Source organism: Hydractinia symbiolongicarpus, chromosome 5, assembly GCF_029227915.1.
Source record: "Hydractinia symbiolongicarpus strain clone_291-10 chromosome 5, HSymV2.1, whole genome shotgun sequence".
NCBI lineage: Eukaryota > Metazoa > Cnidaria > Hydrozoa > Anthoathecata > Hydractiniidae > Hydractinia > Hydractinia symbiolongicarpus.
Window position 1 is genome coordinate 22,860,577 of NC_079879.1, and position 142,355 is coordinate 23,002,931.

The 142,355-nt window shown below is 34.1% G+C and overlaps 13 protein-coding genes and 1 long non-coding RNA gene across 21 annotated transcripts; 7 read left to right on the plus strand and 7 right to left on the minus strand.

The window, feature by feature from the left end:
- Positions 1-4,790: 4,790 nt before the first annotated feature.
- Positions 4,791-12,405, plus strand: LOC130645440 (calponin homology domain-containing protein DDB_G0272472-like). Its single transcript, XM_057451431.1, has 4 exons — positions 4,791-4,957; positions 5,063-5,139; positions 7,687-7,766; positions 8,253-12,405. The coding sequence occupies exons 1-4, from the start codon at positions 4,806-4,808 to the stop codon at positions 11,334-11,336; spliced, it is 3,393 nt and encodes a 1,130-aa protein (XP_057307414.1). The 5' UTR covers positions 4,791-4,805; the 3' UTR covers positions 11,337-12,405.
- A 2,144-nt stretch (positions 12,406-14,549) lies between these two features.
- LOC130645441 (cell adhesion molecule DSCAML1-like) lies at positions 14,550-18,603 on the plus strand. The gene is made up of 6 exons (XM_057451432.1): positions 14,550-14,721; positions 14,933-15,283; positions 15,584-15,889; positions 16,340-16,654; positions 17,396-17,683; positions 18,159-18,603. Exons 1-6 carry the CDS (start codon positions 14,670-14,672, stop codon positions 18,374-18,376), a joined length of 1,530 nt encoding a protein of 509 aa, XP_057307415.1. The 5' UTR covers positions 14,550-14,669; the 3' UTR covers positions 18,377-18,603.
- A 2,883-nt stretch (positions 18,604-21,486) lies between these two features.
- LOC130645443 (uncharacterized) lies at positions 21,487-23,490 on the plus strand. Its single transcript, XR_008982705.1, has 2 exons — positions 21,487-22,544; positions 22,864-23,490. It is a non-coding gene; the product is annotated as an uncharacterized LOC130645443 (long non-coding RNA).
- Positions 23,491-24,673: 1,183 nt separating this feature from the next.
- LOC130645442 (putative ankyrin repeat protein RF_0381) lies at positions 24,674-27,333 on the minus strand. The gene has a single exon (XM_057451433.1). The coding sequence runs from the start codon at positions 27,248-27,250 to the stop codon at positions 24,920-24,922; it is 2,331 nt and encodes a 776-aa protein (XP_057307416.1). The 5' UTR covers positions 27,251-27,333; the 3' UTR covers positions 24,674-24,919.
- An 8,034-nt stretch (positions 27,334-35,367) lies between these two features.
- Positions 35,368-40,118, minus strand: LOC130645444 (fibroblast growth factor 16-like). Its single transcript, XM_057451434.1, has 3 exons — positions 39,172-40,118; positions 37,816-37,919; positions 35,368-35,995 (listed from the first exon to the last, which is right to left on the minus strand). Exons 1-3 carry the CDS (start codon positions 39,605-39,607, stop codon positions 35,795-35,797), a joined length of 741 nt encoding a protein of 246 aa, XP_057307417.1. The 5' UTR covers positions 39,608-40,118; the 3' UTR covers positions 35,368-35,794.
- A 5,096-nt stretch (positions 40,119-45,214) lies between these two features.
- On the minus strand, positions 45,215-46,957 carry LOC130645449 (general transcription factor IIE subunit 1-like). Its single transcript, XM_057451444.1, has one exon. The coding sequence runs from the start codon at positions 46,922-46,924 to the stop codon at positions 45,653-45,655; it is 1,272 nt and encodes a 423-aa protein (XP_057307427.1). The 5' UTR covers positions 46,925-46,957; the 3' UTR covers positions 45,215-45,652.
- Positions 46,958-47,389: 432 nt separating this feature from the next.
- Positions 47,390-71,722, plus strand: LOC130645445 (transient receptor potential cation channel subfamily A member 1 homolog). 4 transcript variants are annotated; one of them, XM_057451436.1, is made up of 21 exons: positions 47,390-47,525; positions 51,522-51,749; positions 59,197-59,362; positions 60,286-61,256; positions 61,635-61,791; positions 61,901-62,252; positions 62,332-62,515; positions 63,253-63,360; positions 64,857-64,945; positions 65,028-65,174; positions 65,411-65,522; positions 65,687-65,823; positions 66,223-66,338; positions 66,866-67,167; positions 67,686-68,018; positions 68,833-68,978; positions 69,185-69,392; positions 69,836-70,009; positions 70,515-70,583; positions 70,687-70,842; positions 71,386-71,722. In XM_057451436.1, exons 2-21 carry the CDS (start codon positions 51,534-51,536, stop codon positions 71,578-71,580), a joined length of 4,338 nt encoding a protein of 1,445 aa, XP_057307419.1. In that variant the 5' UTR covers positions 47,390-47,525; positions 51,522-51,533; the 3' UTR covers positions 71,581-71,722. The 4 variants fall into 4 exon arrangements, with proteins under 4 accessions (XP_057307419.1, XP_057307420.1, XP_057307421.1 ...); XM_057451437.1 differs by lacking the exon at positions 47,390-47,525 and adding an exon at positions 49,262-49,508; XM_057451435.1 differs by lacking the exon at positions 47,390-47,525 and adding an exon at positions 50,102-50,311.
- Positions 71,723-73,932: 2,210 nt separating this feature from the next.
- On the minus strand, positions 73,933-79,494 carry LOC130645448 (uncharacterized). 2 transcript variants are annotated; one of them, XM_057451441.1, is made up of 8 exons: positions 79,440-79,494; positions 79,213-79,320; positions 78,497-78,588; positions 77,486-77,863; positions 76,714-77,188; positions 76,584-76,637; positions 75,943-76,017; positions 73,933-75,837 (listed from the first exon to the last, which is right to left on the minus strand). In XM_057451441.1, the coding sequence occupies exons 3-8, from the start codon at positions 78,551-78,553 to the stop codon at positions 75,209-75,211; spliced, it is 1,668 nt and encodes a 555-aa protein (XP_057307424.1). In that variant the 5' UTR covers positions 78,554-78,588; positions 79,213-79,320; positions 79,440-79,494; the 3' UTR covers positions 73,933-75,208. The 2 variants fall into 2 exon arrangements, with proteins under 2 accessions (XP_057307424.1, XP_057307426.1); XM_057451443.1 differs by lacking the exons at positions 79,213-79,320; positions 79,440-79,494 and adding an exon at positions 78,916-78,971.
- LOC130645447 (uncharacterized) lies at positions 79,494-84,276 on the minus strand. Of its 2 annotated transcripts, XM_057451439.1 has the most exons (8): positions 84,120-84,275; positions 83,547-83,924; positions 82,710-83,121; positions 82,284-82,343; positions 82,090-82,170; positions 81,885-81,947; positions 81,569-81,658; positions 79,494-81,462 (listed from the first exon to the last, which is right to left on the minus strand). In XM_057451439.1, the coding sequence occupies exons 1-8, from the start codon at positions 84,180-84,182 to the stop codon at positions 80,867-80,869; spliced, it is 1,743 nt and encodes a 580-aa protein (XP_057307422.1). In that variant the 5' UTR covers positions 84,183-84,275; the 3' UTR covers positions 79,494-80,866. The 2 variants fall into 2 exon arrangements, with proteins under 2 accessions (XP_057307422.1, XP_057307423.1); XM_057451440.1 differs by lacking the exons at positions 82,090-82,170; positions 82,284-82,343 and having other exon boundaries at positions 84,120-84,276.
- Positions 84,277-84,580: 304 nt separating this feature from the next.
- LOC130645450 (tumor necrosis factor receptor superfamily member 6B-like) lies at positions 84,581-89,846 on the minus strand. The gene is made up of 5 exons (XM_057451445.1): positions 89,698-89,846; positions 86,735-86,783; positions 86,157-86,493; positions 85,100-85,131; positions 84,581-85,024 (listed from the first exon to the last, which is right to left on the minus strand). The coding sequence occupies exons 2-5, from the start codon at positions 86,780-86,782 to the stop codon at positions 84,986-84,988; spliced, it is 456 nt and encodes a 151-aa protein (XP_057307428.1). The 5' UTR covers position 86,783; positions 89,698-89,846; the 3' UTR covers positions 84,581-84,985.
- An 8,411-nt stretch (positions 89,847-98,257) lies between these two features.
- On the plus strand, positions 98,258-106,891 carry LOC130645452 (uncharacterized). Its single transcript, XM_057451447.1, has 4 exons — positions 98,258-99,325; positions 102,637-103,703; positions 105,501-105,716; positions 106,402-106,891. Exon 1 carries the CDS (start codon positions 98,258-98,260, stop codon positions 99,116-99,118), a length of 861 nt encoding a protein of 286 aa, XP_057307430.1. The 3' UTR covers positions 99,119-99,325; positions 102,637-103,703; positions 105,501-105,716; positions 106,402-106,891.
- Positions 103,602-106,696, minus strand: LOC130645451 (uncharacterized). Of its 2 annotated transcripts, XM_057451446.1 has the most exons (4): positions 105,249-105,496; positions 104,817-105,132; positions 104,454-104,643; positions 103,602-104,372 (listed from the first exon to the last, which is right to left on the minus strand). In XM_057451446.1, the coding sequence occupies exons 1-4, from the start codon at positions 105,374-105,376 to the stop codon at positions 104,050-104,052; spliced, it is 957 nt and encodes a 318-aa protein (XP_057307429.1). In that variant the 5' UTR covers positions 105,377-105,496; the 3' UTR covers positions 103,602-104,049. The 2 variants fall into 2 exon arrangements, 1 of the variants encoding a protein (XP_057307429.1); XR_008982706.1 differs by lacking the exons at positions 103,602-104,372; positions 104,454-104,643 and adding an exon at positions 105,901-106,696 and having other exon boundaries at positions 104,993-105,132; positions 105,249-105,694.
- A 6,648-nt stretch (positions 106,892-113,539) lies between the features above and the next one.
- On the plus strand, positions 113,540-121,051 carry LOC130645453 (ras-related protein Rab-39B-like). Its single transcript, XM_057451448.1, has 3 exons — positions 113,540-116,149; positions 117,590-117,798; positions 118,738-121,051. The coding sequence occupies exons 1-3, from the start codon at positions 116,100-116,102 to the stop codon at positions 119,229-119,231; spliced, it is 753 nt and encodes a 250-aa protein (XP_057307431.1). The 5' UTR covers positions 113,540-116,099; the 3' UTR covers positions 119,232-121,051.
- A 1,428-nt stretch (positions 121,052-122,479) lies between these two features.
- LOC130645454 (Golgi-associated PDZ and coiled-coil motif-containing protein-like) lies at positions 122,480-133,456 on the plus strand. Of its 2 annotated transcripts, none has more exons than XM_057451449.1 (7): positions 122,480-122,865; positions 128,318-128,482; positions 129,118-129,293; positions 129,848-130,130; positions 130,718-130,968; positions 131,639-131,740; positions 132,172-133,456. In XM_057451449.1, exons 1-7 carry the CDS (start codon positions 122,650-122,652, stop codon positions 132,374-132,376), a joined length of 1,398 nt encoding a protein of 465 aa, XP_057307432.1. In that variant the 5' UTR covers positions 122,480-122,649; the 3' UTR covers positions 132,377-133,456. The 2 variants fall into 2 exon arrangements, with proteins under 2 accessions (XP_057307432.1, XP_057307433.1); XM_057451450.1 differs by lacking the exon at positions 122,480-122,865 and adding an exon at positions 125,145-126,490.
- Positions 133,457-142,355: the final 8,899 nt, after the last annotated feature.

Genomic DNA, 142,355 nt, shown 5'->3' on the forward strand with positions numbered 1-142,355 from the left:
AAACATTAAATGTTATCTTGAGACAAATCTATTTTAAACCACCATTTACATTCCAGCAACTTTATTTTTATGAAACAAAACGTCTCTTTTTTATAAAAAGAAAGGCGACATAAATAGATAGTCGACAACGCTTGTATAGTATGTATGTAAGCAACCTCGTTTCCAAGACCTGTTACCTCGCGCCATCCTGATAAAAGAGGCCTGAGGACAACGTTGAAAAGTAAGTAGCTACATGCTTATAATAAACATTTTAATTAGAGAAGTATTTTACATGAATCTATTTATTTTCTCTAAAAATACCGGCATTACAGAGTTGCATGATCCTTAAACCGTTATCACTGTTTCCGATGTCAGAAAAGTTTTACCATCCGCTAGCACGATGTGAATTTTGGAATAAAACTTTAATCAAAAAATCGTGAAATCTCGTTTTAGTTTGTGTCTATATTCTTACCCAACCTAGAACACGGCCGTCTTAAGTCGGGACGAACCATCTTTAGATACGGTGGCCCATCTTTTGACACAGTGGCCCATCTTTTGACATGCTGTCCTGTCAATACACCTTACGATAATTTGGGAAAACTAACACTCCATCGCACCTTATTTTGCGATCGGAGAGGTAAACATAACATTTTATAAGAGTTTATTAAGGAGAAAACACGTTCTTTCGTGATAACTTTTCTTACCCCTTTTTGTTTTTAATGAAAAGTACACATAAGTTGCATCTTATTATTATTATTGTTTCCTGAAAAATTGAAAGAAATTGATACGAAGGAAGTTAAAAAACTGGAGAAAACACGCTTTCGTCTCTAACAAAGTCTTATAAAAACATGTTTTTTACCTCCTTTCTTCTGATACTGTAAAACGATGTAGAGCTGTAGAAACGTATGTACAATTGAATTATCTTCAAGGTGTATTGGCGAGCCAGGACCAACTTGCAACATATGGTGTTAAAAGACCTTTGCATGCATCAACACCTTGTATTGTTGTATATGTCTAGCTAAGATTAAATCAAGTTATGCATTTCAAGATGGTTGTGGTTAGCCCTTGGTGCAATACCATATCAGCCAATTCCTTTTTTAAAAGCAGTTAGAGACTTCCTTGTTGCAAGATTGGAGATGTTTTTACTTGGATTGTTGCGTGCATAATAAATAGCTAAATAATTATGAACCAGATATCAAGATATAACATTCAGCTCAGGGTAATGTCATTTTATATATATAGTAACAACTTAGCTACTATTTAATCTATTTATGTTTACTTTTCAAGATAGTCTTAGATGGAATTATTGCAACTTGACTTATTACGTAATTTGAGAAACAAAAAAAGACCTTGTATTTAAAAAGACCTTGTATTTAACGTAAACAACCTCCAATAAAGTGAAAAAACTGAACTGCTGCAACTTTTGCCGAGGTATTGTTGTATATGACTAGCTGAGATTAAATAGAATTATGCATTTCAAGATTGTTTTTGGGCAGCAAAAACAACACTATTTGGCAACTCTTGGTGCAAGACCATATCTGCAAACGCATTTTAAAAAACTTGATGGAATTATTGCAACCTGACCTATTACGAGAGTCAGAATCGTTTTGGCTGGGGCAGCCACGATTGAAATATTTTGTTATATATTCAAGAAACAGAGACTATGACTATGATTTAAAGAAATATTATGTGTTAATTTATATTTATGTGACCAGTCTCACCAGTTTCGAGCGGAGTCTTTAAAGCTCCCATTTGAACTACAGAAACCTTTTTTGAAATTCTTGCACAACTGGATGACAGCCTTATGTGGGGATCAAACCCACGACCATTGGATATGAGTCGAACGCTCTACCGACTGTGCTGCTAATCCCCATTTATCAAATTTATTTGTCAATTTATGATGTGTTTGTTCAATTTTTAAGAAAAAAATAAATTTATGACATGGTAGATTATATTTAGAGAATTCATAATTTATTCCACTCCATACAATTTTTGTTCCCTTCAGTCCTCTCCTATAGACATTGTATTTGTCCACAGTTGCGCTAGGTCTACGATTTTGAAAGCACAAGTCCTGTCAATAGTCGAGCCTGTCCCATCTTATGACACATTTTCTAAAATTGCAAGAGTTTTTTGTGTACAGTTGAGTTTGTCCCATCTGAGGGCACAGATTTTTAAATCGGGAGATTCCTTTGTCAATAGTTAGGGCTGTACCAACTTGAGACGAATTTGCATACACATGTCCAAAGTTGGACCAGGCCCGTCAATTGATGGGCCAACTCAACTGCGAACGCACTTACCTGTGTTATTACATTTTTGCGAGCAGCTTGTGCTTATTTTGTTTCCTTGTGTCATTCGAAGGCTGTCGCCTTTGTGCGTTTGTCGAGAGTCTGGCTGTCAAAGACGTTTTCGAGAGGCGACAGTTACTCAAAAATCTGTCTTTAGAGGTTGGTTGAAAGAAGAAGGACCAAGAATTTGCTATTATGCAGATGGACGCTTTTAAATTGTACTCATATCTCCATGTACTCACGTAGTGTATTGCTTTCGTCTACAATTTGCAATTCTAGAACCTGTAGATCGAATCCCGATACACAACGATATTTGGCTGTACTGAACTGAGGCTGTCTTTTGTATTTTATATGTTTTACTTATTTCTTTCTCTTATATACAAATGACTCTAATTTGTAACAAAACGTCATCTTTTAGTTATTTCACTGATTCTGTAATTGGCATGCTGTTTTTCAGTTTGTCGTGTACTGTCCTTTCACGTCCTTGCAATATCGCGCTTATCATCGTCAGGCTAAGCCATTTGGAAATTCTTTGGAAATTGCTGTATGGCATACATGTTTTTTATAAGCATAAAGCTTATAAGCATATCTAGTGTTTATTTATCATCCAGATTGTTTTAAGCATATACTAGGCATATTGTTCAGCCTTGGTAATCTTCTGATACCTGTTTTTGTGCGTTATGAGTATTTTTAGTAGACAAAGTGCTGATCAATCTTTTGCTGACAGTTACAAGACAGCTATAATGCATGATGCAGCATCTGTCTACATAAAACTCTTTCGAAAAGGCAGAGAAGCAACCAACAGTATATTTATTTGTACAAGATGGTATAGGCCCAATTTCAGTTGGTACGATCAGAGGGTCATCTTTTTAACTTTGCATGGCTTTGGAGCAAGGCTTGTAAATTGTAAGCTAATATAAAACCTGATATAAAAGTTAAGCGACATGTCATTGTGTGTTTCTTAGATATAAATACCCTATCAAGAACAAAGGGAAGATTGTTTAATGATAAATGCATCCAAATATAGATGTTTTCTAGCAAGAAAATTGCTTGATAATTTGGCAGAAAAAGTTCAACACGATGTCAAGAAAATTGTATCCAACTGCAGGTATGACAAAATATAAAAGAATTGTTTGACAGCGACAGGCTGTTTGATTACAGCGAATGGCTCTGATGATAATCATGCGTAAACGTCTGAAGGATTATCATGTCTCCCCACCGTCTGTTATTAATGCAAATGTTCCACTTAGGGTAGTAGTAACATTGATAAGAATCCACAATCTTAGAAAGATGGAAAAGATGAATTAATAGTTATCAATGTAATATGTTGAATGACTTTGTCTTGAAAAGCAAGAGAGGGATGAAGAAGCTTAAATGACTTTATCAATAGTTTCACTGAAATGTTTCGATGTTTTTTTATGTTGTAGTTTATTGTATCATATGAGGGCTTATCTTATGTTCTAAAGTTTTTTATGTAAATAGCTCGAAAAACAAAATGTTTGGTTTTCTTTTAGTCTCCAAATTCTACGGACACACCTCATAACAACAAATAAGTTTTTATTCCAAGCAAAACGTCAGTATATTTTGAACCTGACTGTGTTTCTCCCATAATATCCCAGCTGAATTTCCACTTGCTTAAAAAAACAGCATGTAAACCAAAACATTGGCTGCATACATGCTGACTACATAAACAAACATTGTGCTTCTGAGTCTTCCTACCTTTTTCGTGTAGTTTACTTTCAAAGTCGCTGTGGACTTTTTCAATATCTTTGATGTACCCAATAGATTCGTTAAATTTCTTATGCGTGTCCAGGAAAAGAGGGTATTACTACGAAATCTAGCGCTTATCGATGGATCTTTTCGCTATCAATTTGGAGATCCCTATTTTTTATCTTTCTGATTTTTCCGACATTGAACATAGCTTTGAGCTCGGTCATGTGATTGTTGTCACAAGAGAACTTATGTCAATTGTAGTTCTTGCTAAGCTTGCACAGACTATTGTTCCTGTTAATATCCTGCCATCCCCATTGGATATTTATTACAGTTTTGACTTTTTAAAAGTATTGTTGTTTGCTTCTGTAAACATAACTACTTATGATATAGCCCCATTGGTGTTACTCTAACGGCGCCGCGGGTTTTTTTCTGTGAACAATTGCTTCACACCAACCAGTCGCTCCACACTTTATAGTTGTTCACACACTTGTTCAGTTGCTCCACACCTCGCCTCTATTTCTGTATAAGTCAAATAGTAGCTCCACTTAGACCATGGCTCCCCACTGAGGTATCGGTTACTGGCCGACATCCTTTTGTTGTTCTTTTTATGGTGGGGTTTTGTTTAATTTAGACGATGCATTAAGCAGAGTTGTGCCAAATCACGGACAGTTTAATCAATTTCTTGTGTTTTTAACCCGTTGAATTCCAATGTTACGTCTACGAAGTGGTTTAAATTGAACGACTGTTTGTCTTTACAAATATGGAGGCGAGGTGTGGAGCATCTGTTAAAGTGTGCAGCCATTGAATAAGTGTGGCCGCAACAATAGTATGGAATGGCTGGCTGTGTGTTTACGAACTGTTTATGAAAAAAAGAAAAAACCGCATCGGCGCCCCAGCGCCCCCAAAGCGCAACTGAGAACCGTGTCTTTTAGTTGTTTTCGAGCATGTGCAGAAGACAGAACGAGACGCTTGCAGAAAAGGTAAATGGCGGCGTTCTAAGAAAAATACTTCGCAGTTTACCCTGTATACAAAACAAGCTTGTTTTACTAAGATGTAAACTTCTAAAGGGACGATCTTTTTATTAGAATGACTGCGCTTTATCTTCACGAAGATGTAAAGGAACTTTTGGCGGGGAAAACTTTAGTTGTTCTTGGGGATTCAGGTTTGTAGCTGACTGACTTGCTTTTTTTACTTTCATTTTGGTTTTTTAACGTTGTAAGAACTTCTTTAGAAGACAAAATAAACTTTGTTGTATATGATGTTTGCAGTGTAAATTAAACTTCTTTTCCTAAAGGCTTAATTACTAAGCACGCAAGTGGAAGAGGTTTGCAGGGGAGGAAAGTAAAATTATTTACTTTTTCATGTGCCGTAACCATGATGAAGGTGCTGGTATATGTGCTGAAAATATCCACATAAATAAGGACCTGTTGGAGCAACATATGAACTAAAATTTGTGGTTCTCTTTTGAAACCTATTGGACTATATATATCACAGACTTGAATTATTTTTATTCAACAACAGGTGGACAGACCCTTAGAAAATGTACTAGGACCCAGGTATTTAATTTGGCAAAATAAGCTACATGCTAGATACATACCATCACTCAAAATTTAATAAACGAGGAAGATCATATTTAGTTGCATTTCCATCGTAATGCTTTTTATAAATATATCTATAAAGTTTTCTGACTATGATAAAACGATCACAGTTTTTGTTATTCTCTATGAATTAAATGTTTTAACTTACTTAAATTAGGCTTCTTTGCAACGCCCAGCTACATCTTGATGTTGTTATCAAAGACGGCTTGGCATCACTTTTGCCTTCTTACTTTTTGATAGTGCTCCTTTGCTCAAACAGTTAGACGCTGTCTTATGAAGCAAATATTGTTTGCACATTTAACAGATGAACTGGTAACTGGCAATACTTTTTAAAAAAAGCAAGAGCACAAAATGAACATATAACTTCCATAAATAGTGGCCATAAGGCAAAGAGATATACCTGTGATTTCTTTTTGTTTTTCTGTTTCGCCGAGATTTATTTTTTCCAAAACAAATTTAGCGAACTCCCCCTCTGTGCTCATAAAAGGCGAGGCCCTCTGTTTACCCACGACTGAAAATGATTATTTTGCGACAGCTCACTTTTTGGCCCAAAATGAGCAATTTAAGGAATTAAAGTATATACCATTACTTTCAGTTCCAGTAAATTTTAGATCTCTAAATTTTCAGGATAGTACTGGACTTTGAAAAAATCAAAAAAAATGTATATGTGATTATTTTCGATAAGGATGATTACGCACCTATAAGGTTGAATAAAGAAAAATAAAGCTTGCTCTGTAGTTTGCATGCCATTTAGAATGACAAAATCCTGGTGTAATTAGAACCCTGGATTTTTTTAACAAAAATAACTACTAAACTTTGTTAATTTAGGGATTTTCTTTATGACTTTCCTAGACTTATTATTCCATTTCGTCATTTTTGCAAGATTTAAAAATAAAGGATGTACCACAACCATCACAACAAGAATAGTGCAGAACCAACTTTTAGACTTTCTTTTTGGTGAACATCATGCTCAAACTTTTTTACTGCGATGGAAACCTTCAAGATTACAGCAAGGGCAATATTTAAATTGGAAAATGAATACACATTTTTTTAAAAAAAAACAATATCTGTCCTGATCGTTTTTAGTCTGATTTGTTCTTATTTTGTTCTTAATAGTATGCAACTTTAGAATTCAGCCTGCTTTCGATCTTATTTAAAGATGGAATGTCATTCTGAAACTTCTTTGTGTTTATATGTATGCTTTTGTTGCTAATGGAGCTTTATAGTTGTGATTATAAAAAATATAGACAGAAAAGAAACAACCATAATAAAACGTAAAAGCTTGAGACAGAAATCCAAGAAAATTTAAATCCTGGAGGGCTCTTATTTCATGGCAAAATTCAGAATCATTATGGTTTTTAATTATGAAAACAATAAACAATAGCACAGCAGCCTTCACAATATTTTCTGGTGCTGGAATTCTAGTTTGTAAAAAGGGGTGGTTGATGTTTTGTAGATGGTAGTTCTGACCTCTCTGCATACTATGGGAGTTTACAATATACTATGGACAAATCAATGAAAAAATCAATATCATAAAAATATTGAAATAAAATGTGAGCAAAGTAAAAAACGTTAAATTGCCTACATTTGCTGTTCCTGAAAATTTTATTTTTTAAAAAAAATTAAGCAGCTTCTAGGTAATTCAAAAAAGATCTGTAAGAGTAAGATAATAAAAAAAAAAATGAAAATTTTGAGACTTCCGACTTAATTTTGTTGTATGTTATATATTGATTAAGAATTATTGAAACCTAAATACAAAATCATGTCAGAAATAGGTGACTTGGCTATGCAGTAAGGAACCAGATCATAATAGAAAATGCACTGAATTATATGGGCATAGTAGTTGAGTTAAAAAAAAGCATTATCCAATGCTTTTTTAATGTTTTTTGTTCAATTTTGGTTCCTATATAATAGAATTATGTTATTTCAAGACTCAATGATGTCTGCAAGAATCATAAGAATGTTTTTTTGTCAAGCTTGTTTCCTCTTCTTTTTGCAAGCCAACACAATGTTAATGCTGTGTTTTCTGGTAAACTTAAACTTAATTTAAAGTTTAAAATCCAATCTTTAGTTATTAGGCATTTTTATTAGTGTAATGACTTTACATTTAGTGGAACGCTCTGTTTATAAAGATTTGGTTTGTCTTTTACAAGAAAACAGATATCTAACAGATGGTGAACTGCGAAAAAAAGTATGTTGTGCATGTGTCTTGGTCTGTTATTGCTAAATATAAACTGGTGAATGTGTATCTCAATTGTGGACCTTTCAATTAAGTTGTGTATGTCCATTGGGGCACCTTTCAGGAAGAAGAAGTACTGAATGAGTACCGCCTGCTATATAGCTACCACCTCCTATCTTATTCAGTGAAAATTTAAAGGAAGGCAACTATTGAATACAAAAAACAGGAGGTCAATGAGCTAAACCAACCATGAAATGTATCCCTGCCATTACATTTATATAAGTTAACGCATCAAGGTTCAGCAATCCAAACCCAGTTAATTGTTTTTGTTATAATTTCATGTTCCATTTTACTGAAGTACTTGGTTAGCGTTACAATCTATTAGTCTTTTAACTTTGTAGAAAGCAAGAAATAATGTATGAAATTGAAGAATTCTTGTCAATATTATTAGAATTTCTCTCTGTGTGTTTTTTGTATTGTTTCTATTTGTATTGCTAGGGTGAAGAAAGCTTCATCGGAGATGAATTAGTATATGGTGGCGTTAAAGGAGAGCTGAAAAACTCGATTAATTACAGAGAATGTCGTTATTACAAGGCTGATAACGAAGCATGTTGTCGATACTATTTTGTTACGATATGTTACGGTGATTACGTTGAAGAAATTTTGCAAGAACTCAGTTTGGAGCCCACGGATATTATTGTTATGAACTCTTGTTTGTGGGATGTACACAGACATGGTAAAAAAGGTATTGAAAAATACGAGGAAAACCTTGAAAAATTAGTAGCTTCGTTAAGACGACTACTACCAGACTGTTTGTTTATATGGTTGACTACGCCACCTGTTCATATTAAATCGAAAGGCGGCTTTTTGATCCGCCCTGGTGTTGATACTGTCAAAATACAAGAAGTGAAATATTGTAATGAAATTGCTCGAGAAGTGTTCACTGCTGCAAATGAGATCGATCGAAGATTTCGAATTGTTGATTTAGATTATGTGTTTCAGTACTTCGCGCATCATAGGGCAGGGGATGGAGTGCATTGGAATGAGAGAGCTCATCGACGAATGAGTAACATGATTCTTGAAGAGATATCGAAAGCATTTAATAAAAGTGTTCCGCGTATTCTAGGCAGTGACGAATTTATGTGGAATGGAAGTCGGACTGAACATAATGCTTACTATGAGCCTCCTCCACCTTACAGCCAATGGGATGATCCTGAGCGTCTTGGCTGGGACTACGAGCAAAGGTTTCATGATAATGGATGGGATTTTGATAAAATGCGAAGACCCCTTCCTCCACCGAGAGGTTATCCGTTTGGACCTCCGCCTCCCCCTGGTCCGTTTGGTCCTCCTAGTCTGATTCCTAGACCATTTATGGAAGATCCACGCTCAATCATGCCGAATATGTTCGATGATTTAGACGATCTTGGTCATGCGCGTCTTCAAGTGGAATCCCAGATTGAAAATCGCAAACGAAAGCGAACTGAAGAGGACGACAACGATGATGAGAAACTTCCGGAGAAGCAATATCGCTTTGGCGTTGCGCCAAGCGCGGTCAAACGAAAAGCTGAACCTATCGAAAACGAAACGAAAAAGATTAAGATTATTGAAGAGGAAGGAGTTATGAAAAAGGTTGTTACCTTAGAAGATAGCGTTATTTATTCTCCAATGAGCGAAAAAGAAAAAACTGCATACTTGAAAGCACAAGCTGAAAAGGCTGAAAAAGAAAGATTAGCTAAGGAAAGAAAAGAAAAGGAGGAGAAACAACGTGCTGAACGTCTTGAGCGTGAACGATTACAAAAACTTAAGAAAGAGGAGGAGGAATCGGCTGCGGCAGCAGATGAAGAGAAAAAGAGGACTGAGTCGACAGCTGACGAAAAACCAGCAATATCTCCTAAGGAAAAAGCTGAAACGAAGTATCCTAAACTTGAAGAAGTTTTGCCTAGCGTTTCAAAACTACCACTAGTGTCGTCTGTACCTAAATCAACAGAAGAGCAGACGGAAAAAGAAACGAAGAATGAGAAAAAGCAAGGCGGATTATCTAAATTCGCTTCTAAACTACTATCATTTATCAGGAGGCCATCATGTGAAAAAACTAACAGTGACAACGTAAACCAATCGAAATCTGTGCGTAGGTTAAGTAGTCAGGAAGATAAGGTAATTTCCCCAACAAAAACAACGCCTCTAAGAAGACGTGTGTATGAAGTGATACCTCTGGGAGAACTTGCAGCTAAAGTTCTTTTGCAGAATGAATCGAATTCGAAGTCTAACCAGTCGACACACGAACAATTAAATAAGCTAACGAAAACTAACAGGCAGGTGGAGTGTGATCGTACCAGTCACGTGGAAGAAGGTGATGCTGGTAACATTTCGACATCTTCGGTCTCTATCGTTTTCTCTACAACTGTTCCAACAGGATCAACGACTGTTTTCACGACAACGACAACAACCACACCTGCTATACCGAAGAAAGTTGACACGTTAGCATTACTCTCCTTGCAATCTCCCTTCGCTAAAACAAAATCTAATGCTGCCTTAGTTGATACAGATAAAAATACAAACGCTGAGAAGAGCAGTGTTGATAAACAAAACAGCAAGACGGAGGAACAGCTTGAGCAAGAATTACTTCACGATTCTAAACTTCATGAGACAGATGTTATTAATTCAACTCTCGAAAATCAGTCTAGTAAAGACGGGACTAATAATACCCTTACGATAAACAAAATAGACCAAAAGGAAGGACCTTCTGCGTCTAGTGAGAAAGAACCAAGAACGGAAACAGTAAAAACAACATCTGAATCAACTGAAAGTTCAGATAAAAAGATCCAAAAATGTCAAGGTGAAGGATCGGTAAAGAAAAAGAAGAAGAAAGATAAACATGCCGATGAAACGAAAGAAGAAAGACAAGTAAGAAAACAAAAGAAGAGAGAAAAGAAGAAATTAAAGGAAGAGAATAAACAACGCAAACTTTTAGCAGCTCAAAATGCCGAAGCGTATCAACAAAATATTAACTGGAACGTTCCTTTACGTCAGCATAACGTTAATTCTCTTCCGAGACAACGTAGTGCGACATGGACGCCATCATACTTTCATGCATACCAAAACAGTGGACATAACACCCAACAACCCACAGTTCAGAGACAACAACAGCCAACACCTCAACAGCAAGTTCCTGATGCCACTCCTCAAGTTATACTGAATCCGTATCAGCAAATTTTGCAAACACAGTTATTACAGCAACAACAACAACAACAACAACAACAACAAATTATGCAGCAACGACAACAAATTCTAGCACAACAACAACAACAACAACAACAACTAGTTCAACAGCAGGCTCTCCTGCAACAACAAAAAACACAAGCGACACAACAAACTATAAAAAAACCAACAAGTCAAACACAGCAGTTGTATATAGATGAGTACGGTCAAACGTATACCCTTGAGGAAGAGACATACATAGTTGGTCCGTCCGGACAAATACAGAATATTAGTTCAGGTAGCTCCTACATACAGCAGCAGCAGCAACAGGGTACTCAATATCTGCAATCTTCTTTGTTATACCCGCAACAAAGGTTTTTATAAGAAATCTCTTATTTCTTGGGTTTTTTTTTTATATTTAATTTTTGTTTGTTTTTACTTCCATACAACAGAATAACAAGGCTTCTGTTCTAAAAAGGTTAAGTTAAAAAACAGAAGTTTAAACTTTGACCGCGATGCTGCAAGCTGCGTTGTGAGATATTAGTTGTATATAAAACGGGCATTATATTATATATATATTATATATAAAGTTTATTTTTTTTACTGGACTCTTTCACGTGGAAGTTTTATCATAAGAAGCTTTACTGTCATCGTAGCCTCGAATTAAGCGAAGTTGGAAGAAAATCCTTACTTCTGAAACTTCAGTTTTTGAACCTGCTAATTTTAATGGAAAAGTATTGGTTCCTGTGGCGGTTTAGTTATTTCTAATATCTATAGACAAAATGTGTCTTTTTTGATGTCGTTCATGCATTATAAAACTCTGCAACCAAGCTATTCACATTGTTCCTTGTGTCAGATTTTTCGTCCAATCGCAAGTCAGTAATTGTATAGTGATATAGCAAAAACGATTTTTTTACTTTAAAAGAAAGTATTTGATATTGTATGTGAATAGAGATATTTTGTATAAAGACGTTCAAAACAAATTTATTATAAGCTGTGAATTTGATCACACGTTTCACGTGTTCTGTTATACGTTTGTGTGTGCGTGTGTGCGCTGCGATGTGTGTCCGTGACAAAAATGTGTATTAAGAATATTTCGATTTGTGATCAACCTTTTACTCTGTTTTTAGTTTTTCTTCTTGTGTTTAGCTGTACAGATATGGCTCTTCATTTTGCTACACTTGGCACGCAAGTTGATGGAATTATAATATGGTTCAAAGGTTGACAACTTTGCGTGTCCTTCCATTTACGATATTTATTTAATGTTTTGAAAACTCGCTGATTTAGATAACGTTTGTGTATAAAGACAGTGCAGTATAATTTTTTGCAGTTAGACGGGTGTGGTTGACTTAAAGAAGAGAGATTTGTTTTTTATTGTTTATTGTTAGTTTTTTTTGTGGCTTCTTTTACGTGCGTCTGTAGCCGTCGTTAGAAATATAGAACTTCGAAAGTTTGAGAAGTGTTTTTCTTCTCCCATTTTTTTTTACTGTTTCTTTCTGAGCAAAGAACGCAAGAATTATAGCAACTTAAAGCGCGGAATTTTAGGAATTTTTCATGAGTGGATAACTTTTCAGAATATCAAATTTAATTTCAATAAAATTTGCATTTATTGCTGTGTATATCGCCATTTTTCGAGACTTAATAGACCTTTCCTGAATTTCCTAATTATGCCAAACTCAATTAAAGCGGTCGATACTAAAAATGACTCTATCCCTAAGTTCCTTAGCAAAAGGTAGAATAAATTACCTAATTTTGTAAATATTTCTGTTCGTTAAGTGCCTCAATTTCAAGCTGAAAGTTACGGTCAAACTCTTATTATTTTTTCGAATATTTATACAGGATATAGCCACTTCAGTGTTGGAAACACTGTTATCAATGTGGGTCCTGTGTTCAGAATGTATACATTAAGTATACACCGGCATTACCTACCCAATTTCCCTCACATGGCATGGGTTGACCCGTAGCTATGGTAAAGTTGCTAGTTGCTAAACATGCCCGCGCTGTGGACTGAACCACGGACCTTGTGATTACGAAGCGAACTCCATAACCACAAGACCACCCTTTGTATAACCCAGCTTTCCAAGAATAGCCTCGTTTTCAAAATAATTATTTTCTTCGATCTAAATAAAATCCAACCAGAATATCAGAGTTTTCCAACTCGAAAAACTTCATTTTTTATGATCATTTAATATTTTATCTGAATATCCTTATTTAAAGAACACAGAACCATTATAAAATTTTGGATGACGTCATAATTATTATAATTTATGAAATTCGCGAAAGGTGTATTGTCGCAAAAAGCTGTGACTGTTTTTCAGTGGAAAATTTTGTAGGTATTTATAATTGCATGTTTGTTTCCGGGAAAACTTTTTGCAGAAAGAATAAAAATTCGCGAAATCTGGGAAACTGCGTTTAAAAGTGCATTTTTCAGCATACAATTTTGTGGCAAAAATTCGCGCATGTTAATCCCCTTGTGTAAAACAAAATGTAGCATTTTTACGCACTAAATTAATAACATCGAACACGACTTTGTACATGCCAAGACCCGACCCCAGCACCTTTTACCGTAGCGACAAAAACTGCTATTATGCTCGAACTACCAGAAGGAGAAGCGCCTTGAGAAGCAATTAAGCCTGGATACAACGTTGGTAGCATACCTATCTGTGTTATTTTTTCACGCCTCGCTTAAAAACAAAAACAAATTGCCGGTGTAATTAAATAGTGTCTTATTTGTGAAAATGTGTCGACAAAACTTCGTCAAAGAAAAACTGTTTTTCTGAAAGCCTGACATGCGTAGTACGTTCAACGTTCTTTGAGATAATTTTTTTTATCTCAGAGCTCTGGGGACGACATTCCTATTAAAGTATCTTTCGCTGCTTATTTCCGAAAGCCAAACAAAATCTTTTGCAAAAAATGTAAACTATGCGTAGCGCGTGTGTGCTCTAGGCGCCAGGTCCCTGATTATTCTTATTTGAAAGGAAGGACTGAAAAAATCTTGGGTTTTCCTATGCATTTATGTTCATATTACGTGATATTTTTACTTTAGTCGCAGAATCCTTGATGTTCTTTTCTTGTTTATAAAAACTTTTACATAGAGATCTATATTTATGCTAAATCTAGGATTCGGAGAAAGGACTCGTGGCGCAAGATAAATAAATTCTGAACCTAAGAAAGATTTACAAAGACGTCAAACAGTTGTCATCTCCTTTATTGTCTTAAAAAAACTTTTTACAAGCACGTTCGACCTTATCAAAACAACGACTGTTAGTAAAGAAAACATAGCGTTTAAAATTTCATAGGTGTAGCTAATGTTTTCGAGTGTAAAAAAAAAAGATAGTTATACTGCGAATCCATAACGAACGTTTCATCCCTTCCACCCATACCCTAATAATTTAATGTTTAAATCACTTTATATCAGCTAACACTTTTAGCAATATTATATTTCATTATCATAGTTTGAAGTAGTGGAAAGATTGTCATTCAATATATTTTGAAGTTTTTATAAAATTAAAATCTTATTCAAACAAAGACACAAAAGAAAACTTGTGTTTATAAAAAGCCATCTTATTTTGTGTAAAAATAACACTTCTAGTGGTCATCCAATGACAATATGTGTTGACGTCCACAAACGCTGTGAGTAAATGTATCGTTGAGAAGTATTCATAAGAAAAAAAGTAAAATTTCACGAAGAATGTTTATAACGTTTTAGTAGCGGTCATGAAGAGTTCTATCTTTTTCCTAATATTATTTTGTTGCATGGTATGCCAAGGTGAGTAATTACTACCTTAAAAATAAATCTAAAATATTTGGACATTTTATAAACGAATTTAATTTGTTTGGTTCAGGCCTTCCAAATTTAACAACCCTGACAAGTCCTGAGGGTGAAGTTAAACAATCACTTTTAATACGGTTAGCGAATTAAAATCGCATATTAAAAGAAGAAAGAAGATATTTATTTAACTTTTTTTTTGGTCTTCCAGGTCAGGAAACATTGCATGTATCTATAGGAAGCACTTTTATACTAAATTGCTCGAACGACACTTCTGGAATTTTCCACTCGTTAGTGTGGTCCACATCAGCCATAAGAAATGGCAGCATGAGAACGGCCTACGCTTATTACAGCACGGGTGAAGAAGTAACCAACGAGCGATTCCAACATCGGCTAAGGAGATATAATGGAGCATCTATCCAAATTAAAAATGCACAACGAGGAGATGCGGGGAAATACGAGTGCAATATCTTACAGCTATATAAAGTTCAAGATGAGGGATGGGACAGAAATCGATTAAGAGTTCGTGTTTTATCGGTTTACAACGTGATTATCGTTGACGGTGAGTAAATGTCGTGTGAAATCTATCAGCCTGTGTTGCGTGTTTATATTTGAAAATTGAAACTTGTCAATTTTGTTAAATACGGTTTAAAATTACTTTAGACCCAGAATTTTTAAAAGTTTATAACTAACAATATTCTTAATTCAACTCAAAGAAGCGATTTATCATTGCCTAAATTTTTTCATCCAGTAATCCTAAAATTATCTATAGCTAGTTCCATTTTTTTAACTTATAAAACCATCGTTCAAAAAGCTCTTTAATAATTAATAAAGAATGTTTGAGTTTGTTGTTTTTCTTTAGGGCCCCCAGTGATAACGAAGACGTCTTCGCCATCGCATTCTTTTGCAACGTCAGCAGAGGGTAGCATTTTTTGTGATGTAAAAGGTACATCTCCCTTTAACATAACATGGTTCAAGATAGGTGGAAAAATAACAACAAGACAAAACGTTAAATTTACTGAATGGACAAAAGTGAAAGACGGTGTGTATAAGATGCGTAAACATTTGAAATTTTTGAAGTTTTCTTCATCAAATGTTGGAAAGTATGCGTGCACAGCCCAAAATAGTGTTGGGAAAGTGTCAAAAATCATCGAAGTAAAGTTACAAGGTATATATAATTTATCAAAGTATTTTGAATAATTATTTATCCGTTCGTTCATTTTATCAACTTATTCATTTAATTCTCGCTTTCGGTGAATTTGCACCTTATCATAAAACAGTTCGGTGAAACGTGACTAAAATTTTCGTCCTGTGACTAATTTCCTACCGATTTTCTTAACCGTTATATTGTTTTCTTGCCCACTTTTTCTTTTTCTATTCTAAAGTTTGGATATTTTTAGTTTATATTTTACGTTAAAATTATTATCCACTGTAAAAGCTATAATTGCTTAATTTCTTAGCGTAACAAGTATTTACTTTATGATCTCAAAGAAAACAATAGTCGTCAAAAAGTGACTGAAACAGAATAAAAAATATTTACAATGTTTTCTTACTCATAAAGTAGTAAGTTACTTAATACGTAATAATAAAAAAAGTTTTGTTAATGTATTTTTTTTAGTTCATCCGCAAATAATGAGTCCAAGCTACGTGTTGGCCAATACTGGAAAGACTGCTAATTTGAAGTGCGCCGCAGCTGGATACCCAAGGGTTCGTTTTAGGTGGGAATTCTCTACCCACAATTTCAAAAGAGTATCTCTAAAACCTACTCAAAAAATTGGTCGTTACCACGTTATGAAGACCGAACATATGGGCAATTGGTCTTCATCTGTTCTTCGAATCAGTAGAGTGCAAAGGCAAGATTGGGGCGTGTATTATTGCATTGCAGAAAACAAAGCTGGTTTCGATGAAAGAGAAATTCGACTTGATGGTTTCTGTAAGTATGTCTCATGTTCAAAGAATCGTAAATAAAATACCCGCTGTTTATCGGTGAACTAAAGATGGTAGTTGTAAGGAACGGCAGGTGAATTTCCTTAGATTTTTCCGAGAGCGAAGGGAAAACAATCTTTTGATTTTCTCTGGAATCTGGAATATCTTAAATATAATTTGAGAGAACTATTCGGCACAACTACAGAAGCAGCGCAAGGCCCAGATTTTAATTTTTTGTGCAAAGTTTTTAGCGATACAATACATATGTGTACCTTCGATTGACCCGATTAAATAAGAATATTATTAACCACCCTGTTAAGCCGTTTTTATAACAGAATTACTACGCCTAAAACTCCTAAAAAGTGGAAATTTTGTTAAAATCATGCTATACCAGAAACCTCTAAGGGTATTCAGGTTTCCATACATCTGTTAATACCAAGACTTCTATTTACTAAAAATTTGTCCCAGATAAAATGTTTAGCAGTTGTAAATGTTAGCAATATTTGAAATGTTTATTTAAGTTCAGCATTTTGTTTTTAAAAAGAGCGTATTTTACACAGTCACTTGGATTAAACGAGAAAATGTTACTATATGTTTGTCTTAAAACGAAACTTACTAAAAATATTTTAAAAAAAAACGATTCATCAAATAAAGAAGACACTCAACCAACCTGACCGTAAGAATGAATCTCCAGACCTAACTTAAAAATCGTTTGAAAACACATTGTAACCACTTCTTCATTTTCTAGCTGTTCCTGACACACCTTCCATGTTACACGCGGAGAAACGAACAACTCGTTCCATTAAACTCAGTTGGAAGTTAGGCAACAATGGTGGAAAACCAATCAAATTAATCGCATTCGAGTTTAAAAAAAGCAGATCGATCAACTGGAAAACACTGCAACTCTCTGTCGTCAGCGAATACGACGTTTTAAACTTAAAGCCAGCCACGTTTTACGATTTTCGGTTAACAGTGATAAGTGATATAGGAGAAAGTAAACGAAGCAATATCTACAGTGTAAAGACATTGCCAAAAGGTAAAAATTCTTGTTGATTATTTAAAATTTAACAGCATATTATCGGAGCTTTATTACGGCACTCTCTTACAAAGAGCCATTTCTTATTCACTTCGAGGTGAATTATTTGAAGGACAAATTTGGAGCATTTAAAGGCTATTGAGGACGCTTTTTATTAGGGTTTTTTTTCGTGCAACTCCCAAAATACGTAAGCAGGCACATAAAAACTTCTTTTGGCTGCAACACCAGTAGTTTGGCAGCTTTGGAGAAGTTAAAACAAGTCCACTTTTACCGCCATTTCTAAATGTGATGGGAATTGAGCATATCGAACATCAAATTTTAAACTTACGCTTTGACGGGAAGAAATGTTTAAGTTCTTTGTTTTTTTATCAAAGAGAATAACCTCGCTAGTGTTTTGGTGACTAGCAGCAAGGTACGCTTGTTGTTCTTATAATTAATCTTATTTTTACAAATAACTTTGGTTTGATATTTTTAGTAAAATCATCACCTCAAAACTCTGAAAAGAAAATTATTTGGGGATTAAATCTTGTGGCTGTGGTCGGCATCTGCGCTGGAGTGCTTATCTTTCTTACTTGTATCGCGTCTTGTAGTTGCTTTATTTATTTCGAAAGAAAACATAAAAGAAAAATGATCAGAAAAAGACAGCTCGAAAAGAATGAGAATCAAGAAATGAATCATTACCTGATCACGTGATCGCTCTTTTTTGTGGCGGGAAATGAAATATATTAACATTTAACTGTTTAGATAAACGTAGGAAATTTATTCAATCCGCAGAGTGGCGGACAATGGAACGTTTAATGTTGAATTAGGCCAGTATTATAGATAACCATAAAGTTCCTTCTTGTATATATGTTACATTTTTTATATTTTTCTAAATGTTGTACATATTGCTTTATCAGAAAATCGAAACTTTAGTTGCAGCTCGCATATGTACCTCCTGAGACTATAGAGAAAGTGCTATTGTTACAGCATTCGTTTGCACCCCATTTTAAATCACTATTTGTAAATATAGCGCTGTCTGTCCATTGAAAACATGCACAGTCAGAGTTCATGTGGTGAAAGCCGAACGTTATGTCTCTTTACTTTTTGTTACGAACAATTATTTCATTAATCGAAGCAATCAAAAATTGTAATCATAGACAGGATAACCGAGACTTTTTACCGTTTTCTTGGTCTTCAATGACGTTTTGAACTATAACAACAAATATTTTAATAAGAATATTAAACAGTAATATTGTTTGTCATTGATAATATTTGTGGCGTTTCATCGTACCATCTTTTCCAAACGTTTGACTATTACAGCATTTGACTGCCTGCGTTTCTGCAATGCTGCGTTTACTTATTTCATATAGAGCGATTATTGATTTTTAAATAAGAAAACAAGAAAAAGAAAAAATAATTTATAGTCAACATCTGGCCTGTATTTTAAAAAAGATTACGCTGACTTGCTGAATGCAATGCTGCATCTGTTTGTCTAATCCATCTGAAGTGATCCTGTCGCATAGAAAATCTTACAGCAGACTATTCCCTCCATTGTGCGGACAGGTATTCCAAAAAGGTAGCTAACTTAACCCCCCAATTATTTACTACCACATCAGAACGGCTTTATTTACCTGTAAATGGTAACTTTCCTCAGCAAATATCGGCTTTCCAAATATTTCGTAAAACCTAGGTGAAACCAATGTAACTCTTAAATCATGCGGCAGAAGGTCACCCAAGAAAGTGGCAAAAAATGCTTCTGACAAGATATTGAATTGTATAACGCACAATTTCTCATATAAAAAAACACAATAATAAAAGAAATCTGTCTTCGAAACTTTTTTTCGAACGAATTCAGCTTTCACGCACTTTAATTATCAAGTTACTTGCGGTATGTTGCCTGTAATAAAAAAAACCCTTAACTTTTTGAAACGCGTAAGGACAGGAATAGACAATTAGCTAAATTAGGTAAATTAGACAATTAGGTAAAGTAGGCTATCAATATATTACAATAGCTTTCGTCTTTTTATTTTTTTGTCATGCTAAACGTTTCTTTAATGTCTTTATTTCCTCTAGTTCTTATCGTAGCTTTCTTCTATTTTCTAAACGCTAAAACAGGTGTTACGACTGGTGGTAAAGTCATTACAAAAAACATGCCATTCATCGATCCTTTCGGTAACGTTGACCCATTGTTGGATGATAAATACAGGCAAGTAAATGATAATAGTCATCTACTAGCCGTTTGTAATGTCAAGGTAGAAGAATTTGAATTGTTATGTCGTAGCAAAACTCAGCGGCACATTGGTAAAGGTGGAAAAAAAATAGTTTTTTTTTATTTCAAACAAAGCAAGAAAAATTATAAAAATATAAAAAAAAATCTTATTTCTTGCTTATTCGCGAAAGTCTTTCCGCGAAATTTGTTCCATAAACCGCGATACGCGAAGCTAGACGATCAGCTAAAATAAACAATTATCTACAGTAGACAATTAGATAAAGTAAACAATTAGCTATCAATTAGACGATTAACCCTCCTCTTGTAAGCCTCCCATAATAAGCGCACCAATACTCTGTTTACTTTATTACACTGATAATAACCCCCGTCCCAATATAAACTCATAATAAGGTCATTGGAGAAAGCCATGGTTTTGATGTAGACGACTAGCGTAATGATTTTGATGATTCCTTTTAATGTCAATATGGTAACGCTACATTCAAAGAAGGCGAGGAAACTCTAATGTAAACCTTCTGTTAATCGATGGATGCGTGATTAAATATTAACCGATAAACGTCAATATGAATGAGTGACGTTTTTTCGATTAAATATTGAAATTACGTTTACAAGTGAAATGAAGTTGTTTTTGTTGTTGTTGTATCATTCAATTTTGACAAGATTATGTCTTTAAAAGGAAACGAAACCATTAAACTATATAAGATCAATTATTTTCCATGTTATTATGATAGATTTCGTTATTATATTACCGTAATTTCTTCGTCTACGTACAGCTTTCTTTGTTTGAAGATATTGTCGGATTATCGCTATTTCGATTGTGTAAGTCAATTTGCCATTCTAAAGGCTAAACGTTACGAGTTACTTTTTTTTAGATGCCGAAACCAATTTTAAGTTGAAATTTACGAGTTAGTAAAATAATTTTTCGACTTGGTGCAATATATTCCGCCCCAGCCTTGTTCCCAGGGCATCTTGTATCTTTTCTGACCCCGGGACGGGAGGTTGATTCCGCCCCTTCCATAACTTTTGACACATTTGCCCAAATTAAATAAAACTTGTCTCAAAGAAATTCAAATTTATTTTCTGCGGCACCGTGGGCTTGGAAGGAGATGTTATCTTATCTTAAGAAGACATCATTGCTTGCCCCCAAAAACGCGAACATAAAGTAACAGGATCTCAAGTTAATAGGACAGTTGGAACAGGACATTTTGTCAAAAAAAACAAAAAAAAAAACAAAAAAACATGGGTAAATAAGTCAGCAACGAAGCTAGATCAAAAGGTTGCAGAAAATCACCACCTTGCGAAGGAAGTACTCAGGACAGAAGAATAAACACCTTTTAAAGCTACAGTTCAATTCATACGTTTAAAATATTAATAATATAGACACGATATACGACGAGGCTCTCTATCCTTTTTACCTTTGATGTTGGTGGATTGAAGACAAATTTTGTAACTATGCATTATTCCACCCTCGTTTTCGAGGTTTCTGGTCTACATACAAGGTTGTCAAAAAAAGAAAAAAAGGTTCTGTGTAAAAACATGGTTATAAGTTTGTTTTTCAAGGACTTTTTAAACTTTATATTAAAATGAATGATTAGGAAAGCTTTCTTGAAGTTCTACAGTTAACTCTCTGATCCGAATTCCAAGGGAGATAGCGTTTTGTTCGGATTATATAGAGATTCAGATGGTAGAAAGGCTCCCTTTTTCAAATTTCAGGCTTGAAGCGTGAAAATTCGGATTAGAGAGAGAAATAGGAAAATTTGTGAAAAGGAAAAGTGGTGAAAATGAAAAAATGAGCAATATAATCTTTGTGATACGATTTATTTATTGCTGCAAAAGTGTTCAATCGATTGTTTCTTGTTTGATAAATTGATCGGGATCATCATCCTCAATATCGTTTTCACAATTACGTCCACTCATTTCGGCAATGATATCTACATCAGAAATACAATACAGGATACGCTGATCTCGAAGTCAATATCAACGATCTTGTCTGCTGTTAATTCGAAGTCCACGTTGAATTTATCACTTTAATCACTTAAAGACCCTGTAAATTTTCGACGACCTCTTTTTTTTTATTCAAACTCGCGAATGGGTCATCATCGTCGTTTAAAGCCTTCTAGAGAGACTCTTTAGAAACACCAGATATTTTGAAGCAGTTTAAAAGTTTTAAGTTTCATCAAATTGACGGTGACTTATTCGTTCGAATTATAGAAAGATTCGAATAATAGAGATTCGGATTAGAGAGAGTCAACTGTATGCCATTATGGAAAATTGAAAAAATTGTTTTGTTTCAAGTTATTTCGGTTTAAAACGTTTATCATAACAGAAAGAAAGTTTATTTAGTCGTGTCTGTCAAGCATTTGGAAAATTGTCAAGCAGCATGCTTTGAACACGTGTAAATATCAGACCATTTCCATTACGATGTACTCCCCCTCATCAATTTAAAATTACGAAACTCCTGATAAGTTGCTTTTATACCAAAGCTTTTTATCATCAACAACGGAGTGCCGCAATATCAATAACAGCTGTAATTGAACATTGCTTCCACGAAGTCCGAAAGGTTGACGACCTTTTTTAAAACGTGTTTTTATTGCGATGTAACAACGAATTTTTTTATAAGCTATTCAGAAGAAGTGAAAGGAAAGATTGAAAGTAAGAATATACATCATAAATTAAACATAATTTTTTTATGGGATTTTAAGATAAAAGGTGTATAGGAAAATGATTGCAACGTCTATATTTTAACGTCGTAACGTCGCTTTGGAATAAATGATATGTAATCAAGGAGGATTAAAGAGAAGGCAGGCAAGAAGAGTTAGGCAGGCAATTTTCAAAGACGCTGAATTTTCTCAATTCATGGAAAGATTTAAACAACGAATCTACAGAGGAGTTGTTTGAACCTTTTACAGTTCGATTACCAATATTTGAGCTGTTTGAAAAGGTTTAAGAAGCTATTTTATTCTATTTTTAGATGTATTTGCTTTGACTACAAGAAGGGTCGAAATCAACTACTAGAATTTTCTATTAATTAATGCAACTCTTGTTACCATATTTCCATATTATCAACATCGATACAATTTAAAACAAAGTCAGTCAACAAAAAAAAAAATCGATAATGTTCGCCGGAGACTCGATAACGTTATCGGTTACAAACGTAGAGATATTTTTAGTAACATTTGATTGCTTGGCTTTAATCGGCTGTGGTCTTTCATTCTTATTAAAAGCTTCAGAATCCACGGCGGCATGTTTTTCACCGAGTTTGGCATTCATCATAAAAAACGAGAACAAGAAACTTGTGCACACAGTGGAGTTGATCTGGAGAATTTCAGTACTATGTTGTATTCTGTTAATGATTTTAGTATCCTGCACAACCCGGTTGGAAGACACGGGATACTGTTTATTGTTAATGTGCGTTCATGTTGCTGTTATAACGATTAACTTTGCGACGTTGCATGTCGCAATACTTGGGGTCGAGGATTCGACCAAGAAAAGTCTACTCCGAAAAAAAAGTGTGTTGTTAAATATTTAGAAATAAACAAACTTTATATACATACATTAGATATTTTTATTAATTTAATATTATCTTTCTTTAAAAGGATTTTAAAGTTATTCGATCACGACACGTTGACCCACAAATCGCCTTTTAACCTGGAGTCTACTTTAAAGAGCAGTAACTTTCTTGATTTTTGCCTCTGTTCACAAAAGTTGATATTTTGAAAAATTTCAAATCGAAAGATTGTGAAAGTTTTTTACAAATAATTCTCTGCTCTTAAAAGTTACTATTCTTTATCAATTGTTTAGTAAAGAAAAATTTTTTAACTATTTTTTAGTCCTGTACCTCTATCTTTAATCTTTACCCCCTCTCTCACTCAATTATCTGAATTACGAAAGTAAAACTAGAGAAGAGTAAATAAAATTTACTCTTCTCTAAAAGAGACGATCGACTTACATTTGAATTTGGATCTTGTTTATAAAATCTGAAAATTTGAAAGTAAAAAACTTGAGTTTCTTTACCACATTCATAAAAAATAAAGTTCACTTGTAAAGATCTTTTCGAAAATTTTCCAAAAAAACATGGCATTTCGCGATTTTCTGTCATTTAACCTTATTATTAGACTTTTTTTCTCCCCTTAAATTGTGTACTACTTATGTTAACTTTTCTTAGGGTGACTTTTCTTAACCGTCTTCAATCATTACACCGACCCCTGACCTCGCAAGCTCGGTCAGCACTTAGACCTCGGGCGATATTTTGCAGTACAGCTCGGGGTAATCGGTTATTATTGTATTATTATTGTTCTCTTTCCACACAAGGTACGTAATACGCATGGGTTGTTTCTGCTTCTCATACTCCCTAACACAGGGTTAAATTGGTACTGGCAGAAGCCTACCCTTAGTTAACAAAAAACGATAATACGAATATTTCATGGAGAATTATTATTTCACCTTTCATTTGACATTTTAAGGTGAACGTGACATGGCCGGACAAGAATACAAAGGTACCTCTAATACCGTAACCTTTTCCTGGCTCGGAAGTCACATGCCGTCCACTGTGGTGGTAAGGTGCGGAACCCCTTCACTGTTTTACATGGGAGACGCGGAATTATGTCCACAAAAGGAGAAAAAAGAAAGAAGAGCAACGGCTATTTCCAACAGTGGAATATTTTGTGTTTGCTAATGTTCTTCTAAGGAGAAAACTCACATCAAAATTTAAGTAATTTTCCAATTTTTTTAGTGGAATCGAGCCAAAAAAAGGTTAAAAAGTCATAATTACATTAATTACATGAAACTTCGAATTTTTTTATATATATTTATTAATACATATAATCTATCATTTTTAATGTGCATTTTTATTACAATCCGCAGTATCCGCACGCAATATTTAAGCATGAAGGTTTTTGTTTGGACTACGAAAGGTAAGTTGTCAATCTGTCAAAAAAAGAACCTTACTAGATATTAAAAAAAAATGTGTTAATAATAAAAAAATAAAACAGTTTTCTCATTTTAATGTCACGTGTTAGTCTGTCATGCTACGAATGTTGTGGCTTCAATTTTATCAATTTTTCGAAAATGGCATCAGATAATTTCGCTTCCTTCGTGGTATTACGCAAGCAATTAAAGAGAAGTGATACCCTGCACATTGGGCAGAGCTCTAATTTCGTTGCACATTCAGCACAAAAATCGTGTCCATTTTCACACTTAAATATTGTCTTCGGAATTTCATAGCAAATAGGGCAACCAAAATCACTTGCCAGCGAATCAGTAACAGTATCGTCAAGTAAAAAGAAAAATAAACTTGTAAGAGTAATCTCCCTCTTTTTGGACGCTAGTGTCAAAGCAGATTCGTTGTTCTTGTTTTTTACATATGGAGATGCACCTTTCTTTAGTAGCATTTCAGCTGCTGAAAGATCAACATGATCATTGAAACTTAAGTGCAACGCTGTGTCTCCATCTGAATTTTGTTTGTTTATTTTTAGCTGTGATTTATTCCTCTGAAGCAACAAATTTATGACCATCTCATTTTTCGCCCTTACTGCTAAATGAAGTATCGAGTCGCCTTTTTTATTGAGGTTGTTTACATCTACATGATTTGAGGATATCAAGGCAAAAATGATATCCTTTTGCTTGTTTAGTAAAGCGTAATCAACAGCGTTTAAACCAACTTGATCACATTTAGTGACGTCAACATTATGCGTCAGCAGCAACGAAACAATCTCTGTCCGACCACTTTTAGTTGCCGTAATTAACGGAGTTTCTTTAGCAAAATTTTGAATAGATTTAATGCCAGGGTATAACCAAAGTAGTTCTTGCAGGTTATCAAACGCCAAATCAGAAAAATCATAATTTTCTATTGCAGTGTGAAGGACTGTATTTCCGTCAACATCTACTACAATTTTTGAATTACTTCCGTGATATTTCAAGAGCTCTGAAACACCTTGGTGAAACCTGTACTCGAATGCAACATGCAAAGGAAGCTGACCCAGTGAGTTCTGAATTTCAGTTATGACTCCATGCTTTAGTAAAAGGAAGAAAATTTGGAATGATCTTTGCTCCGCTGCTACGTGCAAACATGTGTTGCCACTGCAATCCTGGATGTTTACATTGGCATCATTTTTAATCAACATTTCCACAAGTTCGTACTGTCTTGTTTCGACAGCTTTAAGCAGCAGTGTTTTACCAAAGGCGTCTATTTCATTGATATTAGCAGCGTTCTCGAGTGCCTTAAAAATAGAGTTTTGAAGAACCATTCCAGCATTTAAGTTAGCCAAATGTTTGTTATGAGGCCCAAAAAGAATCGTTAAAATTCCTGGAAGATTGGTTAATACATCTCTTTTTTTTCGTATATTCGATTTAACTATGTATGCTCTTAAAATGATTTTGATAATCTCCTTGCGATGGGTAATACAAGCAATTCTTAACGGTGTTCTTCCATGTCTATCTTTCATTTGCAAGCCTGTGGTTTGCATACCGTTGGAGAAACATAGATTTGTCATTACTTCTTCGTGCCCTTCAAATGCAGCAATATGCATTGGACACATACCGATTGTATTACGATACGTAACGTCCGCGCCATTTTTGATCAATAATAGTGCAATGTCAGCGTTATTATTGTAGCTGGCAAAATGAAGAGGCGTATTACCGTGTGTATCATGGCAGTTTATATTGGTCGTCAATTGAAGCAAGAACTCTAGAATAGCGTTATCTTTTATATTTTTGTATAACGCGTAAAGAAACGGTGTTTGATTGTGTTTATTTAATGGATGAAGAGCACTATATGCTGCCACTATTTTAATGATAGGTAACTGCTTCGTGTCGATTGCTTTGTGTAAAATGGATTCTATGTTAACTTCACCAGTTGCCATGCTATGTTCCAAGAAGAAAATAACCTTGGTGACATTTTGAGCTTTAGCAGCTACAAGACACGGCGTTTCTCCATTTTTATTAGTCGCGTTGATATCGGTCTGTTTGCAGTGTGAGAGTAAGAGTTTGAGAAGGTCATCTCCAAATTGATATCTTGCAACCTCATGTAAGACTGTGTTGCCATCGTCATCGCGTAATGACACATCCGCTCCATGTTTTAGCAGTTGTTTTGCTATTTTTGGATTATAAAGTTGTTCATCAACAGCTAAATGTAATGGACTTCTGTAGAAGCTGCACATATAGTTCACATCAGCTCCATAGAATAGAAGAAGTTTCACAAAGTCTAGTTTTCCTCCTCTTATACTGTATGTCAAAAGATTATCTGAACCAATTAAAGTTTGTTGTACCAAGCGCCTTTTCATTAACAATTTTCGAGCGATGTATTTAAGTTGGTTGTTATCTACAGCCTTAATTAGTTTGTTTGCTGTCTTTGTATCCATTTTTACACATAAAACTCATAAGTTTTTTTCTACATTTTAACAGACCTTTGACTTTCCACTTTGTTTAGTGTTTATGAAAATATACCGTAAGCAAAATTATACAAACAGACCTGGTTTCTATTACACACCTTAAAAATTCTTAACAATAAATACAAATTTAATAATCATATTTAAGTCATTTTGTAGCATGTACGAACCGTCTATAATTATTCATCCAATTAAAAATATATTTCCTATTTTATATTTCCAATCGAAATAACGTCATCTTTGTTGTATTCGACAAAACCTGATTAAGCTCGTGTACAGCACTTTTCTCTGAGGTACAGACGAAGGCTACAATTTTATTTATTTATTAACACGCATTGGGATGGATTTTTTAATATGCTTAGAAATAACAAACAAGTCGCCATACATTTTATCTTTTAGAAACTTGTTTTTATAAATTTATGAAGGCAAACAAAACATTGACTATAGAAACATTTATTGTTTTCTGAAAAAAAATAACTTATTCCAAAAATAACTTATGGAAGATTTATTTTTGTCATCGTATCGGACGTGTTATCTACAACAGAATCTGTGGCAGTAATTCAACCCACCCTTTTCAGTTGTGAATAAATGCATCTTATATAACACGCGGAAGTCATTTAAATTCTTTTAAAGTCTTTTAATTTAAAGTCTTTTAATGTCGAAGTAATTACCGTAACAATTCGTAGCCATGTTGGTTGCTTAATCTTTTGGTGAGTGTGAACCGTTTTATGTTTGGTATTAATAAGGCCCTGGTTCAGGAGGTGATAATGTCAAGCATAATTTTTCTCATTTTGAAAAGCCTATTTGAGACTTAATTGAAGATTATATCATAAAAATTGGTATACAATATGAGAATTCTGGCTTAACCCGGCGTTTCGACGCCAGGTGCCCTGGCTCTATAGCAATAGTCGTATTCTGTTTGTCTGTCGGCGAGAAAATACGACGTGTTACGGAAACACGAAATGCAATATATAAAGGACGGGCGACCCCGTCGATTCTTCCATGGGCGACCGACTAGTCTCTTTAATAATAGCCGTATTCTTTCTGTCTGTCCACAAAAAAAACATCGTGCTACGGGACACGAAATACGGTGGTGGCTCCACTCCGTGGATTTTTCCACGGGTTAACGATCTATATTATAATACCCGTCTGTCAGTATGCGAGGCAAAGTAAAACAAGTTTCTTTTTTAAAAACCGGAGCATTGCTTACAGCTATAGTCACAGAAATAATTCCTGTCCAGTTTTTGAAATCCCTAGCGGCATGGTTGAGTGAGACAAAGTATACCAAGTTTCTTCTAAATTAAAAGCACGGAATCGCATGTTGGATATAGTCTTGTCTATCCTAAAAATCTGTGTAACAGTAGCCATTTGAAATATCCCTTTTAGAACTTTGTATTTTCTAAATACTGTGTACTTGAGAAATATTTGTTTTCTATACCTTTGTGCAGTTTAGGGAAAGTTTTTTAGTATTTTTAGCCATGCAACAAACAAATCAATTTTAAGATTTAGTCTATAAACGTACACTGTGATCCGAAGGTAGCTAGCTAGAGTATTTTGTTCAGTTTGATTGCCAACTTTATTCTTTCCTTCTTTTTGTGTTATTTTCACCAAGCTGATTTTTAACTTTAGCTCAACAAAGTTGTAAACCTAACTTCACATTTTCATTCATTTATTATGTTTACCCACCATACCTTTATATTATGGTTAATGATGGTGAAGTTATAGCTAACTTTGCAATTTGGAGTGTATTGACATAACTAGCAGTTTATGGGCACGTCAGTGTGGGTGAACAGGTTTTCAAAAAGGCAGCACATAGTTGTTGGGAATGACAGACTGTGCTTTTACTCCAATCAAAGCCAAGAATAACCTAGTTAACTAGGCTTTCTTCGGGTTAATAAAAGGAATTTCTCTCAAATGAAAGCTCGGACGCAAACGAATGTGTCGACGCAAATCCCTAAATTTCAAATTCAGTTCAAAGCAAACCCCGAATTAAAATCAACTAATCAGCACAAAGCTGGCGTGGTCACATCTTACCCTCTTAGATAATAGGAGAATTAATTATATTTGTTTGGGTGAGTGATGCCATTTGCTTAAAACATGAGTAAGAACAATAGAAGTAACCAATCAAAATGAGTAATTTTTCCTACATTAACTATTCCAATTTCCTGTTGATTAGAAAAATTATGCTGGTCCTCTTGGCTAAGCAAAAAAAGTTAGCGGTCACTCTTTTTGTTAAATGACAATTTTGAGTATCTGGTGAAAACTTATATTTTCAAAGTTTTGCAACATTTATTGCATGTGCCACATGTTTGATAGGCTGTGTTTAAGTAGTTAAAGGATGAAAGACATCCTTTGAAAATTCACAAAGAATTGAGTGGTGGTCTATAATGCCGGGCATCAACCCTGCTCATGTCGTATCGTGGGATATAAAAATTAAGTTTGATCAACATTTGACCAAAAAAGATAAAACAAGCTCATTTGGTTTGAAATTTTCTCAGAATATGTACAGGCTTGGAAGAAATCACTAAAAAAATTATACCTATTTCTTTGTTCTTCGGTCAAAATCCATTTTTTTCTTTAAAAAGTATCATCGCCCTCCCCTAAAATGTATAAATTCTGGATCTCCTGGAAATATAGCTCTTGAGTCTTAAAGCATCCAATAAAAATCTTTAAGTCATTAATCCTCTTTGTACTCATATTTGATTCCCAAAATGATCCGGGTACGCTCAATCATGACAATATGATGACTACGGTTTTTAATTAGTTAAGGGTGAAAACAAGCCGGAGATCTTTGTCTTCATTCATTTATTGTTTATTTTACTCTTCGTCCCTGTGCTTTTTACAACTGCGATGAATTAAATGAAAGTAAGTGTTTAAGCGGTCCAAATTTTTATGATTTACTTTTTATTTACCATAACGACTCCAATAATCATTAACTTAGCAATAGAAAATGTGTTTTTTTATGATGTGTGAATTTATAGAAAACAGTAGCAAGCTTAATCGGGATGGTGGCTCAGTTACCATGACAAAAGTCCCCCTCCTTCTCCCTGTGACGCAAAAAACCAACGAGACAAAAAAACCTACCCATTGGCTTATTGTCAAAGGTACTTACAGGATGAATACTAGCATTCTAATCAAAGCAGCTCGTTTCTGAATAGAATCAGTTAATTTTGTTAGCGCCAACAAGAATTGTTACATTACTAGCTGTGTTTACAACGACTCAATCTGTTCAATAACCCCCATGCCCTTCAAACACCGCATATATTAGGGATACATTAAAACAAACGCCATCGGAAAGAGAAGATGGGTCCCTTTTTTGGCATAAAATAATTTTAAGTTTTTTTTGCTAGAAGAATAGAAACATGACTGTAATTGTTAGTAAGATTTTCATAAGTTCATTGCCTCCCAGTTTAAATGGTTGCGTTTAAAACTCTCAATCTTCATTGCACTTAAGTTAATAACATTTTCTAAAGTTTATTTGGCTGTCGAAAACGATGTCCGTCTGTAAGCGATTAAAAGTTCACTTGTTTCAACTACCTAAGCTGGTAAACGCGACGCAGACAGAAAAAAAATTTAATGCACACTCCAGAGTACTAAATGCTGAGACCTGCAAACGTAAACGCTTGGAGGCAACTAAGTATGAAAATTTTTAAAAACTTTGTTACAATTTGTACCAAACTTGTACTTGTCAATAATAAAAAAGTTTAAATTTTATTTATCGAACAAGGGATTATTCTTTCATTTCATTAAAGTTCAGGAAAAAAAATTGTGAAAACTCTAAAACTCAGCCCGATGTCATATTCGAAGAATTGATAAATTGAAACCACGACATTCGTAGCCTGACAGACTAACACGTGACATTAAAATGTGAAGAATGGAAAACTATTTTTTCTTTTTTTATTATTGACACATTTTCTTTTTTATATAGCAAGGTTCTTTTCTCTGACAGATTGGCTACTTGCCTTTTGTCGTGGGAACTATAAACCTTCATGCCTTAAAGTTGCGTGCGATTAGTTTATAAAAACTATGCTTGAATTGTGATAAAAATATATATTAACAATCATAGATTATATAGATCAATAAATATATATAGCAAATTTGATGTTTTATAGAATGCCTAATTAACATGATGGGTAAGAAGAAGAAGAAGAAGAAGAAGAAGAAGAAGAAGAAGAAGAAGAAGAAGAAGAAGAAGAAGAAGAAGAAGAAGAAGAAGAAGAAGAAGAAGAAGAAGAAGAAGAAGAAGAAGAAGAAGAAGAAGAAGAAGAAGAAGAAGAAGAAGAAGAAGAAGAAGAAGAAGAAGAAGAAGAAGAAGAAGAAGAAGAAGAAGAAGAAGAAGAAGAAGAAGAAGAAGAAGAAGAAGAAGAAGAAGAAGAAGAAGAAGAAGAAGAAGAAGAAGAAGAAGAAGAAGAAGAAGAAGAAGAAGAAGAAGAAGAAGAAGAAGAAGAAGAAGAAGAAGAAGAAGAAGAAGAAGAAGAAGAAGAAGAAGAAGAAGAAGAAGAAGAAGAAGAAGAAGAAGAAGAAGAAGAAGAAGAAGAAGAAGAAGAAGAAGAAGAAGAAGAAGAAGAAGAAGAAGAAGAAGAAGAAGAAGAAGAAGAAGAAGAAGAAGAAGAAGAAGAAGAAGAAGAAGAAGAAGAAGAAGAAGAAGAAGAAGAAGAAGAAGAAGAAGAAGAAGAAGAAGCACTAAAAGATTGAGAAGAAGAACAAGAAGAACAAGAAGAAGAAGAACAAGAAAAAAGATTGAGATGTCGTGCATTATAAATGTAACAGCGAAAAGATGAAATAAAGATATACTATTTAAACAAAGAGCAAAGACAAATGAATTTTAAAAAAAAGTATTGTGCCATACAAAATAACACAGTTAAAAATGGAAATGTTAGTTTTTCTCAATTAGAATTACTATTTGAATAATTAATTGTATAAACTTAAATAATCAAACGAAAGCTAACACTACCACATTTAACACGAACATTTCTTTCCAGCTACATGGTTATTTGCAGGATGTATTGGGTTGCGCAGCTCATACTTGTAATTTCATCGTTAGCATGTTTTCTCCACTTTCTTGGTTTGTATATGATGAGCGCAAAAAAGCCTTCGATCACCTTACAAAAATATTTACTCATCAATTTATCGGTTAACGAAATTTTAAGATGTGCAACTACCCTTGTGGAAATAGCGTTACTAGAAAATACAAATGTTAGTAACATTAAACCTGGTCTATGTTCACACTATCTACAGGTAACTAAGGAAGCACTGTTTTTTCCGTTCTTCACAGTTATGATTTTGTTGACTCAGGATAGGTTTTGTGCAGCGTACTTGCACATAAAATATAGAAGCTCGTGGTTTCGAGCACATGCCAAGTTGCTTAGTATTGTTGGCTGGTGTCTATGTGGTGTGTACGCCGTTATCTTGACCACAATATCTGAACTAAATCATAATTGGTTAAAGCATTTTAGTGAAGCTTTAACAAAAGTATTTCCAGTTTTAACAATGGTTTTGATCATTCAGTTTTTTATCACATACACTTATGTTATTGTGGTTATTCGCAGGATTAAAAAAAGACACCCATCTCGCGTACAAAACAACTACAAAGAACTTCTACTTTGCTTCATTATTTTGACGTATGTTATTTTCAAAGGAATTCCGGATATCAGGTATTTTATTTCACCGGTTGCCGACAAAGCAATGAGTCACTATTTGCACATTGGAGAGCATTTAAATATGCTTTCGGACCCGTTAATATATATTTTTATGCAAACAAATATTCGACTTCACCTGACCGACTTGTTGCAACGCTTTCGCACCATTTTTGAAAACCTCACGTCGAACGAACAGCAACAGCAAAGTCGACATTGGCAGTATAAAGACAATGCAGTAAACAGTGGTGGGGAAATAATGCAAATGGTCTCAATTTAATACCTGCACTGTTCAGATATATGTTTTGTAAAAACGTCTGCTTTTATGATGTAGCTATGTGATTTTCAAATGTTACCCAGGATGCTTTGCTAGCTTAGAAGTTATAAACCTGACGGGTCTGCTGTGTTTCTAACAAGACAATAGGACGGTTTTTAACTGTGCATGATTACTGAAGCAACAAATCACATATTGCGATTTATGCTGGCATTAGATTTACATTGTAGATTTGATAATAGTGTTTACATGCTAAATAACTTCCATTCACAAAAAAACCTCGTTGGTAACAGAACTTCTCATAAACTTAGCCTTACTGAAATTTAGTATGAAAATCTTTTTGTATAGAATCTATAGATGAGTTGCGGCGTGACGTGATGTTGTGATTTTGCATCAACAACAATAGACATGCGCACGCATGTGCACAGACAATAAACATAAACAACAGACCGTGACGATCGAAAATATTAAGTGTAAAAAACTAACGCTAAAATTTGTAAAGTCTGCTTTTAAACAGAGAAGATTATAGTTTAAAGAATTTATTTGGCCTATGTAGTTTTTCTTTTCGTGTCTGTCAAGATGTGCGCGCATACAAATCATCTTTAGATGATAGAGTCAAAAGTTCATTTAAAGTTTTCAATAATTTTCTAAATGCCCTTTCAACAACCTTTTAATTAGACAACCTTCAAGTGCACTCATTTTTCTCCTCCTGTCAAATGCAAATATCTTAAATAGCTCAATAATGGATAGTACTTGAATAATCTATGTTTTGTTTTTAAGTTTAATTTCTGTTCTGTAAAATACACAAATAAAATATTAGACTTATGTTTTGTTTTGAGAGATGCATTCTTGTTTTGTGTGTCTCCTACTGTAGAAAGCTCATCTCATATCTTGTCGTGTACTATAAGTAGTTGTAAAAGTACAGGCACCAATAGAGTGACTAAGGGAAACTTTTAAATTGGCAAAAACGGGATTCAAGTTCTAATATAGCCCCCAACTTTCACAGTTTTTTCGGCCCTGTATTACAATCTTTTGATGATTTTTTAGAATGTTTCTTCCTACCTCAAAGTCATCAGTGTCTTTGTTTTGAACATCCTCCATATGTTTCCCTTCAATGAAACACAATCTCGTCCCCAGGTCTCTTTTACGCCTTTTTTCCGCCAGACTATCGGTAGGGGTAGCAAAGTCATGGGAACGAAGTCGAATGAATAAATTTGTGCTGAAATATTTTTGGAATGTTAGACAATTTTGCCAGGGTGATTTTCATACGCTTTCTTCCTGATATTCAATAGATTAATTAAAATCCTTAATATTATAAAATAAAACCATTTGACGATTTACAACTTTAAAAACTATAGCTCAGAACAGAAATCTCTTAATATGTAATACTTATTTTTTATAACTCTTTTTCTTTGGAAATGATTATATAAAACGAGGCAGCCAGGTGAGCGATTTAGTTGGTTAAACAAGTCAGGCCGTTCGTCATAGTTTTCAAAGTCAATAATTTTTACTTTGAAGGTTATATGCAATCGAGTCAGAGTCACTTTGGCAAATTGACTCGCTTAAAGCTAGGCGCTTGGGAATAACGAGATATAACCCAACCCTCTCTGAAAAGAAAGAAAGAAACGATATGCCAGTGACATTGATTGAAAGCAGGAATAACAACATCACATCACATCCCAATGGATGGAAATTGAAATAAGAAAATTTCTGTATTCGCATGTCTGTTTTAGTTCTCCATAGAGAAATGTTTTGCTTTATGCAACCTTGTCCGGTCCGGCAGGTCTCTTTTACGCCTATGATTTTCTTACCGGAAGTCGTGAATATCATGAAGGTAAATGAGCCCTGGGGAAAAAGTTGTGTTTTATTTTTCGTATTGGACTAATTAAGGAGTCTTTAGTGGTTTGGCAGTTTAGACATTCTCTGCATTTTTGTATTTTTGCTTCTTGATAACCACAGATAAGTTTTATACACTTTTTTTTATTTTCTAGGTTTGACACAATCCTCAATTACTCTGTTGATAACAAAAGAGTGTACATATGCTCATCCACATATTTAACCTCATCCAAGGGCTTGTTAGGTTTTTAAACGGGTCCCATCCAACTACAGGAAAACCAAACAAGGGGCGCGGTTAGCATGTATAATTTTTTGAAAATATAATAAAAGAAGTGTTTTAAGAATGTATAGAAAAAATTCTTTCCTTTGCAACGAAATAAATTAATACAATATACAATATTTTCTAAAATCTCTATTTGATGAATATGTATAAATATGCTTTTAAACACCACACATGAATAAATATATAAACTTCGTTTCCAGACTTCTTTTACCATTACAACAGTCACATTCCATTAAATATTACAAAATTCTAGTCCGCCACGTCACGTCACGTCGCTACGTCACGTCGTCCCCTCACGTTGCCACGACACATAGCCGCATAGCCACGGAACGATACGCCCACATTCGACGTGAATCTCCTCGATTTGACGGTTGGGAATTATAGAGAAAACTGCATAAGCATGTGCGATATTTTCAACTATATATCGCAGTTGGTATCATTAAAAAAAACGTGCTTCAAAACAGCTTCTGTTTCTACGGATGATTGGACTACATATATGGTAAGGATAAAAACTGCGTTGCATGTTGGCCGGGGGCAGCTTTCCAGGGACTTTTGACAGTGCACTCCTTTGTAATGCCTATTAACATGTCGTATTTCTCTTCAAAATAATATTTGAATGAAGCATATGTATCCCATCTGTTTTCTTCGTTGGTTAGACGAAACAGACTATCGAAGAACGGAGGAGAGATCTAAAAAGAAGACAAAAGTTTCAACAAACCATATCTGGTTTTGTAGTTAATTATTTAACGACAGGAAGGGTGGGCGGATTAGTAATAATAATTGAAATGAGGGGGTTAGGTAGAGTTTGCGAGTGAAGAGAGGCGGGTTACGTGACGTAATTTTTGAATCATCCCTAAGTGGGTACACAGATTTTCATTACGCGTAAACTAAAACATAAACTAGAGCTTTTATAGATCACAAAAACAGTTAAATCGCGCAACATTTGTATCTTCTTTGCTATCCTTTTTATTGAATGTTTATGAGCTTAATGATAAGACTACTACAGTCTTCTTCTTGCTTATGCCATTTTTAACTACTGTAGCTGCACCTAAGGACATGCAATCACATATTTCTAGATTCTACATTACAACAGCTTTAATTTTGTATTTTTGTTTATGAATAAATATAAATTCTTTAACGGCGAAATGAAAATAATAATAAATAATAATATTGGAGTCGAGGGATAAAATCATATTCTAGGAAATTCTATTTATATGTGATTCACACGGAACAGAAAATAAATATGAAAGTCCTATATACATATTTGTTATTTCCGGATTTACATATCAAAACAAATAAATAAATAAAGGATTTCAACTTCATCCTAGACCCCCAACTTAGCTTGTTTGACGCAAACTAAGATGGTGACGAAGCTTGAAACAGAGATTAGTCATCATGGTAGTTGTTGTGTTGGTGATATGTTAACAACATTATGTGCTGACGTATTGTTTTTATGACTTATTTTCGTCCGCAATATAAAGGTTCACATAGGTATCATAAGCGGATCAAAACTCCGTACTGTGCCCATAAAAAACATCGGAAGTTCGCTTTTCCGTTACAACATTTTAATAACAAATAAAGACGTGTCATATTTTCGTATGGTCGAATTTGTAATAAACAACGTTCGAGTTTTTATTAATCTTTTAGATATCTTTCTTTCAGTGCAAAAAACGCCCCCCCCCCCCCCTCCCACACACACAGTTGGTCTGTCTAAGCTCCTGGGGCACGAAGACTTGTTATGATGACTTGAGATACCCTGCGGTATCAAACACGAAACCCATTTCTTTAGAAAGTTGATTGTTATTTAATAAAAAGAGTCTTCTAAACATTCTTACATTAGGGGTAACTTTTTGCCGGGATGATTGTCCACCTTTAAATGGAAAATTTTTCTGTCGCGATATTTTTTTTCTTTTAATTAGATGAAGTATGCAGAAAATATCTCCTTTGTTCCGAGACGGTGTGTTTATATGGAAAGCCTGAGCAGTGATGTTGCTTAGCTCAAGCGGGATCCCTATTAAGATGTCCATGGACAAAACTTTTTTTTATAAACACAAAGTGAGAACAGCCCCTAAGATTAAGAACTTTTCTTTTTTTCCATAAGAAATAAAAATTATACAAGCGGTCAAAAAAAGAAAGCACATACTTTTTTTGATGAGAACGTAAAATTAAAATATTGTCTCCAGTTTCGAAAATGGACATTTTGACCCCCGTCCCACATTTTGACCACCCCTCCCACATTTTGACCACCCTTCCACACGGAAATCCTACCAATTGCTGCCATTTTTAATAAATGAAGTCAGGAATTAACAGTTTTACCACAATTAAATAAATACCAACATGTCTTTTGAAATTAATTTGAAAGCCGGTGTATGTGTAACGGTTATCCCTAACATTTTGCCCAACCGGTTCTCACCTTTATGTAAGTAACCCAACAAGGGCACTGGTACTTTATAATATAAACATGGCAGAACAAAAACGTGAATTCATAATTATATAAAAGAAATCTTACCTCCGCCCTCGCCACACCCTTCTTGTTCATCGTGATATATCGTCCAGATGAAATTCCTTTGATGCGTAAAATGCTTGGTCCGTGAGATTCCATAACAAATAATGCTAAAAGTGATCCAAAAAATATAAAGAATAAAAAATGACGATCGTTTGCTTTCAATATGTTATTTTTAAGTTTTAGAGAAAATCGGGAACAACAGAAAATAATCTAGCGTAAGTATGTTAGGGCGTTAATTTTTGTGACGCCGCGTGGAAGAATTTGGTATAAAATCAATAAGGGGCGATTTAGAAAGGGTCGAAAGGTCTAAAAACAGATTACTTATGCGGTCATTCCCGTAAATATTTATCCGCCGCAACAAAGAAGATGCGTCATTTGTTTACGAGGAGCTAAATTATGTACACAACTTATGTCTGCCATTATTAAAATGGTATCAAAGCTAGCGCTTTACCTAATTGTTGTTATAATTCTACAGAATTTTTTGTGATAGCTGTTTACCACTGATGCTTGATACCGACTTTCTTACAAAATGGCGACAAGGTATTTAACTGACGACTTCTAAATCTCTTTTTCCTATTTTTATAATATCCTCGATAAGAATCTATTATTAAAGTTAATTGACTCGTAAATGATCCCGACAATATCATAATCAACACCTTTTCACTATTTACGCAATCACAGCTACAAAACTAAAAAAAACGAAAACCTTCATTTCTTATCGAATTAAATTATGACATTAATAGTGTCCTGGCTTTTTTTTAAAAAAAAAGAAAGTGTAGAATTTGAGATAAAATTTAAAAACTTTAAGAAATATAAATATGAAGTATAAAACCTCCAATCCAAAAGGGTAAAATATTCACATCAATTTTTACTGATTAGAAAAAAAATTGCACTGGTATTTTACATTTTTTTGCTGCAAAATAATATCCAAGATGGTATCTACATAAGTCAACAGAGTGAATTATTGCAGATAAAAATTTTTTTTGATCCAAATCTCCGCAGACCAAAATAGATTTTTAATGATCCAATTTGATTTCTTTAATTTATTCAACACTTAGCAAAGCATGTGGTTCACGATCAATATGTTAGATACATGATTGTCTGATATGATTGATGACACGGGCATTGACAAAAACAACACTACTGAATAGAGGAATAAAGTAAAGTCTGGAAGTAACTAAATCCAGATCCGAAATATTTTCCCTGTAACAAAATTTTCTGATTCCAACTTCCAATATTTATTATTTAAAACAACGGCAAAACAATTAAAAAAACATGCGAGACATATTTTAATAAATATTGATTTTATCATAAACCCATTCATTACTTAAATTAATAAATAAATTAAAAAAATCTTACTTCCTGGGTCATTTCTGTTTGTCGTTCCATCAATCGTTCCATTCATATGTATTCTTATATACACACCCAATTTATTGGCAAGTTTATATAACCTTCGATTCGTGGGAGTCGCGGAAAGCAGAGCAGCGTTATGGTTGATCCTGGCTTCTCTCTTCTTTCGTTTCTTGATACGAGTTCGCTTATTTTTCCTTACAGTAACTCTGAAATCTATCGAAGGCTTTCGCACAAAATCATGAGGTCTCTCAGCACCACTTGATGCAGACTTGACTTCAATGATAGGGTCTCTAACATCTGGTGACTTCCGGGCTACGTGTACAGTTAATTTCTTTTTTCCTCCACTAGATTTTCTTCCTCTGTACGGTGCTGCATTGCTGTTCCATATGAAACAAGCAATTAGAGTTATCATAAATGTCTGCCAGACATCCATCCAAACCATAGTTATACCAGAACACAAATAAAAAGTCCTATTCCAATGTTTTTTTAAGTATTTTCTTCTCAACTATTATGCGGCATGCGGTTTTTAACAGGAACGTGAAGATGAAATCAAACGTGATAATATTTTTAATTACTGCACAATTTCAATCCTTAGATTTATGTCCTTCCCTTTCTTCACAATTGACAAATTTAAAGTAGAAACAAATATAAATAGATATACTAGACGTCTTTCACCTTGTGATATTTATGTGTGTTTTTGAGGAATCTCAACGTGAACTAAAAGTCATTAATTAAAGACATTCTTTATATATTTGAAACGGAACCATCAACAAATTGTTTCATTTCCTCCCTCCTTAAAAAAAAACAGTAGAACATTTTAATTTTCATAAAGGATTGTATTCAATTCGGCTTGCATGATTATTTCTGTTGTCAGGAAATTACTATTGTTGGACACCATTAATAGAACTTATACCATCGTACAATTTAATGCTGTTCTCTATTTGTCTAAACATCAATTGGAATTTTTTTTGATTGTTTTAATAACGTGAATTGCAAAGTCGTTTCTTTTTAATTTCATTGTCACATTTTGTCAGAGCATCAACGTAAACTAAATAAAACTCTCTGAGACAAACAAAATATAATTATGACGTATGCTTCACACCTATTTGTCAGAATATAATCTTTTTTGTTTAGGACACTTTCCCTAACGGCAGAAATGATCTTATTCTGACAAACAGGGACCCCTATAGGCATGTCTTTAGCAAGTCATGATGACCGTGGTGAATGCATGTATAAGATCATTTGTAACATTTCATCGTACGATGTTCAAACAAAACTTGATGTTTCACGAATTCAATCCAAAGTGGATTGACATAAATTATTTCCGCTTTTCACATATGGAATGGAAATAAGCTTATGTAGTTTCAATCAGCTCTACAGACAAAGGATATGGTATAGTGTTGCAAAGTTTTTTTAAGCAGCTTTTTCAATGCCAAGGAAATCTTGAAAATCATTTACAAGTGGCAAAGAATCTGATTTTATTGTCTGATTTAAGCGTCTCGCCTGCTGCTCGCCAAGATTTAAATATTTTACACGTCTGTTAAAACACTTACAGTTGTATATATAAAGAATTGAGTGACAGGTTGTCAATCAAACTTGGGCATTTAAAATATATATTTCAGAGGAGGAGACGCAAAGTTGAATTGTGAATATTTTAAAAATGAATTGAAAGCCCGTGTTTATTCTTGATTTCAATACTTTAGAATCGTGACGAGGATTTCTTAAGTTTTTAAAAGGAAAATGTTTATCTTACATGAAGCAAAAACAGGAAAAATGTATTTAATTTCCACACTCTATCTGACAACTTCATCAAATTTATTAGCAGTATTCAGGAGATAAAACATTTGATTTCAATATTTTATAAGAGGACTGTAATTACCATATGCAGCTCCATTAATGAGGTTTTAGGTTTTGCCTGACTTTCCGTTCAAAACAGTTTAGTGAAGTTTAAATTTACTGATTCGTCTGTTCAGTTCATACTTTTTTTGTTTATTGCCTCGTCAAGTAAATCCCTTTTTGCATTATCGAAGGTGCATGGACGTACATCAAAATGATTAAATGTACCGAGAATACAAATCCTTGTTTATTTATCTGGAAGAATAGAATATCTTTGAAACATAAGTAGAATCAGAAATATTTTCATGAAGACCAGTCTTATAAAAAAATGCTCCTTAGGAATCCACACGAGGAGGTAATATCTATACCGGATGTATTCACGTTTATGTTACCAGAGGACATTACCAAAAAAGTTAGACAAAAGTTGTTATCTATGTTTTTAAAATGAAGGAAAAAAGGAAAAACATATATATTCACGTTTCCACCAAAGCATGTTACTTGAACAGGTGCAAAAACTTTAAAATGCGAAGTGCAAAAAATAGAACAAACGTGATGAATATTGTTGCTAGGCTACTTAGTAAAATTGACATATTTAAAATGCAACTAAATTACTAACGTTAGAAATCTTAAAGATAGTAAAGATTAAATTTTCCCGCGGAAACTCTACCTCTAATTAGCACCAGATCTCTACTTAGCGCCGCCCTCTATATCGCGCCGTGTGATTTGTGCCAACCTCTATCTCGTTCACACCCTTACTTTTTGTTATGATAACACTTCACTTCTTTCAGTCTTATCAAAATGCATTATCAGAAAATTCGTCTTTTGAAATAAATATTTAAAACTGCCAAGGATTGTGTCGGTTCTTCTTATAAAAGACCCTTATTTTAACCGCCCTCTATAAATAGCCGCCCTTTAATTAGATTTGGTCTTTGATAAATGCGCAGCTCAAAGTATAAAAAATTAATAAGCGATAGGGGCGGTAATGATAAGAAGGGCGGTACCCACGTAAAATTAAAATTTTTCTTTAATGTGTGAATTTTACTTTACGAATTTCACTAAATTCCATTATTATTAACTATGGCAATATTGATTATTATTTTATACACGCTCCTCAAAAGTTAAGCCCGTAAAAGAGACAAATTAAGTAAGATTTGAGCCCAGCTTTTACAAAAAAATCATTGGAAGCCAGAGTAAACTATTAAATACCATTACTTAAAACCACATCTTAATTTTATTGTTGATTTCATTTTGATGGATTTTTAATGAGTTTTCAGTTCTAATAAAAAAGTTGTGAATACTCTGGTATATTATGTAAGTCGGTGCACCCACTTTCGCACCCACAATAACTGCAAAAATGATGCCTGCGATTGCGGAGCTGTTTATTACAAGTATTACTGCCCCAGCATCAATTGTATGTTTCCCAAAAAATTTGACAGCTGATGAATTGGTTCCAAAATGGGGTACGTTTGTAGTTTTATACAATATTGACGAGCAAAAAACATGAATGGCTATATTTGTTACTGTTTCTCTGTTATACTCTGACTCATACTTCTCTTTATATAAAGAAAAATCCCTGGGAACGAGGGTGTTTCTACAAGTATGATTACTTACATGGCTAACAGTCAAACAAGTTCGAGGAGTATAGGTAGAAACTTCACAACCTTGATCCCAAGGTTTTCTGTTCAAAGAGCCCTGAGATAGAGGTTGAAAACTTAAGTGTTGAGTGAGGATAATATAAAAATTGAGTTTTTTTGTAATATCAAGACTCAGTAGAAAAAGTGTTATTATTGTTAGTTGCCACGTTTTTATAAAAATTTTTAACCAGGCTTTTTAAAAACACGTTTAGCAGTTAAGTGATTACTTACCAACTCTTTCAACAAGACTATAAATTGGCGCGCTTTGAAAAAGTTAAACAAGCATTATGCAGCCAAGTCGTTACAATTTACCCACGCCAACAAAATCTTATCCACAAATATTAAAAAAAATTGTAAGAAATCTCTACTACTACATAAAATTAATATTAAGACATAAATGAAAATTTTGTTCAATTATACTGTGAAATTAGTGCGTGGTGTGTTGAAAAGTTTTGTGGCTGTCCTGACATAACGGACAAATTACGTCTTTTATATGTCTGATTTGAATATAATTTGAAAAGTGGTGATATTTTAGTGATAAGAAATTTCTGTTTTTAAAACAGGGGATAAAATGTACTGTAAAAGCTTTAAAAAATAGGTTTGATATAAATACTTATAATTTCGGTGAGTTTCGTAGAACAAACATTCTACCTAAAAATTCAGAATTACTCAAAATAAACAAATGCTTTCTTATTTAACTGAAGTCTTTCCCTTACATCTTTACACCGTGGGTCGTCAATATACAATCTCGTCTCCAGGGCGGGTTACTAGCCTTTTCGACATTGAGGTAGAGCGAGCGGCTTTCACATCAAGCATCAAACCCTGGGATCGAGGAATTTTTGTAGCTTTTTTTGTATTTATTTATTTTATTTTATTCTTTAAAAAAATAATAAAGCCGGGTCTCTAAAAAAAATCTGCCCTCATATACCCTTCCTTCTACAGCCAGAAAGGGCGTTTATTTGAGCTTTTCCTATTCAAATAAATTTAGGTAAGTAAAATCGGGACAACGACGAAGACGGCTGAAGTAATGTACTGTAGATATAATTTTTGAAAGTTTATTTCTGATGAATTTCGGATGAAAATGTAATGTGGCTAGCCTCATATACAGCCTGTGAATTGTTTCCCGGATGGACCACAATAGTAATTCTAGAGTTTTTAAATCTCCAATTTGGTGAGAAACCTTTGAAGAAATTTCTGCAAAACTAGACAACGGCCTGATGATATGGGGATCGAACCCACGGTCTCTTGGAGATGATTAAGCTACGATCCCAGAATTTCTGTAACATAAATAAAAATTGGATTCGAATTAAATGAAAAAGTGGTTCATTTCCGAAATTCAGTTTTTCGCGGATTGAATTTGGCAATTTTTTTATAATTCTTTTTTATAAATATTAGAATGTTTTATTGTTTGGATAAAGTCTTTTTAATTTTTGACTTGTACTAATGAAGCCTCGTTCTCGAATTACAGTTTGCTGAAGTGAGGATTTTAATTATTTCACATCTTTTCTCTGTTGAGAATAAGCTACGGTGCATGACAGAAAACTCTGGAAATGTAAGCGAAAATGGTCAAATTTAACAAATTAGGAATTCTTTCGAAAAGGTTGATATTATTACTTTTTTCTCCGACGATAAAAATCTCTCAAACTATAAACTGTAAAGGAGTAAATTTTCGCTTGTTATTTCAAGAAATTGCTTCACTTTCTTGGTCGATACACACAAAACTTAGTTCTAACAATTCCTTTACTTTTTGATTCGTGAAAATAAAAAATCCTCACAATATTAAATTAAAAGGTTCTCTTTTTGCAAATTTATCGGGGATAGTTCCGACTAAATTTTGGCATTCAAATTTGCAAAGTGACAAAAATTTTCCCCAAGGTTAACTTTCACAAACGAAATTTTCCCCTTCGAGGTGCTATAGAATTCCTTAAATCGCTAAATTGCCATTCGCAAAATCTCATAATTTACTGTCGCAAAAAGCGTAGTTTGCACGAATATATTGTATGGATATCGTAATTTATTGTCGGAACAGGTCTTTAATAATGTGCAATTCTATATAGGAAGGATATAAAAAGCTACATGGGCAGACAATAAGAGATGTTCATTTTTTTTTAAAATTTATTCAATACGGATCGGTACTCCTTTCTTTAAATCAAACAGATTCGAGTTAAAAGACTTTTGAGCTTCGAAGTCGCAAAACATTGTATGAAGGGGTTATCTCTACAATACTGTTAATGCTTGATTATTTCAAATTTTGACTGGTTTTAAAAAAATGTTTTTGCGTTAAGGGTTGTTTTTCCTAATTTTCAAAATATTTGCATAAACACTTTATTAGTAATAACTCTAGTAAAACATTCAAATAACGGCCTCTAAGCACTTATTTGAAAAGGACCCTTATAAAAGAAATTACAAAAAAACTAGGCGCTTATTTAAGATGGGTGCTTAGTCCAGAGTGGGCGTTTTATCAAGCATTTACGGTATATTGTTGGAGTGGGAAACTACCTTCCAATTAACTGTGAAAGATTCAATTGAAAATTGACACAAGAAAAGAACGTTATTTTTATGCAATTTTATCTACTAAAATGGTTACAATTCTATACAAACCTGCAGGGGTGTAAAAAACACTTTGCTTAAGAAAAATACCTCTGTAAATGTTGAAAAGAATTAAAAAATGGCAATAATTTGTGTCACAAAATTATCATTTTTGACAAAACGCAATAATTTATGTCGCAAAATGTATAGTAAGCATTAAAACTGCAATAATTTATGATGCAAAGTCATTGTGATAATTTTCCCCACAATTTATCTTCTTAAGGTAATAGAAATATTGTTATGCAAACTTGGATTTCTAGAATGATACTCAAATGCTACAAAAAAATATACAGAGGCATTTGATGTTGGCCATTCTACCATTTTTCAAGCATGCAAAAAGATAAAAAGAAATTGCATTTCCTACACACAAGAATAATTTTAAACCTTTAAAAGATTAATAAGTTTATATGGAGTTATTAATAATGAATCTAGTAAAACTGTTCGTAAGCATCATGATATAATTTTAAGTATGCATCATGTTCCTCTTCTGTCATTTTAGCAATGATATCATCGTTAATGTCTGACAGTGCATAGGACATGCTTCCAACCTGTACTGTGATTTCATGCTGGTCATCATCGTCACTATCAGCCATGTCTGCAACTTCGGTTACACCCATGTCAATGTTGTTTAATTTTGAAATTTCGGGGCTCGAATCAGGCTCTGAGTCTGAGCTGGACTCCTGCTTCTTAGCAGCAGATACATCAATAGGTGCTTCAACCTTTTTGCTAGTTGATTCATGTGCAAGTAAAGCTGACATGATATCTCCTTCCTCTTGTGAATCTTGAGTAGCACTTGAAGATGGCATATTATCTACATCCATGCTTTTGTTGTCTACATTCTCTTTAGTCTCCTCGTTAAAAACAGTACTCTTAGCTAACCACACAGGTAATTCTTTGGGGGCTGCAACGTCTTGTTGTTTTACCTCATCTCCAACATTAATTTGAATATTTTGACCATACAAATCAATTGATTTACGATCAGTAGTCCAACCAGATTTAGGACCACCATGAGATTTGTTTTGAACTGTTTTAAGGGCAGCAGTGGAAGGTGTTGGTTCTAAAACATCAGGTGCAAGATTTATGTTTTCACATTCTCGTAAAAGTTTATAGAGCATTTCCATTTGCTCATTAAATGTCCCTAGTGATGAGCCACTGCTGTATGTGTTTATATGGCTTGCATCTTCCTCCACATCCCCATTACAAAAGGTGCATTTAAATAAGCCAGTCTCCATGTCAATTAATCTATCCACTTCCAAATCAGAATAATTTTTTTGACATTGTTGACATTGAAAACACGGCCTGTTTCGAGCTTGCTGCTCTTCATTTTCAAGCTTCTTCCTGATATGATCAAGCTTATACTTTACAACATTGACAAAAAGTTTGTAATTTATGAAATAAAAATTGTAAATATTAAAATTTCCAGTGTCTTGCTGTTTTTCTTTTACTACTCTTTGTTTCACTAATTTATCATTTTTCAGTTTTGATAAAACTTGTCGTAACTGTCTTTTATCAAACTGAAGCTTTTCCATAAGTGTATCTTCGTCGATACAAGGGTATTTTGTTAGAACACATACTGTCACAACCATTTCCGGTTCGTAAAATGCATAGGCAACTGTTTTTGCAAGCCTCTTCAATATTGGTGGAACTTCAGTAAGAAGTTCAGGTTCCTCCATTTGTTTAACTGCTGAATCATTATTCATTGTGACTTTACTACAATGAAAATAATTGTTAAGCTATAAAAACCAAACACAAAAAATACCTATCTACAAACATCATAGATTTACATAAGTTATTGTCTTAGTACAATGTGTCTTGCCCTAGTGGCGACCCAGCGAGACTTAAAAGGGACAAAAAAAGGTTGACTGTTGGAAACCTAAGTAAAATTCCTGATGTCCATAAGTAGCTAGCTAAAGCTAATTATGCTGACTATTTTATGCCATATATTTTTTTTTTAATTTTTCGAAGAAATATGCAATTTACATTTTGTTTTCACGAAAAGAGATGGCTTAAAAGAAAAGACAAGACAAGAGAGATGATGTACTCTTTTTTTTTTTCAAAAAAGAAGAGTTTGGGTTACCAAACAATCGAGACAAATTTGGCACATGTACTATTCGTGTATCTGGTACATGAAATTCAATAACATTGATTCGGCATTTGCCATCACGCGTTCATTGTGTTTTTGTTTGTGTGTGTGTTTGGACTGGTCTGTTGCAGTACTAACTACACAATGCTGGGGTGATATTTGATCGAAAACTAGGTTATTAAACTTACGCCTCTTCGAGGAGACCATTGTTGTGTTAGGTATTGTTTGCTATTATTATTTAATATGTTTTTAACGAAAGAGGATAAGATTTGTGACGACACAACGTGAAAGAGTCACGCTGTGTCGTCACAAATCTTGATCGGGATTTTAACAATCTATGTAAGAACATTGGTGGTAATGATCAGAAAGGTGTATTTAATTGCTGTTCTATCAAAAGAACATTAAGTAAATTATCAAAGCTGCATTTTTTTAGCTGCCTACAAAGCTAGTTAGCTAAGGTGCCTTCAAAAAAAATTTTCAGGCCCCGTTAGCAGGATATCGCCGCTAAGATTCAGACCCCCTCCCCCCCTCTTTTAGCGGATTTCCGTCCATGAAATACACACATTCGGATAAATCTTGGAAGGCTCAGGGGCGTGTTTTGTAGATAAAAGTTATCGGAATTGATGACAAGAGGAATTATGCCCACGAACGACGAAGAATTTTCAGGCCACAAACAAATTTTTAAAATTTCTCAATCCCTAGCGGATTTTTTTTCAAGCTTTAGACCCCCTTTCCCCCCTTAGCGGCGATATCCCCCTAATGGGGCCTGAAAAAATTTTTAGAAGGCCCCTAAGGCCACCCTCAAAAATATAATTGGTTAACGTCACTCACTTTAAAGGTGAAAGTTGAGTCGGGGAGTCGGTAAATTTGTAAAAAAATAAACAATCCACGAACAATCTGCGACACAACAAAATCCACCATTTACCTTTTCAACGGTCCTCTGAATGATGGTTGTTACGTCCAAGTGTAGTTTCGATTAGGAGACTGCGCTGCTCTAATCAGTGCTATATTTTCCCTGCTTTGCATTTATATGGCAACACAAGCAAAAGGCATAGAGACAACGTTGATTGACAAAAATGGAACTTGAAACAGAGGCTAAAAATACAGCTGGCATACATTTAAAACGAATAACAAAATATGGCTGCAAAATATAGTAATTTTGTAATTTTTCAGGAAAAAATTTTATCCGAACGACTCACTTTTGTAATTAGAAATGACGCTAACCAAACATATTTCCGACGGTGGCCTAATCGGAAGTGTGCAGAGGCAGGTTATGGGTAGAGTGACAGTCAGGAAAAATATATATTATCATTCCTTTAATTATTGTAAGGAATTAACTGAAACAATTTTCTCAAATTTGTTCTCATGGACGTGTTTCCACGCGATACTCTTTAAGCCAATCACAGGCCAATGTACACAATATTTGTTATCACAGCTGGTTATAACTCTCGGACTTTGTGCAGGAGATAAGGGTTCCATTCCCCTTGGTGGTGATTCAATATGGGTGAGTGAATGTTGCTCTAGCCATGTGGGGTGAATTAGGGAGATGGCACATTGTGTGGGCTATTGGATGTTGCACAGAGTTGTCTGGTTAAGCGTTGACACCAATTGCGTCTTTGCAGTTTAAAATAAGCATTAAATACTCTAGGACTGTCCCTAAGCCCCTCCTGGAAATAACAGACAGGGTGGCTATATCCCTTGATATTTGTGAGGCTAGCCATAAAAAATATGCACATCTATATATCTATCTAACATCAAATTTGAAACAAGAGAAAAAAACTTTTGGTGAAAATGAGTGGGATATTTAGATTTATAAGCAAAAATTATATAAGGTGGAAATTCTGAATACCATATGACTGTACCATATGATTATTATAACAGCATTTATTGTAAGTTATAGTTTCCAAATTTTTAAGAGTTTGACCGTATTATTCAACTGCAGTAAAAAATTTTCACTGCAGTTAATTTGCATGGTAATTTCTTCATAAAACATTAAATGTTTGGCTATTAATAGAGGCAGTCATACTTAGTGTATAAATTTGTAATATGTGTATATGTGTCCATAAATTTTGATGCTGAATTCAAATATGTTGGTCAGTTGAAAATAATCAGAAAATTTCAAGCATGTTAACCCGGATCCAAGAAGAATTGCAATTGTGGCATCCTGTGTTTAGCGGTTTTTCCTGACCGAGTGAGATTAGGTAGTTACGGCTGGTACATCACAACCCTATATATCAAGTAATTAGTGCAAATAGACGTGATTTCATATATAATGTTGCAATATATGCACATACATGGGTGCAGAAAAAGCAGGACAAAACTGAAAAACATTGGTTAACTTTAAATTTTAGATGTTTAAGTAATGCAAAGAAAAAAAAGGCACTGAAGTTATTTATTTTGTTATTCTTTTGTGTTTTCAAGACAAAATGCTGCCTTTGTAATTCATCATTCTATAAGTGTCCCAATCTCAATTTCTACACGTTAGAGCAATGCAGCAGTTTTTTGTGAGTCAACTATCACAGTCAGAGAAAATGGCTAAATGCGAGATCCCACAATCACAGTATATATCTACCACGATTAACAGAAAAAATCAGAAATGGGGTCCTTGGTCAGCATTTCGAATTGCACACGTAGACACAATAAAAACAATTTTTTATTTAAAAATTGCTGCACATCTAGCTCTTTCTTCATTGACAAACAATTTTTCTTGCATGATCAAGGCTATTCTACCTTGATCATTCAAGAAAACTTGTTTGTGCTGTGAAAAGTTTGTTTTCATTCTAAAGGCATTTTTTGGGGTGTGCAATGGAGATTCTCTCACATTACATAGCTAAACATTACTTACATGGTCTTCAATATTTCGCATGGAAAACATGAAAATTGGAATCTGTTCAACTGGCTTTTTCTATGGGTGTTGTGAAGATAAAATTTTAATTTGCCCCAGTCTTCAATGTAAATTAAAGGCACATTGGCATTTTTAGTCCATATGCCACATAGTAAAAAGGTAATACAAACACTTTACTGACAATCTAGCTGTATTTTGACCTTTTATTTGAAAAAACATACCACATTAGGTTAAATGTAGCAAGTTACACTAATTTATATAGCACCTTACTGAAACATATGATAGTTTAACAGTAAGGTTTATAAAAAAAGTACCTGGATAAAACAGTAAGGTGTTGTCTTTTTCATTCTTTCCCTGTTTCCGTATCAAGACTTTAAACTAGTTCTAGATTTAAAACTGCAATTGTTGAGTTTTATTATGCCATTAAAATAATTTGTTTTTACAAAAATTTTTAACTAAAGGTTGATGTCGGCAATAAATATGTACCCAACGGAATTAAAACAGAACTATCAGAAAATTTAACATAAAATATATTATTTTTTATGAAGTACTCTTTTGTGCTTAATTGTAAGGGGGGATCAAATTGCACTTTTTCGAATTTTTCACCCTAAAATCATTTTATAATGACCCCCCCCATTTTATTGAAATTTGAGAATGAGACCCACCTCCTCATTTTATTATAGCCCTCCTCCCCCCATAATAAGTTTTTGGATATCACAAAGCAGCATCTTTTCTTATAATCAAAACACAACTCTCTTTTGGAACAAATCTCAAGAACAAATACTATTTCCAGGTGAAAAATAACAAATATCAACAAAATGTCAGCACAGTTTAATCCTTAAACATGTCAAAAGCATTGTTATCTTTATTTTTAGTTGTTTCACTAGTGTTAGTTTATTTATAGTTAGTCGTTTTATCCCTCCAAACCCCCTCCCCCCATTTTACAGAAAATTTTGTAATACCCCCTTAGGTCATTATATCATGACCCCCCCCCCCCAAATTTTCCTCAGAGTACCCACCCCCCTGCTTATTCAACCCCCTATAATTAAGCACAAAAGAGTATCAGAACTTCTGTTTTATAACAGATTTTTTTAATAACTATGCAATATGTAAAATACCAAAATTTCTAGACTCCCATTGTGAAATATTTTTGGGACATTGATTGCTAAGTTGTTAAGAAAATCATTAATTTATTTCTTCAAAATTTATTCTTATTAGCTCTAAAAACTAGTAATAAAGTTATTTCCACATTTATAAACATTTCTTGGAAAAGAATAATCAATTCTAACTTCTAATTGCAAGTGCTAGTTTCATTTTCACTTTAATTATCAAATGATACATGTAGTCGATATTTATCTTGCTTTTCCAGGTCATTGTGAAAATGGACGTAATGGGTGATGCATCTCCACATGCTTCCAATACATCTCATTCACATCGAAAAGTTTCAGAAGCATCAGTGGAAAGTGAAAGCTATCAGACACATCAATTAACATTGGAACGTATGCTAAATCCTGGTGTTTTCTTTCAAAGTGTACGTGAAACGAAAAAACAAAATGCTGGTTTTCAGAAATTGACTCCATTGATGACATTGCAGCAGGTGTCTTTTAAGTTTGACTTTTATATGCTCTTTTCAAACTTGGCAAAATGTGGTTCCTTGAAAATTCTGAAAAAGAACACTGCAAATAATCCTGCAAAGGTTTTCAAGAAGGAATAGAAGTAAAAGAAGAAATAATCCAGAATAGTCGGATTTTTCAATTTTGAATTAAAGAATGAATAAAAAAGATTTTCCTTCAATATTTTGTCTAGATTTAGTCCTGGATAGTTCTATTTTTGAAATCTGCTTAGAAAAACACTTTTGGATGAAATATTATTTTCTAAATTTGATGCAAAAAGTACCAAAATAAATTTTATTCAGATGTTAATTCTGGTAAAAGAACAGTATTCATTGAAAGAAGTTTAATTCAGACTATTAGTAAACATATAATTTCATAACAATAAAACGTTAGGTAAAATTTCCAATAACTAGGTTTGTGGAAACTATGTAAGCAAACTAATAGAACATGTTAACATAATCAAACAGAATAAATCAACTCAAAAATCAATGCAATAAATCCAAAATCTTAAATCACTCTGCAAGAAAAACAGCTATATCAACTCTTCCTAATTCAATTCATGTTGATAATTATTAAAACCACTAACCTTTTGTCTTCTATAAGACTTTCTAATATTCTTCTTCCTCAGTAATCTTTTGTTCTGATAGTCTATAATCTTTTTGATGGAATCCAACAGCTTCTCTTGCTTTCTAATATTCTTCCGCTCAATAATACTTTCAACCAATACTCATATTCAATCTTTCTTGTATAACCCAACACCTTCTTAGCTATATTTACGGGGTCAGTGATATTGTCTTACTCTTTGTTCTATATGACAATAAATACATGTTAACAATCTTCCCCTCTTTTCTTTTTCCTTCTTTTATCAGTTTGATCAACTTTTAGTTCAACCAAATTTATTAACAGAATTGAATGGATATCCATATGCAGCTATATCCGAGTTAACAACAACATAAGTCATTTGACACATAAACAAAACAGCAACTTTAACCAATCCATATTGTGGCCAGTTTAACGAAATCAACTCCAAAATGGTTAGTATTAACAAAATAACAAAAATGTTTAAACTATGTACACATCTCTCCTCAGATCTCCTCTATTTTTCTTTTTCTTGTTTGAGTACACCAGTTGCCAACGTAAAAAGAAGATTCTTGCAACTAGCTCCTCGTTTGGTAAGACAATCAGCGATTTGCTGTTCTTTTGAAACCCATGTTATTTGATTCACTTCTTTATTTCAAATCATTTCTTTCAAAATAGCCAAATCTACTCTTAAGCGATTGTCCAAAACTTGTTTTGTGGAATGTACAGCATCGTAAAGTATTTTAATATCTGTTAAACATTGAATTGATGGTGCAATATTGAAAATTTCTTTGAATAAACATCGAATCCAATATCCTTTGCCAGCAGCATCATTGATCAATTGCATGGTCTCTGCAGAAAGGGTACTATTCACTACTCTTTTCAATTTTCTTGACTGCCACGAAATGAGGGATAGTGATTGATTTAGTTGATTCGCTAAGAAAATTAAGAATCCATCTTGAGACCCTTCTCCCTTCAGATTAGTAAATGCATGAAATACTAAAAGTTTAGCTTCCTCTATGTTTCCAACTGCCTTGAATTTCAATTCCACAGGTTCACACTTAGCTCTTTGTAACACTTTGTTGGCTCTTCGCATATCTGAAGAAGTGGCATCTTTGATGTTACCCATTAGTTCACAGCAATCAAAAAGAATGTCTGGACGTGTCTGTGTAGCCAACCAATTTAATTGTCCAATCAATACTCTCAAATCATGTTTTTGTTTCGTATTCAACAATTCATCTTTATCTTTGTGTTTATCAATGGGGAGTACTGTAATCTTCTGCAAATATGAATCTTGTGATACAATAATGCTATCTTTTCTTTTCATTAAATCTAATCCCAAATTTTGAAAAGCTGTGTTGTGCACTGTCCCAATTTTAAAGGTCTGATGCAATGGCAATATCACATTGTTTAAAAAACGTTTGGTACCACCCCAACAAAAATCATCTACATGGGTTGTCATAATTCCATGTAGACGCCCATCTTTTCGATAGTAGAACAATCCTGCATCAAATTTACTTACTGCAGCTCCAAGCTTTACCAGTTCCTCCTTTACTCTGAAATACCATGTTCTAGATGCATCTGCAAGGCCATAGACTGTGTTATTCAATTTCCAGACATATCCATATTTCTGGAACTCTTTAGGTGGTTAAGGGTATATATCTCTTTCAATAGGTTTTCCTTGCAAAAAGGCAGCTTTAATGTCAATAGAGTTACAGTGCCATTCCTTACAAGCTAAAATTGACAACATTAAACGTAATGATTCCTTTGTGTAAGTTGGAGAGTCTGTCTGAATTGGTTTTTCAAACTCCTCAAAACCTCGTGCCACTAATCTTGCTTTCACAATTCTTTGTCCATCAACATTCTTCTCTGTCAGAATCCATCTGGTGCTAATGCAACTTTGCTTTTTATCTTCCACTTTATCAAAAACTTTATTTTCGGTCCAGCTGTTCAATTCCTTCTCCTTGGCAGACTTAATCTCATTTTCATTGGCTTTATTCAAGCATGTCAAAGCCTCTTGTGATACCTTTTCAGCAAAATCCCACTCTTCAACCTTTGTCCAGTCTAAATTCTCAACATTCCCAACTTCATCAACAATATTCAGCCAATTTCTATACTTTCCACTTGCTTTCCCAGCTCTTGAGTGCACAGTTCCTGTTTTCCAACCAACTTCCGTTTTGTATTTCACTTTATCTTTAATGTTTGGCATAATATTCTTTGCTTTCACATTTGTCTTCAATAAATTGTTATTCTCAAATGAAGTATCCATACCTGTATCATTATTAACATCGCTGTTGGTAATTGATGCTTCACTACTTAATTCCTCATCTTCCAATATTTCCTTTCCAGTTTCCTGTTTGTCTTCATGGTCAATTTCCACTTCTACATGTGCTTCTAACTTTTCTTCTTTTAATCGTAGTCTGCATGGATGCATTCTAACATATGTTGATCCATGTTTCACTAGAACTTGCTTACTTTCTTGTCCTATCACAGTAGCAGGACCCTTCCAAGTATCATCAGATCTCCGTTTATAATATACTTTATCTCCTGTTACATACTTCTCACCTGTTGAAGGTCTTACATTATGCTTCAAGGCTCTTCTGAGCTTTTCAGAGGATTCAGATTTTATAAAGGCTTCTCTTGCAGCATGCAATGCGTTTAAGTTATCAGCAACTACTTGACTACTTGTCCTTCCTTCTAGAGCGGGTGGATCATTCATTTCTATAACTGGAAAATTGGGATTGCTGCCAAACACTAGTTGGTTCGGTGAAAAGCCATGTACGTTTTTTAAGGAATTCTTAGCAGCAACAGCCCAAGCCACAGCTGTTTCTAATGAATAATTAGGCTTGTCCATCATTTTACGGACTGTATTGCCAAGTGTGGAATTATGTCGCTCAACAAGTCCATCCATGGGCTCTCAGCAGCTGTTGTAACAATATTGATGTTTAAATTCTCACACATGCTACGGTAATCCTCATTATCAAATTCCCCACCATTATCCACTAAAAACTTTTTAGCAGACCCAAATATGGAAATCCAGATCTTAAAAATTGAGTTAATGATAATTTCTTTCCTTTTACTTCGAATAACACAGGATGCACTAAATCTGGTCAAGTGATCAACAAGATGTAACAACCAAATTTTATCACCATACGACCATTGTTTCAAATCCATGCCAACGCATTCATTAAATACTGTTGCATGTGGTAACCCAACAATTGGTCTTGGTTGATTTCTTCTGTACTTGATGCATGTATAACAACTATCTGAAACTTCAGCAATCATTTTTAAAAGATCTGGGTCAGTTATATCAGCATTTCTCAAAAGCTGCTGAAGCTTGTCCTTTGATGGATGCGCAAACTGTTTATGCAATTTCAGGGCCACTTTTTCTTTTTCTTTAGTATCATCCAAATTATTCATTATCAGACATACTTGAGCAAAAGTCTTTTCAATTTCGCTACCGTCTTTGTTAATGGAAATACAATAATGTCCAGTGGAACTAAATTGGATCTGGTGTTCTTGTCCCAGAATTTCAACCTTGTCATTTTCAAAATCAATAAAAACTTTTGCATTTTTCATTGCTTGCTTACTAAATAGTAATGGTAAGTCCTTGTCTATAACTTCTGTTGTTATGCTAACATATTTTCCACTAAGCCAAGCAGGGATGGTGACACGTTTTGATGCTTTGATTTCTTTACCATCTCCGAATTTAAATACTGTTGATGATGGCTCTTCTTTGATTGATGAAGCATCCTCGTCTGAAAGACTTTCTACATAATAATTTAACCAATTCTGCCCGCAAACAGTTTAGTGCAACCAGAATCCAATACTGCCATGGTAAATGTCTCAGCAACGAGAGTTTAAAATTGAAGTTTAATCTCATCACTCTTACTTTTAGCTTTATCTGGACACTCCCTAGCCAAATTGTAAATACTTCCACAGATGTAACATCTTGGACAATCACCCGATCTTCTATCCTTGTCTCTGTCACTTCGATTTCCACTTCTTCTACGATAATCCTTTAACCTATACTCTTGTGTTTCTCGTTGCCCATGATATCCCTGACCCCGTCTGTTCCACCCTCTGTCCGCATACCGTGAGTGAGGAACCTTGCTGTGTGAAGCACCATGAAATGTCTCGTTGGAAATACTATCACCAGAAACCTCATTAATTTGAACCGGCGCATCGTCATCTTCTTTTGAATTTAAAGATTCATTAAATACCTTCTTAACTTGATCAACCATCAAGTTATACTTTAAATCTGGAATTGTTGCTTGAACAATTTCTTTCTGTTGCGTAGAAAGTTTAGCATTATTTAAATATCGATAAGCTGTAACAGCATCTGGTAAATCCATATCATACTTTTTCAAATTATAGTAAAGGTCTTCAAACTCAATGATATAATTCTGTAACGACATGTCCTTCTTCCTTTTAAATTGCTCAAATTTTTTATATGCTTCAATGCACGATGCTTTACATCTTTACGAAATATCTTGTCCAATTTGTCCGTAAGTTTTGTAATACCATGTTCAGTTTTTAAATCTCGAATGTCAAGTTGTAAGGCAGTCTTTTTAGCCTTACCATCTAATGAAACAAATACAGCTAAAGCTTTCTTCTCATCAGCTTAATCTGTCAGTGCTTGCCACACTTCTAACTCCTTTTTCCAATCAATATAATTGGACCCATCTTTTAACACAGGTGGATTTTTGTAACTTGTTGAGGTCATAATATAGATCGTTCCAATTGTGCTACAATTGATAATTATTAAAACCACTAACCTTTTGTCTTTTATAAGACTTTCTAATATTCTTCTTCCTCAGTAATCTTTTGTTCTGATAGTCTATAATCTTTTTGATGGAATCCAACAGCTTCTCTTGCTTTCTAATATTCTTCCTTGCTCAATAATACTTTCAACCAATACTCATATGCAATCTTTCTTGTATAACCTAACACCTTCTTAGCTATATTTACGGGATACATGTTAACACATGTTTCCCAATAAGGTGATCACACCCCCCCCCCCCCTTACCTTAAAGTAAAAGTTTAAAATCATATAACACTGTTTCAAGTTTCAACACATGTCACACTTAATCTGTTCGCACCATTGTGGTAAAAATCCATTGCAAAATATCACAAATACTACATCCATGTCATCCTTTTAAATCCAAATTCGATGTTGCACTCCTAAATAACTGCATTTTTAATAACATTTATCAGCACCGTGAGCCAGAAGCAAAACAGCATTGAATTTGTGTAATAAACTCTTATAATAAAGAATAAATTTTGGTTCCAAAAACATTCAAAATATTTTCTAAAACAATTTAATTCAAATTCAGACGTTTACTTTTTTTAACAAAACGTGTTTTTTACAACCTCACAGGTAAATCTGTAGGAAATAATCCTTGTTTTTGAAACAAAATAGCTATCAGTTAATAAATACAGTCAATGTTTTGACCTTACAAGCTCAGTCTATACTTTTGCTTTCAGGTAATATATCTTGGTATAGATAGACAAACCAGTTTATATTGTATTCTCTTTGATTAAGGACTCGATTTAGAAAATATTATGTATTATTCCATCCCAAAAAGATGATGGTTTTTGGAACAGCCAATTTACATTTTAAAGAACTAACAAAGGGCAGCTACGGATTATATATTTCATAAAATAGACAACAAATTCAGCAAGTACCAACATAAATAACGATGAAATAAATTATGAATAAGTTGTTATGCTATTAATAGTAATAGTTTATCCCAGAGGGCTCTAATCTTATCAAAAGGAATAATGGTTTAGCAATGATATTCAGTTTATTTTATCTAAAATTTTGGAAATAAAAACCATTTCTTAGGAATTCTTAGGTATAATTTTACACTGAAAATTAAGTCAAAAATTTAAATAGAATTCTGGAGTGCTCTTGGAAAATGAATTGTTTTGATATGTAGTAGAGTATTTTTTCAAATTTTTAATTAGAAAAGGGTTAAAATATGAGGGATAATGAAAGAGCAGAACAAATAAAAAGTGGCAAATTTAACTATTATTTAAAACAGATCTTTCTAAAGAGCTCTAAAAACTAATTCATTTTCATTCCATTCGAAACATTCAGTATTGATTTGATATCATTGCGAATTTTTAGTAAAAAGCATTTTTGGAATAAAAGATTTCGCCATTGGAATATTTCCATTATTTTTTTGGTGAGATACTTTCATCATTTAATGTTCCTAGCTTTGAAGTCTTGTAGTTTTAGCACTACTAAAAGCCTTTAAATTCTAAAAAAACAATTAAGAATTTTCAATCCTTTTTCTATAAAAAGACAAATCATGTTAAACTAATATTTTCAGGTCTTTATTGTGCCGAATCAGCATTAAAGTAGGTAACCCTACTTTTGCCAAGTCTGAAAAAAACACTGACATATCTGATTCTGTTTAAAAAAGCTTTTGTACTCTAAATTTGTATTTTCTTATATTTTCTACTGTTAAAGAGTTCCCAATTTGCTGTTATTTATATTTGCATCTCATAGTGTTTTATTTTGAAATTGTGTGAAAAAAATTTTAAAATTTTATTTCTTATCGTAATTTCATAAAAGAAATTACTAATAAATTTGCAAGTAAAAGCATATGGCTCACTGAGAGCAAAAAGTTAAAGTTATAATTTTTTTCAAATGGGTGTAAAAAATGGAGAATTTACAAAGTATTGTTGCTCCCTTATTAAACAAAGTGAAGAATAAAAATGTTCTAGTTGATCTTTCTGAGGTAAAAGTTCTGTAATTAACAAAAACAAGGGTCTTGTTCGATGGTTGTTTTTGTTATTTTTAATAATTCTTGTGACTATGTTTTATAATGTAATGTGATTTAGGCGTCTCGTGATGGTCAAATTAATATTGTGCGACAACATATTCACGCAATCGGCAAAGACAAGAAGAAGTTGAACAGTAAAGACAAAGAACAGACAACTGCTCTGCATTATGCTGTACGCTATGGTCATTCTGCTATTGTTAAGTTGCTGGTAGAGAATGGTGCTAGTAGGTTTTTTAGCAGTTGTATAATTGTGTATATTCAATGTTTGGTTAAAAACAGTGAATTACTTTTGTGAATTTATGAATCGATACTGCTCCTGTCAGGATTTTCATTAAGCATAAAAAATATAAACATATGCACTGTATATCTTTTAAGTCACTTAAGGGACCAGAATGTTTGTTTACTAGTGGATCTTTGGAATATACAGCAATAGTAAGAGATTTAAAATGTTTTCATTCATTGCATTCACATAAACAAAAGTTTTTTAACTTTTTAATGGTCAAGGAAGGGAAAATGCCTCCAACATATGCCTCCCTATTCCTAACACTTCAAGCAAGCTTACATGTTATTTGATATCAATAAAACATTTGTGAGATATATGAAACTGGAGTACTTTATCTGCTAAATTGTGACATGTTGAGACGATTGAAAAATGAAGTCGATAAATTAACAGAGTTCTTGCTGGAGAGCATTTTAGGGGTGGAGAACAAAGGGCAGGTGCTGTAAGTTTTCAGTAAATATCCTTTAAAGAAGGAAAATTTAACCCCAAAACCGAAAAAATGTATTCTCACTTAAAAAGTCATGTGCATCACCTTAATTCCATACAATTTCACATTCGCACAAAAACAATTAATAATCTTTTAATTTTTTAAAATTAAAACTGTGAAATAAGGCATTTTCTGTGTAGGTCCTGTGCTGATCTTTTGAGCTTTATCCTCAATTACCAAAATTAACATGCTGCACGAATATTGGACATGTAAATTTTAAGGGTGCAGAAATAAATATGGTGCACAAATTAACAAAAACAATATACATTTTCTTAGCATTTACTTTTTGTAAAAAAAGCTTTACAAGTAATTCTATATTTTGCTGGACTAAAAACCATTGAGTGATAAAGTTCACAAGTTTTGTTTTTTGTTATTAACAGATGTCAATGTGCAGGGAGAATATGGTGCAACACCCCTTCACTATGCCTCAAGATACGTTTATAAAGGTTCCAAGTCAAATTTTTATAGTCCCTTTCTTGATGATCATTCTCAGAGTGGAACAATTACAAAAAACAGAACCTTGAAAGGTATTCGACAATTATTTGTTAGCAGGAAATTCAGTAGCGGAAGAAAAGAGGAACATGCTAGACGAAAATCTGGAATGACATTTCAAAAGAGCTTGAGGTCGTTAGCTGATTTATCAAGATTTAAAAACTTATCTTTGTCGAAAAATGCTTTGAAATCTAATGAAACTGTACAGCTACGAAAACTAAAACGACGGGAGACTATTCACGAGTCTTTGGAACATGTGGAATGCACCACCCCGTTGTTGATACGCGATTCAGGGAACGAGCATGCTTGCAGCAACCTCGAATTAGTTCGTATACAAAAAGAGAAATTCAGCGAAGTGGACAGTTTAAAAAAACGAAGAAGTTTTGATTACAATTATGATGAGAGTAATCCTGAAACACCCTGCAAAAAACCTGTTGTCATCATAGGCCAGCTGACTCAGCAAGACCACAAGAGCATTAAAACTGTAGACGCTATAATACTGCCAGAGTTGAGAAGATTTTCAGCTTATCATGAATCAGAACCAAATACCTCACTCAAGTTGTCAGTGTCATTACCAGACATCACAGATAATCTTTCAAATGTTGAAGGCCAAGATCACATTGATAGTTCGCATTTATTACCTAGTTATAAAAAGAAAGAATCAGGACGATTTAAAGTTAACACTTTGCTAGAGCCACCAGCGTATAAAAAAGATTCAATCGTTTTATACTTATTAGAACAAAAAGCAAATGTAAATGCAAAGGACTATTATGGTTCGACTCCTCTCCACTATGCAGCTATGAGAGGAAATGTTGAAGCAGCACAACAATTACTGACACAAAAGAATATAAACATTGAGGTGAGGATTATTGTCACTTGCTGTCAATTTTTATCCAGCTTTTATTAATTTTCTCCTACTGAATTTTTGTGTTGGTTTGTTTATAACATTGAGATGGTTATTTATGATGACAAAATGCACACTGACATGCAATGGACATGTGAGGAGCTTTAAATCAAAATTTTAGTTAAGGATACAACTTATACTGAATGTTGATTTGTATCACTTTTGCTTCTTTTTGGTGCACCCTATTTTTCACAAATAGAGGGTTTTGAAGGTAAAAACATAACACGTAAAATTGGCCACTTGACTGTCATATGTTTATTCCCTGATGTTGTATCCTGCTGAAGATTTTCTCTTTTAAAGTATGTTTTTAACTAAACTTTAACTGTTTTTTAGCTTCGAGATAAAACATTAATGACCGCATTACACTCTGCTGCAAGTTCTGGTTCATATGAGGTTTGCAAATTGTTGCTGGAGCATGGTAGTGACGTACGCTGTTCAGATGAAGAGGATATGAGACCGCTACATTTTGCAGCTATGGAAGGACATTTCGGTGAGTTAAATTATTAGAGAAAATTTAGTTTTGATAAGATTTTTTGGTTTCTTTTTTCTGTTCGATAGTCTGCAATGTTCCATAGATTTTTATTTTTTTTATTTTCTAGCTGTGGTTCAGTTGTTATTCGAGCATGGCGAAACAAAAGGTGGCTATACACTTCTCGCAAAGATGATAATGGATCAAGATCGAGATGAGCAGACTGCTCTCCATCTGGCTGTCGAAAATGGCCATAAGGATGTTGTAAGGCTGTGCATTGAGAAAGGTGCAAATGTTAATTTTGTAAAAGCTAATTTAATAACACCTTTGCATTTGGCATGTACCTCTGGTCAGATCGAGATTGTGAAAATGCTGGTGGAGAGTGAGGCAGATGTTGAGGCAAAGAATGTGCTGCAAGAAACGCCATTACACCGAGCTGCTTTATTCAATCGAGTCCACATTCTTGAATTTCTGCTAGACCAGTATGTCAATAGTTTTAAGGTTATTGTCTCTTTGTGTTTATACAAGTTTTGTTTGCAATTAAAAAACGATTATATTTAGAGGTGCCGAGATTGACTGTCGTGACAAGGACAAGGAAACTCCATTGATGATGGCTGTAAGAAAAAATAACGTGGAAACAGTTAAAATCTTGATGAGTCGATCTGCAGATATAACTGTGAAAGATAGTACGGATAAAACTTGTTTGTATGTTGCAGCGGAAGAAGATAGTTTTGAAGCATTTAGGGTATAAACTTGTTTATGTTTCGGTTTAAATCTTCTATTGTTTATATTACATATTGTAAATGTCAATCAGTTAACCCTATTCAGGCCAGGTTTTTAAAGGCTGGATAATAAAAGACCCCGCTCCCCCCTTTTTGAAAATTTCATTCTATACTTGCAAATCCAATCCCACAGTCCAACAAATAAACTTTTGAATAAAAAAAACTGTTTTAAACGCTCTAGATACGTGTAAAATGACTTGATAGAATCACAAAAGGGCTGAAGTACGAACGATGAATTATCATGATAACGAACGTGCCGTTATAACAAAAAAATTTTATCTGAAAATAACTAAGAATGATCAGAAGTCAACAAATTTTAACCCCTAAAACAGTATGCTTCAGAAGTTATTACATAAAAATCAAAAGGGGGCTTCCCCGATGTCCGAAGGTTATCTGTTTCATTAGATATTTATATTTTGTTGTTTTGATCATGTGTTTGAGTTTGAAAATCAAAATGTTGGTAGACATAATAATGTGTAGGATAATGTGCTTGTAAAGCTCTCATCCAATCTACTGGAGCCGTGTAGGCTCCGTAGCTGTTCAATAAGACAACCACTTAATACGTCAACCTTTTTTTTCATGGCAAGCGTTAGGAAGAAAGAATCGATTTGTCTCTGGCAAGACTCAGCTACGGGTGGAAACGCGAACGCTCTATCACAAACTTAATTTTGATAAGTCCTCTTTTTTTTCCACATTTCAGCTTCTTCAAGGAAGCAAAGAAGTGAAGTCTCTTCTCGAAGAATTTGATAAGAATGAGAACACTCCGCTTCACATTGCTGCAATGAAAGGTCACATCAAAATAACAGAGGTAATTAGGTGCTTCTTTCAATTGTTTCTATTTGCATGCCATATTATATCGTTACATGGGAATTCTTTGTTAATCAAACATTTTAATGCCTTGTTTTTATATAAGTAAAAACAAATTAATCCATAGGCGTGTCTAACGCAATTATATATACTATTCTCGATGAAGTTATTCGACACAAGTTTATCCCTGCGGTAACTGGTGGTCACATCGTTAACGATAACGAAAGGAAACTTTTAGCACTCCCTCCGAGGCTTGGTGGATTGGGAATTGATGTGTTTTGTAAAAATGCAACGATCGAGTATGAGAACTCGAGAAACATGACAGCCTCGCTGAGAAGTCAAATTCTCATGGTGAACAATGAAGAAGGTGACAAGTCCAAACAACAAATTCAATCAGAACGACGCAGACGCTATCAACAAGATCTTGAAGCATTGCGAGCTGAGATGACAGACGAGGAGAAACGAATCAATGAATCTAATATGCGAACGGGAGTCTCAAATTGGTTGACAACGCTTCCACTTATAGAGTGGGGGTACGATTTGACAAAGCAACAGTTCTGGGATGCAATCAAGATTCGATACAACTGGCAACTGGAACGATTGCCCTCCAACTGCATATGTGGTGTTCGGTTTGATTCAAGCCATGCATTGTCATGTAAAAAGGGTGGACTAGTCACACTTCGACACAACGAGATTCGCAACATAACTGCAGACCTTCTCAAGGAAGTATGTAAAGATGTAAGAGTAGAGCCGAGTCTTCTTGAAATCAATGGCGAAAGATTCCAACAACGCATGGCAAACGACGGAAATGAATCAAGACTGGATGTGAGTGCACGCAGTTTCTGGATTCCTGACCAAAGAGTATTTTTAGACATAAGGGTATTCAATGCCTACGCTCAGAGGTACAGGGATATGGAAATAAGCAGAACCTTCCAGAAAAACGAAACGGAAAAGAAGAAGCAGTATAACGAGCGCGTACTTCAAGTGGAGAATGGTTCCTTTACACCTCTTGTATTCGCGACAAATGGTGCGATGGGCGATGAGTGCAAAGCCTTTTTTAAACGCTTAGTCGATATGATTGCTGAAAAACGGTCCATTCCAGTATCTTTAGCGACGAATGTCATACGAACAAAGATATGTTTCTCGTTGCTACGGTCGACAATTCGATGTGTTCGGGGTTCTAGATCGACGCTAGATAGGGATATTAATCTCAATGACTTTGCGTTGGCGAATAGAGCTTCAATTTACGATTGCATCTAAATGTACTGTTAAATCAATATTAGTTATATGTCGTTTCGTATTGTAATGTCACCCTTTCAATGTTCAAAGTGTTATCTTTCCACGTATAATGTCTTTAGTCATTTGTGTTTTATATTGTAAATTCTAGGTTGGTTTATGTTAATATATTATTAACTTTTATAAATTATATATACTATTTGGTTTAACGACGAAAATGCGACTGAATCAAACTACATTTCACTGCTTGTTAATTTTTAGATGTTACTGGATATGGGTGCATGTATAGATACTAAAAATGATCAAAATCTAACACCACTTCACCTTGCGGCAAAGTTTGGACAATCGAGGTGATTAGTGTAAATTTCAATGCATTCATTTTTATGCCTCACCGTTTGAATGCATGCCTCTGTAAGTCAAACATGTTTTTAGGATAGTAAAACTATTATTGACGAGAGATGTGAACATAGTGAACGATGAAGATGATGCGTCCAACACCCCTCTTCATTTAGCTGCATTGGAAGGTCATGTACGAGTTGTTGAAATACTTCTAGAATGTGGAGCAGCTGTTGATGCTAGGTATGCTTCTATTGACCTCCGCGTAAGCATGCCTAATTTGAGTGATTTCAACCTAGACATTCCCAAATTTCACACCTAATGTTCCTAGATATTTGGATTTTTAATTGTGACGTTTCATTTCTGAAAAATATGCGATGGTTGATACCGTTGTATTTACCTTAGTAAAAAAGGCTGTAATTAATAACTTTTTTTAGTTTATAATGTTGTTTTTGAGTTGTTAATGTTTTGATGTTTAGGAATGCAATGTTGTGGACACCATTGGATTGCGCTGCATCACGTGGTTGGACATGGTGTGCGGAATGTTTACTGGACGCCGATTCGCTCACAGATCCTGTTGACAAAGCAAAGGTAACATTTTTGTTTGCCTCCGTGTTTTGTAATACTTCTCAACTTAGGTTTTCTTTTTAAGTAGTAAAAGCTCTTGCATTCTTTCAGTTTGGTACGCGCATGCGCACCAAGACATACTTATAGAAGAAACTTTTAGTAATTTGCTAACATGAATATCTTTTTAGACAACGCCATTACATCTCGCGAGCAAAGAAGGCCATGTTGACATGATCAAGCTGCTACTTTCACGAAAAGCTGACATAGCGAGGAAAGATAAATTTGGAAGAAACTGTTTGGACTGGGCAATAGAAAATAATCAGAGGTAGCTATTTGCGAACTATAAGCATTCTAGTTTTAGCATGTATTTTTTTATATACATATATATTTAATGTTCATAAGAAAACCGTAACTGTAGGTTTAAGTATGAAATCTTAACAAAGAGAATAATCTAAGAGTCAAATGCTTTTGCTTGGTTGGTTTGTGGAAAGCGCAATTGATTAACGTGTATTTGTTTCTGTGAATGACGTTTTGAAGATTTTATCGCGGGAATTAATTTTCGCGAATTTGTCCAGAATTAGCGTCTTTTTGTCGTACTTATTTTCGCGCAAAAAATTTAGTACAAAAATTACGCATGAAAAGTTTTGCGCAAAAGTTAATATGTGCCAAAAAACTCGTAAATACCTGGAATTGTAAATACAATTGCTTTATCAACCTATTTTAGAGAAGCTTCTATGGCTATTGTTGACAGTGAATACTGGATGAGTGCATTGCGAAATTGTACTGTTGAAGGGAACAAAGTGACCACACCCATGAGAAAACTCATTAAAAAGTTACCCGGTAAGAAATGTTTTTTTATTCCCTTTTTCTTAAGGCTTATTGCAACATGTACGGTGTGAACAAACATCATGAGATTGCGCTTGTCATATTTTTTTTCAACTTTGTCATTTTCATTAAAAAACTCGAACTAAAGATATCAATATGATTTCGATACATTGAACATCATACAATGCATCACTATGATAAAGAAATGCCGCTTTCCATTAATGCGTTCTTGGCTGTAGCTAGCTTTTAATACTTAGGTATCCCGTTAGAATTTTTCCTATCGGTAACATCTGGATTTGGCAGCTTTGGAAGTTTAGACCAGTAAGCTTTCTACAGTTTTCAGACGAAAGACTTTTTTTAAAAACCATTAAGAATTCTGAAAACGTTGCCATCTTTAATGTAATGGAGATTAAGCATATCGAGCGCCCCCTTTTAAACGTTAGGAGTTGCAGCCATAAACGCTTCGATAAAAAACAGCCTTAAGCCTACTAAAAATGTCTGTTACTCTTTTATGTAAATGTTGCTGCTACTCCTTCATGTAGATGTTGCTGAAAAAGTATTCAACCAGTGCATCAAAGGAAATGGTTTGGCAAAGGAACACCCACTATACGAAATATCGTGCACTTATGAATTCTTGGAAGATACATTCACAGATTGGGGACCAAGTATATTCGATTGTATGGACCTCTCCACGCAGCAGCGGCAGCAAATGATTAATCCTACCAGTGGTTACAACTACAAGGAGGAGAAGCCGTCGCTTTTAAAAAGAATCGGTAAACTAGCGCTGCCTGGTTATGTGAAGAAACAGTCGGAAATCAAAAGAAACCACCCCTTGAAATTCATGGTATGTGTATCCTATTCTGTGTTCCGTTAGGTTGTATTAAAGCCAGATTTTTAAGCTATCTTGGTGGTTCATGCTTTATGTTGGCTTTACCTAGTCTAAAGCCCAGTATAGCAACAGTTCTGGTCAGCAAGCCAATTCTAAATTAGAAAATTCAGCATTTTTTACTTTTTATTGAGAATTTTAGCGCCTCATTCCGGAAGTTTTAGGTGCTTTAAGCCGGATTTCCACTTGAAAAATGATTCACGTATCGTACCGAAATCAGTTGATATGATTGGACAAGCTTTAGGTCTATATGTGGCAATACGTGAAAAAGTTGGATTCAACTTTTTTTCATAGTTAGCGTATCAAAAATTAAACAAACAAAAGAATAATTAAGAATAGTTATCTTTTAAACCAATCATTGAAAACGAAATAATACGTTACGTTACGATACGATACGTTCAAGATCGACAAGTTAGTGGCCGTTTTAAAGAAGATTTTTTTTCACGTCATTTTATCCAATAAATTTTTTTGTTTAGGTTCAAAACGAACGGACAAGGTTGTTATGTCATCCGCTAGTGACGTATTTACTACGTCATAAATGGCGCGCATGCGGAAGATACGTTTATTATTCCAAACTTTTACTCTTCATAATCTATTTAATGTGTTTGACTGGCTACACATTGACCGTGACGGCAGACGAACACGTGCTGTCGTGCGAAACAATGAATGATACCACCAAGTGTCGATGTAAACCCCGGGTTGGGAATTTTACCTACCCGAACTTACCGAATGCTCATACTAAAAGATTTTTTAACAATTTTGGTAGATATGCTGTTTTGATACTTGGGATCGTCAGTTTACTGATAGAGGTAAAATGAAGTTTAAGTATAACTTATCGACGCTATTTACTTGTGAGAAAGTGCCGTAGAAAGAACTTCGTTTATTTTAGGGAAGTCGGTCTTTAATTTAGTGTCTCCCCTCCGTACAACTATGTTTTGGCCCGAGGGTATTTAGCTCCTCTAGGTAGGCGGAAAACGTATTGAAATTCTATCAAATCTGTGCAATAGATTGGTTTTAAGGAAGCGAGGGAACGATATTGTTTCTTTTTGTTCTTTTTTAAAATTTTCAGAAAAATTATTAGAGGGCTATCAAATATCAAGTGAAATACTTTAGGACGTTGTCTTTAGAGCTTTAGTTTTTTAAAAATTTGTACACGTTGAAGGCGTCTTTTTATAGAACTTTGTTTTGCGAGTAGGGTCCAAAATCGCGAAAGCATGGCCTCAAAATCAAAATTTACGCCGATGTCCAGTAAATGTTTTTGATATTTTTTTTCTTTTACGAGATTCACAAATAGAAATTATTATTATATAATTATTATTACTATTTTAATTTCAAATTAGTTAAACTAAGGGATAGTAAAAAATGAATCTCGCTTACATTTCAAATCCTTCCTCAGGCCTTTATTGTATATTTTACCGCATAACTAAACGTAGCGATCGACTCAAAAAAAGAAAATAAGCTTCCCTTCTGTTCCGGTTAGTTTTATCGTATGAATCTTAGATGTGGGGATTCGTATATATTCTGATTTGCGAATCAATTTTTTGTGTATCATCTTTCCCTCTTTAGTTTGTATATATTCTGATTTGTGAATCAATTTTCTGTGTACCATCTTTCCTTCTTTAGTTTGGTAAACTGCTGTCCGAATTACATCATTATTTTAAAGTTCACAGAGCGATTGAATTGATGTCATACTCGCTCTCCATCATCTATGTTTTAGAATCGTTTTCATTGCCGGATGGAAGCAAAATTGAGCTGTCACAACATTCAAGGTGCGTTGGAGGGCTTTATATGGTTGATTTTTTTACTATAACACTTTCGCCTTTTGATGGGTGTTGATTTTTATGGAAGTGCTTAAAGGCGTGCGTGGAATGTTTATCTGTGGAGGTTTGGGCGTAAGGTTTAAATTACACCAGTGTAGGCGGACGCCGCGGCGTTGACTTAATTATGGGCAGTATTTTTTTTCAACTTTTTTTAGGTGTACAAATTGGCATCGCAGTTTAGGTGCCACAACTGTTTGGTTGTCTTGGATAAGTTTGGTTCTGTTCATGAGAAAGTTTCCAAAACTTGGTATCTATGTGGTTATGTTTACAGACATTTTAAAAACGTTTGCTCAATTCTTTATGGTTTTTGCTCTGTTCATCACTGCGTTCGGACTTGGTTTTCATATCTTGTTGTATGAACAGGTAATTATTCAAGTTAAGGTTTTCGCGCCATTTTATTGCAACTGTTTTATCTGCTCTATTTGCTCTGTTGCCCAAAAGGCTTTGAATTCAGATCTTCGGCAGAAAAAGTGTCAATATATATTTGGGTCAGCTTTAATATCTTTTCAAAGAAAAATATTTTAATACTTTCGTCGATCAACGAAAATTTTTTTTCGTTATTTTCGCGATTCCTGACAAAATAGTTCGCTAGAGATGAAAAAAAAACCCGACACATTGTTTCTTGATAAGGTAGCTGCCAGAATATAATGGATTTGTGTTAAAAACAACACCTGCATCTATTGTCCTTTGAAACGCCGCGCTAAATTTTGAAATATTTTTTTATTTACGATTTAGTGGCGTTACTTTTAAACCACGCGGTATTTGCTCGTCGTTTTATTGGTGTAATAACGAAATCGATCTTTTAGAAACCAATTGCATTTGTAACACCAGCACGGGCAATTCTAAAAACAACCATGGGGATGTTGGGAGAATTTGAATATGATTCTGTTTTTAATGACGCTTACAATCCGATGCCAATGGCGTGGATTATTTATGTGGCGTATCTTGTCATCAATTGCATAATTTTAATGAATTTGCTGGTATGAATCTGTTTTTTTCTGTTTTGCGTGGATTTTCTCATCTGGTGTACTGTAAGAAGTACCTTTTAACAAGCTTTACAAAGATAAGCGTTCGCGAAAAATGAATATAGGCACAATTTGGAACAGGAAATTTTGGAAATTTACCAAACGTTTTCTTATTATTGTGAAATTTAAGAAAAAGGAATTAGCCATATTTTGCAATTCAGATAACTTTGTTCTTATTTCTTCGTTAAAAATTCTCGCAGTACTTGTTAGGGAAAATTAGCCTTCGCGAAGTCATAACAATATTGCTTCGCAAATGTTATTCTTGTTAAAATTGACTGTGTAGCAGAAGGAAACAATGGAGAATTGACTCCGGTTAACTAGCCTTCATCATTAGGTATATATCTAACAATAATATGAAGAAGTGGAACCAGGAAGCAAAGAAGCTTGGCATATGTGTGTAAAGTTTAATGAAACCAATCAGGGGCAACGAAAGTTATAATTTATGCAGTTTCATGTTTAGGTAGGTCTTGCTGTCGATGATATCAAAGGTGTTCAAGAAACTGCAGCTCTTAAACGCCTAGCTATGCAGGTTGGTTGTCTGTTTTACGATTTTCGACACAAGTAATTTGTAATTAATTGTCTTTGTACCGGACCAAAAGAAATATTATGTTTCTTAAACTTTATATTTGCAGGTTGATCTGACGCTCGACGTAGAAAAAGCTTTACCCTTGTCCGTTCAACGAAAACTTGTCAAGATTGAAGAGCGTATTTTACCGAACGCCGTCAAAGCATGGAGCTTGTGGTCGTTTTGGTCAACAGCGCCAACTCTACCATCAAATGTTCAATCGGTAAAGTATTATGTTTGTGCTTCTGTTTTTTTATTTACACGTAGGTGTTGCGCCAATGAGGGTTTTTGTAGCATTAAATGAAAGCTGGACAGAAATATTTTAAAGACTGGCATTTTATCCGATTATTACTTGCGCAGCGGAAATTAAAAACTATTCCCGCGTATTATTTTCGCGCAAGTTTTAATTTTAATTTTACAGCAATTTATATTTACGTATTTCTTTTATGCAAACTATAAAATTACCCTCTTCAGTTTGATTTCGTGAAAAAGCAATTTTGCAGAGTAAGTTTAGCGCAATCCGTTTCTGATGTCACTTTTGTTCTAAACTGTGCTACCGAACTGTAATCGAGTGCGCCTTTGAATGGAGAAAAGAGTTTTGTGAAGGATTAGGTACGATACACGCGATGTAAGGCTTGATTTTAGCATTGTGCAAGGTTCTTCCACGGGACTGGTCTTATTATTAAAAAAGATCTCAAAGAAAAATTTTACGACTTTTGGGATTCTTGAAAAATCGGTACGCTTATGTTTTCTTCTTTACGAATAGACTGGTGTGGAACATCTGCGCAAACAACAATTAGAATTAAAAGAGAGTGTACGAAGTTTACGTTCAAAAGTAAAAACTTTAGAAGTTCAGAACAACCGAATGGAAAGTATGCTCGCTGCATTAATAAAACATCATAATATTTCTGTCGAATATCCAAGAAGACATGATAGAGAATTGGCTTACACAAAAATCTGATCTTCCTGAAGGCCTTTTTACGTAGCTGCTCAACCAAGATGGACGATATTTTGACCTGCCCTATCAGAAGCCGGAACCTCACATGTTTTGGTAGTATAGTGATAGTAGGGGGAAATTATTTATATAAATATATTTATTTATACTTGCTGTGTCATTTTTTCAGCTGACCGTACAAATGTCCTGGAACTGAATTTTACTTCACAGCACTGCTACTTTTAATAGAATAAATTTTTGTGGGAATTGAATGTCACGAAATTTGGGGCTTTTCCTAAAATTCTGTTATTGCCACTGTCGCCAATGCCGTCGCTTTACATTGTATCGTTACCTCCACAATTATCCAGCGGCTCCATACTTTGAAAGAGGTGATATATGAAATAATCGCGCCAATTAAACGGTGGCATTATTTTTAACTGGCGCAGCAAAAGAAGAGAGAGAAAAATGAAAGTAGAAAAACGACTTTATGAAACCTACATGAAACGTAAAAAAATCAATAAAAACAACTATTTTTTGTTTTATTTCGTTTTTTAAAAAGAATTTTAGCCACAAACGACCGTTGTAGCTTGGTAAAACTAGCAAATCAATTGTACCTTTTGTACCGTTCAACGGGGTAGTTTTGTTATCAACACTAACACCTATAATTTACGTCCCGCTACGATTGACTGGTACCCTTCCGTGCTTCACTAGAATCTCAGTAGTAAAAAGGGCGACAAAAAGAAGCCCATTCAATGTTCTACCGGCGTACCCGGATTAAGTTACCAGGGGTGAAAAATGGCTTTAAGAGGGCTGTCTTTCAAAGCTGGACGCTAACATCTTGTTTAATTCACAAAAATAATTGTTACTAACCAACCTTGGTCCCAGAACTCTTCTACGCGTGTATTATTTTGACATGACGGCGCCGTTTCTTTAATAAGAATATCAGGCTGGGATTTCAGGTTAAAAATATTGTTCTATTATTTAGGGCAAGATGGAAACAGGAATAATAACTACTTTGGTTAGAATTTTGGTACTGCTGTATCTTATAAAAAAGCGTGTAGGCGTAGAATAGGTCTGGGGACGAGGTTGTGTTACTAATGAAACCTTTGGTTATTTTAATCTTCACAATTATTCTAGGGGGAGGGGTGTTTGTTTGAGAGGCAGTTTATGTAAAAGTTGTATTTATTTCTCAACTTTTTTATACCATGTTGGTTGCATAAGGATTGGTTTCATATAAGGAGTCCCCGAAAAACATGTTTAAATAATAGAGATTGAATCATAAAAAATTCTAAATTTTCGTCGACATTTCCGTACGGTCGTCCAACAACTTACAGCGTCATGTCCAAATTGACTAAAAAGTTCGTATCACAAAGAAGATTCTGGCTGTCATTAAAGCAATTTGATATAATTGTTTTTACACGTCAGTAACCCTGGAGTGATATCAATAGTGTGAATAAATAGGGGAAATACCTGCAAACACCATATATATAGGTTTTTTTTGACGTCAATAGATCTGAAACGTTGCTGACATGATGGGCAGACGCAGACATCCTTGTATTTTATGTTTTCGGACACAAAGGCTTTCTAAAAACGGGTATGAACAATCGAAGTCAGTTGCGTTTTTAAATCATTTGTGGTGGAGAACACGGGAGAACAAACTTAGTGGAGAGCCAGGTTAACCCAGTAGCAACGGCAAGCGTAGTCAAATAAACTAAACTCATCGTTTTTTTTTTCCTTTTTGATATTTTTAATGAAAAGAGAAGGGAAAAAAAGTTTAGAATAACCTACCTAGACAGTTGATATTTAAAACAAGTGGTATTAAAATCAAAAATATTAGCCACTTAAATGTCAAGGTTAAATATTCGCATAATTATTTGGGAAACCACTTTAAAACATGGCGGATTAAAAACAAATAATAATTAGCTTAAAGTATGTGGCTATAGCGGAGACTTAAAAGACGAAAAATTCTAGCTTTAGTCAAATAAAATGGCGAGAGATGACACGAATAGTGTAGTTACCGCATAATAATTTTAAATGAGTTTGAAAATTTATAAATATCCCACCAAACTAACATTTATTGAATAACATCAGTCAACACACATGCAGCTGCCCGCTTGATCTATCGCCATTTATAACACCTTCAAAGCGATGACATTTAGATAGAACGTTGTTTACAGTTGCCTGGTTGTCTTTTCTGAACAAGAAAGAAAAATATCTTAATCGTGAGCATGGAAAAAGCATCCACATCTCGAAATTTTGATAGATTATTGTAACTACTGTATACTGTAACAACTGTAGCCTAATGTTCTCAAGGCGCGAATTTTCAGGAAACACATGAAGCGCAAATGTACACATAACTTCAAACATACACTCGGTAGATGTTGGTAGATAAAACTTTTACCATAAGATGTTGGAAAAATACACAAGGTATCGAATACATTTAAAATAATTACAAATGCTTCTAATTGTTTAAGTTTCATCGAAAAAGAAAGTTGAACTAAATAAATAAAATGTTCGAGATGACTGTCGAAACATCCAAACATTTATTCGCCATGTTCAATGAAATAAATTAAATAATTTTATTTCTCAGACTCAAGATATTATAATTAAAGGGTGCGGCTTCCTTGATTAGTTTAGTTGATACGGCCACGGATGAACAAAATTGTTGCGCAGGTGCCAATCAGAAAGTGGCAGTTGCATTCCTACAGGTTACTCCTGTACGTCTTTTCTGCGATAGCGCGCTAAAAAAGCAGGGTTATAAAAGCAGGACAGACATCATAGCGCAAGAGCGGAAAAGAGGGTCAAGTATCCTGTTTACAACAAACGGGAAAAGTGGGAAACCAGAATGCTGCAAACGCCAACATGGTCGATGGAGTACGCAAATGAGAGACCTTCACAAGACATTGTTTTGGCTAAGAAACGATGTCAGTTTTAGATGATAAATACATCTACATTTTCCACCCCGACGAAGTAAACATGTCGCCATACCAAGTGATATTTCGTATAGGCATAAATGTAAATACATACTTTTAATCTTGCCTTAACCATATGCCGAGATATACCGTATGGTCCCACTTTTCCCCCTGAGTAACAGTATGAACTTTAAAAAAATTCTATTCAAAATCTATTTTTATCTGCTATAAAACAAAACATTAAAAATGGTTATTTATCAAGGGCTGCCACGCCTCCTCAAATCTCCTCAATTTTTCTTTCGCAAAACTATATGATTTGTCATTGAAATATCCCCATTAAAAGTCCTTAAATCTGAAATGTAACTATATAAGAAGTGGTTACCCTATTATCACGAACCTGCACGGTTCTATATTTTTTTAAAAATAGTCGGCGTATTTGTATAAAATAGAATATAAAAAATAAAAAAATTTTTAATACAGTTATGAAAAATGTAAGTTTCTCGATTTTTACAAGCGTCATTTCTACCTCCTGTTAGCGCATGCATATCTTTTTAAATCACATTCTAGCGCATTTTACTGCTTTGTTGAGAAAAAAAGCTGCATTCACCAATTTATTTCCTTGTTAAAGGTCTTAAATTATGAGAAAGGTAAACGGTCCTAGCGCTTTCCATTGACAACCAACTAAAAATGACAGGTTATGATTGGCTGAAACGCTAACCAAAGAAAGGATCCGTATTAAAACTTTATCTATCGGTGCTTTCGCGTTGATTCTCTTTCATGAGTTCTATTTTTAAGTTCAAAAAATGTGCAACGTCTACCCGACCAATATCTTTGGCAGCTGTTGATACGACATTTAACGGGAGAGATATAAGGCGTTGCTTTAGTAATTTGAACAATTCAACTGTGGGGGAGTGCGTAGGATCATGACGAGCTTTCATCCCTTCAATCTCCTCCATAGTAAAATCATCCTGAGCGTACGAACGCCAATCATTTCTGAACAATGGTTTATTTAATAAAACCTTTAATTTGTCTAAATCTTTACTCTCCATGTTGACCAGAAATTGGCTCTCTGGCAGACCCTGAAGATAGAATTCGATATCATTTCTATGAAGCGTGGACGATTTTGTTTTTAATTCACCGATGCTTTTTTTAGGTTTCCTAACACTCCACATACTGATGAGGTTTGTCGCTGAATCAGGTGTTAATTGCAGGTCAAGAGCCTCAGTGAAATCTTCAATTGACGTATTTTCGTTCTGGTAAGCCATTTCGGCTATCTTACGACCAATTGTTCTGGCACCCTCGTCTAAGTCAAGCTTTTTGCCTAAATCCGTCAGATTCTCGTACTTTATGTAGAATTCACCAACAGTCGGTTCTAAAAGAAACAAACTCTGGGCTATCATTTAAATTATTCGATTTTTCGCAAACCTGCAAAACAGATTATGTAAGTGGTCCATTCACTGTAATTAGAACTATTTACCATAAGCTGGCTCCACATGGTTTATTCCAGGGGACGACAACGGCCCTTCTCCCAATAGCGGCTCGGTAGCGCTTGCTAAATGAAGTTTGTTTAAAATCAATCATTGCAATACAGGTAATTCTGTTTAGTAAAATACAAAATTATAAACCAGAAATAGGTTCACATTATTTCAAAGCATTGTGGAAAGTGTTTTTAAAGAAATTAGCATAAAGCAACATGGACCTTCGTTATAAAATGTGCGTGCCGATATACAACTTCAGGGGAAAAATCAATGCAGAAAGAAAGGAATGGGGAATTATTGTTTGCGAATTTGCCCTGTATTCGCAAACCTAAATTTCACATTTTTTAAACAAGAACAGGCATTCGCAATCATTTTAAGTTTTTCCCGACTTGTTGGCAATTCAGTATAACATTCACTTTAAAACATAGGACACGTTCAAAACAATAGCTTTTTTAGATTACAAATTCAGAAAGTCTTTTTTCCGTAGTTTTAATACAAATAGTATTCATTCGCAATTTTCTATTCCGCATGGTACACAATTTTTTGAGGTCCAATTTCCAACTGTCAGGTATGCAACCAAGGATGTTTTGATTACTTTTTGTCCGAGCATTCGTCTGAAACATCAAAATGATAAAAATACCTTCCACAGTAGGTTGTTCTCCCTGCGCCCTACTTTCACCTCTGATGTTTGAAACTAAATAAAAATGGGATAACAATACAAACATGCTAAAAGAATTTGATTTCTCAAGTAGCGAAAAAAAACAACATACCTGATACGATCTTCTTAATAATTGAAAATAATAGCATAAAAATGGGAATGAAAATAATAGCATAAACGAATAGCATTGCAGCAACAACATAAAAATGGTTACGCCCAGTGGGTGCTGGAATTACTTTGTGATGTTCGTCAGTACGAACAAGGCTTGATGTAGAATCGGTAAGAGATGACCTGGTCGGAGATATCATCTTTACAGAAGCTGGAGAAGTGCTACGCAGGACTGATTTCCATTCTGTTGGTGTGACCATCAATGTTTCACTCGACGGAAAAGATGGTGTCGCAATACTTTCAGGAACAGAACGTGCCATAGGCGACTTTGAACGAAACGAGGTGTATTTGCTTCTATGACGGTTAATCACAGGTGTGTTTGCGTAACGACTAACTGCAAGGTTGCTTGTATAACTCTTAATCACAGATACAATTTTTATCGATTTGCTTGGACGAATGAAGTCGTTGCAAAAACAGTTCTAAAAGAGAATGCAGAAATAGCAGTTGTAACATTTAATTACAAAATACACTAAGAATCTTCAAAAATACTTCCCTGTGTGTATCTAGTCTAAAAAGGCTCACATAAATTGTATAAACCATCAGCGAAAAAAATAATTTAGACGCTATCATTACTAAAACTTTTCATTTATAATTTTTATTGTATGTTTTACACTTATCATTCAGATTGTTTTCTTTTCGGGAGGTGGGCACCAGTCCCTTACGCACAGGATGCACGAAAAAAAGTTCCACGCATTTTTAAGTTAAACAGAACTCACTTGTCCTTCAGGCATGTGGTTGCACTCTTCTGCTTGTTCTATTTTTCTTCGGGTTTCGCATTTACAGCATTTCCGAAGGCATAGCCCAGTTGCAGGATCCTTTTTAAAAGCAGCCTTACAAATGCACTCTCTATCACTTTCTCTAGTACACGCTGTTTTCTCGATCTCATTTATGCCGCATGATTCTCTGCAGGTTTTACATGCACTATATGAAATCGAAGAGGAAAACGTGTTTGGGGGGCATGGTCTGCATTCTGGTTCAAACTCAGAACTGGTTGTTGTCAGACAATCTGTTTTAAATCCAAATCCTTTGGGACATAATGGACATTGCTGACATATCCCATGAATTTCGACTTTTCCAAGAGGGCACCAGTTACTCTGTGAAAGAAAAAGTAGAGTTTACTAGTATCTTTTGGTTAAGTGTAAGGCTTACAACCACCCAAACAAACAAATAACCACATAAACAAGCACACAAACAAACAAACAACCATCCAAACAAACAAACAACCACCCACAAAAACAACCACCCAAATAAACAAAACAGCAAAGAAGCCAACCTAAGTTTTTGTTGGGACCACAAAAACATTGTTAAAATTTGAGGTGGAATTAATCGCCAAACCAAAAAAAAATATTTTGTTGTAAAATGAGATGCAAGTTTTTTAAATACAAAACAATATTGCTTATGAGAGTAAACATTGAAATATAAAAATGAGACCAAGAAATAATAGTTTTTGCAGTCTCATTCATATCATTACATGACAGAGGTAAGGTGTAATTTATAAAATTCGTTTACAAAAATTGAATGATGTTAAAGGAGTAAGAATTACGAAAGATAGCTAAACAAAGTTTATAAGGATTCTTAAGCACATTGAAATTTATCTAAAAAAAGGTTTGAAGGAGTATAGCCAGGATAATCTGACAAACAAACGGATAAACAAACAAATAGACAAAGGGAGGAAGGAAGGGATGGAAGAAGGGAGAAAGGGAGAGAGAAAAAATTAAAAAACTCACCGTGATAAACGAGCATGCTAATATTAAGTAAAACGTGTAGCTTACACGCTTGTACATCGTCCCATTTTTTACGTTGTTACTTCCCTGTGTAACTAAAAAATAAAATAAAAAGAATTAGTTGCAAGTAGTATAAACAGTATAAAACCAAAACAAAAAAGAAAAAAACAATAGTCACACACTACACATTTTTTGTCTTGTGTAAAACTGCTTTGAAAGCTTAAAAGAAACTTTAGCTCATTTTTTAATTTTCTGTGAAAGTTGTTTCAAAGTAAAAGAAAAAAACAACATTTTTTAACCTAACTACAAATACACTTTTCACAGGAGTATCCATTTTTTTATAAAGGAAAAATAATTCTTTTGTGGTTAAAGATAAAAACGTTTTAGAACTTCTAAGATTTCTTATGAAACTAAAATTGTACCACAGAAATATTTATTTCCAATTCTTGACTTGCTAACTTGTTCCTATAACAGAATTTAAAATTCTTTTTTTTTGCTGAATAATTGTGCGAATCATATTTCAAAACATATTGTTTACATATATTTGTCATGTGTTTTTTTATCACACATCGAATACTTTCATATTTGACATTAACCATGTTGTTTTTAATTTTTCACATCAAGAAAAACAACAAAGCCAAACAAACAAACAAACAAACAAATTAATAAATAAAAATAGACTTTTGGGTGTAAGTTATATAACAACACTATTAACATACCTTATCAAAGTTCTCAAGGGAAATAACCTGTTGCACCTTCTACTAAAATACAATGAAACGCAACAGAAATCTTCCACAATTTCATTCAGAATTTGTTTTTATATATATCTAAAAACATAAGGAAAAGGTATAACATTTTAAGTTCGGCAAACTCTTTAAACCGCTTTGGTATCTGGACGTTTCTTTAAATCAATTAAACAATTGAGATTACTAAAACATTATAACACCTTTTGATTTAAAACACACATCACAAAATGGAAAGTACATTCAAATGACATCAATACAATAATTAAAAATTTATTCTCATACACCCAGGGTTTATTCTGGGTCTGAACTTGGAAGTTCAATCCCATAATCCTATACTGTACAATGACGTCAAAAAATCCAACAAATTAAAAGTTTGTCGGAAAAATAAATGCACTAGTGAATTAAAATTTCTTACAAAAAATTTGTATTGACAAGTCATTTAGGACAAAACCGAAATGTCATTACCATTTGTTTACTTATAAAAATGAACTACACCATTAGTCACAATCTAAAAAGGTTGACATAGACAGCATGCCCAGGCATGTCTTTTTTGTGTACGTCACTAAGAATTAAAAATTTCTCAAAGTAAATACCTATACTTAAAAATCTTTTTTATATAATTACACTCTCTTTTTTTTATAAAAACCAGTTAATTTTTAGTGAACCTCAATTGTTCTTATTTTGTTTTTATTCATGCAGGATTAAATAAACAAATCCGTTTAAACTGCTGACAAACGAATACGTTTTAAACTGAACATCCTTACAGGAATGGTTATTAAATTTTATAACATAAACAAAGCAATTATTTTGACTAGTGGTTCCCTGAGCTAAGTTCTTAGTTATAAAGTTTTTAATCCACCAGAGCCTGTAAATTGAAAATCTCTAGACAGTTTATTAAAAAAAGGAAATTGGATTAGTATTTGTAACGAGACTATTATCCACAAATCAAACTCAAATTAATATTATTTCTCCTTAAGAATACCACACTAATCAAAATAAGAAAAATATTTTTAGAGCATTTAACTCTGATTGGTTGAAAAGCATCGTACCATAACAACCCCACCAATCAAGTATTGTATTAAAAAATTCATATAAAAAAACGTAATGCATAACAAAAAATTGTATTTTATAAATCAGGAACCTGCATGATCCCTAATATTTTTTAAAAACGATCCTTATGCAACAATGGAGAAAATAAAAGTGTGTAAAAAACGTGACTGACAAAGCAAGGTAGAAAAAAATGTTAAGAAGAATAAAAAAATATATAAAATTTATAATTACATCAAAATACACTTTTCATTAGTATTAAATGTTTCATTACATTTATTATGTTATCGTCTATATTCATGCTAAGGTTTTCAAAATTATAAATCATGTAGTAGCTACTGAAGTACTGTGTGTGTCTTTCTAGACTTTGTGACTGCAAAGTGTATTTGACTGTAATATAACAGATGTTGAACATTCAAAAAGAAAATTGACTAACATATGCTTTTGCGATTTAAATGTACTGTCTCGTGTCTAATTGCTTAAATTCCATGATCAAATCTGTAAACACATGCTATTCATCTTTTTTTAATGTAAAGCGATCTTATTTCATGTTAAATCCCTGTAGAAACATTAAGTATTTTTAAGGGTTCATTTTCGCGGTTAAGAACTTTTCGACATCTGGTCGTCCGATCTCCTTGGCAGCCGTACATACAACTTCTAACCGTAGACCTGGAATACGCTGCTTTATCAGTTTAAAAAACTCCACTGTGTACAAGTGTGATGGACTATTAGTCACCTTCAATCTTTCAATATCACTTGTTTTAAAATCATCTTCTGCAAATGAGCGCCAGTCCCATAGAACGTATTTATTTAATAATGCTATTAATTCGTCCTTATCTTCCAGTTGCATTTCTTTTAAAGGTAGACTCTCTGGTAGATTTTTATGCCGAATAAACAAAATGATGTCCTTTCTACCAAGTGATGTTGCTTTTTCTTTTATTTTTCCTATGTTTTTTTCTGGTGTTTGAGCAGCCCACGCTTCCAACAAGTTTTTGGCTGAATCAGGTTCCAACTGGTCTATAGCTTTGGTTAGCTCTCTTTGTTTTTCAATGTCACCAGCGTAATATATTTCAGCTAACTTATAACCAAGTTTTTTGTAGCCTTTATTTAATTCTAGTAATTTGCTTAACCCAGACAAATTGCCAAAGTTTTCATAGAATTCTTCAATGGTCAGTGCTAAATAAGGAAACATGCAAGACATATAGTCAACTTTATTGATTGGGCCTGTATGGCTAGTGAAAATCCAATAGATTGATCAGCTATGTTACACAAAACTACTTACTCTGAGCTGGTACCACATGACCTTTGTCTCTATAGTGCACGTTAGTTGCTAACGAAGGTCCCGTTTGTAATAGCCGATCGGTAGCACTTACTAAAAACAAAGTTTGTGTAACTTTAGAAATACAACCACTTATCTGTTCAGTCATTGTTATTGCATAACATAATAGACATTATCACGTCATGACCAAGCGAGTTTATTTTGGGCTAGAGTTTGTGTGCTTGTTATGAAATCGAAGTATAAGAATCTTAGCGCCTTAAATAATGAGTAATATAGGTGAGACAGCTTGTGACTATCAAAACAATAACTTCCAAATTACCTTCTTCATCAATTTCAACCTCATTTGTCCATCCCTCAACTTTACTTTTGCCGTTATTGATAACTAAATTTCAATGATGGATAATAGTAAAATAAACAAAAAAAACATATTACTATTTTTTATCTACTATATTGATTGGCTGTCTGGCTAGTTTTAAACACATTACTCGAAAGAACTATTAATTATGCTAAACAAAACTAGTTACCATGAGCTGATCCCACATGTCCTGTAGGTTTCTGGTGCATTTTAGGTGATGAAGGTCCTGCTTGTAACAGATGATCCGCAACTAAAACCAAAGTTTGTGTACTTGTTATAAAATTAAAAGTTGATAATCTTAGGCCCTCTAATAATGAACTATATGTGACAACTATGACCATTAAAACAAAACTTTCAAATTACCTTCATCAATTTCAACCTTATGTGTGCATCCCTCGACTTTACTACTGCTGTTATTGATAACTAAATTTTAAAGGATGGATAGTAGTAAAATAAACAAAATAATTTAATAAAATCCTCAATCAAAACTAACTTTTTTAGTTACATGACAGTGCACACTCTTACCAATACCTACCAATTTACGATTTACAAAAAATATTGGGAATTGTCAGCTACAAAAACTTGATAAATTCTCAAAATTTTAACACAATATTAAATACGATTTTTAATTTATTTGGGAAGGTGTATTTACTCTTTTTTCTGATAATGACTGAAAGAAAAGACTAGGTTATAGGTTATAATTCAAATCAATATGCTTTAACTACTTTAAAAGGTATGGAAATTAAAAGAACACATATTATTACATACACAAACATCTAATTTACATACAGTGGAAGGTGTAACTCCGTCTTCGTACTGTCACATATGCAAAACTAATGAATATTACAACAGCAATTAAAAACGAAAAAGTGAACATCACAATGGTGCCAACATGAGCAGCTTTGTCTTTTTCTAGCTTTCTATGATCCATTGGGCGAATCAAACTTGATGAGTAACTTGTGTGTGTCGATTTAGTCGGAGATATTAGTAATGTTGGTGACACACTAGACAAAACTGTTTTCCATTTTTTTGGTGTAACGACTGAAGTTGTACTTGATGATAGAGAGGGCAACAGGATACTTTTAGACACATAAGCTGGTGTTGCAGAGAGTGACCTCAATAAGGTGTATTTGCTTCTGTTAGTAGTTGTTGCAATTCTCACTGATTTGCTTGAATGAATCAACTGGTTACAAAAACATTTCTAAAGATAAATGCAATAAAAACAGCATTATGAAAACAAGGAGTATCAGCACAACCATTATAAAACACAAAGAGGGGTTGATAATTTGTATCTAATTAGAAAGTGTAATTTTGAGGGTCAAAAAAAAATTACATTTTGTGTAATTTACAAGTGTTGTTGTTTCCTATGGGAAATCAGATGTTATTAAATATTTTTGATAAAAACGTTCACAAACTGACATTTAAGATCTTTTTCTGTTTCATTTATTTTTCACGTGAATGAAATTACCCCTTTTTCTCAGATTTTAATGTGATACATATATTGATTTTTACTCTTACAGAAACATGCTTGACACAAAAATATATTGTAGGTGATAGAAAAAGGAATCAGGATTGCTTAATTTTTCTTTCTTTCGAGCTTTATATTAACAGGAAATTTATACTTACTTTTCCACCAGGCATATGTTTACACTCTTCTGCTCGCTCTGTTATTCTCCCTGTTTTACACTGACAGCATTTGCGAATACAAAGTCCAGTAGCAGGATCCATCTTGAATTCCTTTTTGCAAATGCATTCCCTATCGCTCTCTCGAGTACATACAGTTTTTTCTATTTCATTTAAACCACATGGTAGCCTGCAGTTTTTGCATGCACTGTGCGATTTCGATGATGAAAATGTGTTGTTAGGACAAGGTTGACATTCTGGATCAAACTCCGAAATGATATGAGCCAAACAATCTTTTTTTAAACCAAATCCTTTTGGACAATCCGGGCATTTTCTACATACACCATTAATATAAACTTTACCCAGAGGGCACCATTTACTCTATAAAAAAAGATTACATTGGAGTAATTCAACTTTTTCATTATTTAAATTTTGTTCTACACTGGTACTTTTTACATACTACACACACAAAAATGGTAAATAAAAAAAATTAAAAAAAACATACAAAAAAGAAAAGAAAAAAATTTGACAAACCAACAAAACAAAGAATGCAACAAAAAAAGGATCAAATCTTACAGTCAATATGGAAGGACATGTTATTAATGATATGTAAAGAATGACGATCAATCGTTTGCACATAGTCCCATCTTTTAATATTGTTTATGTATTTTTTATTCTTTTTCACTATAAAGTAAAAAATAAGTTATACAAAAATAGCATCATTTTAAAAATGTTACCACTTATATGTTCAGTCATTAGTATTGAAAAATAAAACCGCTGTCATGTTATAAAAAAGCAAGATTATTCTAGGCCACGTTTTAATGGCTACAACTATCATTGGTCAAAAGTAGTATCACATGGACAAGAACAAAACTTTCATAAAACATTACTGATAACACACCAAGAGAACTCAAAAATATTTTAATCCTCATATCACTTTGTCTGTGGTGTGACCAGAATTCATTACTCTTTATGCTGACTTACTATGTGTTTTTAAAACATGCCTAAAATTAATAACATTAAAAAAAATAAACAAGAAAATTTAGACAATATTATTACTAAAGCACGAAATATATAGTTTTTATTCCACAGATATTGGTCAATCAAAATTCTCAGCATCTACATCTATATACTTTCATAATTAACATCAAACCTAGATTAGTTGCAGAAATTAAAAAAAAAAAAATTTTAATAATTTTTTAAAGTAAAATTTTGAAAACAAGCTACAAATCTTCATGATCATGTCACAATTCTTTTTTAAAAACACACATGCTATTTTATAAAACCATCATGGAATATTTAGAAAAGATAAGATCCATTTCTGTTATAAAAGCCACTCAAATTAATAAAGCTAAACTTTTTCTTTCTGTTGAGAGGGTAGGATGTTATAAACACAAATATAAAAACAGATACATTAGATAAATAATTTATATAAAAATAATCTAGTAATTTTTCCTTGCAGAAATAAAATCTTTCAGCATCTAAATAAAAACAGAAAGGTCTCAATCTCTTACTTTAACAAAAAAAAAATAAGTTTACAAAAAAACTATACAAACCATAGCATAAGGACTTTTTTCAAACTGTTGCACTAAAAAAAAGCAAACATAAGCATTTTAAAAGTAGACAATTTAAAAATAGACAATAGGTTTTGTTGCCATGGCTATCTTTAATAATGGCAAAGAAAAAACTAAATGAATCAATGTTTATTTTTTCTAGAAGCTTCTGGAATATGAGAACTCAAGATGGCATCAGTAAATTCATTAAAAATACTAATATGCAATGCCATTATATATATTAAAAAAAATACATTATGGTAAAAACAATAAAAAGGGGAAGAAATAGTTTAAAAAGATATGAATTAACAAATATATTAACACAAAATACACTTTTTGCTTTAGCAGAGACAATTGAACTGTTCACCGATTGTTACACTTTCCTTTCTTTTGAAGAAGCAAAATGGTAAACATTGCATGAGTCATGTTTAAATGTGCACATTTGTAAGTGCGCCAACACGTACAGTGTAAAAAAAAATCTTTATTCACATGACTCTTTGTACAGCATTCTGACATTTTAAATTTTCAACTCCCTGTTATGTTACATCACAATACACATTGCTTAGCTTAGGGAATTTCACTACAAACACACAAGAGAATTTTTTGGTCTACAACCCACTACATATAGAGCTGTTATCTTTATTTCATTGTTGATATACAAAAAAGATTTTTAAAGAAGAATTAGCAGGGTTAAGATAATATATAATGAAATTTGTGCGTATAATTGCACAATCCATGGTAGACAAATAAAGTATAATAACAAAATTATACATTTTTTTAAAATGACTCATGTAATAGGAATTTCTTATAAAAGCACTGAGCGGAATTCAAAAAAGTTCCTCTTTCTGACTTTAAATGTAAATTAAATATATAGCAAGTTTGTCACAAAATGGAAAAATATTTGGAAAACAATAATAACTTTTGGCTTCCAAACATTATTTTAAACCTGTTTTTGCAGCAAACACTTAAATTTAATAATCTTATTTCTAAGGGTATTTCCCTGGGCACTTCTTCCTTCTAACTTTGCATTACCAAGTTTATTACAAAAATGATTTCCTACCATATGACTTTTCCATGCAAACAGATGTTGCAATATGTCGTGTGTAGCCGACTTTACACTCACAATGTCGGTTTTGTGAAGCATGACAGGGTTCTGCTTCATACTCATTTTTACCACATGGAGGAGAGCACATTCTACACGAACTGTAAGAGTTTGGTGTGTAGGTACCATTTGCGCATGGCTTGCAATTCATGTGAATAGGGCCTTTGTGTGGGTGTATATTGTTACATTCAAGAGAGAGTTCATATCCTGGTAGACATTTTGTACATCGTTGACATTCAAAATGATCACGAAACTTGACAAATGCTGTACCAAGTGGGCACCATGCCATGTATACCTAAGACAGAGTGTTTTTTTAGTATAAAAATGCATCAATATTTTTTTTAATCAAAGAGGAATTTTATTAAACAGAACATGCCATCACTAATAAAATCCTGACAGTGGTACTTGATGACAAAACAACTTTAAAAAATAGACAGCCTTATCTACTTTGACGTTAGAAATATTTTTAATTATTTGTCAAGGGGTTGACAAATAATTAAAGCAAATAATTTATTCATAAACACAAATTATCTCACCTGTTTTGATACCAGAAAGATAATACAAAGTGAAACTAATAAATTCATCCTAAAAAAACAGAACAGTAAATTTTAAAGAAGGTAAAAAAATAAAAAAAATAATTTTAAAAAAAACGATTTTAAGTATTTACATATGTTTTCCACATTTAGTTTTGCCGCATAAACATTTTTGTGATAGCTAATTTTGACAATTTCTGTCATTGATTATTTTTGACCTGCTATGGAGTCACAGTAACATTTTTTGTAAAGTGCATTTGCTTGTAATTTTAATTAAGGTTTCTACTGAGAAGGTTTGACAGCGGAAAGTTCATGGTTTAACCCATTTAAATGTGTGCAGGGAACAATATCACGTAAAAATCAGAGACCTAGTTTATCTAGAAACATATAGCTATATCACATGTTTGTTTTGTTCTAATTTGTTGAAAAAATGTTTTGTCTATTTTATTAGCCATATGCTAATAAAAAAGATGGAAATCTCCTGTTAACAGCCCTTAAAGGAATAGTACATTGTGTATATGTTTTTAAAACAAAACAATAAATGCAACTTTGACAGTGCAAATAACATATCAATAATAATAATGGATCACCTAAAGCGGATTCAATATAGCTAGCGATACTTTGTTTTGTAACAAAAATGGTTGTATCAGGTTTGAAGTGGAAGTTTTTGAATTGCTGTTACTTTTAAATGTTCCATTCTTTTGAATAATTTTAAGAATTAACTATACAATTTTTGGAAATATATTTTGTCTTCTTTTGGATCGAATAAAGCAGGAAACAATTTTTTTTTGCGTAGGAAGTCATTTGGCATATATCCTATTTGATATGGATAAAGTTGTTTCACAAGGGGTAATACAGTAAAACCGTCTTTCTGACTTCTCCTGTGAATCACAGCATAATAGTGGGTTGTCTGGTAGAGCAGGGATGCTAATTGGGTCTGCATAGCTCAAAATTAGCATTCCAGTAATTACTCCAGGACACTCAGAAAGGTGCCGAAACATTTTGGTTGTAGTAGAGCAACAATGTTTTATCTTAGAACCATACAAGAACTGTATTAAGCCCTAAACATTCCTTACCTAGTGACCAAGAGTGTTTATTCATGGTTTATTATAAGCCTAATTTCCATCTAGCGCTAGTTCGCTCATGTGCGCTGAGTAGAGGTAATTTTTTAGTTCAAACAGAAACGTCAATGATTAATTAGCACACCTGTTGTTACTTCTAGAAAAACATTTTACAACAGCAGCAAAAAAGGTATTATTTAAAAGGTTATATATTAATTCTTCCAGAAGATAGTTTAGTAAGTTATTGTTATACTAAGTTATCAACTTGTAATAGTAATATCAACATAAGCAAATATTTTTAGTACGAAACAAAAGATTGGTGTTTTTATCCGAGAGTGTGTGAGAAATAGTAATACATTAGGACGACTTATTTACATAAACATAATCTTTATATGTCATTTTAAATAGCAATATGAATGTACAACAACATTTATTCGTATATATTACTTAACAACAAAGGGCTTGGTGATAAGGCTTAATGTCTTCTCCTTGGTCCTGCCATTTTATTGTGAACAATTAGCGCATATCTAACTTTTTATTATAGGCGAAATATATCATCTATCTATCTAATCTCCATATATCTCTCGTTTTCCAAAAATTTTATGGTTCTAAAATGTTGACAGTTTTCTTTTTTGAATTTGCCTTCTTCTTTTAATTCACCTTATGTATATTCATAATAAAATGTTCTCCTTGATGTTGTAGACATATTTCATCAACATAATTAATTAAATCAGCGTTAATTTTATTTGTAATGGAAACGTTTTCACAGTTATTATGATATGTAGTAATACACGGAGTAGTAGTTTCAAAAGACAATGCCGCGCGTCTACAATAAAATCTGCGCGGGGGCTACTGCGCAGAAATGGAAGAAAACAACAACAAACAGGTTTGCCAGTCCACAGCAGTGGGTATTTTTGGTAAAAAGTTTTAATATTGAAGTTATGTCTTCTAAATTGATTTTAAGATGATTAGTACAGTGCAACTAGTTGTACAGATAACTTGGGTTGGATAAAATAAGGGTTTGTTATTTTTACTCAACTGTGAAAAGCTGTATTAGTCAATATGATTAACTCTGAGGTCACAAATTAGCACAAAAAAATAAACGCGATTGGAACACCAGATGGAATCCAACCTTTAAACAGCCAGGACATCAAGCCTTGTATCCTGAAAGTCAGCACAAAGTTTGACAAAAAACATTATGACAGATATGTGATGGTATTACACACAAACTGTGCCAAAAGTTTCTGGGTTTTAAGTTCGTAAAAAGGCTTCATATGATACAATTGGCCCAATAAATATATAGCTAGCTAAGCTAGTTAAAGTAGTTTGGGAATGATTGGTTAAAAAGTGCAAATTTTATTTAAAAATTGCCATGCTCCTCCTCATATAGCTAGTTAGCTATTATATACGGGCCTTTTCGGCAAAAGGTGCTATCCTTCTTGTGTGAACTTCTTATCTAAAGTCCATGGCCCCTTATGGAAAAAATAGACAGGATAAATTCCTAAATATTTGAGAGGCTACCCATGAAAAATATGCGCGTCTATCTGCCTCTTGATGGAGATTCAACATGGGCGAGTAAATGTTACCATAGCCCCGACTTAACCCAAGCCATGTGAGGGAAATTGGGGAGATGGCACATTGTGTGGGCCGTTGGATGTTGCCGGGAGTTGTCTAGTAGAGCGCGGGCCCTAATTGGGTCTGTGTAGCTCGAAAAGAGCATTAAATACTCTAGGACTCTCCATCTAAGCCATGGCCCCTCCTGGAAATAATAGACAGGGTATATCCCTCAATATTTGTAAGGCTAGCCATGTAAAATAGTAACAGACTATAAAAACCCTGTTTGTTGATAGAAATTGTGACTGGGCTAGACTATTATGTAAAATGTACTTGTCATGTCATATTTACCTTTTTGAGTAAGTGTTTTATGATGCTGTCCATTTGACATCCACATGTAACTAAAAATCGTACGACAGAAATATTCATTATAAAGCTTGGGAAATACCCGTCTTGATGCTTTTTTTCCCCTCTTGATCTGACTAAATCTGTGATCCTTCTCTCTTGATGTTATTATAAACTTGCTGATTCAACAAGAACTCTCCATCTCTGCTATTATTTTTTGAAACACTTGCTACCCTACGCTTTGGTTGGGCAAAAGGAATACCTGTGGAGCATTTTAAAACTTTTATTTTAATTATGTGTGTGACGTATGATAATAATTAAAAGAGGATCTCCGTGTGTACGTATTGTTGACTTAAATTTAGACTACGATGTCATGAAATAAAGGGTTTTCGACGACGTCGGCAAATTTATTGGGGTTGTAAGAAATCCTTTTAAAGACATGTTTCCACTCAAACGAATGTGGTCGAATCGATCGATCGACTATGCCTCGATCGATGGCGATTCATTCAAATTTATTACAAAACAATAACACAAATTTGATATGAAATAATGATATTGCGAATGTACTTAGAATTTCATGACATTTAAATGGGATTAACAAAAATATTCTCAAATATTCTTCTAAAATTTCTTAGACTTTTGCTACTGTCTTTGAAACTTCTCGAGGAAGTGCCCCAAAGACACTGAAATCCGCTAACTTTCTACATACAAATGCTGTCTCAACTTCCTCAACATTCATCTGCGAACAACCTCGTCCCCAGGGTCTTGTGGTATACCTGAGTCGTTATTACAAAGTAACTTAACAACAAGGCAAAATATCCTGGAAACAAGGTTGATCTGCGAATAATCACTTATCAGTGATGCATTTTCATCTTTTAACGACGGCAATCGCATCGATGTTCCTAAAAATAGAACATATTGCATAATCTTCTTTGCTTGACGTCGATCTGGTGGGTTGAATTCGATCGAATTTAAAAGTAGGATGGCTTTTTACTTTTTTGTCGATCGATTAAAGTTTATCCAATGAGATAAATTTATAACCACGTGATGTAAAAAAATCGACAAAGACATGAACATTTTAATCAACCCAAAATTTGATTGTATATTTGATGCAGCAACAGCAATCAATACACTATTTAACACGAGCAACATTTAAAGGATGAAAATGCAACACCGATAAAAGATTATTCGCAGATAAATGTTGAGTAATTTGAGATTATATTTGTAGAATAATTCGCAGATTTCACTTCCTCAAGAAGAGAGTCTCACAAAGCAAAGGGTTTGTAGGCTGAGAAATATTAGAAGAGTAATACAAAAATATTTTGTTTCTCCGTACATCATATGTCATGGAATTCTAAGTACAAGCTCAATATCATTATTTCATAACAAATTTGTGTTATTGTTTTGAAATATATTTGAAAGAATCGCCATTGCTCGAGGCATGGTCGAATTTAAGTGGTAATCAATTATAATAAAAACGCTATCGATCGATGTCCATCGATTCGACCACATTCGTTTGAGTGGAAACCCGCCTTTATGCATAGACGACTTTCATCGTGACGCGTGTTGTTTATAATCCCCAGACCTCTTACGCAAATCGACAGGTAAAATAATGCAGGCGGTAAGTCGTGGACCAGTCCATTTCAAACTTCATTTTTTTGATCTTGAAATAAGAATATAACTTGCATGTACTTTAGATTTAGATCATATTATCGGTGAAAAGATGCTAGTACCCACAGTACAAAAGTTTTAACCCATAATTTGACTTTCTTCACCTACGGTCTGCATTTTTTTGCCTGTCGATTTTTCCGATTTTTTTCCGCGCATGCTCAAGAATCCCGTAATTCCCGTAATATTGGAGGCAGACTCAAGAAATATAGGGTTTTTTTAAGCGAGTCTTTTTCAAATTAGAAAAAAGACTCAGGGGTGGCGTTGTCGACATCAAATTTACTGTTGTGTAGTCCCTAAATTTGTGGTGTGAAAAACTTTACAGGTGCATCTTATATATGCTTATGCATTTACAGCACACATAGCTTAGTTAACAAGCTCGAACCCAGCACCTTTTACCGTTACGGAGTTTCATACCGCGCAGCTCTGGGCACTAACGAAGCGCTTGTAGGGACAAATTTTTATATCCCCCGCAGAGCGTAAGGCATTGGCTAAGAAAAAGAAGAGAATTATTCACTTTTTCCTTTGTATTTTTACTTTTAAAACTGGCGCGATATATTGATTTTACAATTATTTAGGAAGGATACTCAGTATTGACATAAGATTGTATATTTTGAAAGTTCAAGACCTAAACTTGGTTATTATTATTGCTTAAGTTGTGGGGTACACTCATCATGAAAAGTTGGCAGTCAAAAGAGAAAGAAACCTTATTTTGGTAGCTAGTTACATCACAAGTTTTAATATTGTCTTAAAAATATCACAGTGTTGATCAAAGAGGCATTGCTAGCATGTCATTCAAGATTTATATAGATAGTAGTACAGCCAAAATAATGTAGCGCCGTAGATTAGTGGTTATAGCTCTCGTACACTGTGCTGAAGACCGGGGTTCGATTCCTCTTGACGGCGATTCAACATGGGCGAGTGAATGTTACCATAGCCCCGGGTTAACCCAAGTCATGTGAGGGAAATTGGGAAGATGGCACACTGTGTGGGCCGTTGGATGTTGCCGGGAGTTGTCTAGTAGAGCGCGGGCTCTAATTGGGTCTGCGTAGCTCAAAATGAGCATTAAATACTCTAGGACTCTCCATCTACGCCATGGCCCCTCCTGGAAATAATAGACAGGGTATATCCCTTGATATTTGTGAGGCTAGCCATGTAAAATATGCACATCTATCTATCTATCAAAGGTATTTCCAAAATCAAAAATTTCTCTCTAAAAATCCAAGTTTAAAATCCAATGCCAATATCTTTATAATGCACAACGCAGCTACACAATTTTAAATATCTAAATATAAAAAGAAATTACCCTTAACCAAGCATTAATTACTAATTACAGCATTATAGCTAGCTACCGTACAGTGTCCTAAAAGCATTTGTCGGAGATCTCTGGCTAGCTAGCTAGCTAGTTTAAAGGTTTTTAGGATATATTAAGTTGCCTTTATTGTACAAAAAGAAATTAAAAGTACAAATAAGTGCATAATAAAAGTATTTTTCAAAATATATATCAAAAATTAGTATCACAAACATAAAAACAAATAACAAAAAGCAAAACTGTCCTGCCGCCAGTCCGTCAGGCAAAAGACTGAATAAAACGTGAAGTCCAAAGTTTAACTTGCACCACCGACTTCCGCAAATCCATAATGGCGCATAATCAACGATTTCAGACACATTTCACCAGTACTAGGGGAATACAATGCTCTTGCATATCTCTCTTTAGTATATGCTTTTTAACTCTCAAAGCAGTAAGTTGATGGGCATGCAACGACTTGGAATATACAATCGGAGCAAGGTGACAAACAGCAAAATAGTCTGGACTTCCCCTCTGCTGCGGAAACATTGGCCCTAAACGTAAATTCCTTCTCTTTAGAAGCGTCTACTGTTAGTGGTTACTTCACTGAGCTATCACCCATCAAAACCTCGAAGAACAAAATAAACTATTTTGATTTCACTTTTCATGCAGAAGAAGATGCTCGCCGGGCTGTATGTTTCAGTCCCGAAAAGCGTGATCTGTTGGGGCTATTTGAGAATTGGTCATCATTTAGGTCAAAAATAAAAAGTCTACAAAAACACCCGTTAACATTTGATTTAGTTTTAATTAGGCTTATGCTATGGGAAAATAACATTTAATACCAAGGCAGGTCCTACTTTTTCGTACATTTTGCACCATTTGTACAACTCTCTTGAAAAATTTAGTGTCGGACGGAAATTTTCATTATAGCCTTTTACCGGCGTTTCTTTTTAAAAAAGAAGTTTTTGAACGTCGTCGGAAGGTGAAATCAAACAAGGCTGTGATTTACAACCCGAAAGAATTTGCCGAAGCTGCCTCGCAGTTTGTTCCATCTGTGATCACTGTCTACATGCCGAGTGAGTCGGAAATCACGGAGCCGGAAGGTATAGAAGCCGCTTCTCCCATCCCCGAAACCCTCAAGATTCACAAGTTTGAGAGGTCAATCAACCAACGTGGTGATTCCTCAATTGCATTTTACAAAACTGCTGCTGATGAGAAGCCGTATTACACTCATTGGTACAGCAAGGCTGGTGGCTTGATCTGTGATCATAACGTTTCGACTACAGTTTTAGTGTTGGACGGAAAAAGGTTAATATTCTTATCCTAACGAACGAAACTGCAGCCTTCAAAACTGTATTTTATGAAGTTATTTATGATGTTCCTTGGCATTTATTTACGATGATTTTGTTTTTCTTTAAAGATTGAACTAAAGTTCGAGCTAACATTCATTTTTAAAAAGCTCTATTTATTTTCTTACTTTAGTGTCGGACGGAAGATTTTTAAAAGTTCAATTTAAACTGGACAAACCTAACTCATCTTTAGATAATTTCTTGAATTAATTGCGTTTCCATATAAATCAACGTTTTGTCATGTTTTTTTGCGAGAATAGAGACATTTATTTTCTTCCGTCCGAAACTAAAATTCAGCTTCCGTCCGACACTTTATTCCATTGCTGAAGAAATTTGTTAATATACAAAGTTCAAAAATTGTAAAATTTTCCAAATACTGTTCAATAGAAAGAGGAACGTTTCAGTACAAATATATATCTCTACTGCATCTTTCTTTCTCTTACTTTCGATGGACACGTGTAGTGAATCGAAATTTTCAAAAGTTCTTTTTTTATCGATTTCGTCCGACACTAAAATCAAACTCTAAATCCTTCCCCGTCAGTATATAGTATGATCACATCCTTTTTACCCAAACTAAACCAGCCCTCAGGCAATAGAATAAACGCATAGGGAAACCGTAATTATTTGCAGATTGTTTTTTATAGCCTATTCAAGTATCGATTTTTCCGTCCGACACTTTTTTAATAAAAAAATAGCCCCTGTTGAAAACCATTCAAGAAAATTCATCTGGGTGTGTGATGAAAAAAATTTAAATTTTCCAATAAAGAAATTATATTCTTGTAACAGACTGTTCATCTGTCAGAAAAGCTGAACTAAAGTTTGACAAAACAAGTCTAAAATATACCTTTAAATCCAATTATTGATATTCTTAAGGAATGCGCTCTCTATGAAAGAGTTCATTTGAAAGGAGTTGTTGCAAACATGTCCGAAATAGAAAGTGCTACTCATAATGATAAAAATTTGAAATATCGTAAAACTGTGATTTATGATAATCCTGGATCTATCCATGTTACGTTTTACGGAGATTTAACCAACGAAGTGGAGGAGGATAATGTGCTATGAAATAAAAAATGCTATGGTTCATAAGTTCAAATCACGACGATTCTTAAAGACAACTGAACAGACAGAGATAACAGTTTGCGAAAACGAAGACATTGGATATCAGTGCTAAGATTGTTGTCAAAGATGCACAGATAGAAATATTAGGAAAAGTGTCCTCTATCGATATGAAGTCGTTTAACACAAAATTATTATGCACTAATTGTAACGGTGCAGTGTCTTCTACTGATACTGAAGACATAATTGAATGTACTAAGTGTGACCATGTCATGTCGTCAGAGGAATGTGTGTCTACTCGGAAGTTGTCATTTCCATTTAAAGACAACGCAACATAAAAGAAATTCCCATGTAACACTAAATTTGCAATCATTGAAAAGTTTTACAATGTGCCATCTTTAAAAAAAATTGAAACTTGTGAAAGCGATTTTAAGCACTCTTGTGAAAGTAAAGTGATGTTGATGAAGAAAGAGTTGTTTCCATTCATCAACCCAATGAGAAGAACTTCTGTCTGATGTTGACTTAAAGGGGCTACGGAACGGCTGTCGGTTTTCGACTTTAGTGACTTACACCAAAGTCGAGCTGATGGTGGTGAAAAACAAAAATGGCTATTTTTCCAGCATGTATGTAATTTACAGACTCGAACATATAGATATATCTAGAATTTTTATCTTCTCCAGCCTTTCATCAAGAATGAGTCTTGCTGAAATATTTCTTTGAATATACTTTTCGAAAAAAAATATTAAACCAGCAAGCAAAGTGCGCTGCTCTGTTTATTGCTCAAAACGCGTTTGCCGGATTTTTAATATGTGCGCAGGATATACGCAATGTGAGCATTCTAACCGGTTCGTAGCCCCTTTAAACAACAAAGAGAATGTTGATGTTGAAATGGACAAAAATGATCAGTGACCTAGATCCAAACTAATAGGAATTCATATCTTGATTCTGTTAACATTTTTAAAATTTTTTTATATAGATATACAGTTGTATATCTTTCTACGTTGTTGTGACATGCTGTTGTAATTTATACAGCAACGCATGATACTTCATGAGTATATTTTATTGTACTTGTACCACGCTGTGTCAGATGCTTTGATAGTATCAAGAGTTTTGTTTTTACTGTGTAGTGTTTTGATAATGACTACTTCTTTTGTTCACATTTTTTTCCTAAACGAAAACGGTGTATCCGTCTTTGCATGACTCGTGTGTTAAACATTCATAGATGTCATAATTTTGTAATAACACCTTTTTATTTGAAATTTGAAGCTGAGATTTTATATTAGGTTTTTATAGTTACATTTGAAGTGAAACTATTTTCCACGAAAAAAAAAACTGTTACTCACAGTGGTAATATGTGTATTTAAATACTTCACCTGTCAATTTTTCGTGTTAGTAATTTTTGCCCAAGAAAAGGTTGCGAAGTAAATTATGGTAATTTCGCTATAATTTTACCAAGTTCGACTTTTTTGGCAGCCGCTCGCCGTTGGACCAATCAGATTGCTAGAAAATGTAAATAACGTAATCCCTTTCCCTCAATCACATTCCCACATGATATTTGTTGAATGATTGAACGCAGCCATATTTGTTTATATTCTACTTTTCTTTTGTGCGCGCCAAAAGACTGGGGTAGAATTGACGATGTACACGCGCGCACGTAAAAAGTTTCTGCGCTTGCGTACGCGCGCGCAAGTGCAGGTCGGCCTTTACTAGCATTTAAAGCGCTATTCCTTTAATATTCTAATATTATCCTTCCCTTGATAATGCGGATGACTCATTTGAGGGATAATAGCGTTACATCACAAAAATTTCTGGCGCATTTTCGGAAAATGCGTGGTGAGTTCAAGCGCATTTTCGCGTTTTTTGGGTGAAAATGCGCTTGAACGCACCATATATATCTCTCTAAAACAAATATAGCAACAACACATATTCAAACCTATTTCCGTGTGGAGGAATATTATCCTTGTTGAATTTACGCCCGAGTTCTCTGATGAACAAGTGCGCGTCATATCCAGTTAAATTGTGAAAAGCTATCGGCACAAAACTCGATACCTCAAGTTGCAAAGATCGTGTGCAGCACCTCGTTGCAACCCCGTATAGTGGCAGTGGTCTCTGACTTTACGGTTTTCGGGATCACCAAATTGTTTCAAGCATATGTGACAGCTTTTTGCCGCTTCGTGCTCTCTCTTCAACACATCCGTCAACAATGTCACGGGCTGCTGTGGATAAAGCGAGTACAAACTCTTTATCTCAGCCTCCGGCGTGTCCACAAACCTCTCCACACAGTCCTTCCCGCGGTAAAGCCTCGGTGGATCGGGTACATCCCCATATGCAAACGTACTATATAAGCACCAGCTACATGAAGGCAACTCAATGTACGAAGACCCGCGTGTCAGCTGGAGCTTGTGAAGGTCGATGTCCAGGTGCATAATGTGATCGATGGCTAAACCAGACTTTGGTAACGCGGGGGGCTTCACTTGTGTCTTGAGGTGTGCGAAAATAGCCTGTAGCAGTTCCTCGATGTCGCTGCCCTGGAACACGTCTACCATCTTGCTATTGAATACCTTTTCAACTTTCACTTCGTGAGTAGCTCTGGCATCATCCCCACCGTCTAACGCTAGCACCACCTCTTCTTGCTTCTTCCACATTACCCATAGGTGTAGCTGAATTTTAGCTGCATTTAACGTACTTATCTGCTCTTCAATAAGGTTCTCTACTTGTGCTGTCACAAGCTCGATGTAACTATCAATATCCGTCTTACCACGGCCGTCCAATCGAAAGCTCTTGTAAGCACCATTCATCGCCTGTTTGTGTTCAACAGGCTCAGTGCTTTCGGTAGACTCGGTGCTATGCCCTTCTCGTGCCTCCTCCTGAATGTCATCATAAAGCGTTCGCGAAATTTGCTCCCTTGCCATGTTGTAATAATATATTTGATTTTCATACTTTCCTCCAAGACTAAAGTTTGTATATATCAATTTCTAGATTTAGTATTATTAACTGAAGCATATCTGCATTTAAATATTTACAAGAATTGTACATCGTTTTCATTTTAATTCATCTTGTTGTTGTTTTTTGGAATGTGCTGTATGTACACTAGCCAGATGGTAGATGCTTACTCAGCTTTTTGGTTTTCGTTTCCCTCGCATCTTCTACCGGGATTAGCAGGCTCTTAAAGTAATATAAAAGAAATATCACCGACGCGTGCAAGATGGAGGTAACATCGAACGAATCCACAGACAGTATTAACATCGAAAAACTTATAGACAATCTTGAAAAGAATCCAATGGACTTCACTGAACAAAGTATGTCACCCACTTTAGTTAATACAGCAAATTTCATCAGCTCGACTGACAAAATAATTAACAAAAAGTTGTTGGAATCAGAAAAACGAGAACTGAAGCTTGAAATTCTAAAAGACGTGTGTGAAATCATTAACGGTAAGAATGAAGTTCTTATTGATCACGTATTGAAGGAAATTCAATTTCTGAGGGAGCAGTTGAGTTCTAAGGACGAAATCCTGCGATTGTTCTTAAAAAATACTGATGAAAATTATATCACAAAAAATGCACAGACGCCTTCACAGAATAATATTACTGTGGCAACGGAGTCGAAAACTTTTAAAAATGTTAAACTCACAACTTATGATAATACAAAAGAAACGATTAACCAACCTTTAAGTGTCGATATCTCCACACAAAAGAAAGATAATGACCGGCCAACTCTCGTGAATTCAAATGATCAATTAGGTGATGCTAACATCACAACTCGAAAAAAAAATCAAAAAAATGTTAACGACGTCAAAAAAAGTACACACGACGAACACAGAAACCTTGATTTGAATATAACATCAAACGAAAGAAAACAGATTATTGTGGTAGGTGATTCAATCGTAAAACATATTCGACCATACGGAATATCAAAGTCAGACTCTGTTAGAATTCGTTGTCAGCTTGGTGCTACAACTGAAGATATTGTCGATCATGTTAAGCCATACTCACGAAAACTCTTCCGGATGCAATTATTATTCACCCTGGAACCAATGATATTACGAACGGGATTGGCACAGTAAAAAACCTGAAGAATGTTATCCGCACAATTCGCGAAATTGATAGAGATAAGAAAATAGAAATCCTTATTTCTGGAATCGTAAATAGATATGATGGCAACTATAATAAACAAATTAGTGACACAAATCAAAGAATTGAAAGTCTATGTCAATCGAAAAACTTAATATTTATTGATAACAGCAATATGAAACAAGACTGTCTCAACCAAGGTAAACTTCACTTGAATAGTAGGGGTTTGGCTCGTTTGGCTTTAAACTTGGTTGATGGTCTAAACAGAATCTGATTTTTACCCTCGTGTTAAGCACTTCAAATGAAATTGAAAAAGAAGTGTTTGAAAACGGGGATGAAAATCAAATTACAAATTTTTTACACAATGATCACACTAACGATAGTTATGTGTCCTCATGGTGTTCTGAAATTTGCGAACAAAGTCATAACAACTCTGAGCCAGTGTTTTACAAGTTCCAATTCTATTCCCTGCGAGTTAAACGCTCATACGAGATTAAATAACTTGTGCATTAAAAACCTTCATAGAGTAGCTATTGGGCATATAAATATCAACTCAATAAGAAACAAATTTGAGATGCTTTCTGCGACTGTAGATGGTAATGTTGACATTTTGATGGTCTCAGAGTCTGAAATCGACAACTCTTTTCCCACAGCACAATTTTTTATCAATGGCTATACCAAACCATACAGGCTAGACCGAGACTGTTTCGGTGGCGGTATTCTGCTGTTTGTACGGCAAGATATTCCATCCCGACCCATTACCTGTAAATTTCAAAACCATGCAGAATACTTATTAGTGGAAATAAATCTGCGGAAACAAAAGTGGCTCCTCTGTTGCGTTTACAACCCTCATAAACAAAATTTGAAAAAACATTTGCAATATATTGAAGAGGAACTTGCTAAACATTCTGCTACTTATGACAATCTTCTTGTGATCGGTGATTTCAATGCTTAACCAAGCGAAATTCCACTTTCTGATTTTGCAAAAATGTATGGTTTGTATAACCTTGTAAAAGAGCCTACTTGTTTTAAAAGCCAATGCAACCCAACTTGCATCGACTTTATCCTTACTAACAAATCATCAACACACTAATGTTGTGGAAACAGGCTTATCTGACTTCCACAAGATGACTGTGACTTTTATGAAAACTAAATTTAAAAAGGGTAAACCGAACATACAACAATATAGGGACTACAAAAAATTTGACCATGAAACTTTCCGGGGGGGACCTTTTTAAATCGTTAAATGAAACCGATTTCTTAGGTATTGATCTTGAAGCATCTTTGAACAAAGTCATGAACACTCTTAATATACATGCTCCAAAGTAAACGAAATATTTGAGAACCAACCAAGCACCTTTTATGAATAAAGAGTTAAATAAGGCAATAATGACTAGATCTAGACTAAGAAATAAATACTTAAAAAACAAAGGCGATGAAAATGAAACTGCTTTTAAAAAGCAAAGAAATAAATGTGTCAAACTAGTACAAAAAAGTAAAGAAACCTACTATAACAATTTAACAATTTAGAGTTTAAAAGTGTTACAGATAATAAAAAATTCTGGAACACAGTTAAACCTTGCTTTACTGAGAAAGTCAAAAACAAAGAGCTGATAACATTAGTTGAAAATGGAAAAACTATCACTGATGACCTTGAAATAGCATCGATTTTCAATGATTATTTTTGCAACCTTGTTCCCAATCTTAGAATCAAGCTAAATGAAAATCCACAAAATGATAATATTTTTAATGATAAATCTATTGAGACCTCGTTATCGAAATTTGCTAATCATCCAAGTGTTGTCAAAATCAAACAGTTTTATGGCGAGTCTGGTAAAAAGCTTTCTTTTAGACGAGTCAGCCTATCTGATGTTACAAAAAAAATTAAAGATTTGGATAAAAATAAAACTACACAGCAGTCTGACATTCCAACGAAAATAATACAGGAAAATTCTGACATTTTTGGAAATGTTTTGTGCAATAGCATAAATTATAACTACCAATCCAATTTTCCAAAAAGCCTTAAGAACGCAGACGTCATTCCAGTTTTCAAAAAGGAGGACCGTACGGACAAGTCAGTATACTGCCTAATATCTCTAAGATATTCGAAAAATGCTTATACGAACAAATTGAAGCTTTTTTTCAACCTATTTTTAACAGGCAGCAGTGTGGTTTTCGGAGAGGTTTTAGTACGCAGCAATGCCTTATAGCAATGATCGAAAAATGTAAAAAAAGCCTAGATAATAAAGGATCTTACGCAGCGTTATTGACAGACTTGTCTAAAGCTTTTGACTGTATAAATCACGATTTACTTATTGCTAAATTGCACGCTTATGGGTTTGACAAGGATGCCTTGAGATTAATACATAGCTATTTAACTGGCCGGAAATTAAGAGTTAAAATAAACAACTCATTTAGTACGTTACTGGACATCTTATTTGGTGTGCCACAAGGGTCTATTTTAGGCCCACTACTCTTCAACGTTTTCCTGATAGATTTATTTCTGATAACGATTGAAACTGATATAGCTAGCTACGCAGATGACAACACCCCATATACGTATGGGTCTGATAAAAATCAAGTTGTAGAAGACCTTGAAAAAACAGCAAAAAGAATGTTTATATGGTTTGCTGAAAACGGTATGAAAGCCAATGAAGCAAAGAGCCATCTTCTTTCTAGCTTACCACTTGATACAAAAGCTGTCGTTGGAGACACGTACATTGAAAACAGTGACCAACAGAAACTGTTAGGGATAAAAATTGATCGGAAATTAAAATTTGATTTGCATGTAACGGACTTATGTCAAAAAACCAGTCAAAAACTACATGCGTTAGCGCGTGTTGCACATTACATGGATACTCAAGAAAGAAGAGTTATTATGAAGGCTTTTGTTACCTCTCAATTCAGTTACTGTCCTTTGATATGGATGTTCCACAATAGAACACTGAATAACAGAATTAATAATCTGCATGTAAGAGCACTTCGAATAATCTATTGTGACCATACATCAATATTTAAGGAACTGTTACATAGAGATAAATCAAAAACGATACACGAAAAAAATCTTTAAACACTAGCTATAGAAATATATAAAGCTAAAAACAAACTCTCACCTGATATAATAAGTGATATTTTTCTGTTCCGTAGTAGCACTTATAATTTGAGAAGTGAAAGAGAACTTTGCTATCGCACAGCAAAAACGTCTACTTATGGCACTGAAACTATCTCAAATTTCGCGCCAAAATTGTGGCAGATGATACCATCAAATATAAAAACATCTGAAACGTTACAAGAGTTTAAGTCAAAAATTAAGAAATGGAATCCAGAAAGTTGTCCTTGTAGGTTGTGCAAACCGTATATTAATGGATTAGGTTTTATTTGACAGGCAGACTTTTATTTAGTATTTATAGCATTTTGCGGGGTTTTTTTTTTCCCGAATTTTCTGGCATCCAACTTCCTTGCAATAGGATCTCAAAAATAAAAGCTATAGTCTAACCATTCTTTATTTCAGGATGATGGTATGCAAAGCAAAGAAGTCAAATTAACTAAATTAATTGCCTTCTTCATTGACTTTAATTAGCGACTTTTCCCGAGAAGCTAGAATTTTTTTTTTTTTTTTTTTTTTTACACGTCAATGTAAAAGAAATTGTTAATAATAATAATAATAATAATATACAAAGGTATCCCTAACGCTCTGTAGTCGATCGGCAAGAATTTCGCGAGTTGCTGATAGTGGAGCTGTTATGGTGTTATAAATTTTACTGATTGCATTTTTGAACCAACTCATCCTGTTTATTATACATTTTTAAGCTCAATCGACGTTCTAGCGCAGTCATAGCTTTGAGTACTTTCCCCTACCCAATTGCGCAATAACTATTTTTTTTGATGTCAGCACTATTCCCGTTAGCCGCTATTGCGCATGGTCAAGACCTTAAAAGGAAGCAATAAAGGCCTGGTTCCGTCAGTAAAACCGTGTTTGGTTGGTGGACAGATCTGTACACACCTTGGAGATCCGTAATAGCGTCACCAAGCCGTATTTTGTTGATGTCAGCATTATTCCCGCTAGTCGCTATTGCGCATGCGTTGGATTTTGTTGATGTCAGCATATTTTCGTGTGATGGTTACATGATTTGTGGAACCGGGGAATTCCCTTGATAATGCGGATGACTCATTTGAGGGATGATATCGTGACGTCACAAAAAATTTCCTGCGCATTCTCGGAAAATGCGTGTTGCGTTCAAGCGCATTTTCGCGTTTTTAGCACGGGTGGTTCGAAGCGGAATCTAAGAGTTAGCGCATGCGCGGGTTTTTAACGACATCCGTGGAGGAATAATGGCGGCCGGCATCAAACTACGTAGTCAAAACAAACCAAGAGCAAGTTTAAATCTATTGTTATCCTCCCATCTAATATTCCAATAGATCTAATTTAGCCGTAAACGAACATGTGATAAGTCAACGAAGAGGCTCAGCGAAACATTTTTGTTGTAGTGGAGCTAGGTACGAGGAACAAGACTACTCAAGTAGATGAAAGAAAAAATCAAGATTTTTGCTTATTTGCGTTACGTTGCTAACGTCAAGGTAATTAACTTGTTATTCAGAGTTTTCTAGGGCTGTAGAAAAGTTATTTTACATCAAGGACACATGGCCCTAAGAGAAAAATACAACTTTGAAGTGCTTTCAGTTTTTTTTAATCAGAAAATGACTTTTGAAGTAGGCATATTTTTCACAGTTTCACGATAACTATCAAATACGTATGAAAGCTTCAATATCGTTTAACTAAGCCAATGTGGCATTACTGTGTTATAAATTTGCTAGAAACTGGTTAACACAAGGTTGGTTAACATAAAATATTTATATATATACATGCTAGGTAGGCTACAAAATACAGTCACATCCACTTAACAGCTAGTAGAAAATTCTGTCACTACTCTTCCTCGCCTTTTGTAAATTTACGCTTTTTAGCTGCTGGCTTCAAGTCTTGAGCTTCTGGATTTGTTGTCAAAAGGTGCTGTTTCATAATGTATTTGAGCCTGTCAACTGGGTTTTTGATGTTTGAATAATTTATTCTCATACGATGCAAATCGTGGTGAATAGATTCTCCACCTTGTTCACCATAAAAACCTAAGCCCGTTCTCCACTTGTTTACAAAATCCAATACATGGTCTTCTAGTATGTGCAGCTTTGGACTGATGTATATTGAAGGCCAATTAACTCTTAAATAACACATGAACTGATTGATAGATGTCTCTAAAAGTTGGTTAAACAAATTTTATAAATTGACTTTTCTACTTTTAAGCATTTCATAAAAATCAAACTTGCATATTTTACCTAAATTTGATAACATTTCTTGGGTCATAATACATGAAGAATTGAATATTGAGTGACACGAACCATACAGCTTGAACAGTTGTTCAAACTTCTTGCATGTTTCTTGACACTCCAGATATAAAACTTGATCATCACATTGATTCTGTACAATTTCAGGAATACGATCACATAAATACTTTATGTTGCCATCCTATAATATTGTCTACTGTTTGTTGTAAACCAATTTGTGAAATTATACTTATGCATAATACAATTTCATATTTTTCGTTTACTTTATCTTGTTTCAATACAAATTGTATAGCATTGTATTGAAACAAGATAAAGTAAACGAAAATTTTTATAAATTGCAAAAATAAATCTAACCTTGAGCATTTTATGACAATGGTTGCCAATAAAGCTTTTTCCGTGGTACGCCTGCCTCTCAACACCAAGCTCCTGCAGTGTATCGTCTAGGGATGATACGCAAGGACCAGATCCAATTTCCAATTGGTACTTTTCTTTGAATGCTTTTATGCTTCTATGTTTCTCCTTCAGTTCAAATTCTAAGTTATCCAACTCTGGTTTGTAGTTTTTTTCAAACTCATCCTTGGTAATTTGTTTAGATATAACCATCCAGTTCATATGTTCCTGCTGGTTATCATACTCGTCCTCCAATTCTTTTGACTCATTTTGTAAATTGCTAAATATATACATATATATATACATATATATATAGATATGTTATAAAGAAATGCAGCCCAAGATATGATTGGAAGTAGTATTAATAATAATAAAAATCTAGTAAGGTGTACATACATTAAAATTCTCATATTTGCCATAAACTCTGCAAATTTAATATTAATTTCACCATCAGTAGTTTGAGCATGAATTGTGGCAATTCTTAAATCAACTTCTTGACAGTAGCTTTCCAAGTTGTTGAACATTTTTAAATATATCCCAAGTGTTAGGTGGAGCCCTGGTATAGCCACCTATATAAAAAGTAATAAAAAATAGGTTTGCTGAATTTTCATAACATTGCACGAAGTACATTATACTTACTTGTTCTAGGGGGATGTTAAAGAAGCAATCATGTATCACATTTTGATAGTGTTTGGCGTTTTTCACTAACGATCCATTGTCACGAAATCGCTGCAGGTTTGTGTTCAAACTGTCCAAGCTACGTTTTGGAAAAGATCCACGAATAAATTTTGGGATGCAAAGTTGGTCAGTCTTTATGCTGCACCAGAGACAACAGTGACGGCCTGTAAAATTTAAAACACTAAGGTAATTTTATAGATAGATTTTATTTTATATAAGACACATTGTATTATTGATATATAATATACACATAATTTTTTTAAGGAATCTGAAGTGATATGTGCCCAAAGAAGGAACTTTTGAAGCTATTTTTGTTTTTCCTTAATGTGAAATTTGATATTTATTTTAATTTAATAAAACATGTCATTACCATTTGCCCCACTAATTCCATACATAGCACATAAATACTCGTAATCTCCATACATAAAGAGACGGATCTTCAAATTATTCCACTTCTGTTTTTGTAGAATCCTAATTTGTGGTTTAAATCTTTCTAAGCAGATTCTTAAATTTGTCACGGAATCCTTTGCCTCAAATATGCTGAAGATGGTCGTATTTTCTTTGCGATTAGGGTTTCTAATATTTGCCACTTGATAGCTCATTTTGAAACTGTTATCACCATGGTCACCACCAATTTTAACATGTATTTCATCATCCGGTATAAATGAGTGATGAACTAATTGATTATTTTTACTCAGTTCTGTTAACCGGTTTAATATATGACCTACAACATTGTAAAGGTATACCCAAGGCTTGGGATCTACAACAAGCTGCTTATTACTACTACTAAATTTTCGAGTTAGAGGAGCTAGCTCAGCAACAAGCCCTTTCCCTATCCACTTGTCTGCAACCTGTCTTGTTGTTTTTTCAGATGCAAGTTTGATGTCAAAAGTGGCAAGCCATCGGGAAATATTTCGCATAAGGTTCCATGGCAAATTCAAGGTGGCTTTCATGGCGGCAGCAGTCTCAGCTGGAATGGAGACATGATGGATTTCTGCGATTATTTGTTTTCGCTGCTCCTTGTCACATTTTTTCATGATCGCAGCTGTTTGTTTCACAAATGCATCATTTGAATTTCCTGAAATCATGTTGATTATATTTTTAGCTGTTTTGCTCCGATCAGATAAGCTTCTTTTACTACTTTCATTTGATAACTTTCTTGGCATGCTGATCGGTGTAACCGTTATTGGCTAAAATAAAGAAATGTTTTTTATTTTTAGTCTTTGTTAGATATATAATATATATATATATAGTAGAAATATGAATAATTTTCAGGTAAATGCAGAAAAATATGTATATTCTAAATGTTTATTTATATACCTGTGGTCCTTTTGTAGCAAATTGAATTGTTTGATTCGGTAGTTTTGACTGTTTAATTTTGATACCAACCAAATGTGTCATGCATTTTTCAATAATTGTCGGTACAGGCTTAGACGGACTTAGCTTTAAAATGTCGTTGGGTGTCATCAATTCTGGCTCAATGGTTTTTTTCGGCCTTCCACCTTTTTTAGATTTTATAGGCCGTCCCCCTTTAGATTTAATTTTCGAGAAATTTGATGCACTGCCTTCTTTCCATCTTACTGGGCATTTTGATGTTTTTGTGCCCCGCAAATTACAATTTTGCATTGTGCAGTAACATTTATTACAAAATTTTGGTGGATGTATTTTGTTTACATCTTGCTCAAAGTCCTCCTGAAATGCTGACTGAAGGCCAGAAAGGTTTTCCTTTACAAGATAGGAAACTCTTCCATTCAAAATATTTCCACATATGCGACAAAGTTTGGTTAGATCTGTATGTTCTGCCATTCTATAGCTATAATTATTCTAAAAAATAATATTATGTAACCAGTTTAATCGTTGCCTTTCCAATTATATTTTTTAACTTAGTCAAAAGCTTTTTGCAAACATAAAGTTTCACATTTCATGACCATAAGCTTTTTTTCCTGTCTGTGCCACCATTTTAAAAATTTGAATTTTGTTCAACTTTGATGACAAATATTTTTCAGAAAAAAACTGAAAGCAGTATGGAACTTTAAAAAATAGAAAGTATAATCCTTGGGCTTTCGTAACATATAAGTTTGATTAGGTGAAAAACTCTATATAACGTTATAGCCGACCTGTTAGCTAGGTCACTTTTTGACTCGACATTTACCGTCTCGTCTTATTTACGTTTGTTGCGCTTGGAAACGACAACAAAATTGTTTTTTGATTTTTTCCACAGCATCTGAAGACCTTAGATGCTAGATAAATAGATTTACATAAGGCCACGCGAGAGTAAAATTTCTGTTATCGACATTAGAAGTTGTGCCTTTATCAGCAACTTTGTTACAAAATTTTGGAAGCTCGCCCCAGACTCCCGGCAAATGCGCTTAAATTCCATTGTACGGCCGTTTGAATCACCCGTGTTAGGTGAAAATGCGCTTGAATGCATTGTTTGTCTTCTTGATAACAAAATAAGGGAAGTTAATCTATCTACAGGAGCCTAGAATATGACATTCCATACTTCCCACAATCACCGAGTAAAAAAATTCGCCAAATATATATGTGTTGTAGTGCGGTTAGAAAAATGTGAGTTTCTATATCCAAAATAAACATTACTAGAGGAAGTTTGAAAACATTATTTCTTCAAAAAAGGATAAAAAAGAATTTAACGAGATTTTTATCAGTGAAAGGATGTTGGAAGAAGAGCTATGGAGTCTATTAGCAGAAGTCATCCACGGTCGTTCAAAACCGCGATTTTAAGGAAATAAAGTGTGCGCATGCGCCAAAAAATTTTTTTAAAAAAGCGCCTACGGCATAAGATTATGACGTCATCGATATTGACCTCACTCTCTATTATCTTGTTTTAGTTGCCCAATAAAAGAAAATTTAACATTTTTTTCTTTTAAAACTAAAGAAGGATGACCATAGACTACTATTTCCCCTTTGGTTGCAACCCGGGGCAGCCTAAACAGACGGCAAGGTCCACAAAAGCCCGGATGGCTAGTTCACAATTTACCAGTACAGGAGCACTCTTGTACAACATTCTGACGCAAGGTTTTGCCTAAAAATTACTTTTCCTGTTTGTATGTATCCCTTATCGAGCGTTCTATCGTATTAGGTAGTAGCTGCCACTTTTTTTACTACTAAAATTTTGAGCTTTTCTACACCATACATTTCACTTTCGTTTTCACAAAAAAATGGTTGACAACTATTAGAAATGTAAATTATTATACTTCTAAAATTAAATTTATAAGGAAAAAAAATAATTCATCTGATCTGTAACCTTAGCTAGCTCTAAGGTTGGTCTTGATTAGTTTTCTAGAAGCCTGCTAAAACTAAACGTAAATGTGAGAAAGCTAGCTTCACTCAGACTCAGTGGACCCCAATGGAAATAATCCACTAACAATAGGTTTTTGTGATTTTCTGGGTTAGAAACATTTTAAATGTTTATCATTATTGTTGTTGTTGTTAGACTAGCAACTGATTGCAAATGAAAAAAATTGTACAGTTATATATGTGTTAAACGAAAGCACACACATTTTTAGACATTTAAGCCTAGACCATTCCTTAATCGTAAGATTTTTCACGACGAAAGTCAATCTGAATTATATAAAAATAGTTTACAAATTAGGCTATTACAAGTATTTTTTATTTCAATTCATAATCTGTATTTAACGAATATATTCTTATTTCAAACGCATCCAACAAAAAGTGGTAATCGAGCAAATCCGCAAGCTCCTCTGTTTCATCATTGTTCCATCTTTTTTTTAACCGCTTCTGTCAACAAATCTTCACATGCAAATCACGTTTGAATGACGCTTGAAATTGTGAATTGTTGGGTCAAAATTACTTCAATGAAATCGTGCCAACATGTTTTGTATCATAGAACAATTTGGGACTGGTGCCCTAAAATGTGAACAAACAGAAAGTACAATATAAGCTACCAGAATCACGTGTGCAATGTGTGGCAATTGTTTTCAATCTTTTATAATTCAATAATTTAACAGACCAGCCGTCACATTCAATGGACCCCGAGTACAAACCTCGTACAGCCCACTTCCCGAAAAAAGAAAAGTTTCTTTTTCAAGTCCCCATTATAAAATGTATTTTTTTGTAAGAAAAAGTTTCATAATTCCCAACTTCTTACTAAATGTCCTCCTTTTCGATTTCTTAATGTTGGCTTGGAAGGTCTTCTACCTAACAGGAGTCTTTCCCTTTAAAGTCTATGGAATATACGTTCGATACGCAGCCAATTATTAACGCACTATTTACACCAGCGTTTTTTCCTAGTTGTTTATATTTTTTTTAAATGACTGATTGGTTCCAGTGTTTACCACAACCGCAGGCTAGGTTATTTTTGGTTTGGAAAACAATGATTAAGCATTATTATCTTTTAAAAAAACCTGAGGCTCTCATAAAAAAGCATGTAAAATGATAGCAAAGTGTGCATAAAAATGTACAGACATGTGAGTTAATGTTTAACATATTCCTGTGAAATCCCTGACTTTTTTCTGATGAAACTATTTTTTTTGGCGAGATAAACATAAATTTTTCATGATTTATCAGACACCACAAACTCGGCATAAGCCTCAATTATATAAGTCAAAAACTTTTTCCAGGGTACGAACAGATATGCTGTCCAAATAAATGCACAGGAGCATCTCTGGTTTAGTGTTACTTGTTGTTTTGTTAATTATATACATATTAGAGAAAAATATCGATTTCTTTTTGTATGAGGTTTTTCATTAACAAACAAACCTTCACTGCGAAAAATTATTTTTAGCAGAACTATTATTAAACCCCTAACTAACCCCTAACCCCTTTTGGGGAACTGTGAAACAGTCAGGGTAAACACCTAATTAGACGCCATGACCTAATTAGGTGAGTCATTTAGTTAGGCGACAAGATGTAGTTTAATTACACTACCCGTAGTCTAACTAGGCGAACGAAAACTTTCTGTTGTAAATATGTCAAAATCATTGCGTTTCGCACTACAATTTTTATGTGAATGCAGACAATTTTGACCAATTATCGTCTTATTTGCATCGCACATTGGCAACTTATGGCCCAAACCTTGTGTGGCAATATTTGTTGTTTTAGATAATGGATTTCAGCCATCGACGCCACAGGAAAAAAAATATGGCGGACGAAAACGTGGTATTGTTTGACTAAGATTTTAACGATGTTAAAACAGGATGTGAATAAAAAAGAAACGTTACAAAACAAATTGTTACCACATCCATCTTAAAAAAAATACTTTTTTTTTTGCGTTTTTTGTGAAAGAATATCTTCATTAAATTATTGCGGATTTTACTATCGTCACCTAAATAGGCGACATGTAATATTTCATTTTAACATAATTCTTACTTGCGCGAGCATATCGAGGCACGAGTGACAATTTTGGAATCATGGTTGCGTAGACTATTCATTCTGAACAAAGTGTTTTTGCGATTTTTTTTAGGAATGTGTGAGAAGCCATTAAATATTGTAATGTCTTAACTAGGTTACATATGGTCTAACTAGGGTACAATGAGTCGTCTAAATAGGTGGTATGCCCTAATTAGCCTACCGTCGCCTAATTAAGTGTTTACCCTGACTGTGAAAGGTTAGGGGGTAGCCACAAGCAACATTTTTCACATCTAACACTGGTTTATTGCTTATATTTATCTTATTGAGTGCACAATTCTCATTTAAAATAATGATATTTACCGATTTATGAAGTCTTGTGAAAGGTCATTTCCAAGGACCAATTTCTTTCAGAAAAAAAGTGGCAGCCACAAACCACTGGTTTTATTTGATAAAATAGGCTATCAGCTTTCAGGAAACACATGTCTTAAAGCATGACTTTGCGTTGGAAGGCTAATTTCTTCATTTTCCAACAACATATAAAATTTTATGATCAAAACATTGCTATTCTTTCTGTCTCCTCCCAACAAAAGTGAAAGTGATCGGGTAGTGGAATCCAGAGTTTTTGTATAGTCCAAGGCCTGCTCTACTAAAATAAAATCTTTTTAAGAGATGATCTCTACCGCAGAGGCTCGAAAAACATTTGTTTTTAAGGGAAATTTAAAGCACGTGCGATGGTGGCCATTATGAATCGCTTGCGGCAGAAAATTTGATAACAAATAATGGCGCATGCGCACACTTTTTTTCCTGCCGTAAATGACCGTGCATCAAGAATATTAAAATAATCTTCTTTTTGCTCTAATCGAAATTCTTTTAATAACATATCAACACTCCTAAATTAGGTCTTTTCTACAGCCACATTTTCGTCCAAGGAAAGACAAATCAACACTCCTAAGTTAGGTCTTTTCTACAGCCACTTTTTCGTCCACGTTTTCTTAACTTCGTAGTTGCTGAAACAATAACTGCAACAGCAGCGAGTTCAACTTCGTCTTCGCTTCCTGGAAGACTCTGTTCTCGTGTATCACCTGTCAAGTTTTATTTTATTTAATTCTCAACATAATTTCGACAAATCGAAATCTATTAATTGGATCGTGCATTTCACCTTTAGTCAATTTGTGTCACGGGGATATGGGGAAGAGGGTGGGGGTGGCCTTCGTATCGTAGGCCGAGGACTGTGCCTACGCAGTTGGGAATTATTATGAGTAACTCCATGAAGTTGTAACCACACACCGTAATTAGCAAAACAATAAATGGTGTGTTAAACAAAGGATTACCCATGTTGTTTACATTGAACTCCCTCATTCACGTCTTTACATCTGCATCGCTCAGTAACTGTACTGTGATACTGTGGTGGTTAGCTAACTTTTCCCTTCCCTTTTTCTTTTACTGGCGCAGACCCTGGTTTAATATATTGACAGGAATACTAAACTTGATTTTCTAGCTCTGTACTAATGATTTATTTTGTAGCTAGCTGTAGCCAGACATGATGGAATATTTACTTTTGTATTTATCTGAAAATCATTACTTGCTAAGCTAGCAGTTATTTTTTGTTTAATAGCCTCACTAATCTGAAGGCTTAGCTAGCTATAATGATAAGGAATTGCAGTAAACCAGTTTAAATATGTCATTACTTGATTTGGTTAGGTTCAGAAGTAAAAACGACACAAAATATGTTTTCTCAGATAGTTTGCAGTTATTATTGGGGTATATGGGTGCCAAGGCTTATTTATTAAAATATGTATGCCCCCAGTCTAAATTTTGGGCTTTGGTACTGAATTAAATGACTCACAGTGCTATAAATGAATTCTGACAAATAGAGCTAAATGAATATTTAGCTTATGTTAAATGTGACTTCAGTAAACCTTCTAGCTGTCCTGTAAATTGATAGGTGCCAATCTGGCTCTGGCCTAGTAATGTACCTCAATCCAAGTTTTTATGGGACGAAATAATTATTGTATCATCTGCATATAGATGGTGGTAGTTTAAATTGATGACAGATTTTAAGTCATCAATATACAAAAGAAAGAGCAGGGGTCCCGACACATGGTTTGCTTGTTTGTTCTATATTTTACTGCAAACCACAACAAATAATGTTCTGATGCACCACATTTGTGGCACTTCTAATATTTATGCAGACCTACAGTACTGTGAAAAGGTTTGTTAGCATCGTGGTTCTTGTTTATTTCATGTTACGCACGAACCACAATGGCCCACGATGCGTATTTTTTTAACAATCATGGACCTCACGATCATGTTTCTTGGACTACACAAACAAAAATTAAATATTACATGGCGTCTACGATAGATAACTTCTATTGTAAAACAACAAAGACCGTATTAGTTTATCAATTAAATCAAAAACCGATGGCAAAAGAATAAATTAAAACTTGTTGTTTTAATTCGTTGTCATAGCTAGCATAGATTTTAATCGTTCGTGAATCAAAATGCGATGTAAAAAACATTTCTATCGCTGCTTTTCGTCTATAAACTTTTAAAATGCGATCTTAAAAACATTTCTATCGCCACTTTTCGTTTATGAACTTTTTAAAATCCAATCTAAAAAAACATTTCTATCGCCGCTATTTGTTTTTAAACTTTTAAAATGCGATCTAAGAAAACATTTCTATCGCCGCTTTTCGTTTATAAACTTTAAAATGCGATCTAAAAAGACATTTCTATCGCCGCTTTTCGTTTATAAACTTTAAAATGCGATCTCAAAAAACATTTCTATCGCCGCTTTTCGTTTTTAAACTTTTAAAATGCGATCTAAGAAAAATTTCTATTGTCTGTTTTCGCTTGAAAACTTTTAAAATGCGATCTAAAAGAGCATTTCTATCGCCGCTTTTGGTTTATGAACTTTCAAAATGCGATCTCAAAAAACATTTCTATCGCCGCTTTTCGTTTTTAAACTTTTAAAATGCGATCTAAGAAAAATTTTTATTGTCTGTTTTCGCATATAAACTTTTAAAATGCGATCTAAAAGAGCATTTCTATCACTGCTATTCGTCTATAAACTTTTAAAATGTGATCTCAAAAAACATTTAAGTTTAACTTTTCTAGACAAATCACATTTCGTAAAAATACGATCGCGTCCATGACAAAAAAGTATACACCAAGCAAAAACTACAAATATGCTTTTTTAACTTGATAAAACCTGAAATAAACAAATTAACTTTAATGAAAGACTTTTTTGAAAAGAAAAAATTATACTGGCTAATAAAAATTGTGGAGCTACACGATCCTTCGTAGAGATAATAATATTAGCGTGGTGACCACGATAGAATGTTTGAATGTTTGTTGTACATAAAGACCCCGATTTTATCGTGGTTTGTGTGTACCACGCTCGTTACACGAACATGATGTTAACAAACCTTTTCACACTACTGTACTTTCACGTTTACAGGTTAAAAAAGTTCAAAGACCAGTGCCCATATGCTGAACAGTTTTCTACTCCTATCCCTTTGTCAATCTTTGAATGCTTAGTATGACAATGAATTACTTCTTTGACGCTGCGTTGTCACCAAACACTAGACTCGCCTACCGTTCAGGACTTGCCACCACGTTTCCATCCAGATGTTTCCGCTCGTTGAATCTAACCTTTACTTTTATGTCAACATGGGTCAAATATGCCACTATCAAAGACTACTTGTGCGGAATACAGTACTAAAGTCTAATCTGCAGATTTCCCAAAAAGATATCTGACATGGGCAAATTGTACTATGTCATGAGGGGTATTCGGCAAACTGAGAATGTCGTAAGCTGCAAGAGACTGCCCATCACGCCCTCCCACCTACAAGAAATGTTAAGATTTATCAACAATTAATGTTTTTCCCTATGTGACAAAGCTATGTGGCGATGCCTTATTTTGTTTGCCTTCTTCAGTCTTTTAAGAGATTCCGAATATGTTTGTCCTTCTAAAACTAATTTTGATCACAATATTCACTTTTCTCCTTTGAGTTTAGCTTCTTACCTTGCAACAATACTTTTTACATGACTATCAAAACTTCTAAAACAGATCCCTTTAGGAAAACAATTCAAATTAGGTTTGGGAGGATTAAGGGTGATTTGTGTCCTGTCAAAGCTTTCTCGCAATTTCTTGCGTACTGAGGTACTCATCATGGCCCTTGGTTTGTTCTTTCAAACGGAGAATTTGTAACTAGGAAATTAGTTTCTGCCTTTGTAAAAATTAGTTGGGCCTGATCTCAATACGCATAACTTTAGGATTGGTGGGGCCTCTGTCGCAGCATTTTGCGGTATTCAAGACTGCCATTAAGATCTTGGCAGGTGGTCAGGCCACTGTTATCACAGATATATTCATCTTTCAAATAAAGTGTTGACACAGTGGTGTTCTAAAATGGCCAACCTTTATGACGTGCCTAAGCTATGGGACATTCAGTCCATATAAATTTAAAGAGTGATCTGTGTTATTTACTCTAGTTACAATTGATAGATTAGGTCCTGTGGTTACGTACACAATTTGTGTCGTAATATGGATTTTATATACGTCAAGTATTATGATCTTGTGTTTATTTTGGCTATAGTCTGTTATTTGCTTTCTATAGCTATTGTAAATTAGTTTGTACGTGTATCTAGGCTTCTTTTTACGTCATTGATGCATATAAGCCGGTACTCACAATGACTGACTTTTTCCTGCAAAATACCCACACTAATTTGGGGATGTCGGGCTTTCTATGTCTGCCATAAAAAAATTGGACAGATTTGTGTGTGAGACTTGTTTATCTTATTATTACTTGATATTATTATCACTTATTATCATTACTGTGAGGCACACCCTTTTATAAATCCTGATATTACTATTATGTGGTAACACACGCCAGGCCAATACTGGACCAGCTTGTGCCTGCTACCTTTAGCTTATAATTATTTGATAGCACATGTTTATTAGGTACAGAAAGGCACCATGTGTGATTAGATGTTTATAGTGAAGTGAAAGTGTACCTTCATTATTGAAGAGGAAAGAGAAATAAATATCCCTCATGTGTGAGAATAAATTATTGAATAAGTAAATAATTAATAAATTAAATAATTAATAAATTAAATAATTAGTTATAGATAAATGAATAAATTAGTAGTGAGATGTACCTCGTCAATAGAGGAAATGGGAATGTAATTCATGCATGAAGAGATTTGGATCATGCCTTGGAAACCATTCACAATATAATGATCTATAAGGATATTGTGAAGGGCAACTATACTGTGCATACTCTGGGGTAATTATCCTCGTTGCCTTTGTATTTTGGTGTGATTACCTTGTTATGATTATGGGCAGCGTGCATTATCTGTCCTGCCTACTTCGATTATTTTATCACCTGGCATTCCAATCCATTCCCCAAATTTACAAATTGCGTTCCATGCGAATGATGTATGCAAAAAATTGTGTCATAATACAGTATTCTCTATTAATAAGTGTGTTACTGAGTTACCAAGACAGTTATTAACTTAAAAGGACTTCTGACTTGTGAATGACATAGGACTGCCATTCTAATCTTGCACTTTTCTACTGAAATAAATGACTCTTATGACATTGTAACAAACTCTAGACTTATTTATGGTAAGTGTAGGGCTTCCTTTTACTGCACTATATAGCACACTATGCTTCTTTTAAGACAATTTGACAACAGACTCATGACATTTGCCACAATATATATGTCTTATTATGGTGCTATTGCTAATGTTCCCAGGAAAAACACAGTATTAGAAAGACAAATGTATTTTAATTAACAACGTTATGATGTTAATATAGAGGGATTTTTGGCGAAAAAGGGTAAGGATGCAGGGCAAGCAAAAATACACAAAACTCTCCTGTGAATATACCCAAATTAATAACACTCTCCTCCAGTCGACACCTATCCTAATCTCACAAAGCGTATTTTGTCTTAAACAACTTCTCATTGTTACCTTCTCGCAATTTTTCACAACATCTTGTTGTTTTATTTCTATCTTTTTTACAACTTCTCGTTGTTTCCTTTTTCTCTTTTTTACAACTTGTCTTGTTTCTTTTCTCTCTTTTAAAACTACATGTGTAAAATTGCCCTTTTCTCATGAGTACGCACACACAACAAAACAAAAGCTGAAGAAGGCAGCCCAGCATATTTACTTTTTTTTAACAACTGCCCATTGTATCTTTTTCCTCTCCTTACATCTTCGCATTGTTTATTTTCTCTAATTTTTCACATATATACACCAGAGCTGTACACACCGTATCCTTGCTGGGGTAGATAGAATGTACCAGCAATGTACAAAAATTGTTACCTAGCCCCACCACTTATCTTAGATTTTTTACTTGATCCTTTGACCCTTATGCTTAGTTAAAAATACTCTCAAAAAATTGAACATCTTGGTTGAACAACTTTTTTATAATTTATAATAATAACTTTTTATGCGTTTATTTTTTTTGCGAAATTTCTCTAAAGCTAAACTCTCTATAACTCGAAGTTATACCTTGTATTCATATAGCAGTTTTCAAGTGTTAACCATAAATAAGCTCTTTCAGCCCAGTAAACACTGTTTTCTTAACCAAGTATAATGCATGGTTTTGGATACATGTGTAACTAAAGATCACATTTAATTAGCAGACATTTAAGATTTAGTCGTCATAAAACGTCATAAGTTACGCTGCACTTGTACCACACCATACTTTTTCTTTTTAGTATAAGAAGATGGAAAATTGTGTATTTTGAGATGGCTGACAAAAAAAGATTTGAACCAAATTATTTTTATCAGTTCCGAGTTATTTTAATAGGTGACAGTACTGTGGGAAAGTCATCATTGTTGCGTCAATTTACAGAAGGACAGTTTATCCAATCATCAGATCCTACAGTTGGTGTTGACTTTCATGTCAGAATTATCGAGTTAAGTGGTATGTTTATTAAGTTGTTCTTTTGTCAGTAAAAACAAATATATATACTGTGTATTTTTGCCAATTCTTGCTTGTACTACCTCATTAAGAGAATAAATGAATGCAGAGAAAACGTTTGCAGATGAAAAGAATGCAGAAGTATTCTTTGCATTTTTGTGCAAACTTCTAAATTTAACATTTTTTAAACAAGGATTTACCTTTACGATCTTTTGTTTTACATTTTACCTCAGTTTTTGCTAGTTTGCATTTTTTTCTGTATATTCAATATAAAATTCTTTTGACAGCATTAGCTATTTGAAATTACTAATTTGAAAGCTTTAATTCAGCATTGTAAATAAAAATTATGGACATCCACAATGTTTTATTCTGCATTTTACCCATTTTCCGGAGTTCTTTTTGCAAACCTTAATTCTGCAAATAATTTTCCTGTATGGAGAATTGTTTTAATTATATGTTAAATTCATCAAAGTAGACTGAAAGAGAAAATTTCATTGACAAAATGAAACACATGCAAAATTTGTAAATTTACGACCTATGTATATACACGCCATACAGTATTGCTTTCAGTTAGCAACTGATCAATCGTTTTAAAATGTTGTGCATTATGGAAATTTACGAAAATCCATGTTTTCACATCCACATAGTTAAACATACTGCACAAGTTTGTATGTACACAATATCAAATGTGTTAAGAACCTATCATTTGTAAAAATGAGTAAATGCAAAAAATTGATATCTGAATTAAGATATTGAAATGTAGCTACACTAATTTTTTTTAAAAGAAATTCTAGAGGCTAGAAATGCAAAAAAAATAAGAATAACGACAAGGGTAAACATGTAAAAAAATGAAAATATCCCAGGCTAAACTAATTTTTCTGGTTCTTATAAAATATGAATTTTAATATTTACATATAAATTACACATAAATTTTTATTTCAGACAAAGTGCATGTAAAACTTCAATTGTGGGACACAGCAGGTCAAGAAAGATTTCGTTCTATAACTCGTTCATATTATCGGAACTGTGCAGGCTGTTTCATTGTTTACGACATTACGCATCGCGAGTCATTCGATCATGCAAGAGACTGGTTGCAGGAAGCCAAGTATGCTACAGAAGATCAAAATATTGTTTATGTACTTGTAGGTCATAAGGTTGATTTAGATTATCAACGCGAAGTCTCTACGTCAGAGGGTGAGGCCTTTGCACATGCGCACGGAATGGTTTTCATTGAAACTTCAGCTAAAGTGACATGTAATGTTGAGGAGGCATTTATATTAGTTGCGCAAGAGATTTATTCAAGGCTAGAACAGGGCCAAATAACGCAGAAAGATGGATGGGACGGCGTGAAGACAGTTCCATTTAGACCAGGAAATATATATCTATCACAGGAGACGTTAAACGAAAAACAAACTCCTAAGAAGTGCTGTCGATAATTTTTTTAGCAATCTCTGCAGAATTTAAATGAGAAAAAAAACTACTAAATGTTCTTATTTAAAACATTAGGTTTGAAAAACGAATGCACCTTTTACTTTCAGCTTCAACGGAGATACTTCAAAAAGCTTTGTCAAAAAGTTATACTGTACTCACTTTTTTTATAAACAATACAAAATCTTGGATAAGGCTCGATGTTAAGTCTTTCTTTAACAGGTTCAACTGTTGTTTACTTGTTGCTTGTTGAAGACCAAATTCATGTGTTTTCGTGCTATGAGACTACCATTTGAATCACCTTTGCCGTACATGAAACTTACATAAAACGTACATGACTTTTACTCCCAAAAACTATTTTTAAATCCCTTTTGTTTGTCTTTTTTAAATTACTCATTTCATGCTGGCTGTTGCTTTCAAGTTGTTTCATTTTTAGACGGAGTCTCAAGTTGCTTATATGTTGCTTGTAAAAATACATGTATTGATCAAATAAGCGTTTAAGCGCTTATACTATAAGCAATACGAAAATTATCTTATAGCTAATTTTGCTGTATCGTAGATTCTGTTGTTTTTCGTAGAGGCCCCTTTGTTTCAGACAGCCACTTTCGAGCAGTGGGGCTAGAGCAAATACCGAAAAGTTTTATACGTATGTATACATATTTCATGTTAATTTATGTGAAGTTTTCAGATCAGAGGAGTCCAAGTCATTTGAAAATAATCTATAGTTTTATTGTGGGAAAATATTTATTCCTTTACACTTTACGTGATAATTTTTTGTTCAAGTTAAAATTATTTTTTTCTATTAAAATTGTACTGCATGACGTACGTGTACTATATTATATATACCACCGTAGCTACTATATAGTAATATAATTCAATTTTGATTTTGTTCATTTTATTATGTTTCCATTATCTTTTAGAATTAAGCTTTATTCGTGCTAATTTTTATTTCACGCGGACTGATTTTCGTGTAATATCACTATGAAATTTTTCGCGCGTATTAATTTTCGCGCAAGTTTTAATTTTCGCGCGGGTTTATTTTCCTAAGAAGTAACAAGGAAAAAGTATTGTTTCTGTAGTAAATTTCGCGCGCAAAAAAATTAGCGCGTTCAGACTAGTACGAATAAGGTTTATGCATTTTTATTATACGCTTTTTCTTTTATAAGAATATGCTATATAATATGCTGAATATGCTCCGTGTACCACTAATATATGTCTTCACCTATATATAAAATTTCGGGAGGGAAGTCGTTTCGGTGGAATAAATATAAGGCGAGACAAAAATATGTTCTATTTCAAAAAAAAATTCAGCGTGTTTAAGGATTCAGCAATTTTGTCCGAATTGGTCTCAAAAAGTGCAGACCAAGTGTAAAAAAGAAGAACATTCATAATCAGACCTGTGATCTCTTAATATATATACTACAATATGGCATAATTACCCAAGCTTATAATTTTTTCTATAATTTTATTCATTTCAGAGGATTTCTTTCACCTGCATCTTAGGTATATGAAATAAAGCAGTCTGTGAAAAGCATGTAGATCTCAAAAGAAGTTGAAATTTTTTTAAAAAATAAAATTGTTAGCGTTAGCAGAAATGCGTAATGCTATTTTTTCTGACGCTGACAATTTTAAGCAAATTTCGACATATTCGCCATCTTTGTTTGCTTCGTTGATAGCAGAAATATTATCTTATTTTTTGTAAAGTTTATTTTTACGCTGTGTTATTATGTAGGACAACCCTATGTTGCATAAAAAGATATAGAATATAAAATAATTGTTAAATTCAATATACACACTGTCTTCGTTCAGGAGATATATAAACGAGTAATTTTTAGTTCTTTTAATTTCTTTTGATAACATGCTTCTACAAGAGCAAGTATCACGTTTATCCCTCCTACCCATGAGCACCACCGCGCGATAAACTTTTCATGCTAAAAAGCTAGTGCCTAGAAATTTGACTGAAAACTAATTTCACGGTTGACTAGGCACGGTTATTTTTGCCAGGATTAAATTTCGCAGATTTTTGCATTTCACGGGATAGATGGCTACAACGGTCCCTTTGTTGATCATACCACATAACGCATGGAACTCAAACCGCAGATGGAATAATGATCTAAAACTGATAAGTTCTAAGAACGCGCCATCAACCTCGTTTCCAGGGCTATTTTTCGCTTTTTTAATATTCCGCCGTTTCGGATATCAAAAAAGTGAAAAATTGCCCTGGTTGGACGCGCCATATGTCCGAAATAATATTAAATGTGATTCATAACGTCACAACTTTAGTGGCTAGTACAGTAAATTGATCATCGTTGTTTCTGTTACTAATGCAATCAAATAACGTTTTCCACACAATTTTTTATTTGATCGGCCGCAACATTTCTTTAACTTTTAGTAAAGAAAATAGATGTGATATTTAGAATCCTCAATTTAAACCCGATAACTTATTAAATTTTATAAATAAGGCTTATTAATAAAGCTTGTTTACACTGCGTGCATTGCGAAATAATAAAATGTTTAATTGGCTGTCCGGTAGTAGAAAAAACCTCTACATTGGAGGAAGAAATAGCTTGATGGAGATGAGTATTTATACAGAAAACAAACAATATGTCATATGTGTTTTAATTTTGAACTCTGTTCGAAAACGACTCAAAAATTAAGAGTTCCTCGACCATAACAACAATATCAAAAAGCACTTTCTCATCTCATGTTGTTAAAAAAAAGTAGAAACTTATTGTGATAATAATAAGATATCTTTCAGGAAATCCAAAAGTTTTAATGATTGAAAAAGATGTAGTGAAGTTAGACAAAAAAAAACCTGCAACGAGTTAAGAGTGTTAATAAAGGCGGCCATAACAAATACAACAGGGACATTCCTGATACATGAGGAAGGTTATTCCTGTAGATCCCTGGCGCAAAAAAATTTATGAGTAATTTAAAACAAAATTCGTTCGTTTGTTCTTTCGTTCATTGATTTCGCTGTTGATGGAAGAGTTGATCTTGTTGTAATTTTAAAACGTTGATACAATGGAAGACATGTTTTGCTCTCTGACTTATTAAGACAGAAGACACTAAACTTTGCTGATGAACTTTATGAGTATTTCCCAATTTTCTTGTTATACGAATAATTGTCAGCCGGGAAATGCGACGCTAAAATTTTCGCCACTGAAATTCAGAAAAATACGATATTCCCACATTATATGTACACTAAATGAAGGGTATCCCTGCGCACTTCGAAGGAGGAGAGCATATCGGGGACGTTCGATCGGGTTTTCCAGGCTTGTTGACGGCTGATAAAAATCTTGCATGTCACAATAGGAGGAACGAACAAACAAACAGTTGTTTGCTAGCTTACTACTCAGCCACCACACATATAAATAGTCCAACCAGTAGCAAAAGATAGTATTGGTACTAGCTACACTTTTTATAATGGCCCTTGCTGTTTCAATGTTTCGCTGGTTAGACTTATTAGAAAAAGAGTTTGATAAAGCGTTTGTTGAACTTGATATTTTGCTGGGAGAAATTGATATTGACCAGATAGAATTGACTCATGCAGGCCGACAGAAAATAACTGCATTATCCTCTTCCTTTGCTCAGTTAGCTCATAAATCTCAGACAATATTTCAAGCAAATGCTAAACTGGAGGTAAAGGTTTTTATTGCACTGTTTTTGTTTATTGTGTAAGCCAGCTAGCTTCCTGGGGCAAACAATACACTTTATTATATGACTTGCAAAAAATGATTTAGGAACATCTGACCACAGTATTTGTTTGCCCTCAAACATGCAATAATCCCATTGGCAGTTATAATGTACAGATAGATATGGAAACAGTTTCCTTGTTGAGAAACAGTTTCCATATTCAGAAACTTTTTTTGTGTGTAAAAGTAACAAATAGTTTCTGAATATGGAAACCAATTTTAGTTTTCCATCTTCTGCAAGCTAATTTGGATTTCTTCATTATAGTACTTACTTTTGAAGCGATGCTTCAAGATTATCATCCAAAATGACCGTCTTCATTTGAATTGCATGCCAGATAGATAGATGTGCATATTTTAAATGGCTAGCCTCACAAATATCGAGGGATATACCCTGTCTATTATTCCCAGGAGGGGCCATGGCTTAGATGGAGAGTCCTGGTCCCAATTATAACCTGCACTCTACTAGACAACTTCTGGCAACATCCAACGGCCCACACAGTGAGCCATGTCCTCAATTTCCCTTGCATGGCTTGGGTTAACCCGGGGCTATGGTAACACTCACTCACCCATGTTGAATCGCCGTCAAGAGGAATCGAACCCCGGTCTCCCGCACAGAGTACGAGAGCTATAACAACTAATCTACAGCGCCACCAAAAAAGGAAAAAAGGCAGCACAAACAGTCTCATCTTTCCACACACCAAACCATATGTAAAAGGGAGTTTGAATTTGCCCTTTTATTCGCTGTTAGCCCTATAATTATGGGTTCATTTGAGATTTTGGACTGAAACCTATCCAGCAACCTTTTAAATACTGGAACATTGCATTCTGTACAATTTCTCACTTCTTGTGGTAAACAATCAAATAATTTTAATCTTTTGACCAATAGAAAGCCCTACCAATAAACTTATTTACCAATAAAAAATATTATATAAAAACTTCTCTTATTAGTGCAGTTCTAATCAAATTTACCCCTGTATTAGTGATATTTTACCACCATCCCCCAACCAAACAGAAAAACAGTGTGAGAAGTCGGAAACAATTTCTTTTTTTAAAAAAAACACATAACACCTAGGTTCCCAATTCAGAAACTTGTACCTTATCCAAAACTGATTAATTAGAAACCAAGCCACATGACTTTTTTGCCAGAAGACACTCCGTTACCATACTTTTTAGTGTATATATTAGTAACGTGTTGTGCTGACTGTGTAATTCCTTTGACATTTCCAACCCTTTGTGTTTCTTTTCCTTCATTGTTTGTCTTTTTCTCAGCCTTGGGTACTCTCATAAACCTTTTTTAAATGTTTACATTTTCAGCGGCAAGCCCTTCTGGCTCTAAAAACTAATTACCTAATTTACTACTACGAGATGTTACCAATAGTTACCATTTTTAGAACAGGGTGAGGTTTTACCGTACGCGATATTGATAATTATTTTTAAGCCCTTGTTGCAGTACATGCGAAAGCTATTCTACATTCACAGAGTGTGACCAAACTGGACGTTTTAAGTCTGCTTGGGTGAATTTTTTTTTACTGGCAGATAATTAGGTGGTTCTGGCATTATCAACACTTGGAAATATAATGTCTAACTTCCTAATCTGGAAACACTGAAAAGCTTAGAACGTTTTATGGTTTCAATGTATAAGTGGAATAAATGTCCTACAGACCTGGTATCACTATCTCAATTGCATTTGCATTTATTCTCCAAATTCCAGTATAATGCTGACATGTCGCCATCAACATTAGCTGCATTGAAGTACAAAATTTTCAGATGTCACTTCATTTCAATGGTTTTACAAAGATCACATATCCTCATTCAACAACTTCCAAATGCAGCCAATTATGGTTAGGAAACAAATAAAGTCGGTAACTTATTACTCATCGAGTTAAGTTCTTGTAATTGCAAAACAAGTTGCATATCCAACTGATGTAAATGCAGCAAAAATTTCGGCGCGTCAAAACAGTGGTGGTGCAAAGGATAAATCCGAGTCAGATGAATATAGTTCTAGTGATGATGAGTGAATGAAACATTGTACAAGCATTGCTGGAGTTGTTTTTGTCATTATTTTCAGCAATTTTTTTAACTTTCTGAAATAGCCTTAAAGAAAGAAAGTAAAACAACTAAATAACATGCTTTGATCTGTAAATTACTGGTCTGAAAATTATCCCTCGAAGTGATTTGAACATTAAATTTTGATCAAACTAAAAAAAGACATTAGGGTGACCCAAAACCATACCAAAATTCAATAAAAAAACTTCGCTATTGAAAAAGTTAGTCATTTTTGTGCTGGGTCAGAAAATTACCGGTCTGTTAATTGGTCCAAAGTTTGAATAGTAATATCTTTCAAATGTTACCTTTTAAAGACATGGTTCTTACATTTTTTTGATCCACTCGATCTCCTCTTTCTGACCATATATAACATGACATATAAATTATTTTTTTGCTGACAGTGAAAGTGATGATGTCATCAAATTTGGTCCCATGGGACCAAAATATTTGCCACCCATTTTTTTGGTAATTTGCTAAGGAACAACTTTAAATCAAAAATTACTTTTAACACACATGTGCACATGAAAATACCCTCACTAATTTGTTCTCATGATTCTTTGTGCTCATGGCTAGCGTTTTAAGGGGAAACAATAATAGGGGATGGCTGATAAAATAGGGTATTAGTGTCGCACACACACAAGTCGACACTATTTGTTAGGGTTCAAACGGATACGAATTTAATGCTACATACAATAGGTTTTAATCCATAAACACTAAATAAAATACAAAACTTTACTTAAAAAATAATATAAGCAAATAATAAAAGAAAGCAAACAAGAATGTACGAACAAAATATAGAAACATAAAAACAAAACAAAATATCTTACTAAACCACTTTCACTAAACCACCACCAAACAACATCACACGCACACATACTAAGTAAAAACGCACACATGAATCCACTACATGCTAAAAATGTAAAACACAACAAACTAATAATACAAAAAACAAAAGAACTTTACAAGTACCACAATGGGCCGTTAACAGACATAAGAACAGAGGAACAAGACAGCAATAACATACATTAAAATACTAACATGTAACATAAAGTTAATGACGTGAAACACATAAAACTTAAGGCTACACACAACAGAAATAAAGCTATACACACACTACAATATAAACACGGTCTTAAGGGATGCCTAGACACTGGCATTGCTGTGCCTCAGCAGCAGCAACATGGCTCCCCTCAAGATGATATCTTACATCTTGACAAAAACTAACTAGAACAATTTAATCAAAATATACAAAACCATGGCTTCCTGATTGGGAATCGTTTATTTAATTATTTTCGACAAGCAACACCAACTTATGTATTGGACGTACTAGTTCATGCTGATTAGATGTAGTTTTCAGTGACACTGATCGAACCAGTCCGTCATTGTCTATAAAACGTGTTTGTTATTCTAGCTTCCAATTTCCAATCAGAACGATGTTCAGATTCGTCTTTCAATATTACGATGTCGCCAACTTGGAAGCAACGTCGCTTGTGTTGCCAAACAGTTCGTTTTTGGAGAGTTTGCAGGTATTCTTTCCTCCACCTTGACCAAAATTCATTCGCAATATGCTGGATATATCTCCATTGTCGCCGACTGTAAAGATTAGGTTTGTCAAAAACACCAGGTGGCAAAACAATTACGTTTGATTTCATAGTAAGCAGATTCAATGGTGAAAGTGGGCTATCTGCATTGCTTAATGTTTTGCACGTGAGAGGTCTTGAATTCACAATGCCCTCGACTTGAGCTAGCAATGTCCTAAAGGATTCGTGGTTTAGGATATGACCATGCGTTCTTAACAGTGACGTCAAGATTGAGCGCACAGTTCGAATTTGACGCTCCCAAATTCCACCAAAGTGACTCGCTGTTGGTGGATTTCTCTTCCAACTGAACCAATCTCCTCCCTGTAACTGAAGGAAGGTAGATATTTTATCGTCATCCATTTCATTCAGGGCTTTTTTCAACTCCTTTTTAGCTCCAACAAAGTTACTGATTGTAAAACCTCTACCTCTATGTCAGACATCTTCATGACACTTACGTACAATCATTGTTGTTACATCACCATTCCTGGGTAGAATAATGGGGTGAACTGTTCCATATTCTTCCATTTCACTTCTTGATAAACGTCCACCAACTCTCAGTATTCCATTGCAATCGAGAAAAGAAGACAATTTAAACAGGGAACTTACACGTTTTACCACTGGTATCCAACCATCTTCGGTACTGGTTTTCTTTAGAACAGCTATTTCATCAGCAAAGTTCGTATGCTGTACCAATTTTAAGATGACCGTTTCAGCTTTTTGCAAGTCTTCTATATCTATGCTGTTTACGATTCACCCATTGTAACATAATAGCAACGAGTCTCTTCAACTTCATCCATTTCGATATACTTGATGTTAGTCTTAACAACACGTCGTTCTGAATAGAGGTACGGTTTACCTTGACTCTTTTTACTTCAGGATCATTATGTGACAGAGTAAATTCCATGTTATCAACACTATTTGAAGGTTGTAACGGTTGATGTAGAAATTCAGGACCAGTAAACCATCTTTGGTTCTTCAAATAACTGTTCATCCTCAAACCATCCTTGTAACAGCTTCATGTTTAACGACATTCCTTTTGATGGAGCACTGCAATCGTAAACAACCCTTATTTTGTTTGGTTTCATTGGATGGTAGACACCAAAATGTGGAATGTACCAACTTTTTCCTTCCAAAGGATACAATTGATCAGTTGTTGGTCAGGCGTAGCCTTTCTCGAAGAATGTTTGTAAATCTTTGTAATCATTTTGTAATCATTTAACATCTTGGGGCTTTTCACTAATTTCTTTTTTAACCAAGCAACATAGGGGATGGAAACAATAATAGGGGATAATAATGGCTGCGATTGGCATAAGCATATAATATTTTTTGTCATTCTTACTTTTTTGATTTATATCAAATATTTTAATTTAAATACAGAACCAGTTGGGTGACTCAATGCCATATATTTTTGTTGCAGTTATCAAAGAAATAACAAATCTGCCGTAACAATGCTTGTTAGAATTAAAAAAGTTAGTAGTAAATAAAATTGATAACTTAAATAGATGGCTATTAGTTTAAGCATCTGCACAGCTTGATAAAAAAGAAAAAAATCTTCAAACGCTAAAATTAACTTTGGTTTGATGACATTATTATGGCATATAAACTCAAGAAAGTAAAAATGCTGGAACCAAGAGAAGTTTCTGTGTTTTTTATTAAAGTAAATATATGATATAATAGCATTGTGGCAATATTTTAACTGTGTTTTGCTTGTAATTTTGCCTTAAACATGCATGTAATATATTATAGTAATATGTAATCATATTTTGTTTTCAGGCAGAACTTGTTGCATTACGATCTGGCATGACTGAAGCACAGGCTAAAGTAACCGTGTTGGAGAGTGAATTAAAAAACACTCTCCTTCAACTTCATGCTGTTCAATTACAGCTGCATTCATCTGGAGAAAATACCCCTGATTCAAACAGCATAAAGTCAAAGCTGGTAAGAATATTTATGTACTAATGTAATGGACACAGGGTCTGAGAGTGACTCAAGCTCTTCACTCTGCTACGAAAGTCAGAAATTTACAAATTATTGTCAAAATGTCAGGGGAAAGTCAGGAATGTCAGGAAATTCCTTCATATGTTAAGAATATGTCAGGAATTATAGGTTTAAATTTTTTGATTTAAATCATTTTCATTTTTCTAATAATTAGCAATTAAAGTTCTTAGAATTAGCATTAATTTTTTACTGTTTGTATTGTCGTATCAAATTGCCATTCTGGGGGTAATTCAAGGTTTCAATAAATATAGAATTTTTCCTTAAAAAAGCTTGAAAAGTTAGGGAAAATCGATTATTTAAATATTATACAACGTGTTTGTTATAGCTAAATTGTTATACATGCTATAACTTTGTTAAAAAAATTGATACTAGGGGAAAATATGAGGATAATATTTAGTGGACACCCCTGATATCGTACTTTTATTCTGTGCTTGTAAGAGATTGGAGGAGGTTGGAATTTCTGGATATGCTCTAAAAATTTAATAAGCACCAAAGAATTAAATATGTACCGATGGAGCAGGAATAATCGTTCTTTCATGCAATTTGTGTTTTGGATGTACAATATTTGTTTGCAGGAAAATGAACTTACTCAATTCAGGCGGGATGCTATGAAAGAAGCAAGTCTTGAGGCTGAAGCAAAGCAATACCAAAAAGAAAACGAAGAAATGCGAAATTATACAGTGCAATTATTAGGTGAAGTGCACGGTGCAAGACTTGCAGCTAAATATTTAGACAAAGAGCTTGCTGGCAGGTAGAAAAGTTTTTTTTTAGCTATCAGTGTTGTGTCCTTTCTTGAATGATGATTATGACATGTATACATTAACAGTGTTGTTGAACCGAACCCAAATATCATTTTCATCTTCCTTTTCCACTTTTTAACAATATTTACATTTTTTGTACTTTATGGGGAGACAAAAATTGAGAACATTTTTGTGAACCTTCTTTGGCTTATTCAGCCAAGAATTCTTTCTTCACGATCAATAAAGAAGTGCATGTCAAACAAAGTAAGTTTTTGAAACCAGACTAAAAGTAATTTTAATAAAATAAACTTAATAATAATAATAAAATTTACATTAAAATTAGAAACCCATAAGCGAAGTAGTTTAAAGCTATCCAAATTAGAGATGTCATACTTATTATACACCATACATTACAACTCACCCACCCCCGGAAAACCCCAAGAATTTCGCCATATTTTAGCAGAAATAACTTTTTGAGAGTGTTGCGAAATTGGGCGAAAATCCGTCGAAACTTTTTTTTCGCTGAATTATAGTTATACTGAAGTAAATTTCATTCTTATTGAAGGATTCAACAAATACAGTTGTTAGGTCGTGATTTAAAAGGACAAGATCACAACGTTCTGTGGAATCAAATAGAAGCAGAAATCCACCTACACAGACACAAGACTGTCATCAGAGCATGTCGTGGTCGACAAGATCCTGACAAACCCATACCTGCTCCAGAAAAAGTTCAAATTCACGAAGACGATGATATGTTAACTGTTGCTCGCAAGAAGAGGGGAATTGGTGAACCGAGGCTCGTGAAGTTACACAGAGACAAAAGCGAAGGTTTGGGGGTGTCGATAACGGTATTTTTCCTTGTTATTATTTTTTCATAATGTGAAACTGAGAGTATAGTTCCTGCAAATTGCTTTTAACTAGTGAAGTACCTTACACGGATTGCATTTCGTTTGAGCAAGTTCTCTTTAATGCTTTGTTTGTAAAGTTTGGCTTAGATTAATTCTCACAACCGCTTAATAGAACTCCATTTCCTGTGGATTTATTATGGCTGGTGGTAACATCTCAATTTTTTTGTGTAGGATTATTATTGCAAAAATTCATTTACGCAAAAAATATTCACGTATATTGTACTCTTCATAAGAAAAAGGGAAACTTCACCACTTGTCTTATTCTATAAATACTTCCCCGCTCATATTGAAAAAAATGGGAAAATTTATCTCACAGCTTTTCTAATAAACCTGGGAAACCTTTTACGCAACAATATCGGACGAAGAGAAGTCTGTGTGTTCATAATAAAGCTTGTATTCTTTTTTGTATTGCTTTTTTGGCACGAAACTTACGCTTAAAAAATGCAGATCTTTCAAGTTTGTTGAAATTGTCTGCACAAAGAATTTGTCACTCAAAATATGTCAATAATATTTTTTTTTAATAACAGGGTGGCAAAGAGCACGGCGTGCCAATCATAATATCAGAAATTCACGATGACATGCCAGCCGCGCGTTGTAAAGAACTCTATGTTGGCGACGCTATCTTGACAGTTAATAACACCGACCTTCAGAACGCGTCACATGGAGAGGCTGTACATGTGTTGTCGCGCGTACATGGCGACATTACCATGGAAGTTCTATATGTTGATGTTGATGATTCGGGGGAGGAAGACAACTGGGAAGAAGATGATAGTCTAAGGTATGACACGTTATTTTTTTAGTAAGAAACATGACACTATAAAAATAAGAAATATAAGAAACATGCCAAGCCTCATTTGGAAATTGTAAGGTTTTTTGTACAAACTTATAAGATTGTTTGTAGCATGCAGTAGTGACAGCCATTTTTTCCAAAAATATTCACTGTGCCTTCTGAAAATTATTTTCCCGAAATTAGTGGATTTTCGTCAATTTCTCGAAAAGGAGGTCCTTCCTGAATTAGTTGAAAACTCGGTATTTCCAAAGTTTGCAAAAACTTATTGTCGTAAAATTTGGATTTTTTTTTTCTTTTTTGTAAAAAACGGTTTACACTTATTTTTCCTTTTGTTACCACTTGGATGATAAACAACATAAGTTTTATTTTAGCAGTCTAATCTGTCTCCCACAAAAATGACGCCCCTGAAAGCTGTATAAATTAGAAGAGATGTTCTCTCTTTGCAAAATTTTCCAAGGTTAAATCCGCAGACCTCGTAAAAGTTAAGTTTTATGTCAAAAAACACCTGAAAATTTTCAGTATAAAAAAACTGAAAAAGCGCTTTGTTATCGTTAGTTGCGGTGATGCTTTCTCTAAGCACGTCCATACAAGAATTAAATCTTCTCACATTTTCTTTTATCTGAACGGTTTGTTTATCATTTTTTTCTTTATCTTTCAGGTATAGCTCTGTTGGCATTGTAGACGATCCTAGCGACTTTCTTACAAATGGCGAGGTGTACACGACCAATTCTCCTGGTGATCCACAGAGATTAAAGAACGGGTAAGCTTTTTATTGTCGATGATGCTTTGGAAATTATGTTCCAAAACGTTACTGACATGTTTAATAGTTAACGCTTTACCCAAGAGGATTAATCAACACTATTTTTTTTTGGATTTATTTTTACGATTCAGTGGTAAAATATTTCGCGTTTTGTGGTATTTTTTTTTTGTGAATACAGTTCGCAGAAATATATTAGCGGGATTTATTTTTTGCGAACCCGACAAACATCTATGCTTTTGCTAGTAAATGGCTTTCAGGAGAATCTCCCTCGAGGAATAAAGAAATTTTATGTTTTATATGGTTTGTTTTTGTGAAGTGTGATTTAAATTATTCCAGATTAAAAGATTCTAGGCTTTATTTATTCCTGTTAAGAGAGGGCCATTCGCCTTCATCGTGTTGAAGATATAGTGTCAGGTTTTTATTTTTTTTAGCATTTCAAACAGTATCAACTCCAACCTTCCTAATACTTCGGAGACTGACAATAGCAAAATTACTAATGACTTGAATTCAATGAAAATTTCGTCACCTAAACAACAGACTTATTCAGTACCTAGTACTCCAACCAGTGCGAAGTATCCGGGCATGAGTAAACGTGTATTTAGTGCAGAGGATGTAAATGGAAAGCTGGATTCCTGAGTTTTGTTGCGAAAATTATTAAAGATGACCGCAAGATGATCGCATCGAAGGAATGGTGGCTGCTTTGGGTGCACATTATTGGGTGTTATTTCAATTTTTGCACCACTTAACGTCCATGCTTAGTTCGTTAAATGATTAACGAGTTTATCGTGTTGCCTTGGCTGATGTAGTAAACCTAGAATAATTTTCACCACAAACCGAAAGAAAGCTACGAATTAGCAATTTAAAGTTTAATATCAGATTAAAAATTTACATCATTGAATGGTACTTCTAAAGCTATTTATTGTCTAATATAAGGTTTTAATTATTTCTCAAGGAACGGGACAGTTGTTTGTTGTGTTTACATAAGTGAAGTAAAATTTCGGGCCGTTGCTATCTTTTACACCGACCCTATGATAAGTGCACGTGCGCATGAGCACTCATGACGGTGTGTTTGCATCAGTTTTTTACATTTGCTGTAATATTTCACTTCTGTCTTAAGGGCGAAAGTGAAATTCTCATTTCGGTGGTTTATGTAAAAAAATCCGACGCTTTTAACGAAGGCCTACGTGATTTCTACTTTTCTTCCAGCAGAGTGAAACTCTCATGTAAACGCTACTCTTAAACTGCATGATCTTGCATGAACCACCGAAAAAAAATTGGTGGAATCTCGTAAAGAAAATAAATGTCACACGCATGCTTTCTATCGCGATTATAAATTTTTAAGCAACGGAAGAAGCGTAATATAAAAAATCTGTCATCTTGCAAGACCATTCAGGGTCCAATTTTTGTTTTAAATTTTTTTCGAGATGTATATTTTTTTAATATTTTTGCCATCCCTGATTAAATTTTCTATATGCTACACTGGCCCTGATTACACGGGCTGTGAGTCAACACCAGTACATATTGACGTTTAAATTTTGTTTAAATTTTACTTTACTCCGTAAACCTGTGACGTAGAAATCACCGCCCGTGTAAAGGGGGTCGAACAAGATAAACAAGTTTAATGTTATTGTGATAGAGTAAGTTAATGTATGTAAATTTATGATATTCATATATTTTATGATATAGATTTCTTTAATACAATTTTACACTTCTAAATTTGTTTTGTTTTCACGCAAAAATTAACTCTAGGACTGAAGATCAGAGGAGCGGAATTTGTACGAAGGATGAAAATGTGAGGAACGGCGGAACTGTGGATTTATTTACGACTAAGGAATGGCTTTATTTATCACATTGCGCTAAAAATCATAGCGATTTTGGAAAAGAAAAGTCCGTTTGTAAACGTATGATGGAAGTTGACTTGTGTTAGCTTACAAAGCGGCCAAAGTGCTGGTGTTGTGGCCAAAAAAAATCTAATGCTGATGCCCACCAAACGTTGCAGGCTGCGTCCAGGGAACGCTTCAATAAAAAGCACCGCTGACCGCTTATAACACGAAAATTACCTTTGCTTAATGCTAAGTGTTTTGTACTGCCCTCTTCAAATTTGACCTGTGAAACCATTCTACTGTTGCAAAAAATAGAAAAATTTTACACGACATCGAAAAGTTCTCGTTAATTGACTCTGTTCAAAACAGGCGGACTTATTAAAAGAATTGACCAAAGTTATGGGAAAGCATTTAAAAATAAATTACCTTCGATCTAGTCACGAAAAAGGTATAGAATTTTACTGTGACCTTGTGTATCAATTTAACCCAACCTCGTTCACAGGGTTCTTCGCGTTTATTGTAAAGCAATTTCGGTAGGTAAGGTTAGTTTGTTACCAAAACAGGCGGACTTATTAAAAGAATTGACCAAAGTTCTGGGAAAGCATTTAAAAATAAATTAACTTCGTCTAGTCACGAAAAAGGTATAGAATTTTACTGTGACCTTGTGTATCAATTTAACCCAACCTCGTTCACAGGGTTCTTTCGCTTTTTAATATTGAAAAAAACCCCCACTGAGAACAAGGGTGCACTTCCAACTTCGCGTTTATTGTAAAGCAATTTCGGTAGGTAAGGTTAGTTTGGTACTAGATACGGTTGGAAATTAAAAATAGTTAGAAATCTTTAATCCTCCAGGGACTCCTCAAACATTTCCTAAAACCGAGAGATCGATATATTGAAGGGTTTTGTAAGGGAGGACAGAATGTTCGTTAAATGGAAATGTTAGTTATATCTCCTCCTAGGTAGCTAATATTGATATTTCAACACACAAGCTATGTAAACTTACATTACAGGTAGTGAATAAGCAAATCTGATTGGTTTTAGCTGTCATTAATCAGTTTAGTTTGTTGCCAGTGCGAATCTAACGTTTTCTAAGTTTCACGTGGCTGAAAACATCAAAAAAAAAAGATATTCGAAAGTACGAAAACAGCATCTCAAGAGAAAGGTGTATCAAATAAGATGAGGAAGGTTCTAGGCATTACGTTTGCCAAAACAAAACAGAGAAAATTCTTCAAGTAAAATTGAGGTCTGGCTCCCTCTACCACGAAGGGAAAGAATACGCGAAATTTAGAGCATAAACATTCGAGGGGTTCCTTTTTGGCGAGAAAAACAACCTTCGTGATTTTTTTATTTGGATTAGAAAAAATTGTGAATAAGGCTTACCAGGAGACCCAGCATAATTTTTCTTACAGCCAGAAATTCGGAATTGTTAAGGTGGGAAAAATTACACTGGGTCTATCTCGGGTCTATCTCAAGCGATTTTTTCTACAGTTAGAATACTGACCGCGCTTTTCGATTGGTTAATTCTATTGTTCTTTGCTCACGTGGCCAATATCGGAAAATTCTTTGTTTTGAATGGCCTCACTCACCTCAGAACAAATATATCATTGATTCTTCGATTTTTTAGTTGGGTAAGACGTGACCAGGTCGACTTGGGGCTGATTGGATGATTGTAATTCGGGGTTTGCTTTGAGGTGGATTTGAATTTTAGGGATTTGCTCTGACATTTGTTTGTGCCTAAGCTTTTCTTTGAGAAAAACTGAATTTGATGTCCTCGAATAAAGCTTAGTTAACTGGGCTAGAATAATCCAATCTTATATGCATGGAGCCACAGTAATTAATAAAATATAAAGACGCCAGTGCTTAAAGTTAGTTGGGAAAGAAAATGTAAAAATTCTGTCTTCGAATAAACGCCTTATCTAAAACGTGTTTTAAACGTCATGAAGTTAATCCAGATAATGACGTCACTCTTCGTCCTAGAAACCTTAGGTGTCAACAAAAAAGATTATGAAACTATGATAAAACCTCAGGCTTAAACAATCAAATTTTACACTAGACAAAAAAAATATTCTGAAATGTTTCTTATTGAGAAATTAATATTATTATCATTCTGAGTCATAAATGTTTTCAGTTTTTGAAAAATCAGGTAGGTGGGGTTTTCATGCATGGCCTTTAACAATTGCAACACTATAAAGAAATTCATCAAAGCTCTGACTTATGGAATCTTCCTAGAAGCAATAAATCATGTTATACGATACGTTTATATCAACAATTGTACCCGCACGCTGTCGCTTTGCAAACAATTCAAATTTTTTTTATCTATTTTCACGTTGTCAGCATCAGGATGTTTTGATAAAAAGTATTGTGTTATTTTTTTGACTTTTTATTATTCATACTTTCCGTTTCTTTGAAAATATGTGACAGTAGACAGAGTTGCAAGCAAGAACTGGACGATAACATTTCGCAGTTGTTTTTGTTAATTTTGCTTTGTTATGTTGTTTTAAAGTTATTGTAATTTTATGGAGATTATGCATTTCTTCAAGTCTTGTACTTTGTTTAATTACGCCCTGAGGAGAGATGGTGGCCAGACTGAAGATTCAAAATCATCTTCATTAACTAATTCTTCGAGAAAATCTGATTTTATAATACTTTTTTTATTAAATAAAAAAAAATATAGATTTTCATTTTTCAGATCTTTTAAATCACTTTTCTTTACGTATTTAGTATTTAAATATTTTTAAATGGGGGGGGGGGGATATAAGTTTCTTACTTAAGCCTCCCCCTCCTAATTACCCAACTCTTCCCCCCCCCCCTGGAACGACCCTCTGCTCAAAATCATTCCTTACAAATACGTCCCCTGGGCTTTCAATTGAGCATTTAGAGTATCAGGAAACGTCACTTTTTCTTGTTTATTTTTCAGCAAGATGGCAGTTCGCAAAGAAACGTTTGGTAAGCAGATACTTATTTCAGATCGACGACGAACTCGTGTTTCTTATCGTGCAGACGAAAAAGAATTTAGAAACAATGTCGGAAAATTATTGAGCATCAAATCTTATTTAAAGGAACTTGACTGCGAGCATTTTTTACCCAGTATAAACACATCTCAAAGTTACTATGGAAATGGACCAAAAAGTTCATTATTTGATCGTCCACAGGTGTCGCCAAAAACAAGCGATAAATCTGCATTCAAGTTACCTCCTATAAAGCCATAAATTGAAAGAACAGTATGCGAGAGTACAGATTGTTGTAATTTATTCAATATAGTAACATGTCATGACGATGCTTTTTTTAGAAAAGTTAAGAATTTTCTTTGAAAAAAAGGACTTTTCTTATATCCGGATATAAGAATCTTGGACGAGGAAACAAGCTGGATCGTATTTACTTGAGGAGTGTGAGAACAGACCTCTCCAAAATCTTCTTACTTTGATGTGCTGCGTTTTAACTAATTTTAACATTTTTATAATAATAAGGATAAACTTGAAATCCAAACTTTTAAAACCCTTCAGGACCCCATTTAAATGTATGTATATACATACATACATTTAAGAGAACTATACACGCAATGTAAGAAAAAAACAATATTACAAATTAAAAAATGTATAAAAATTTGCCTAGAGCTTAAAAACATCACTTCACTTGCTTCGTCCTTTAAATAATGACAGGAATAGTCATAATGTAGAAATTAACCCAAAACTGGAAGAGACATTTTACGTGAAAAATGTATGCAAAAAGTCAAAATTGAAGTTATCTGTTCTATTTTTTTATATTAATTATTCTAAACAGGTCTCATTTTTTAAGAGAGCTTAAAATTACATATAAGTCATTTTTGTTTTCACTTGCAATGTTTTTAAATATTTTAAAATGTGATCTTGAGATGAACTTAAAGTCGCTAAAATTTTAATTGAGGCTCTTAAGGCCGTTTCACATTACAGAAATATATTGAATCCAATATATTGGAAATTATTGATAACTATTGAAAAATATTGCCTCAATTAATTGACATAATGTGAAACCAACTTTTGAGACACGTTCGAAAAAACATTACGCAATCGCTTTCAATACTTGTCAAGACTTTTTAATTCAAACACGGTTTGAATTAAAGAATATTGCAAGGGAAATTCTTTTGTTGTGAGAAGACTCAATTGTTCTCCGAACAATAGAAAAATCGAATCAGCAAAGTATTCGAAATTTGTCTGTCTGAAATAAACAGTAAATGAAATATACGATCGAAGATAAAAGATGGAGCAAAATAACATTTATTATTTTGAAAGTCAGCCACACGATTTTGCTACGAATGATCAAATACTATTTCCTCAAGCTACGACGCAACAGCAACATGCCGCACATGTCTTCACTCAGAGCTCACCAAAACCAACCTCGTCAATCTTGAGCCAAGACACACAAATATTCGGTCAGAGCGTGCCACAGCAACTTCAACCTTCACTCAGCCCCGTATTACAAAATCCAGAAGATGAAACTTCTGCGAAACCTCAGAAGCGAGGAAGAAAAGGCTTGAAACATGAGAAAGTTTGGAGTAGTGGTGAAACTGAACATTTGATAAATTTGTGGTCACAACACGAAGTTCTATACAAAGTTAGTTGCCCAGGATATATGGACAAAAACAAAAAACAACTGGCACTTGTAGCGATTGCAGCCGAGCTAAATTGTAGCGAGAGTGAAGTACAAAAGAAGATGCACAGCATGAAGACTTATTATGGGACATTACGTCAGAATTATGAGGAATCGAAGAGGAAAAGTGGAAGCGGGAGAGCTGATTTGAAGAAGCCTAATTGGCCTTGGTATGCACTTATGGAATTTTTGAACGATAACTTGACTTCCAAGCGCACATATTCCAACATGAGACAAAACGAGGCTTCATCGGAGATTGACGATTTAGAGTCTCACGAATCTTTTCTATGTGACCCCAAAATCGAAAAACAACCGGAGTAAGGGGCAAAGTTCGTGTCAACAAGATCTGCTGTACGTCAAACAATCTGCGCTTATGGACAAAGCTTTGAATGTTTTGTCTACTCCTAAGCCGAACGCACAGCCTTCTGAAAAGTCAGCTGACGATCTGTTTAGAATGATGGTGTCAAAGTCTATGTCTTCCATTCCCGAGAGCGAAGATAAGGAGGAATTGAAGATAGAAATCCAATCACTTATTTTACAAACAAAACGAAGAATACAGCTTTTCTAGAACCCTTAGATTCGTCATTGTTTGTATTTGTTGTTTTGGTGAATAAAGTTCTATTGTCCGTATACTTGATTCCATTGCCAATGCACCTGACCTATACCTTGAAAATAATCACTGAAAGAATTTCGAATATTTTCTGCGCGTGTGCTAAAGTTTCTTGATTTTGTTCCTTCCATCGGGGACAGACTTGATAGGTTGTTAAAAATATTATCTTTGATTTCCGGTCCCTCCGCGTTTGTATACGTTTGCATAGACATAGTACACAGCATATTATGTAGCGCACAAGTAGCTAACGTTACTTTTACAGCAGATTCGGGCAAAACATTTAATTTTGCAGTGAGGCAGCGAAACCGATTTACAAGTATTCCAAAAGCGTTTTCACTTGTTCTTCTTGCACGTGATAAACGATAGTTGAATATGCGCTTTGACTCAGTAAGTCCTTTCTGTGCGTAAGGTTTCATGCAATACTCAGTTAAGGGAAAAGCATCATCAGCAACTAGAACGTATGGCAAGAGTGGCTGGTCACACTCAGGGTTAAGGAAGGAATCATCAATTCCAGATATGTTTGGCAGTTTTCTCCTTTCTGGTAAATCTATGCTGTTTGTAGATAATCCTCTGAAAAATTCACACCGCCCGAAAACTCCACCATCGCTCAGACGTCCCTGGCAGCCGATATCGACAAAAATAAATCGACAACGCGCATCAATAATACCTAGTAAAACTAAACTGAAAAAACCTTTGTAGTTGTAGTATGTTGAACCGCTAAGCTTAGGATGGTACAGAGCAATATGTTTTCCATCCATTGCCCCAATGCAATTTGGAAATTGCCACATCGATTCGAATTCAGATGCAATTTCAAGCCAGTCGTCTTTGTTTTCGGGGAACTTGAGGAAATCATCTTTTAGTGTATCATATAATGCTTGACAAACCTGAGGAATAAATGTGGCAATGGTTGAAATACCAACAGAATAGTGATGATGTAAGCTAGTAAAATTCTCCCCAGTAGCGAGAAAGCGCAAAGTTATTGTCAGCTTCAACTCCGGCTCCAAAGGTTTCCGTAAATGCGTTGTCTTCTTCGTTAATTTACTTCTGACTTTCTCAAGTAAAAGCTAAACAAAAGGATTGTTTTAGATCAAACTCAGAATTATTTCACATGAATATCAAGTTAAAAATTATATTCACCTCATTAGCCAAATTCATAAGCCGGAGGAATGGGCGCTAATGTTTTGCTTGTGGGGAAAAAAATCCATAATGGGGGGTTTGTTGGGCTTTAAAGTGAAGCAAATGGAGTTAAACACAAAACGTCCAGCTTTATATTATGTTATAACGTTATTATAAACATTTAGCTGCATAATCGTATAGTTTAACACTTGGTGAAGACCTTTCCGAATATACTGGAAGGTGTCATTACAAACGTTAGCTAGCTAAAAACTACAACAAAGAATGGTTAAGTGGTCTTGTGCATCAGCCTTGTATTTCAACAACCACACAACTTTGGGTATTGATGGGAAACCTTATTTTATCGTTTACCAAGATTAGAATCTTTAAAATCGCAATATCGGAAGATTTTAAAAACAGATGGTATTAACTGGAGAAATGGGTATATTTGCTGTGAACACTGGAGCTCCAATGAGATTATCAGTGACAGACTTGCCAGATGTTGTCGTTTCAGAAAGAAATTTCCAAAAGTTGGAACAGAAATATGAGAATGCTAATAACTTGGTAAAAAAATCAGCTACAGAACTTCACAAAAAAAAGATTAAGAAATGCTAAACAAAAATTGGAAACTGCTAGAAATATAATGAACCAAAATATAAATACTCCATGCTCATCAAAAGCACGAAGAACCCTAACAAAGTCTAGTACATATATCTCTTCTAAAAAACGTAACCCTTCAAAGTTACAATACAGAAAAAAATTGGAAAAAATGCTGAAATTTTAAGACTAAATAAAGAGCTTACTGAATCCCAAGAAAAAATCGCCAGGTGTTCTGAGAAATATTAAAATAATTTGTACCACATGGCTTTGGAGCTTCTAAAAAACTGATGTCTATTATATTACTTCCTTATTACTTGGGTTCATTTGTTTATTGATATCAGCATGTAAATTTTTAATTTCATCTGTTTTATGAGTATACACTGTAAACGATTTTTCAATTTGGACAATTTGAGTTTTTCCTTTAAAGTTTTCATAATTGAAGTGACATCTCTTTTAAAATAAGATTCACTTGGATCTGCAGCATTAAGAACAACTTTTCCATTTTTCTTTTTTACATTTGCTGACTTAACTTTTATAGCCTTTAATGGAACCATTGGAATAGAGCCTTTTTTTAGACTGCCGATGCCATTTTTGTAACTGTTGTGTCACAGTCCGTTCCAAAATTTGTTGAAATGTTTTAAAAATAACAAAACTGCAAGAACGTGACAGCATAAGCCACTTGCACCAACTGGACAACTGCAATGAGCTTTTTGAGGGTACCCATTTTCTAAAACAAGCGCAGTGGCCTTGCTTCAGTACCATATGACTTTTTGACCATTGCTTTTACATATGTACACAAATTATCAACTAAAGTTTTGACAGTTACTATCTTTCTACTCTGTAACATTCTAATAGCCTTTTCTTGCTGGCCTAAACTACCATATATTTTCATTTTGCAGTAGTTCTTAAATATATCTTCATTGATAAGTGGTAGATTCTTATCCTTTTTACACCATTTAGCTGTAGTTGGAGGAATATATGTGGGATCTAAGGTACAACTAAACTTGTAATTTTTATTTGCTTTGTCTTCTAGACGTTTTACTAAACGAGGATATCGCATAAACTTTCTAATTTTTATCTGCAGTTCTTGAACATTTCCTGGGGCACACTGACCTATATTTTTTAGCCATTCTGAACATTTTTCACGGCTATAACTGCTAACATCCTTTGTATTATCTATGTTTAAAAACTTTAATAATCGATATCATAAATAAACTATATACTATTGCAATATACAACGTTTTTCTTCGATTTATTATTATTTATCTAGCCAAGTACATCAAAACAATCGCCGCCATTATGATTTTTTTCCCTACAAGTGAATTCAGACGAACTTGACCGCGCCGTATGAATTTGGCTAATATATGTCTGGGCTCATTCGCAGGTATTTGCGGAAACTCTCTTCGTCATACAAACGTAGTTCTTGCACTAAGTTATCGTAAACACCGATCGATTTTCGTTTTTTCATCCACTCCTTCACCCAAATTCTACGCGTAACCTTAGGTTTGGAAATGTTTGTCGGAAGTAAAGTTGTACCAATAATAATCGCAGCAACCGCTTTTCTCTGTTCCTTAGACATTTTGAATTACAACAAAATTTAAATGGACATTTAAAGAGACATTTAAAGAGACAATTTGCAATAATTCGAAATATTTTCCAATATAATGAATTCAATAATTTTCAATTGATATCATTATTAAATATATTGCTGTCAATATTTTTCTATATATTGCTGTAATGTGAAACGGCCTTTAGCAGAATATACCTCGTACCCAGTGCTTTGACTGCACGCTCGTGTTGAAAAATGGCGCATTTAAGTGGTTAGTTACTGTTCCATGACTTC

Bases quoted from the DNA above. Each gene is read 5' to 3' on its own strand.
- LOC130645444 (XM_057451434.1), bottom strand. From the start codon at position 39,607: ATGGTTTGGATGGATGTCTGGCAGACATTTATGATAACTCTAATTGCT. The intron at 37,920-39,171 runs GTAAGATTTTTT...GATCACTTTTAG, and splicing joins AAACAGAAATGACCCAGGAA to CATTATTTGTTATGGAATCT. The intron at 35,996-37,815 runs GTAAGATTTCTT...TCTTCTTTTTAG, and splicing joins AGGGTGTGGCGAGGGCGGAG to ATCTCTCCTCCGTTCTTCGA.
- LOC130645445 (XM_057451435.1), top strand. The intron at 61,792-61,900 runs GTGAGTTAAATT...TTTATTTTCTAG, and splicing joins AGCTATGGAAGGACATTTCG to CTGTGGTTCAGTTGTTATTC. The intron at 69,393-69,835 runs GTAATTATTCAA...TCGATCTTTTAG, and splicing joins ATATCTTGTTGTATGAACAG to AAACCAATTGCATTTGTAAC.
- LOC130645454 (XM_057451449.1), top strand. From the start codon at position 122,650: ATGGCCCTTGCTGTTTCAATGTTTCGCTGGTTAGACTTATTAGAAAAA. The intron at 129,294-129,847 runs GTAGAAAAGTTT...TTCTTATTGAAG, and splicing joins GACAAAGAGCTTGCTGGCAG to GATTCAACAAATACAGTTGT. The intron at 130,969-131,638 runs GTATGACACGTT...TTTATCTTTCAG, and splicing joins GAAGAAGATGATAGTCTAAG to GTATAGCTCTGTTGGCATTG.
- LOC130645440 (XM_057451431.1), top strand. From the start codon at position 4,806: ATGGAATGGCTGGCTGTGTGTTTACGAACTGTTTATGAAAAAAAGAAA. The intron at 5,140-7,686 runs GTTTGTAGCTGA...CTTTACATTTAG, and splicing joins AGTTGTTCTTGGGGATTCAG to TGGAACGCTCTGTTTATAAA. The intron at 7,767-8,252 runs GTATGTTGTGCA...TTGTATTGCTAG, and splicing joins ATGGTGAACTGCGAAAAAAA to GGTGAAGAAAGCTTCATCGG.
- LOC130645452 (XM_057451447.1), top strand. From the start codon at position 98,258: ATGGAGGTAACATCGAACGAATCCACAGACAGTATTAACATCGAAAAA.
- LOC130645451 (XM_057451446.1), bottom strand. From the start codon at position 105,376: ATGTTCAACAACTTGGAAAGCTACTGTCAAGAAGTTGATTTAAGAATT. The intron at 105,133-105,248 runs GTATGTACACCT...GTATATATTTAG, and splicing joins GCAAATATGAGAATTTTAAT to CAATTTACAAAATGAGTCAA. The intron at 104,373-104,453 runs GTAAAATATGCA...ACCAACTTTTAG, and splicing joins AGAAATGTTATCAAATTTAG to AGACATCTATCAATCAGTTC.
- LOC130645448 (XM_057451441.1), bottom strand. From the start codon at position 78,553: ATGTACAAGCGTGTAAGCTACACGTTTTACTTAATATTAGCATGCTCG. The intron at 77,864-78,496 runs GTGAGTTTTTTA...TTTCTTTCACAG, and splicing joins TAGCATGCTCGTTTATCACG to AGTAACTGGTGCCCTCTTGG. The intron at 76,018-76,583 runs GTATTTTTATCA...AACTTCATTTAG, and splicing joins AGAACAACCTACTGTGGAAG to CAAGCGCTACCGAGCCGCTA.
- LOC130645447 (XM_057451439.1), bottom strand. From the start codon at position 84,182: ATGTGCAAACGATTGATCGTCATTCTTTACATATCATTAATAACATGT. The intron at 83,925-84,119 runs GTAAGATTTGAT...CTTTTTTTATAG, and splicing joins CATGTCCTTCCATATTGACT to AGTAAATGGTGCCCTCTGGG. The intron at 81,948-82,089 runs GTAACTAGTTTT...ATTGAAATTTAG, and splicing joins ACATGTGGGATCAGCTCATG to TTATCAATAACGGCAAAAGT.
- LOC130645442 (XM_057451433.1), bottom strand. From the start codon at position 27,250: ATGGATACAAAGACAGCAAACAAACTAATTAAGGCTGTAGATAACAAC.
- LOC130645449 (XM_057451444.1), bottom strand. From the start codon at position 46,924: ATGAATAATGATTCAGCAGTTAAACAAATGGAGGAACCTGAACTTCTT.
- LOC130645450 (XM_057451445.1), bottom strand. From the start codon at position 86,782: ATGAATTTATTAGTTTCACTTTGTATTATCTTTCTGGTATCAAAACAG. The intron at 85,132-86,156 runs GTAGGAAATCAT...GCTTTTTTTTAG, and splicing joins TTGCATGGAAAAGTCATATG to TGCAACAGTTTGAAAAAAGT. The intron at 85,025-85,099 runs GTTTGTATAGTT...GTTTTTATTTAG, and splicing joins AAAAAAGTCCTTATGCTATG to ATGCTGAAAGATTTTATTTC.
- LOC130645453 (XM_057451448.1), top strand. From the start codon at position 116,100: ATGATCTATAAGGATATTGTGAAGGGCAACTATACTGTGCATACTCTG. The intron at 116,150-117,589 runs GTAATTATCCTC...TTTTCTTTTTAG, and splicing joins TATACTGTGCATACTCTGGG to TATAAGAAGATGGAAAATTG. The intron at 117,799-118,737 runs GTATGTTTATTA...TTTTTATTTCAG, and splicing joins CAGAATTATCGAGTTAAGTG to ACAAAGTGCATGTAAAACTT.
- LOC130645441 (XM_057451432.1), top strand. From the start codon at position 14,670: ATGAAGAGTTCTATCTTTTTCCTAATATTATTTTGTTGCATGGTATGC. The intron at 14,722-14,932 runs GTGAGTAATTAC...TTGGTCTTCCAG, and splicing joins TTGTTGCATGGTATGCCAAG to GTCAGGAAACATTGCATGTA. The intron at 15,284-15,583 runs GTGAGTAAATGT...GTTTTTCTTTAG, and splicing joins CAACGTGATTATCGTTGACG to GGCCCCCAGTGATAACGAAG.